General features: G+C 38.7%; 5 protein-coding genes, 1 long non-coding RNA gene and 1 pseudogene across 7 annotated transcripts; 2 read left to right on the top strand and 5 right to left on the bottom strand.

The window, feature by feature from the left end:
• Nucleotides 1-28,272: 28,272 nt before the first annotated feature.
• Nucleotides 28,273-35,542, bottom strand: LOC149402768 (cytochrome P450 CYP749A22-like). Its single transcript, XM_089609154.1, has 5 exons — nucleotides 35,110-35,542; nucleotides 34,808-35,031; nucleotides 29,371-29,603; nucleotides 28,908-29,280; nucleotides 28,273-28,840 (listed from the first exon to the last, which is right to left on the bottom strand). The coding sequence occupies exons 1-5, from the start codon at nucleotides 35,378-35,380 to the stop codon at nucleotides 28,412-28,414; spliced, it is 1,530 nt and encodes a 509-aa protein (XP_089465280.1). The 5' UTR covers nucleotides 35,381-35,542; the 3' UTR covers nucleotides 28,273-28,411.
• Nucleotides 35,543-44,510: 8,968 nt separating this feature from the next.
• LOC149402769 (uncharacterized) lies at nucleotides 44,511-44,939 on the bottom strand. The gene is made up of 3 exons (XR_016296061.1): nucleotides 44,918-44,939; nucleotides 44,682-44,780; nucleotides 44,511-44,590 (listed from the first exon to the last, which is right to left on the bottom strand). It is a non-coding gene; the product is annotated as an uncharacterized LOC149402769 (long non-coding RNA).
• A 4,147-nt stretch (nucleotides 44,940-49,086) lies between these two features.
• On the bottom strand, nucleotides 49,087-51,566 carry LOC149402770 (uncharacterized; annotated as a pseudogene).
• Nucleotides 51,567-56,213: 4,647 nt separating this feature from the next.
• On the bottom strand, nucleotides 56,214-59,864 carry LOC149402771 (uncharacterized). Its single transcript, XM_089608523.1, has 5 exons — nucleotides 59,369-59,864; nucleotides 58,633-58,830; nucleotides 57,865-58,076; nucleotides 56,569-57,543; nucleotides 56,214-56,222 (listed from the first exon to the last, which is right to left on the bottom strand). The coding sequence occupies exons 1-5, from the start codon at nucleotides 59,862-59,864 to the stop codon at nucleotides 56,214-56,216; spliced, it is 1,890 nt and encodes a 629-aa protein (XP_089464649.1).
• Nucleotides 59,865-65,464: 5,600 nt separating this feature from the next.
• On the top strand, nucleotides 65,465-69,469 carry LOC149402772 (CRC domain-containing protein TSO1-like). 2 transcript variants are annotated; one of them, XM_089609799.1, is made up of 8 exons: nucleotides 65,465-65,699; nucleotides 65,873-66,349; nucleotides 66,836-67,320; nucleotides 67,427-67,501; nucleotides 68,180-68,280; nucleotides 68,383-68,483; nucleotides 68,586-68,766; nucleotides 68,959-69,469. In XM_089609799.1, the coding sequence occupies exons 2-6, from the start codon at nucleotides 66,077-66,079 to the stop codon at nucleotides 68,475-68,477; spliced, it is 1,029 nt and encodes a 342-aa protein (XP_089465925.1). In that variant the 5' UTR covers nucleotides 65,465-65,699; nucleotides 65,873-66,076; the 3' UTR covers nucleotides 68,478-68,483; nucleotides 68,586-68,766; nucleotides 68,959-69,469. The 2 variants fall into 2 exon arrangements, with proteins under 2 accessions (XP_089465925.1, XP_089465926.1); XM_089609800.1 differs by lacking the exon at nucleotides 65,465-65,699 and adding an exon at nucleotides 65,758-65,872 and having other exon boundaries at nucleotides 65,979-66,349.
• A 13,645-nt stretch (nucleotides 69,470-83,114) lies between these two features.
• Nucleotides 83,115-84,439, top strand: LOC149402773 (uncharacterized). The gene is made up of 2 exons (XM_089608524.1): nucleotides 83,115-84,078; nucleotides 84,405-84,439. The coding sequence occupies exons 1-2, from the start codon at nucleotides 83,115-83,117 to the stop codon at nucleotides 84,437-84,439; spliced, it is 999 nt and encodes a 332-aa protein (XP_089464650.1).
• A 46,023-nt stretch (nucleotides 84,440-130,462) lies between these two features.
• LOC149402774 (uncharacterized) lies at nucleotides 130,463-130,852 on the bottom strand. The gene has a single exon (XM_089608525.1). It carries the CDS (start codon nucleotides 130,850-130,852, stop codon nucleotides 130,463-130,465), a length of 390 nt encoding a protein of 129 aa, XP_089464651.1.
• Nucleotides 130,853-144,179: the final 13,327 nt, after the last annotated feature.

The following is a 144,179-nucleotide window of genomic DNA, read 5'->3' on the forward strand; positions in this document are numbered from 1 at the left end:
CTTGACCTAATTCCAGCTCGAGGTGGTATGCTCGTCAACTGATCTCAGCTCAGCGATCGACCTTGGTCTTCAGCATTCCAACTCATCAGCTTAGCATCGGTCTTTAGCTCCTCAGTTCAACGACCAATTAGGCTCCACACCTTCAACAGTCTCTCACTTGGAGACTAATCACATCACTTGTCTCCAATTTGTAGCGGCGACTCCAATCATCATGCAAGGAGTCCAACTGAGGTCAAGCACAATGGATGAGCCCATTATTTGTAGGAGTGTCATCGGTGTTCTACAGTACCTCATGATCACGCGCCCTTATATATCTACATCATGAAAAGTCTAAGCTAGTTTCTACAAGCACCTATATCAATTCATTGGCTAGCCTGTAAATAAGTTTTTCGATATCTTAAGGGCATGATCTGAATACATTGTCGAAGCCGAGATTTGAAATAATTGTCACGTGGTGCAAATGATTCATCAACCGTCCCTTTTTCCATTTGATTTTCTTAGTTAATTTATAATTCTCAAAAACCCCAGATTCTTTCCTTTTATTTTTCCTGAAGTTAGTTAGTCATTTAATTAATCTAGTTCTTTGTGGGTTCGACCCTTACTTTTCACTGTACTCTAGTTTTTAGTGAGGAAATTATTTTTGAGCTCGGAACTACACGCATCAGAGACCATGTGGATCAAATCACTCCTAAGTGAACTATATCCCCCATGAGTCACTCGCCCATCGTCTAGTGTAATAACATTGGTGCAGCGGCCACGATCGCAAACCCTATTTATCACGCTAGAATGAAACATATCAAGTAAGACCTAACAGATTGCTACATCCTTCGTGATATGGTGTTGAGACGTGATCTCAAGATTTGCTACATCCTTACTCTCGATCAGATTGCTGATGTAGTTCCTAACAGCTTGTCTGTCACTCTGTTCGAAAAAGCTTAGTTCCAACTTCCAAGATTCTCATGGTTACTTCACTGCTTCGCTTGTGGGGGGATAATCGAGCTAATGAAGACACGTCAGCAGCCTCATGAGTTTACGAGAGTTAACGATACGTGGTTATAAGTTAGTTAGACTAACCGATGTACTTAATACCGTTGTAAACAAATTGAATAATCATCAAACGGTTGGAAGAAGAGGCTTTCTCTCTCCAATCAAAAATCTCTCTCTAAGAATTATGTGTGTTTAGAATCTTTCATTATTTCGTAAAACATCTTTAAAATGAGGCGGAATGGATAATTTCCTAAAGAAAGAAAGCCAGCTTATGCGAATTCTAAACATAACGATTTTACTCATTACTACAAAAGATTTAAGGATAAATTACGTTATTTTTCCAAAATAGACACAAAGCTCTACAAATATCATGTTTGAAATTATTCCAAGATTAAATGTAATACATATTGTATGAATCTAAACTATGTTTTGTTTTCACGAATATTATCTTCCATCTATCTTCGCCGATGAGTATGAAAAAGAACTCGTTTTTAAACGCAAATGAAATTTTAAAATAAAGACATGATAGGAATTAAACAAACACACACACACACACACACACACACACACACACACACACACACACACACTTATAAAAATTAATAAATGTCAATTTTTTTTAGAAATGTATAAATATTATAATAAATGTCTATAATTTACACACTTAAAGCCATAATTTTTTTAAATAACCAATTTTAATATATATTAACATTTTTCTTAAATAAAAACGATATTAAAAGAAAATTCACACATAATGGCCACTTTAAATAAATTCCAATAAGAAATACTCAATGTTTTTTTTAATATAATGAAAACATATGTTTTAGCAAGTTTGGTTATGTTTCATAAACTATTGTATCCCTATTATTATTTAGCATTTTTTCAATTGAACAAATTCAGTAGTTTGGAAAAAAAAAAATTACTTCATATTTTATTCTTACTATTTAGATGTAGTTTAATTAATAATATCATTTTTATGAATTTTCTAATCAAATAGGCCACTTCAAACTATGCTTTAGATATAGCCTACATTTTCAAAATATTGAACAAATAGTGCATTTGCTGAGGTGGCAATTAAATAAGTAAATTAGTATTATGTCCTTTATTTTAGTTCAACACAACAATATGAGTTAAATATTTAATAAAAAAAATGCAGATCTCTTCCATTTTTAATAGCAGTCTCTCTCTCTCTCTCTCTCTCTCCATAACGCCATAAAAAAACACAAATCTATCGTTCATCCTGCTTGTGTCCCTCTCTTCCTCCTTTGATAGTCACCGATAGCGCGTGCTCGTCGGAGGAGACGGAATGGCAGCGGTCCGTCGGGCGGTGGAATGTGCCCCCTCTCTCCCTCCTCCAATAATTGCCGAGAGCGCATGCTCGTCGGAGGATATGCATTTTTTATGTTTCACTGACGTATGAATTTGTTTATTTTTGCTCTAAACTCGTACATTGTTACTTAATTGACATTTTTTTATTATGAAGAAATTTTACTGTCTGGAAAAAAAATCATTATTATAATATATATTGTACATATGTACAAAAATGAGGTGTCAGCCTTATGATACACTATAAAGATACGTGTTGTGTTGTTATTGTTGGAGTTCCTTGATTTAATGCGTACATATATGTGCTAATTAACTAAATCAGAGATTCAGAGAAAAAAAAAATTAACTAAATCAGAGAGAGAGAGAGAGAGAAAGAGGCGATATTGGATTTGGGTATGAAAAAAAAAACCAGTGAGCATTTAATTTAAGCAGGGGCACGTGCACCGATCAATTAAAAAACGTCAAATAAATTCTTTGCCACGTTGCTTATAAAAATGCAAAAAAACTTGCGCACGTTAAAAATATGAGTGATGCTATTTGGCACAACTCACGAGTGGGAACGATCCACTCATGAGTTGACACGTGACAGTTGGTGGTCACGTGTCAACTCATGAGTGGATCGTTCCCACTCGTGATGCCAAAAATCATTTCTCTAAAAATATTTTGTTAACTTTTTTATACAAATGATTAAAATATCATAAAATTAATATTATACTCTAAAAATTATTTTAATAGATTATATTTTCAATAGTGTAGTATTTTTGGGATTGCTTGTGCTAAACCGTCAAAAGTTTAATTTGGTTATGGTTAACAGGATCTTACAAAATCTACAATTGATAACCAATCCAATGTAATAAAAGAAATAAGTAAACCGATCCAAATTCTTAATTTGATGAGGCGATGCTGAATTTTCGAGTTGTATATATTTTGAAAACGAAAATATGTATTATTGATTATATTAATAAAAAGCAAAATATAAAAAATTCGCAAGGGAGATAAACTCTTACAAGATAACTGAAATTATTAAGGGAAAGAACACGAAATAATCAATAAATATAACTAAAACTCTTAAACGGTAAACAGCAACAGAGATTCTTAGATACATCTAACGGGATTGCTCTATTGCCATTCAGAAAAGAGAACTAATTATATGGCAGATTATGCCGCAGTGCCTTGACCAAAGAGTATCTCGAACAGAAAGGTGGACAATGACTAATCCGTTCCAATCCAAAACCAAACACCACAAAAAGTAATGAACATAGTACAAAAACAGAAATACAAACAAATAGCACCACCGATGGAACCAACGACAAGAAGAACCCCAACGCCTTCAGTTCTACTACAACCAACAAATGGCGGCGGTAGAGAACGTTCGAGACGTAAAGGCTCCCGAGGGATGAGATGCTGAGGTCGAAGAGCAAGGCAGCGAGCGGACGTGCGCCCGGTGGCGGATCTAGAACCGGGGTAAGCACGCGAGCATGGAGGAGGGGCGGATCTGGAACCAGTGGAGGCGCTGATCAGGAAACAGTGGCGGATCTAAAAACAGTGCAGGCGCACGAGCTCAGTGGAGGAGCGAATCTGTATTCGGTGTCGTGACGGTGATAGCCCTAGAACCGGTGGAGCCACGCAAGCACGGCGGCATTCGGCTTGGGAAGCGGAGCTCGGAGAGGAAACGAAGAAGTGGTTACCCAAAAAGGAAGAATATGCAAAAAACGAGGCGCCCTCTCCTCCAGGTCGAAGCCGTATCGCTGACGGCGTCCGAAGCCTTGAGGGCCGGCGTCTGGAGAATTTTTATTCGAGAATTCGGGAGTTTTGTTCGATATATAAATATATATATATATATATATATATATATATATATATATATATATATATAACTTTTATTTGAAAAATGGATCTTCTATGGATATGTTTACATATTTAATAGATTAGAATGGGTAGCCTACCATTATCCGGGGTAAGATCTTCGAACGAAAGCTAACTACTAAAATCATCTCCATTCCATCTCTATCTTAGAGATAGAGAGATAGAGATGAATACTCTTCCACTCTACGTTCATATAAAGATGTATTCCGCGCGAGCACGGCGGCAGCCGACCTGGGAAGTGGAGATCAGAGAGGAAATGAAGAAAGGTACCCAAAAAGGAAGAAGACGCAAAAACGAGGCGCCATCTCCTCCGGGTCGGAGTCGTGCCACTGACGGCGTTCGAAGCCTAGAGGGCTGGCGGCTGGAGAATTTTTTTTGGAGAATACGAGAGTTACGTTCGATATATAAATATATATATATATATATATATTCCTTAAATATAAGAGAAAAAATAAGGAAATATAATATCATAGATTTTGATTAGATGGTTGAGAGACAAAGTAGGATTTGTAGTCGAGATCCAATGGTTCATGCTTAACTATGAAATAGAAAAGAATATATGAGAATAAGAAAACCCTGATGGCTTCCTAAAATATCTCAATTCTACCACTATAAATATGGGTCAAGAAGAACACAAAAGATGGACAAGCAAAACTTAAAAATTCGCCCATCACACATCAGTGTGGCCGAATTCTTTTGCTCTCTCACTTCCTCAGAATTTCGTGATTCCAATCCCATAAATACGATATGACCCGAATCTCTAAATCAAGTCGTAGTGAGATAATGAGTGAGCTCACACTTTCTTCTTATTCCATCCATAGATTACGTTTTGGAAGATTACGATATCATCTCTAGAGATCCCAACGATGAGAGTCCTATCGTCGTTCCCAAAGATTAAAAGCTTAAAGATCGAGTTATTGGAGCTCATGACCAGATCTTGAAGAACTCGGTTAAAAGAGTCAGTAGCAGATTGCCAAACATGTAAGTAATCTGAAAACTCGTCTTTAATCGATTGGTTGAATCGCTCTCTAAGTTATTCTATTCAAATATGGAAATCTAGATATTGTTTTTATAATCGTATAAATAATTAGCCTGTTAGCCAAGTTATTTATTTTCCGCACGGTTATAGGGATGCACAAAAACAACAAGGTTTTATATGGCTAGCTTTGTTGTAATAGTGACATACCAACTTCTTCTTCTGTCTGCCAGTTGTTGGAGTTGTCTGTTGCTGAATTTGTTTTAAAATCTTCTTAGACACTTTAGCCATCACATGATCTCTATCTTTCACAGTCTTTGTCTGACCCTGTGATGATCCACCCTGAAAATCAAATCCTCTGTTGCTACCACTTCTATGATGAGGTGTGAGTATCGTCTCAAGATTGATGGATTCAAAGTTAAGCATCTTCACATTCTTCTTCAGTCTGCTCAGATCATCAGAGGTTCCCAGGTATGCTTGTATGGCACTTACTACATTCTTTTCCATCATGGCAACAATATCTGTGAGCTTAGTTTTATCAAAGATAAGATCAGCTACCTTATTATCTAGAGCCATCTTTTTATTCCTCAAATCAGCAACATTCTGGCTCAGTTTTTTGTTGCTTTCAACTACCACGACTCATTTTTCATTTAACAATGAATAGTTCTTGATGATGTCCTCTTATGTGACTTCAGATTATTCATCACTGCTTGAGTCGTGAAGAAGTTGTTCAACCAACTTCTGAACTGTGTCTATATCAACATTTAAAGCTAAATAGTTATAGGTTTTGTCATCTTGTGTGCTACTTTTTGAATCCTCCTCACTCTAGCTAGCCACAAGAAACTTGTTATTTGTTGCGATATTTTCGCGCACGCAAGCGTACGCGGTCGCAATAGTAATAATTCGTAAGAACGAGTCGATCCCACGAGGACTAGTAAATTAAAGATTCGGTAACGCGAGTTTCGAAGAGAACCCAGGAGAGTTGTAGAAGTGATTTCCAATCGTTAACAAGAAATTAAAATAATTAAATAAATAATAAAAACAAGATGATTAAATGGATAAAGAGAAGTAGGACCACGGCTTCACGAGTTCAAACACGGTTAGGATTCATGGACTTAAGCACAATTATTCTTGATCAATCTTTACTACTCGTACTCACGTTAAATATATCATTAAATCTCTCTCGAGCATCTAACGACCTAAACCTATGCCGGAGTCTTATCTATCGATCTCAACACCTAAGAAACACGGCAAACATTATAACACAAGAGTAATCACACTAGTCGATAACAGCCTAGCTGTATCTAGCCTAGGAATGTATTACCGTAATTCAAATCAAGCACACTAACAACCTAATATTTCTCAAGCATCAAGTTGAATTCAAGAACGAGTATGAGGTCACGATTCTCAAACAAGCATTAAGCACGAATTTGAATTAAATAAAGCAGCGAACAAGAACAATCAATCAATATATCATAAGGACTCCATCACCGATCATGAACGCTCTCCACCACAGCCCTATGGAAATTTAATGCATGGTGAAACAATGAACGAAAATAAAAGAAGAAGAAAACATTAATGAAACAATAAACATCTTCATAAAAACTAAAAACTGGAGCTCAAGAGATTAATGGAAGAAGAAAAAAATGTGATTGTCGAGAGTAACAGCGCTCTAATCTCTATCTCTCCAAAGCTCTCCAAAATCATAAACAAAACCTAAAAAAGAAGAATGAAGTTTTATTTACGTTACACAGGTGTTTTTAACTTTGAATGGTGTCTTTTTCGGAGTCATCTGAGCCTTTCAATTAAATCCAAGGGTCAAAATCTTCCAAAAAACGTCAATTTCCTATTCCAACAATTCGGAGGCGCACGAACGCAGACCAAGTTTCAGCTTATGCGCACTCCGCGAAGACTCTATAATTTTTCTCGGTCTGATTTTCCAGTATGCGTGGCGCGCGCAAGGAAGCACGCGGTGCGCGGTCTCGAAGTATGACCTCCCGCGGCGTGCGAGGTGGTGCGCGTGGCGCGCAGAGTCATAAATTTTCGACTATTGCTTTTTGAATCCATCTTGACTGTTTTGTCTCTAAATTAAATCACGTCCTTTTTTTTCCATGAAATTGAATGTAGACACTCTATTGATCCTTTGAACCGAAACTAATAAAAACATACTAAAAACTATCAATACACCCGAGGACTCGTCAATTTTCGATCCGGGAGATAGGAGTGTTACGCGTGATTAACGCACCTATCAAATCCCCAAGACTTTAACCGTTACTTGTCTTCAAGTAACAAAAAGAATAAAAACCTACCACACAAACTAACTAAACGACACGAGTAAAATATATTGCTCAAAATGCCTCAATCTGTTCATGTTTGGCTAAAACCCAAATCTATATACTTATAAAGACACGGAAACCCACGATTTTAAACTTCAAGCTAACTACCAAATAAGATAGAGAGCCTAAGAGTTCACGTTACCTTGGACCATTTTGCAATGCTTACCTATCTCGGGAGCTTTTAGGCACCAAGTCTCGTAGTCCGTCCAACCATCCTCGAGGGGTCACAACGATTGAAATAAGAATAAGAATTTGGATTCGATTCACCACATCCATATGCCTTCTCGTCTCTCTTGATCTCCACTAAAGTGCACACATTCTTTCTAGCTCATCAATAGGACTTTTCGGCTTGTAATTTTAGGCTAGGGTCACAGTAGGATATGGAACTTTTAGTGAATTGAAATCAACCTAGCAGAAATCGCGAATCACTTCTCACAAACACTCAAACCTCACACTCTCGCTCTAGCACTCGACCTCTTCCAAAATCACCCTCAAAACTATGATTCCAAGAACTTGACTCACAAAAATATCTCAAAGTCATATTTATTTTTCGTTTGAACACCGTAATTAAACAAAACAAAAATAATCAACAAAAATAAAAACTAGATGCTAAAAGTGAGCATCATCTTAAAACTTTTTTTTCTTTCTTTTTTTCTTTTCTTTTCAACAACGAATAAAAATAAACAACAAACGATTACGATGTTCAACGACTTTTTTTTTTTATTATTTTTTTATTGACTTGGAGACTCACTCAAAACTCTCGGAATTGACTCGCGATGACGTCCTTACTAGATCAAAGGGTTCTTTGTGGGAATGTCTTCATCGGATAGGCTGCGTTTCATGGCTAAGAACAAGAAGGAAAAGTGTTTGGCTTTTTGTGCAAAGGGCTCTAAAGGAGAATTTCGTTCGGGTCGGCTCTTTTGCTAGAAATGGTTAATTCTAACGCCTACATCATTCTCACAAGATCAATTTGTACTCAATTTCTCCTCGACTAAAGATCGGAGGGGGTTCTAGTGTGTTTGGTGTTCACTTTTCAAGTGATTGGTTAGACTACTCCCCAAGGTTCCCTAAGCTTCAAGACATACATAATTCGGGTCTAGTATGGTAACACAAAAACTCAACACACCTCTTTCACACAAGCTAGTTCATAGGTTAGGCTCCAATGTCTAAGGTTTAAGATTGTTTCACAATCATTGGCAAACACAAACTTCAATCATTGGCAAACGATCATGCAGTTCTACTTAAACACACAAAACTAAAAAAAAAAGTCCTAATAATATACAAAAGTCCCCGCAAGACAAGAAAAATCTCTCCCCCCAAACAAAAACTCACATTGTCCTCAATGTAGTCGTATAAAACATGGATAGAGGGACTTACCTTGCGGGGATGGTCGAACGTCCCTAATCCCGGCCATGATCATCGTCCTCATCGGGTTCGCGGGGAGCATAAGGGCTTGGCTCCCATTGAGGATACGTCGGGTATGGTGCCATTAGGTGCTGCGGGTATGCGGGGTAGATAGGGGCGTCAGGTTATGCTTCGGCTTGAGTATCGGGATGAGGAGCGTAGAAGCTTTGTTGGTGTGTCTTCCACGTATTGTAGACGTTTTGGTGAAACTCATCTCTTTCGCGTTGTCTTTAGCCAAAGTCGGTAAGGAAGCTCCCGATTACGTTATAGCGATGACTGAGTGTTTCGATGTTTTGGTCGATTCGACCCAAGTGTTGGTCGAAATGGTTCATCATTACCAACATTTCATTGTAGCCAGTTGTGGGTACTTCGTCGGTCGCGACTAGAGGCGGGACGTCGTCGGGAGCATCTAGAAAGGGAGCATCCGGGTTGCCTTGATGTTGTTCGGGAATGTCTATGAACCCGCAACAATCCGGGTATGCTGCGATCGGGGACGTGAGTGAGGTCTTCTAAGCGGGATAAATGGTCGGTGACGAGGTTCTTCATTCCTTTCTTGTCTAGGATCTCCACATCGAACTCTTGAAGGAGAAGAATCCACCGAAGGAGCCTTGATTTTGCATCCTTCTTAGTCATCAAGTACCGGATTGCCGCGTGGTTAGTGTAGAGGATTTTCTTGTTGCCAATGACATATGGCCATAATTTTTCAAAGGCAAACACCACTTTTAGGAGCTCTTTCTCGGTGGTGGTGTAGTTGACTTGGGCTTCATTAAGGGTTCGGCTTGCATAGTAGATCGTGTGAAAACCTTTCCTCTTCGTTGCCCAAGAACTGGTCCTACGGCGTAGTCACTAGCATCGATCATTATCTCGAATGCTATCACCGAGGCTATGCTCAACTTCTCCTTGAGTGTGTTGAATGCCTCCAAGAACTCATTGGTGAAGATGAACTTAGCGTCTTTCTCAAGGAGGCTGCAGAGAGGCTTTGTGATCTTCGAGAAGTCTTTAATGAATCGTCGGTAGAACCTCCATGACCTAGGAAACTTTGCACACCTTTTACCGAGATAGGTCGAGGTATTCTTTCAATCATCGCGATCTTTGCCCTGTCCACCTCCAACCCTTGTGATGATACTCAGTGGCCTAGAACGATCCCCTCTTTCACCTTGGCATTTCTCCCAATTGGGTAGATTGGTCTCCACGCATCGCCCTAGTACCTTAGACAAATTCTCCAAACACACATCGTAAGTAGAACTGAAAACAGAGAAGTCGTCCATAAATACATCAATTGTGCGCTCGACCATGTCGGAGAAGATGGCCATCATGCACCTTTGGAAGGTCGACGGTGCATTGCATAAACCGAAAGGCATTCGTCGGAAAGCAAAAGTGTCGTACTGGCAAGTGAACGTCGTCCTCTCGTGGTCATCAGGGGCTATGGAAATTTGATTCTAGCCGGAATAGCCGTCGAGGAAGCAGTAATACTCATGGCCGACGAGCCGATCGAGCATTTGATCAATGAATGGAAGAGGGAAATGGTCTTTCCGGTGGCGGGGTTGAGCTTTCGGTAGTCCATGCAAATTCTGAAGCCAGTGACGGTTTGTGTTAGGATGAGCTCATTGTTGTCGTTCTGTATCACCGTCATTCCACCTTTCTTCGGGACGCATTGAACCGGTCTAACCCAAGAGCTGTCAGAGATTGGGTAGATCACTCCGGCGTTGAGCCACTTCAAGATTTCTTTGCGCACCACCTCCTTCATCGCTTGATTTAGCCTTGTTTGATGCTCGACACATGTCCGGACGTTGTCTTCCATAAGGATGCGATGCATGCAAAAGGATGGACTTATTCCTTTTATGTCGGCAAGGGTCCATCCAATTGCAGGCATATGAGATCGCAACACTCTCAACAACTTGTCCTCTTGCTCGACATTGAGGTGGGTTGAGATGATGACCGGGAGCGTTTTCTTTTCTCCGAGAAATACGTATCGGAGATGTCTGGGCAGCTCCTAGAGTTCGATCTCCGGGGGTTCCTCTATTGATGGCTTGACTGACTTTGAGCTCTCTCCTAACTCCTCGAAGTATTTCCTTTTGTTGGCCTCAAAACCATCCATGTAATTTGCGTATTCTAAGGCTGCACATGTAACAATATCATCAGCGAATTCACACGAGTTTAGAATACATACCTCAAGGGGCTCCTCCGGGCAGCAAGAATGATCGTTGATAGCCTCCTTGCAAACATCTACCCGAAATATATCATCACTAGCCTTCAGGTATTTTATTGTGTCGAAGACATTGAAGATGACTTCTTCGTCTTGCACACTCAGTTTGAGTTCGCCTTTCTGGACGTCGATCAAGGCTTCACCTGTGGCTAGGAATGGTCTCCTTAGGATGATGGGAATGTTCACGTCTTCCTCCATGTCAAGTACCACGAAATCAGTAGGAAATATGAATTTGCCCACTTTGACAAGAATGTCTTCGATTATCCCGTTGGGGTACTTGATGGACCTGTCCGCCATTTGGAGCGTCACTCTTATAGGCTTCAACTCTCCTATGTCTATCTTCCGGAAGATGGAAAAAGGCATGAGGTTGATGCTGGCTCCCAAATCGCAGAGTACCCTCTCGAAATACAAGTCTCCGATGGTGCATGGCACTGTGAAACTCCCCGGGTCTTTCAGCTTTGGCGGGAGCTTCCTTTGGATTATCACACTACACTCTTCGAATGTTGGAATTGATCTAGGGTTTTAAAAAAAGTTTAACGCTTCGGTAAACGGCGGAATTTCAAAAATTTTCTATTAACAAGTAAAACGTTTTTACTAACCTAGACAAAGAGCAAGCACATGTAAATAAAAGCTAATATGAGCATTAAAGATTACTAACATTTTTAGAAGCTCGAACGTTGATGAGCCTTCGGAAGGTTGATAACGTTCGTCTCCCTCGCAGCACGTCTCTCTTTCTTTCCTCGGGAACTCGAGCAACCACGAAAGTTTCTATCACTGAATCACTCGAGAGAAAAATGAATTAGTGTGTGGGCACTTTTAAACACTACGACTTAAGAACAAGTCTTGAAGTCGAAGAGCTAAAACATTAGGTCAAATGAGAACCTAGGTGCCAAAATCAAAAACGAAATTGAATAGAGAGAGAGAGAGAGAGAGAGAGAGAGATGAGTCGGCCAAGTCTAGAGAGAGAAGCTCTCAATATCTAAAACTTTGGATGAAGACAATGTGAAGAATAAGGCTCCTATTTATAGGAGAGGTCTCACCTTCAATAGGGTAGTTTCCTCTTCTATAGAATATCACATATTCATGAGCAAATATTGCCCATTACCCTCTTAATCAACACGGCCAAGACTTGCCAAGCAAGTCCTTGGATTTGTTTCCTCTTTTATTTGCTTCTCCCTTGACTCCTCTTGGCCGATTCTCTTTATGCATGCATGGGAAATTTGTTTCCTCATTTTCTTTTGGCAAGTATCTTGACACATTTATGCACAAAATATTCTCTCTTTCTCTTGGGTAGTAGGCACCCAACACCATCTAGAAAAGGCTTCTAGAAGCTTTTCCATTTGTTCATGACAACATGAAAAAGACCCATTAAGAATTTTCAATAAAATTCTTATGAAATGAAATTAATCCACAAGGCCCATTGAAGGACATCCTCTCCAACAGGCGCAGAATTGATGACTGCAGCACGATCACTCTCTTCGATGTTGTCAATGGTGCCCACAAGAAGAGTTGTAGTCTTTATTTTGTACATTTGATGTAATAAAGTCTCACGAAGACTCTTGCTTGTAATTGCTTATTCATTAATAAAAGTTGAAACATTCATTCATTCTACCTTGTCTGTTTGAAGCTTTATGATAGAACCTTAGTCTTTAGTCCATAAACAAACCTAACAACACATGAAGAAACAAATGTAGATTTGCATGAACAAACTCTTCATGGTTTGCTTAAAACGATATATTCGTAATCTAAGGGTCAAAGGACTATTGACCCCAGTATGATTGTTAGGAGAATCTATGATGTCTGGTTATGGGGCATTGAGAGTTGGAGACTCTATAGTTCTTCTAGTTATCTTCCGAAGGTACTGAATTGACCAGTGCACTTCTAGAGACAAAATAAGAACTAACCATTTAACCTCTTATGTCTCGAAGTCACTACGTATGAATTGCATCGTGCTTACCTTAATCCTGAAATGAGACATGCCATTTCATAGCTTACGTATTCTCATTTGAGAAAGTCAGAGTTTGGACTCACTATGTGACTCTGAATAGGGCCTATTGGTGAAGTACTAAGTTGTGAAGATGTCATGAGTAACTTTGTGAAGTTCTCATAGATATGGAATTCATGTACAAGATTGCTGAAATGCAATGTATATCACCTCATGCTTTGTTCCTTGGAATGTGAATAAATGAACTGGCCAGTGTCCAAATTGAGTCTTGACTCTTTTGGATGAAACAATGTGACTTGTTAGCTCCTCGTCAATACATTGTTTCTAACTTATTCACAAGTGACAAAGGAGTTGAGGAAATAACAGCTAGAAGGGTAAAATGGTAATTTTGTAATTCCCGACTAGCTGATGATATTTATGAAGGGTAAACATTGATAATATTCTGTGGATCCACTCATTACAATTAGGTTGAATTCTTGAGTAGAAAATGAATTCATTTGAACCGAAAGATTTTCAGTGTTAACTCTTTAGTGGAGTCAAGTTACATTAAGCTAAACTTGGAAAATGTTTGTGAACTTTTGAGTCCAAGTATTTAGCTCAAGCTTTGTTCATTTGGATCCATGAGGTCACTGTCATAAATCACATCGAGTAGGAATAGTTAAACTAGACGCTAAGTCAAAACAAGAACTAGACAAGTTTTACGAAAGTTCTCTAAAGGGTATTTTTGTCTTTTAGGACATAGGACGAAATGAATGTCAATAAATTTTTTGACATTGTCATATGATGACAAAATGATTTAAAAAAATCACTCGGCCATATTAAAGAATTTGGACCTTGAGGATTATTTTCATTTCATAGAATTTTACTTGAAATTCTTAATGGGCTTTTCTTATGTTGTCATGAACAAATGAAGAAAAATCTAGAAGCTCCTTCTAGAGGCCATGCACGTCCAACCCAAGGAAAAGAACTCAAAATTTCGTGCATACCATAGAGAGAAAGAGGAAATTATTTTGTGCATTGATGTATGAGGATACTTGCCAAAAGAAAGAGAGGAAACAAATTTCCTCTAGAAGGAAAGTACATTTATGGCCAACTAAGAAAGAAAGCAAATGAGGAAACAAATCCAAGGGCTTCTAGAAGCTCATGTTGGATGTCCAAAGAGGGTAGAAAAGAGGAAATAAGATTTGCTCATGAATATGTGATATTCTATAGAAAAGAGGATATTACCTTTTGAAGGTAAGCATCCTCCTATAAATACCCCACCTCATTCCTATCATTTGATTCATCCCATATAATTTAGAGATTGAGAGACTCTCTCTCTAGACATTGTGGCCGTCCACTCATCTCTCTCTCTCTAAGTTCTTTTCGTTTTTGTTTTGGCACCTAGGTCCTCATTTGACCTAGTGTTTTTAGCTCTTCGACTTTGAGACTTGTTCTCGAGTCGCCGTGTTTACAAGTGCCCACTCACTAATTCCTTTTCTCTCGAGTGATTCTTGTGATAGAAACTATCGTGGTTGCTCGTGTTGCTGAGGAAAGAAGAGAGACGTGCTGCGAAGGGAGACGAACGTTGCAACCTTTGCAAAAGCTTCTCAACGTTCAAGCTTATAAAAAGGTTAGTAAATTTATAATGCTCATAATAGTTTTTATTTACATGTACTTGCTCTTTGTTTAGGTTAGTAAAATCGTTTTACTTGTCAAAAGAAAATTTTTAAATTTCCGCCGCTTACCCGAAGCGTTAAACTTTTTCTTAAACCCTAGATCAATTCCAACACACCGTGCTTCCTGCAGTGGTGTTTACTAAGGTCTTCGTGGACGTGATGAGTCCATAATAGAACGTCTAAAGCTGGACTGGCAGAGTGATTACATGGTAGGGGCACTTCCTCAGCATGTCCTTAAATCTCGCCCTGCCTCACGCAACGATTCTCCATCCCACTGCCCGAAACTATGGATCGCGTTTCGTAGACGAGTAGTCTTCTCAAAGGGGAAGAATTTTGCGAGGAAGGTGTTGCAAAGCTCGTCCCACCTGGTGATGGAATCGGCGAGAAAGAAATTCAGCCACGACTTTGCTCGGTCGCGAAGAGAGAACGAGAACAAATGAAGATGTATCGCGTTAGCGGAGACGTTGTGGACCTGGAACGTGCTGCACAGTTTGTTCAAATTGGCCATATGCTCGTTTGGGGCTCCTGAGAATTGATATTGTTGAATCATATTGATCATCGCCATTTTGATCTCAAAGCCCTTGTTCCCTTCGATGGTTGGATTGACAATGGCTGAACGGTACCCATTAGTGGAGGGTAACACGTAATCAATCAATGGTTTCTCTACTTCTTCAGCCATGATCTGTTCCTCAATTTGTTGCTTCTTCTCTTTTTGGTTGCGCTTGCAAGTTTTCTCTATTTCAGGATCAATTGGAAAAAGACTCGAATCACCGTCTTTTCGCATACACTTGAAAAAGTGAATACAAAGATAAGTGAGAAAAAAATAAATAAAAGAAAGTGCTGTTGGAATCGATCTAGGGTTTAAGAAAAAATTTAACGCTTCGTTAAGCGGTGGAATTTTAAAAATTTTCTTTTTCAAGTAAAACAGTTTTTACTAACCTAGACAAAGAGCAAGCACATGTAAATAAAAACTAATATGAGCATAAAATATTACTAACCTTTTTAGAAGCTTGAACGTTGTGAAGCTTTTGGAAAAGGTTGCAACGTTCGTCTCCCCACGCAGCACGTCTCTCTTCCTTCCTCTTCGACTCGAGCAACCACGAAAGTTTCTATCACTAAATCACTGAAGATAAAAAGGAATTAGTGTGTGGGCACTTTTAAACACTACGACTTAAGAATGAGTCTTGAAGTCGCAGAGATAAACACTAGGTCAAATGAGGACCTAGGTGCCAAAACAAAAACCGAAAAGTAACTAGAGAGAGAGAGAGAGGATCGGCCAAGTTCTAGAGAGAGAGTCTCTCAAATCTCTTAAATTTGGATGAATGAAATGTGTGGAATGAGGCTCCTATTTATAGGAGAGGTCTCACCTTCAATAAGGTAGTTTCCTCTTCTACAGAATATCACATATTCATGAGCAAATATTGCCTTATTCTCTCACAAGTCACACGGCCAAGGGAGCCTTCTAGAATGCTTGGATTTGTTTCCTTTTTTGTTCCCTTGCCTTGGTTGACTTGTCTTGGCCGATTCCCTTCATGCATGTGTGGAAAATTTGTTTCCTCTTTTTCTTTTGGCAAGTATCATGATACATTTATGCACAAAATATTCTCTCTTTCTTTTGGGTACTAGGCGCCCAACATATCTCTAGAAAGAGCTTCTAGAAGCTTCTTCATTTGTTCATGACAACATGAGAAAGGCCCATTAAGAATTTTCAATAAAATTCTTATGAAATGAAATTAATCCACAAGGCCCAATAAATCTAATTTTGGCCGAGTGATGCATGTCATCAAATGACCATGTCAAAAAAATTTATTGACATTCATTTCATCCTATGTCTCAAAAGACAAAAATACCCTTTTGACAATTTTCGTTCTTGTTTTGACTTAGCTTCCAGTTTAACTATTCCTACTCGATGTGATTCGTGACAGTGACCTCATGGATCCAAATGAACAAAGCTTGAGCTAAATACTTGGACTCAAAAGTTCACAAAACCTTTTTCAAGTTTAGCTTAATGTCAACTGACTCCACTAAAGAGTTGACACTGAAAATCTCTCGGTTCAAATGAATTTATTTTCTACTCAGGAATTAAACCTAATTGTAATGAGTGGATCCACAGAATATTATCTATGTTTACCCTTCATGAATATCATCAGCTAGTCGGGATTTACAAAATTACCATTTTACCCTTCTAGCTGTTATTTCCTCAACTCCTTTGTAGCTTGTGAATAAGTTAGAAACAATGTATTGACGAGGAGCTAACAAGTCACATTGTTTCATCCAAAGGAGTCAAGACTCAATTTGGACACTGGCCAGTTCATTTATTCACATTCTAAGGAACAAAGCATGAGGTGATATACATTGCATTTCAGCAATCTTGTACATGAATTCTATCTATGAGAACTTCACAAAGTTACTCATGACATCTTCACAACTTAGTACTTCACCAATAGGCCCTGTTCAGAGTCACATAGTGAGTCCAAACTCTGACTTTCTCAAATGAGAATACGTAAGCTATGAAATGGCATGTCTCATTTCAGGATTAAGGTAAGCACGATGCAATTCATACGTAGTGACTTCGAGACATAAGAGGTTAAATGGTTTGTTCTTATCTTGTCTCTAGAAGTGCACTGGTCAATTCAGTACCTTCGGAAGATACCTAGAAGAACTATAGAGTCTCCCACTCTCAATGCCCCATAACCAGACATCATAGATTCTCCTAACAATCGTACTGAGGTCAATAGTCCTTTGACCCTTAGATTGCGAATATATCATTTTAAGAAAATTACGAAGAGTTTGTTCATGCAAGTCTACATTTGTCTCTTCGTAAGTTGTTAATTTTGTTTATGGACTAAAGACTAATGTTTTATCATAAAGCTTCAAACAGACAAGGAAGAATGAATGAACGTTTCAACTTTTATTAATGAATAAGCAATTACAAGCAAGAGTCTTCATGAGACTTTATTACATCAAATGTACAAAATAAAGACTACAACTCTTCTTGTGGGCACCATTGACAACAAAGTCCCACTTGACTCAAAGAAGATGTGTGTAGTCCTTCATGCCTAATCTCTCTCGATGTTGGTCGAAGACCTTGTTCAATAGGGCCTTGGTGAATGAATCTGCTAAGTTGTCCACCGTTGAGATCTTCTTCACTTCCACATCTCCACGCTGCACGATCTCTCGAATCAAATGGTATTTCCTCTCAATATATTTAGAGCCTTTATGGCTTTGAGGTTCCTTTGAGTTAGCGACAGCCCCACTATTATCACAATAAACGGTCATGGGCTCGTCGACGTTTGGAACAACTTCCAAATACTTAAGGAATTTTTTAAGCCATACAGCCTCTTTGGATGCTTTGACAAGCAGCTACATATTCTGATTCCATTGTGGAGTCAGCAATGCAAGATTGCTTAATACTTCTCCACACAACAGCTCCATCATTAAGGATGAACACAGATCCCGAAGTGGATTTCCTGGAATCCTTATCCGCTTGAAAATTGGAGTCGGTATATCCCGTCATAGTCAGGTCATTACCTGAGTATGTAAGCATCAAGTTCCTAGTTCTTCGAAGATATTTAAGAACATGCTTAACAACAATCCAGTGCTCGGGTCAAGGGTTGGATTGGAAACGGCTAACTACGCCAACGGCGAAACAGATGTCAGGTCTAGTGCAAAGCATAGCATACATGAGGCTTCCTACGGCAGAGGCGTAAGGAATTTTCCTCATGTCTTCAATCTCCTGTGCAGTCTTGGGAGACTGGTCCTTAGAGAGTGAGACTCCATGCCTAAAGGGTGTTTGGCCCTTCTTGGAGTCTTGCATCGAGAAGCGATCCATCACCTTATCAATACTATCTCGAAAGATTTGGATCCCCATAATGTACGCGGCTTCTCCTAGATCCTTCATGTCGAATTGCTTTGCTAGCCAGACCTTAACCTCAGATAACTTATCCACGTCATTACCAATGAGTAGTATATCATTGACATATAGTACCAGAAACACAACTTTGCCTTCGTCTATTAACTTGTAAACACAAGGCTCATCTATTGACTGTTCAAAGCTGAAGCTCTTTACAGTTTCATCGAATCTAATATTCCATGATCTAGATGCTTGCTTTAATCTATAAATGGACTCAAGCAACTCACAAACCTTGGTATCTTGACCTTCTTCCACGAAACCGTCTGGTTGAGCCATGTAAATGCGCTCGTCAAGATTGCCATTCAGGAAGGCTGTCTTGACATCCATTTGCCAGATCTCATAGTCGAGAGCTGCAGCTATGGATAGGAGTATGCGGATGGATTTAAGCATCGCGACTGGCGAGAAGGTTTCTTCATAGTCAATCCCTTCTTGTTAGGTATAACCCTTCGCCACAAGTCGTGCTTTGAACGTCTCAACGTTCCCATCAGGACCCCTTTTCTTCTTGTATATCCACTTACACCCTACGGGTTTAATCACTTCAGGAAGGTCTACAAGTTTCCAGACTTTGTTGACATACATCGAGTGCATCTCAACTTTCATGGCGTCAAGCCAAAGGTTTGATTCAGAACAAGCCATCGCTTGGCTATAGGAAACAGGATCATCCATGTCAGAGACGGCTACGAGAGAGTCTCCATAAGACATGTAGCTTTCAGGCTTTTGAGTAGCCCTCCCACTACGTCGAAGTACTACTTGACGAGATTCTGATGAGTCAGGTTGTGTTTCAGTTTGGGTAAGAATAGTTCTTACAGATGAGGTAGAAGCTTCCTCACCCAACTTTTCTTCAAGCACAATTTTGCTTCTAGGTTTTGCATCGTTCATAAAGTCCTCCTCAAGGAAACAAGCATTCGTGCTAACGAAAGTCTTATTGTCCTCGGGACTATAAAAAGTAATACCCTTGGTTTCCTTTGGATATCCAACGAACAGACACAATTCTGACCTACTAGCCAACTTGCTAGTCTTTTGGCTCAGCACGTGTGTGGGGCAACTCCAAATTTTGATGCGGCCAAGATTCACTTTACGGCCAGTCCATCGTTCATAAGGAGTACCAGGAACCGTCTTGGACGTAACGTGGTTCAGAATATAAGCGGCTGTTTCGAGGGCATATCTCTAAAAGGAAAGAGGGAGTGATGAGTAACTCATCATTGATCTGACCATCTCCATAAGAGTTCGGTTTCTTCTCTCTGACACTCCGTTTTGTTGAGGTGTGCCAGGTGCGGTAAGCTGAGAAGCGATACCTTCTTCTTTAAGAAAGTCATTGAACTCTCCAGACATATACTCACCACCTCTATCAGATCGAAGGGTTTTGATCACTTTGCCAGTTTGCTTTTCCACTAAAGCCCTAAAGACCTTAAATACGTTAAAGGTCTCGGATTTGTGTTTGAGCAAATAGACAAAACCATATCGCGAGTAATCATCAGTGAAGGTAACGAAGTATTCGTATCCTCCACGTGCCTGTTGACTGAGCGGACCACATACATCAGAATGTATTAGTTCCAGCAACTCAGTGGCTCTTCGACCCTTATCGGAGAAAGGTCGCTTAGTCATTTTTCCTTCTATGCAAGATTCACAAGTAGGTAGTGAGCCTATTGCAGGGGCTTGGAGTGGATCGTCCCTCACAAGTCTCTTAATCCTATCTGGACTGATATGACCAAGTCTTAAGTGCCAGAGGTATGTTGATTTTGTTAGATCGGAGGACTCAGAAAGTTTTATCCTCTTTGGCCCCCTAATTATCTATTTCGGTGTCTAAAATGGAAGGTTGAGTGGGATAAATGTAAAAAGGAGTATTCTTCATACATGCATCAGTGACAAAAGACTTATCAGGAAACGAAATACGAATTCCATTCTTAATGAACTTTAAATAATAATCTTGCTCAAGAAGACGAGCAACGGATATTAAGTTCTTCCCAAAGGTAGGAACAAAATAAACATTATTCAAGTTTAAAGTGCGGTCTTCAAAAGACAGCGTCACGGATCCCACAGCCTTCGCGGACACCAGGCTCCCATCACCCCATTTGAAACAGAACTCGCCTTCCTCTAAGCTTTTGGTTTTCTTGAAACCATTCAAGGAACAACAAATATGGTTAGTAGCAGCGGAGTCAAGAATCCACGTTGATACATTATCAGCTACTAAGCATGCTTCGGTAACTAGTACAATACTATGTTCCTTTGCTTTGAGATAGGCAGGACAGTTCTTTTTATCGGCCTTGTAAGGTCTCTTCTCAGTTCCAGAGGCGGAGGCTTTTTGCTCAGTAGCATGTGCCTCTCCTTGATTCCTCTTTCTCTTACTGAGACCTACAGCAGTGTGAAGCTCCTTCATAAGCTTGGTAACAGCGTACTCTAGCTTGTTCATGGAGTAGTTCCACTTGGAGGTATCAAGAGATGCGGGGAGAGTTTCTAAGATCATATCTATGATATTCTTCCCATCAATCTCAGATCCTAGGATTTCCATTTTATTCAGATAACTAATGATCAGTATCATAATGTCTCGTACAGGAGTTCCAGCCTTCATGCGACAATTCATAAACTGTCGGACTGCTTGTAGCCTTGCTTGAGCATGTCGGCGGCAGTCTCGATGTCACGATGTTGTTGTTGCAACACATTGTTCATTGATGCTAAGATATAGCACCTCACAATCTCATCGGAGTAGAGCTAGGCCGCCAAGGCGTCTTTGTCCTCTTGAGTTGAATCATCATTCGTCAGAGGAGGACACAGGGTGGTGAGTACCCATTTGTTCTTGTTAAAAGTAGGTATTATGTCGAGGTTATGCTTCCAATTAACGAAATTGTCACCTTCGAGTTTATTCGAGGAAAGAATGATCGAGAGAGTGTTGAGAGACATGTTGCTTATTTAAGTTGAAACAAGTTTATGATTAGTCTTTTGTTTAGGATTTAATTTTGTTTAAGACTTGATAAAACCCAAAGGTGTTATAAACCAAACGATAATTTACTCCCTCAAGAGAAGGCCGCAAAAAATCTCCATTTATAAGTAAATGACACATCATTAATGCTTAGCCAAAATGTCAATACACCAATTTTGACTAGCCACCTTGTAAATTGGTTTGATCACTCACATCCGCCTCAAGGGAGGATTACTAGGGATTGAGCCTATGTGTGCAACCAACCACTTAGTCCAAAAGGTCAACTTTGAAAAACAATCCCCCAAGGGGAGGCCTTGTCATCATCGTCTCACTCTCGGACGTAGTTCATTGAGCAATGATCGAAGCAAAAACGCCTTGGAGTACTCCCATTTAAGAGAGGGTCGCAAGAGCGGCTCTTAGTCCCACGTTAATTGCTTCTTTCATTAGTGTTGGGGATCGTGGGTTACAAACAACAAATATAACCCTCCCACTTAGTTTTTGGAGTTGGTTCATCGACTCTTATAAGTTCGGAAACGGATTTCCTAGTTAGAGAGCGACAGAGCGGACAACTAGAAGAGAATCCTAGATTTTCATGTTCAGAGTAGTGTTAGTGCATAAAGGCACAAGGGACATACTCGGATCTTTTCCTATTTTCTATTTCGAGAAAGTGCATGAGGGAAGTGTGAACTTCAACTCACTCGAACACTTGAAAGTTTGAGATTACACATCTTTTTATTTTTCGGCTTGTCTACAAGGAGACCTCCCACTCAAATTTTCAAGAGCATATATATTTTGAACATATGTGTTATAGATATAGTTTTGAAAACATTTTGAAAACTTATTTGATTTGGATGACAAAATATTTTAAAGTTTGAAAACGAAAACGGTTTTTTCAAAATTCAAACTAGTTTTGTAAAAATTCAATTTTCAATTAAATTTTCAAAAATCAAAACATTTTAATCTTTCACATCATGTTTATAATCTTATGAGAAACATTTTTTCTCAAGAAAATTTTCTCATTAGAGTTCTATAACTCATGGTAGTGGGGCTGAAAATCCGGATTTCTAAAAACTGGACTTTCGGAACAGCCGCGCACCTCGGAGTAAAATCGCCATAAATGGCGGCTCCGATGTCGTTTTGACTCAAAGCCGGTGGTATTGGAGAGAAGACAGACAGACCTTTAATTTGGTTCAAGAATCATTAAATTTAGATTTCTGAGCAGAGAGTTATTCCACTTTTACTGCAGGTTTTACTCCAGCTCGAAGAAAAAGAAATAATTAAAGTTCGGTCTTTTTAGGTGCGAAAAAGAATCGAGTGTAACGGAACGTTTTAGAAAGTTGTTAAAGCTTTTATTAGCAAGGTAATAACATGGTATAAAAGAAATAACAACAAGCATAAAACGATTCAAGTAAATAGAAGAAACTAGCAAGACAATATAACTAGTCACAAAATTTACTCGAAATTTTCTCAAACCTTTAAAACACGTTTTTAAATATAAAAATTAAAAACTTTTAGAACTGATTCTAATGTGTTTTAATAACATCCCAAACTCATAGAAAATCAACATGATTTTTAATTTAAAGGCAAGAGCAAGAAATTAAAAAAAAAAATCTAAGAAAACAATTCTAACTAGTCACAAAATTAATAAACTTTCGAAAACGATTTTCAAGCTCATATTTTTAAATACATGTACATGCATATCTATGACCATAGCTCTGATACCATTTGTTGGAATCGATCTAGGGTTTAAGAAAAAGTTTAACGCTTCGTTAAGCGGCGAAATTTTAAAAATTTTCTTTTTCAAGTAAAACAGTTTTTACTAAGCTAGACAAAGAGCAAGCACATGTAAATAAAAACTAATATGAGCATAAAAGATTACTAACCTTCTTAGAAGCTTGAACGTTGAGAAGCTTTTGGAAAAGGTTGCAACGCTCGTCTCCCCTCATAGCATGTCTCTCTTCCTTCCTTGGCGACTCGAGCAACCACGAAAGTTTCTATCACTAAATCACTCAAGATAAAAAGAAATTAGTGTGTGGGCACTTTTAAACACTACGACTTAAGAATGAGGTGATATACATTGCATTTCAGTAATCTTGTACATGAATTCCATATCTATGAGAACTTCACAAAGTTACTCATGACATTCTCAGAACTTAGTATTTCACCAATAGGCCTTGTTCGGAATCACATAGTGAGTCCGAACTCTGACTTTCTCAAATGAAAATACGTAAGGTGTGAAATGACATGTCTCATTTCAGGATTAAGGTAAGCACGATGCAATTCATACGTAGTGACTTCGAGACATAAGAGGTTAAATGGTTTGTTCTTATCTTGTCTCTAGAAGTGCACTAGTCAATTCAGTACCTTCGGAAGATACCTAGAAGAACTATAGAGTCTCCAACTCTCAATGCCTCATAACCAGACATCATAGATTCTTCTAACCATCATACTGAGGTCAATAGTCCTTTGACCCTTAGATTGCGAATATATCGTTTTAAGCAAACTACGAAGAGTTTGTTCATGCAAATCTACATTTGTCTCTTCGTAAGTTGTTTAGTTTGTTTATGGGCTAAAGACTAGTGGTTTATCATAAAGTTTCAGACAAGAAAGATTGAATGAACGTTTCAACTTTTTTATTAATGAATAAGCAATTACAAGCAAGAGTCTTCATGAGACTTTATTACATCAAATGTACAATATAAAGACTACAACTCTTCTTGTGGGCACCATTGACAACAAGTGCAAATATAAACTAATGAATTGAATCTTAATTTAAAACTAGTCCCTGCAACGGCACCAAAAACTTGTTGCGATATTTTCTCGCATGCAAGCGTACGTGGTCGCAATAGTAATAATTCGTAAGAACGAGTCGATCACACGATGACTAGTAAATTAAAGATTCGGTAACACGAGTTTCGAAGAGAACCCAAGAAAATTGTAGAAGTGATTTCCAATCGCTAACAAGAAATTAAAATAAATAAATAAATAAGAAAAACAAGAAAACAAAAGGTGATTAAACGGATAAAGAGAAGTAGAACCACGGCTTCACGAGTTCAAACACGGTTAGGATTCATGGACTTAAGAACAATTATTCTTGTTCAATCTTTACTACTCGTACTCACGTTAATTATATCATTAAATCTCTCTCGAGCATCTAACGACCTAAACCTATGCCGGAGTCTTATCTCTCGATCTCAACATCTAAGAAACACGACAAGCATTATAACACAAGGTTACTCACACGAGTCGATAACAGCCTAGCTGTATCTAGCCTAGGAATGTATTACCATAATTCAAATCAAGCACACTAACAACCTAATCTTTCTCAAGCATCAAGTTAAATTCAAGAACAAGTATGAGGTCACGATTCTCAAACAAGCATTAAGCACGGATTTGAATTAAATAAAGCAGCGAACAAGAACAATCAATCAATATATCATAAGGACTCCATCACCGATCATGAACGCTCTCCACCACGACCCTATGGAAATTTAGTGCGTGGTGAAACAATGAACGAAAATAACAGAAGAAGAAGAAAGCATTAATGAAACAATACACATCTTCATAAAAACTAAAAACTGGAGCTCGAGAGATTAATGGAAGAAGAAAAAACTATGATTGTCGAGAGTAACAGCGCTCTAATCTCTATCTCTCCAAAGCTCCCCAAAATCATAAACAAAACCTAAAAAAGAAGAATGATGTTTTATTTAGGTTACACAGGTGTTTTTAAATTTGAATGATATCTTTTTCGGAGTCATCTGAGCCTTCCAATTAAATCCAAGGCTCAAAATCTTCTAAAAAATGTCAATTTTCAATTCCAGCAATTTGGAGGCGTGCGGCGCGCGGTGGTCGATGCGCAACGCACGGACCAAGCTTATGCGCGCTCCGCGCGTAAGACTTTGTAAGTTTTCTCGGTTTGATTTTCCAGTCTGCGCGGCGCGCGGTCTCGAAGTATGACCTCCTGCGGCGCACGAGGTGGTGCGCACGGCGCGCGGAGTCGTAAATTTTCGACCATTGGTTTTTGACTCCATTTCTACCGTTTTGTCTCCAAATCACCTCCATTTTCCATGTAATTGACTGTAAACACTCTATTGCTCCTTTGAACGTGAAACTAATAAAAAACATACTAAAAACTATCAAAACACTCGAGGACTCGTCGATTTTCAATCCGAGAGATAGGAGTTTTACGCGTGATTAACGAACCTATCATTATTCAGTGTGTTGGCACACTTACCCTAGATATGGCCAAATCCCTTGCTCTCCTTACATTGGATTCCTTTAGGCTTTTCTCCAAAAGTCTCTTGGTTGTTGTCGCAAAATCTATTATTCTTATGAAATTTGTTGTTTGTTAGATTCGGTGCATGTGAAGATGAGTTTTGGCCTTGATCTCCATTCCTTCGGTTGACCCTTATCATGAATTTACCAAAATTCTTGGAAATTAGGGTAAGCTGGGCTATGATGTCTTGGTCATCTTTTGCTTTCATGAGAGCTTATGATTTTAGAGCTACACCTCTATTCTTCTTCTTTGGCTACCTTTAATTGAGATTCATCTCACAGCTTCATCTCCTTCATGTTATGAGTTTCTTCAATGGCAAGGACTTTCATAGTAAATCTTTCAGGGAGAGTTCTCAGAACTTTGCTTAGAAGTTTAGCATTGTCAATAGGTTCTCCCAAAGAAAAAGATTCATTAGATATATAATGAATTCTAGCACTGTATTCAAAGATAGTTTCTTCGTCCTTCATCAGGATATTCTCAAACTTGGTGGTGAGCATTCGAAAACGTTGCTCTCTTGCCTTTTGTGTGCCATCATGTGCAACAAGCAAGATGTCACATGCCTCTTTAGCTATCTCTCAGTTTGAGATGGGCTTTAATATATTCTCATCCACAACGGAGAATATGGCATTCATGGCTTTGGAGTTTCCATTACCATCTCTGTGATGATCTTCTTGTCTTGCGCAAGAGCAACAATTTTCCCTCTTCATCAGTAACCGTAGGAGGCTTCCATCCTTGTTCAACTGCTTGCCAAGCTTTCTTATCAATGGTCTTTAGAAAAGCTTTCATTCAAGCCTTCTAGTATGCATTGTTCGTACCTTCCAAGAAAGGAGGTCGACCTATGTTGTGTCCCTATTTCATTTTCATCTTAACACAAAAATATGTCAGTAATCAAACAAGATCAGACTTAGTGAATAAAGTTACCTGCTCTAATATCAATTGAAATTACTTAGCGTGATGTTAGATGGTTGTTCAACTAAGTTGTTGTGACTACTTGTTGAACAACTTATAGTGTCCATAAGGCCCAACTTAAAATTCAATTAATTATTTACTTGATCCAAAAATAATTAATTTATTCCACAATAAATATTTAATTCGACAAATAAACAAATTTCCGAATGAATGCTGCTAAACAATTTACAGGTGTGAGATTGTAATAATAATATTCATTACCAAAGAGTTCTTTTCCATCTTTATCAGAGTCGAATCGCAGACTACCTAGTAATAGAAGCTTAACAAATCCGATCTGAGGCCCTAGTTAGATTTTGTTCTCAAAATTTGTAAGTTTAAAAGATGGAACGAAACTATGGAAGGTCGTACCCTCGTAGGTCGTTTCTAAAGTGTACACTGAAATATATACGACTACCCTAGGGGCACCCTGATCTAAAAGAAATTAGAAGAGAAAGCTTAGGTTACGCTATAGTTTGAAAATATTAATAACGCGATCATGCATTACATTACACTTATTATTTTGCGAGATTTATATTATTCTCGCTGAGCGTAAGGTCATTTCTTCAAAAAAAAAAAAAAAAAATTTACGTCTGTGTTGTAAATAAACAACATACAAAGAATTGATCAGGGTGGACTATCAGCGTCGATAGCGAGAGGGTTGGGTTGTAGTTGTCATTCACCAAATAAGTCTTCTGCTATAAGTCATTAAGAAATAGATTTAAATTTTTTTTTTATTTTTCTTTATTTTGAAGTTATGAAGTTTCAAAGAGTTTTCTAGTTTGGTTGAAATTAGATTATGGAATATGTTTTAGTACTTTTGCCACTATGTTTGGTTTTAAATTGTTACTTCATATTTCATTTTATGTTTTTGTTTCTTTTAAATTCTTAAAATTTTGGTTCGCCTTTATACGATGTTTTTTTAAGGGTTATTAAGTTATATAGCCACACCGTTATAGTGAATTGAGATATAGCTCACCTTTTGTTAATTTCTTGTAAATAGCCAAGTTAACTTATTAACAGATTAATAAAAGACTTATTTAATCCAGCCAAACATGTAAAAAAGGTAGTTAATAGGCTGTCACATATGCAAGTTGGCTATTTATAAAGTATTTACCAAATGTTGGCTAATTTACAATTACTATAGTTTAGGTGGCTTATGTAGCCAATTTTTTGTTTTTTTAATTCTCCAATTTTTCTAAATAATTTTTAAAGTTTAAAATGTAAGATTAGTAAGACGGTCCGAAAAAATCGGGTAGTAACAGTGAATGGTCGTTTTGGCTCTCATACCAATTGATGTAGACTATAGGATTATAATAAAGACAACAAAACGCACTAGTAGAAACTGCTAGGAGTTAAATTTCATATACAAATTTTGAAATAAAGGATGGGTATTAATAAGGCTTTTTTTGTCCGTAATTAAAATTTATAAATGAAAAAAACGAATTATTTGATAACATTGACTCATGAAAAAAAATATTAATTTGATAAAAGAAATTGATAAAAATCAATTAATCTAGACTCGTAAATGAAAATATTTATAAAATAAGACGTCAATACTATACTCCAAGTTCAAATATTCTTATCATACATAAATAAAATACAAACCGGATTTTAAAATAAATTGTTCTGAAGATTATTAAAGTACTTCGGATTTCACAACAAATGTAGAACCACTTGGACTCCATATTGCGGGCGAATTGTGAGGACTTGAGTCGGTGAATGAACATACCCCGGAGACAATGTGAAGGTATATTTTTGCAAGATCATTGCCAAAGCAACCTTAGCTTCGGCCATAGCAAAGTTAAACCCGACACATGTTCGAGGCCCTATTCCAAAGGGGAGAAATGCGGCTATATTGTTCTTAGTAGCATTTGCTACTCCTTCGGAAAATCTCTCTGGCTTGAATCGATTCGCATCTTGACCCCAAACTTCTGGGTCACTATGAATTGCTAGTATCGAAGTCAGTACTTTTACATTGGCGGGAAGAGTGAAGCTTCCTAATTTAACTTCTCTTTTGACTTGTCTTATTAAGCTTATCGCCGGGGGGTAGAGCCTTAGACACTCATTGATGATCATGTTCATCTGAAATTAAGTATGTAAATTAATAAATTTGAGAAGTAACAAAAAATATGACTATTTTAATCCTTACAATTTTGAGTTTGGCTAAGTCATCCGGTTTAGGATTCTGCTTCCCGATTAGATCATTGACTTCATTTCTTGCTTTTTCTTGCCAATCGACATGGGTTGCAAGGAGAAACATAGCCCAAGAGAGCAAACTGTTGGTGGTTTCTTGTCCGGCAAAGTAAAAATTTTTGCACTCGTCGATCACATCATCGACTGATATCCTTTCGCTCTCATTGGCATCATGGTGTGTCTTCAACAATGATCCAAGAAAATCACTCCCATAGTCATGATCTTTCGCTCCACTCTCATTTCTTTTTCTAATTAAGTCCAGGATTGACTCGCGTATTTCTTTTTCGAGCCTCTTAGCTTCGATCTCATCACTAGTTTTGAAAAAATTTCTACAACACACCCAGGTTTAGTTAAGTAATTAAGTCTCTAGTTGAAGTATTATTTAATATTTTCCTATGGAGATGAAAAATATTGATCACCTGACGACGGGAAGAGCTTGTTTGTAGAAATTTAGACACATCACAAAGTTCAACTTCGCCAACAATTCAAAAATTTTCTGGCCTTCCAAGTAACTACTTCCAAATGCTGTCTTTGATATCACTTCTGAGGTAAAGAATCTAAATTCTTCATACACTTCAACCTCTTTTCCATCTTTGTGTTTCCATCTTTCGAGCATGATTTCTGTGCTCTCAATCATATCTGGAATCATCACCTAAATCAATAGAGATAATGATGTTTGTAAAGAAGATCATCGTCATGGTTCAAAGTAAATTATTATCAACGTTTGTTTCAGACAACTTATAAGTCATTTTTTTTATCAGAAAAAAAAGTTATTTAAAAAAATAAATTCGAAGTGATTAAATTTGAGTTTTTTTTTATTTTTTTATTTTTTATTTATTTATGTTAATGATAGAAATAAAATACTAGAGAACTATTCTTGTCATTGATAGTTGCCGACATTATATTTTCAACCTAAAAATATATATAATGATCTCAAAATATCTTGTATAAAGATGGTCACAATGAGTTCTAATAGTCTACGAAAAAGTCTGAATTCAAATTTGGAAGACATAAAAGGAAAACTCCTACCCAAAATTTTGTTTTATGGGCAGTGTAGATTTTTGGCCATTTTAAAACTTAAAATTGTATTTTAGCCACCGTTTAGATAATTTATGTTTATTAGCCAGACGAATTTATTACCACTGAAAAAAGACTTCCTTAACCCTAAATAACTTCCACCATATATAAGTGATATAATTAAGAAATAAAAAAGGAAAAAATAATCTTGTAACTAATTCTTTAATTTAAGCAACTATTAAATAATTTTTTAATCTACTCTCGGAAAGAAACACCAGAAACGATTATTACCGAATATTACTTAAAAAGAAAAACAACAGAAACGATTATTAACGATTATTACCGAATATTACTTAAAAGAAAAATAGAAGAAACGATTAGTACCGATTATTTACTGTATATTTTTGAATAAAAAACAGAAACGAAAATCAATCGGTAGTTGTTCAGTTTGTGATCCCCACCCACGACGCTGAAGCTGATGACGTGGCGCTCCACATCCAGTCTTTCCTCTTCGGTTCTTTTTTTTGTTTCAGTTTATTTTGAATTCATAAAATCCAGATCCTATAATTAAGGAATTTAAAAAATAATGATGATTTTTTAATATGAAAATCAATTTTATTAATTAACTAATAAGGGTATATTCGGTACAAAATAAGTGGTTTCACTTGTCACATCATCAATTTGGCTAATTATCAATTATTAATTAAACGTTGGTTAAAATAAAATTAATATGTTTTAAGTGGTTTATTTGTTAACAATTCTCTTGTTTTATCCCTAATTCCGAACTCTATTTTTAACACCTAAATATTAAATTCGTTATTTATTTGTTTAATAACTTTTATATATCATAACACATATACTACTTGTGTATATCTCTTATATACAAACCATATTTTTATTTCCTATTCAATTTATATGAAATTTAATAATTTTGTATGCTCTCAAATAAATGTGAAGACTTAATTGATTTTTAGGTAAACAAACATTATATATAATATAAACATTGGTACAAAAAGTATATAATGAAATACTAATATATACACATTGCATATAAAAAAGAAATTATATAAATATTGACAAAGATACAAAATATGAATCATCAAGTGTCGTATTTATTTTCCTTTTAATTTATGGGTCTATTAGAAAAATAGCCAACTTAAATGTTTGACATTACTAAATAGTCAACGTTTGATAAATTTTAGGTAAATAGTCGCTTTCAGACGCAAATCTTAGGTAAATAGTCACTTTCATATACCAAACGTTGACTATTTATCTAAGATTTACGTCTAAAGTGGCTATTTATCTAAAATTTATCAAACGTTGACTATTTAGCTATATCAAACGTTTAAATTGGCTATTTTCTTAATTTTATGTTTAATTTATTCGTAATGTAACATGTTATTTTTTTATGTCATCATTGTCTATCATATTATAATTAATTCTTATACCACAAATTCTAATTAAAAATTGTACAAAATAGCGCAAAATAGCCAAAGTTTCAAATTTTCAGCAAAATAGCCAAAGTTACGTTGTCAAATATTTTATGATACCAATATTGAATTTTTTGACTATTATTATAAACAAACTATCACTTTCAAAAATATTAATTTTAAGATTAATTTTATTTTTGAAACTTTATTACTGCACATTTTGACCATTCTTCTAAATCGGCTATTTAGTCAAATCATGAACTTTAAATCGGCTATTTAGTCAAATCACCCCATTCTAAATTGGAAGCTATAAAATAGTTTTAAGAGTATTAGAATGATTTTCTTACAAATAACATGTTTATTAATAATATGCATAAATTAAAATTAGTTTTGGTTATTTAATATGATCATAAAATAGTCACTTTATTATTTTAGAGTTTTGTGAATAGTAAAAGTATATATTTAGATTACTTATTCTTATCAATCCAACTATATTATGTCAAATTTTGATTGTAAATTACGTAAGAATAAGCTATAGGGGACTAATAATATATTCGAATACCCCTATGTAAGCAGAAGAAATAATTGTTCAAATTTGAAATAAATAACTTTAGGACGGCTAAAGAGAGAAGCAAAAACCGAATTCCTAGCTTGTTCATAACAATTTTGGTCACGTCTCCTAAAAAGAGAGTCAAAATACGGGTAGGAAACTAAACTATTTTTTATATTTTTTTTATTTCAATTTTCTAGAGCGTGTAGAAAAGTGTTTTGTCGTGTAGTGAGTGAATTTTTCTCTCCGTACAAAGTGCTCCTTGTGAGTGTCCCTGGGGTTTGTTTTGGAGAAGTCAAAGGTGGGTTTTTGGAGTTCTTGCGGTGAGAGTTTTTGTGTCGGTTTTTTATAGTGGGTTTTTAATAGTACTTTTGGGAAACAGTTTGAGTGTGAGTCTTATTTCTCTGTTTTCTACTAGAGATCTGAGCGGGGAAATACTGGTGTGTGTTACAATGAACTCTCTTGACGATGATGAAGATGTGATGGTCCAAACTTCGTCTTTCTTTGCTAAGAATCTCATTATTTCGGAAAAGAAGGACGCAGATGGGGAAAGTGTGGACCCTCTTTTGTTGGGAGGTAAAATCTTGGCAGATGTTTTCTTCAGTCCAAGGCGAGTCAAAGACGTGTTCACCGGAGTTTGGAGGTGTAAGAAACCTTGGACGGTCAAAGAAATAAAACCGGGGTTACTTCAATTCCGATTCGAGGACTGTGGAGATATGATGAAGGTGATGGGTGGAAGACCATGGACTCTAAAAGGCTATCAGCTCCTTCTCAAACTCTGGCCGGCAAACCTGACGGAGGAAGAGCTGGATTTTTCTTGCTCGCCGTTCTGGGTCAGGATGGGAGGGCTTCCACCGGGATACCTTAATATTGCCAGTGCGAGAGAGTTAGCACCATTGTTGGGTTCCTTTCTCGGGTCTTCCGGGAGACGTGGAAATGATATGAAGTTGAGGGTTGAGATGAGCGTGAGAAAATCTCTTTCCGGGTTTCTTTTTAGATCGTGAGAAGCTCCCTCCGATCTGGATATATTGCAAGTACGAGAATCTGGGTAGAATTTGTATTAAATGTGGCCGGTTGGGCCATGAAGAAGGAAACTGCTCCAAAAGAGCTTGGGCGAGAGTAATGGTCCCGCACTCACCAGAAGTTCGTATGTTTGGGAACTAGTTACATGAATTTTCTCAGGTTAAGTCGTGTTACTCCGGTCTCGAACGCCTCATAGGTAAAGGAAAATTACCAGAAGCTATTTGGTGGCTTGAGGACCCAAAAAACGATGGCGTCTCACCGGAGGTCATGATTAACTGCTGGTTGGGGTTGCCGGATTCAGGCATGGGAAGTCAGAGGAAGCCTCAAATTATGGATCAGTACACGTCCAATCTGGTCCTGGAAAGCAGGAATTCGGAGGGTCAAAAGGGTGAAGAGCTATTGTCAGTTGTGGATAAGAGCAAGGTCCTGCGAGGAAAAGATGGACGCAAAGAGGAAGTTTCGACTCTTGTGCCCTCAGTCGGTGAAAGGACTACTGTAGTGAAAGGAGCAGGTACTAGTCAAGGCGAAATTTCAGATTTGGGCGGGTATTTTGTCAGCGATGGGGCTATCGGTGTGGCTGACGTGGAAAAAAGAAAAAGCAAGGGAAAGGGGGTTTTGGAAGATAGTTCAAAAAATGTCATATGCATCATAGAGCCTAATGCTGGTGGGCTTGCTGGTCTTGGGCCCAAAAATTGTCCTAATAGGGCTTTCGAATTTGAGGAAGATATGGATGTTGCTGTGGTTCTTTCTCAAGAGGATTTAGATTCTCTTGATAAACTGGCTTCTCCAATTATGAGTCTGGGTTCGGGCACTAAAAGAAAAAATGAAGAGGGAAGTGGTTATATGGAGAAGAGCCAGAGTGAGTTTAAAAAAGATTGGAGGAGAAAGAGCAAGATAAGATGTTTCCTGGTGAGAAAGAAAAAGAGTGCCTAGGGGAGTTGTCTACTCTGGCTGCAAAATTTAAATTGGCGTTTGTTCAGGGGAAAGGGAGTCAAAGAGATGGGGTTAGTGAAGGGAAGAAACACAAGAAGAATATAGGAAAGTGCGGCGGGAAAAATAGGAAGTATGGAGAGAACAAGACTACCGAGAAAAAAGAGAATACTAAGAGCTTCAAGATTGAGGAGGCGGGTCATCCCAAGCCCCGCCTCCTCAGTCTTGAAGCTCTTAGATGTATGTATTCATATATGTATATATGTATGTATTCATATATTTATTATGAAAAAATTAAAAGATGTATATATGTATGTATTCATATATGTATATATACAAAGTTAAAAAATTAAAAGATGTATATATGTATGTATTCATATATTTAGTATAACGTGCAACATTATATCCGTTCGGTTTTCCATCGGCGTGTCGATTTTCTATGGAAAACGGCATATTATTTGCCCTTTTCCACATTTTTTACGTTCGATTTTCCGTCGATATATCGATTTTCCATAAATCAGGAGGCTCGAAACGGCGTCGAAAATGGCATTTCAAATTTGCAGTTAAAATTACTCAAAATTTACAAATTATAAATAGGTAATGTTGAAATACAGAACTATGGTAACCACCATTTTACGTTCCAAGGCCAGTAACCAAAATTAAGATGTTGCCAAAACTTCATTTTCTTTGGCTAATAAAGTAACTATAGTTATAAGTTATAACAACGACAATTTGCTTATTTATTTGTATAAAACATCATATGCATATTTAATATTTGTTTTCTTCAGAACTCCAAGAAAACGTTTCATTCACCACTTTGTAGTTGGTGGTGATCCACGACAAATTATTTATTTAAAATTTTATTTGTTTTCATGATTGTTTGTAATATGTTATACGTATACGTACCTTCAAGCTCTGTGCATGGAAGGCATGGTTTGCCAGTTTCCTGACTTTTGCCCACTTTGCACCTTGTGAAGTCAATATACCGTTACCTAATAACCTCTTGACGAACGGCTTTGTTTTCTCTTTGCAATACACTCCATCTTTATCGCTCAATACCTCTTTCACCAAACCCGGCTCGTTCACCACCACCTCAGCTTCACTACCGTCCCACTGTAGATAGCTTTTTCCTGTCGCACGAAGGGAATAAAAGTTAACCGTATAAATTCTTGTTAATATTCAATTCGTACACACGTATAAATACATACCGTATAAGCTGGTCCAACGGTGAATATGAGGATGAATTCTAGGAAAGGTGTTGTGATCGGACAAATCCATTGGCTTTGACATGGCTTCCTTTTCCATTGATTTTATCTCTTCGGAGTTTCCATGGATGAACCTGTAAGATGGGCCTCTGATTCCACAACGGTCCAATTGATTTTGGAGGCGGTTTGGGGCCCACCAAAGGTCGTTGAAGATCTTGATCAAAGCAGCGATGATCATGATCAAACTCACACCCACGAGTACTATCATAATCATTTTATGTTTTTTTACACTGTGTTTCGTAGCGTGGTGTGATTTGTGCTGAACAAATTTATCTTATACCAAAATAAGAAAAGTATAAATGGTTGTGGGGATAAGAATATATCAATTTTTAGTAGAGGAAAAAAAAAGATATTATTTTGGTTATGGACGATTGGATTAGTCAGAGGGGTACGAATATTTATAGTGCGAAAATGATTAGATGCGTTTCGTAGGAGTATTTCAATAATGAAGGATAAGGGAGGGGCCAGAACGTCTGATCTAGTACTATTATAGAAGAACTACAAAAGCTTAATATGAAAAACTATCCGTACGTTTCAAATTATAAATTAAAAAAAAACTAAAATCTAAAAATATTAGATACAGGACCGAGTCATTCTTCTGAAATTGCAACTTAATAACTATTACATTTCTAGGTTAGGATAGATTGGATTTGAGAATTGGGAAAACTAACTCTCATCTTGAATGATTGAGAGTGAAAATGTTTATTCCAAAACTTCATGAGAAATGTACAAGAATAAGGCTTTATATAGCCATGAGACATTAAGGAAATAAAGGAAAATACAATGAAACAAATATGGAAAATACAACTTGTCGTACTTATCGTTTAATAGACATAAACGACACATATGGAAAATATTTGATCTCTAATACACCCCCGCAAGATGAACTTTCCCGAAAGTTCATCTTGGATTGAACTTGGATATCGGAGAAGACAACTCGGAGAAGACTTCGATCGTATGAATGATGAAATGAATTGATCCGATCTCGTTTTGAGAAAAAATTTCTCAGAGACATTTTGTCGAACACCTTGAGTGCGCTAAGAAGAACAGAATTGCAGAACATAGCTTTCTCGGAATCCAATCACCCGCAACCAAACACCAACTGTGAGACTGAGCGTCACAGTGAGGAGGCCACGCTGTCCCGACCCGTGTGCCTGAATGAAGAAAAAAAATTGACTTTGTGAAGAACCGGTCTTGTTTTGGGAAAAAAATTTCTCCGAGACATTTTGTCGAACACCTTGAGTGCACTGAGATTTCTGAACAAACACCATTGCAGAGTAAGCCGTGCACCTCCATGGATTTCCCGTCGCTGTCTGAGAGCGGCGAATCCGCGATGTTCGAGCTGATCGTAGAGTGGTGCGTGGCCGGAGACGCGGCTCGAGCGGGGCGGTCCGGTTTCGGAGAGAAATTCGGGACGATTGGAGGTGTCTCGGCTCTTGGAGCAGTTTCTCGTCGATACGGCTGTGAGCTTCGAATCGCCGACCGCCGTGAGCTTCGAAGCCGACTGTTCGTCGCTTTTCTGGCGAGTGATTGAGAAGCCCAGACTTGCTGAGAACTTTCGTCCAGACCTTGACGAAGAAGAAACCCAATGCTGCGCGAGAAGATCTATGTCCGACTGCGAATCGCTCGCGACTTTCTCTCTGAAACGGCGAGACTGAATCAGCGAGCTCTGGTTCGACCTAACGCCCCTGTAACTAATCGTCGTTGAGTCGCGCCACCGAGGCCGATCCGAAGGCTCGGCGCGTGACAGAGACGTCGAAGAGTCGGCGTGCGAGAGACGACGGCGCTGCTGAACTGAGGCGGCTGATCGTTCCGGCAGCCATTGCGACGCTAGAGAGAGGGATTTAGAGGGATCGAAAATCAGCTTTCTTGAAGCCTTGACACCGCGAAAATTGCCGGAAGAAGAACTTGAAGCATTGACACGGCGGGAATTCGCCGGAGAAGATCTTGAATGTGACGCGGCGGGACTCGTCAGAAGAAAATCTTGAAGCTTTGACACGACGGGACTCGCCGGAGAAGCCTCTTGAATCTTGACACGGTGGGACTCGCCGGAGAAGGATCTTGAAACTTTAACACGGCGGGACTCGCCGGATTGGGATCTTGAACCCGTTGATACGACGTTGAATCGCCGAAAAAAAGATCTTGAAGTCTTGACAAAGCGGAAAATCGCCGGAAGAAGATCTTGAAAGATAACACGGCTTGAATCGCCGGAAATAGATTCTTGTTGATGAAACGGCTTGAAATTCGCCGGACTAGAATCTTGATAAAAACACTCCGAACTTCCAATGCGCTCCGTCGATGAAGCTTCTTCCGTCGATGAAGCGATGGTGAGAAGAACTTGAAATCGAGAAAAAGAGGCGCCAAATAACCGGAATACTTGGAGGTAAAAGGAAATTGACCTTCGTGAAATTCCACCGGGCTCGCGTCGGAGATCTTTTCCGATCGTCGAGGAAATCGGGGAGGACGAAGTGGATTTCTCTAACCTAGAAAATTGAATGCGGAAATTCGCTCTGATACCATATTGCAATTCTAGGATTTGAGAAGATGAAATCAAATTGGGAATTCGGACTCTGTTCTTGAATGAATCAGAGACCCAAAACAGTTTTATTTGACTTGACGATTTGTACATCAAACCAGCCTTTATATAGGCTGTGAACAAAAAGAACAGATAACAAACGACATAACAAAGACTACGACATAACAAAGACTATGCTTAGACTAAACTAAAACTATAAACGACATGACCAAATCTAAGTTCTAATAATAACCGAAAAACGTAAAGGGAAATTAAAGCACCAAATAATACATCGGAAAATAAAGAGCGAAACTAAAAACTAAACGAGACCTTTCTCAACATCAATTTCCGACACTTGCTAGTATACCAAGTTACAAAAAAGACGTAGTACTTAACAAGTGACAAATACATTCTTTTCCTTTGATTTTGGACTAGAATGCATCCACTTGATTTTGTACTAAAATATAGAATTTACAAATGGACATTCAAGTCTTCACATAATTTTTTCACCCTTTAATTTTTTTTCCCTTATATATATAAAAACGAGATATAAAAACACGCCGAGCTCCGCGCCAATACGTCGGAGCTCGAACGCCTATTTGAGGCAGTCTCCGCCGTCGCCGTGGTTACCAAACTCGTATTCGTCCTCGCCGATCGATTCCAATGCTCTAGCAAATTCGACATGTAGTATCAGTATATTTTACTTTGCTGTTATAATGCAGTTCGTCGGAGAGAGTGACGCGATTTGAAAACTTTTTTTGGGAGATTTTTTTTTTGTTTTTCTTAATTGTCGAGTGAAAAGCGGTTGTGAAGTTGATCGGTTTAAAATTGAAGTAATTACTCTCCTCGATTCTCGGAATCACGTTTCCTTTTTTTTTTAAAAGTCAACAGCTGTGACTTATGGGCGGGAAATCATTTGTGCAATTTTGTAAATTTCGACGTGTATTAAATGATAACTGACTATTTACTTAGTATTTACAAAATCTTGGCTATTTAGTAATTTTAAAGGTTTGAGTTTACTATTTTGCTAAATTACCAAAAAAAAAACCTAGCTAGAGTATAACTGTAACGAATTAGTTGGCTTGCATTCATATTTCTTTTTTGTATTGGCGTCCCTAAAAAAAAAAAAGAATAAAAAAATTTAACCCGATCTTTTTTTTTTTTTGTGAAATAAAATAATTAATCACTAGAGAATTGTGCATATACTAATAATTAATCATTAGTAATAGTAACATTTTCCTGGAGACATTTTTGACCTCAAATGAAAACCAATTAATAATGTATTGATTCTTTTTATTATTTTAGTTTATTGCGTTTTGATCGGTCTCTCTCCTATCGGATTCCCAGTTTAATACGTAACTTAAATTATATGGATTATAATGATGTATGTGGTGTGTGGTTAGAGAACAGGCCACATAATAACCTAATCTATTTAGGCTAACTACGCGCTAATTCATTAAACTTTGATTTTTTATTCCACGTACAACTTATATAATATTTGTGGTCCTAGAGTCCCTACCACGTGTTCAAGTAGTAGTGAACTATGGTTATGTTTACTGAAACGCTATGTTTAAGTTTAATTGGTCATTAGTTAAGCAGACACGGAATTATACGATCAACTCAACAAGATTGTATTAAAATTTGCTATATTTTGTCAAACAAATGCCTAGATTATGATCCGTAACGAGTTTGAGTTTCGCAAACTTAGTTGGAAAATCAAGGCAGTTATATATATAATATATATATTATGACAGACAAAATTAGTACAACGAATATCTCATGAAGAGCATTTAGGAAAACGCAGTCTCGAGAACTCAGAGTGTCTAGGTAATATTGTCTCTAACTACAGTCGAATCTATCAAAAGAGATAAAATATAAAAGATAGTGTTGAACAATAGGTGAGACTTCTGGCCTGTGATTTGTGTGTGTATGTAAAAGTGAAGTGTTCATCTTTTGGGTCGAATACGTGGGGTGATTAGTCTCTCATTCTCGATGGTACAATTCTCAGAACGTGCGGAATAGACGGTTATTCTTCATATGCTCGGCATGTAACCGTTGATGTGTGCGTTTTGCTTTAATTTTGAATTATTTACACTTAGTTTGTTTTGTTTTGAATAGGAGTCTAATGCAAAGATTCCATTTCAAATTGACGAACATATGCCAAAGATCGAACACGGGTGGAGAAATGTCATTTAGTACTCAAGCGGAGCGGTGTGTAAAAAGTGTCCGTTCAACGTCCACAATGGTCAAAGGAGCCTAGTACTGCGAAAAATGTGATGTACCAATTCTTAGCGGTAACTTTGAGTTATTTTTTTTAATTTTATTTACATATAAGTAAAACATAATATAATTTATTTTTTTGGGGGAGTAAAATATAATATATGAATTAATGTTGCAGACAACACACACCATGGACTTTGAAGACAAACAGTTCATGGTGACTGTTGCCACCAACTTCAAAATTCTTGGCGTTCTTTCAGTAACAATATGCGACAAATCTATGTTGAATGATTGAAGAACGAATACACGGTGGAACAAATTATAGAAAGATTACCACAAATTTGTCACAAAAAAGAAACTTGGGGCGACATGATTGATCATTGGGAAACAGACTCTTTCAATGTATTATAATTAAGTAGTAATTTTGTTACTTTAATTTAATTATTTTACATAACATATTGGAAATCATTTTAAGCATACTCGGAGAAAATGAAAGAAAATCATAGTAAGCAGAAGTTCACCAGTAGTCACAGTGACAAATCCTTAGTAGACCATTGACTTAGTCAGGTAATAGTAATTTTTTATGCGATTTAGATATTCATTATTATTGTTGATATTTTTTTAATTAGTTAGCTTGATCTCAAGACAAACTAGGAGATCGGTCCAATTGAAATGTTCAGGCAAATGCATTACAGAGGTGGTGAATGGGTAAACTCGAAAGCTGTGGCCGTATATGTAAGTTAAAAATACGATTACACATATTTTTAGAATAGACTTAGATTTTTCAACTAATTTAGTTTTTGTGATGTTAGCTCAAGTTCACTAAGACATTGGAGGATCAACTCAGTCAAGCATCTGCGACGGGTTAGACACCAGATGTTGTTTCTATTGAGGAGGAGGTCACTCGTCACATTCGAAAGTCTATTACGTTGTTTGACATAGGATTTGGACGGGCTCATCGGCAGAAGGACATGGTAGCCGAATCTTCATATCGGACAAACGTACACAAGGAGAACAAGAAGTTGAGGAAAGAATTAGACCGAGTAAATTCGTTCATAAAAGAGAAGTTCGGAAGCGAATTCGCATCAGATCATGATAGCGACGAGTAGTTCAAAACTTTTGAGTTTGTAATGTGTTGTATACATGTTCTATTTTATGACATATTATGTAGTACTTTGTTTCAAAATTTAACATGATGATGATGGTCGTGACAATAACAATATGTAGTATTTTGTTTTGTTAGTATTATGTTGAATATAAAAATTAATTTGTATGTCTAATATGTAGAACAAATAAAACAGGGATGCATTTTTTTTTAATAAAAAATTCACAGAATCTGCTTGACAAATATTATGTGGCGCATGTGTCCCAGCAAAAAGGCGCGAATTTTAATCGTGGCGGGTTAAGATGAGTTGCGTGACAAACATTCAGTTGCGCATGGATTTTGCATGAAGAAAATTGTGCAACAGACAATTCACATAATATTCTGTCGCGCAATGATCTTGCGTAATAGATTAGTAACATACGCGACATATATATCTATTGCGTAAAGTGACGTTTTTTTTGTAGTGTCAAAATCTCCGTTGTCGCCATAACTCCGACACTCGTCTCCAACGTTAGCAATACACAATAACCACATTATCAGTATATTATGTACAATATCTCTGCCGTCGCCGTAACTCTGACGCTAACAGTATACAATAATCACATTATCAGTATAGTGTATACAATATCACATAATCAGTATAGTGTATACAATAACCAGTACGTGATTAAATATATATATATATATATATATATATGCTACTTATTAAATTATATATGGATAGATTACAAGAATACTCCCTGAATTCAGGGGTCGGTAACGAATTGCCCCTAAACTCGAAAAAGTCACAAAAAATCAACTGAACTCTCGTTCTGTTAAAGTATTGCCCCTTCTGTCAAAAATATTTTGTTAAAATTTATATTTTGAGCGCATGACTCTCACGTGCTTATTATTTTGAAGGGAAAATTAGTAATATTGGTGGCTCTGGACATGTATCCGATGACTTGGTCACGCTCGACGAGGTCGGCCTCGAGTCTACCGAGGCGGTCCCTGGATTCCTCGGCGTTCTTCTCGAGGTCGGTGACGGTGGCGTTGAGGTGAGCAATCTCCTGGTTCGCCGAGTCGATCTAGTGGAGAAGCCACTTCTCCTCGGCCTGCCACGAGTTTCTATGGCCGGCGAAGATCTCGACCACTCTCGCGTTCGCCTTCGCGTCCTCTCTTTGTCGCCACCGCATCTGCCGGACCTGCTCCTCCGCGCGACGGAGCTCCACCATCTGTCGCCGGACCACGGCGAGGAAAACGCCAAAGCTCGGGCCGACGTAGGAGTGCAGAAGCTTCTTGAAGTCGTCGCCGCCGCCGTCTTGCTGTGGTTCCTCTTTGTCTGCCATTGTTGATGTTCTCGAAGCTGAGTAAGAGTGAGAGTTATTGAGAGGGATGATGGTTTTATGTTTTGTCACTTTCTGGAAGCTTTTTTTTTTTTTTTTTTTTTTTTTCAGAAAATGGATAAAAAAAGGGTTGTGATTTTTATAAATAAATGGTTTATTTAATTATTTAAGCAATATTATTAATTTTCCCTTCAAATAATAATCACGTGAGAGTCATGTGCTCAAAATATAAATTTTAACGGAATATTTTTGACAGAAGGGGCAATACTTTAACATAACGAGAGTTCAGGTGATTTTTTGTGACTTTTTCGAGTTTAGGGGGCAGTTCGTTACCGACCCTTGAATTCAGGGGGTATTCTTGTAATTTATCCATTATATATTTATACTGTATATAAGCGGTAAATTGCATACGCTAAGTTTATCGGACAGTCAATTAGCGCGACAAAAGAAGTCATGGCCGAAGAAAAACTAAAGAGCAACTGGGAAATAAACGAGGTAAGGGCAAAACCAACTATTCACATTTAAAATCCGTTGTTTTGGTAATGTAAAACGTTTATCCGTTGTTTTTGAAAAAGATTAAAAATACGATATTAGGTGTAATTTCCATATTTTCGTTTCCAAAATTCCAACAATTACACGATATGTTCTTTTTTGTTTTCTTTCCTTTTTACATATTTTTTGATTTTTTAATGCATAAATGAAGATTACTCAAGAGTGCATTCTATTTTATGGGATTCCATTTTAAATAAACTTGATTAAATTTTACTGATTGCAATAAATTTTTCTCAGATTGCTATGGCTTCTGATAAAATTCAAAGAATAAAATAGTGTTCTTCAAGAACCATGCGTCGAAAATATTCGAAAAAAAAAATTAAATTTTTTGTTCAAAAATAAATTATATATATATATATATGTTGATGTCTAAAAATAGATTTAACAATTGTTTCGACGATTGTATAACCTGTAACAAATTGAATACAAAGACCGGACTTTTCTTATACTAGCGAATCTCAACACAAGAAGTTTCACAATAAGAATATAGTTTTTTGTCTATAGAATGCAGTGTGTCCGTACTTCGTCCTCCTCTCCCCTTTTTATATCTTTCCTCTGATGGTAGGTTGATCAGACCCACGTTCTATGTCAGTTATTGTGTAACCGTGCAAAATAACTTCCCTTCAGTTATTTTGCGGTTTCTTTTGTGCTTACGTGGCCAAGTAAACGTTATCTTGACGTCTATTATTATGCCGAGAAGCTTTTATTAGACTTAATCGGCATTGAAGCTTAACTTATGCTTCGTTGCGTTTCTCATGTTAAAATACCTTTGATCGATGTTTTATTTAGTTTGTTCGGTGTTATTAATATTCCGATTATAACACTGTCCCCTAGTTTCTTAGCGCTCTTGAATGATTGAGAAACTTTATTGATTCAGAACTTTGTGATTTTGGAGCGAACGTGAAAACTTAAATATTTCAAAGTTTTTTGAATTCCAAAACATTTTCAATTTCACTACTACAAATCACGATATTTGCGTCGCTCAAAAAGTGATGCAATAGGTCATTTGCGTCACTTTATGGGCGACGCAAAAGCCACTGCCGCAATAGGTCTAGGGCGTCACTTATACACAAGCGACGTTCCACGTGGCGCCACGTCAGATCTGGCGCCCAAATTGATAAGGGCGTCGCTTGGTAAAAAGTGACGCAATAGGCGTTGCGTCGCTCAATTTTAGCGTGACGCAATATCTATAAAAGCGACGCAATAGGTGTTGCGTCGCTCAATTTATAAGTGACGCAACAAGTATAAAAAGCGACGCAATAGGACTCCGCGTCACTCGTTTTTAAAGTGACGCAACAGGATTAAAAATTATTTTTTTTTGGCGACGTTTGGTTACCGAGCGATGCAAAATTATTATTTTTTTTTAATTACGAAAATATACAGATTATCCATTAAGTCCTGCAGGTTCAAAACAGCTTCTAAATCATATTTGAGACAGAATAAACAACAGTATAAATTAACTTAGTATACCACATTCACCAAAAATCATAGTTCACAACTAAATAATCTATATAGTATATGTTAAACATTTGTACCATCTAAAGTAGTTTGCAATTATCTCAACATAGTTTCACAATTATACTACTTCTAGAAATCAAATGTGACTAGTCATGCACTAGTAGTTTTAGGCATACCATCGATGACAATCCTATAATATTCTTCTTGAAGCGGGTCTATATCCTTTGAAGTATATTCCGACATGGATAACTGAAATCACAATATAAACACGTTATTAGAAATATAAAATAGGTATAATAAAATTAAAATTCACAAATTAACAACTAATTAATATACTTACAACGTTAATCGCATGTGAAAATGATTTAGCTCGAAAAAATGCATTTAGCATTAGTAACACATAATATCCACATTCCCAATACGAAGGTTGAAATGGTACCTAAAATAAAATAATTAATACATATATAATTCATAAACATTATATATTGAGATTTTATAACACGTAGAGGGAGCTAGAATGGAATATAATTCATAAACATTATATGGGCGTAGAGGTTAAAAGTTGTCTTAACTTACCTTTGGAGCATGCCACTTAACATCTACTCCGGCTTCATAATCGTTATATGCCCTACAAATATATATATATATATATATATATATATATATATATATATTTAAGTTTATAAGTACAAAACTTAAATATGAATTACCGAGAGAATCTACTTATTCTAGAGTATAGAATTTACTTACTTTGACAAAACTTTTTTCAAATCCGGTGGCAGGGATGTTTTACCGAGAGAATCTAGATAGTATGAATTACCATCACGATCCATCGCGATAAGTGTCCAATGACGCCTAAAAAATTAAATTCTTAGAGTCAATTACTTATAAGTCCTAAAAAAAAATTAAACATTTGGCAACAAACTTACGTAAAATTCCAAGGCATAAGTAGAACACGCCTATCTCTCAATTGACATAATTGTGACGTAATGTGAGATGCTCGCTCCTCGATGCTACCCTTACGATCATATGCGACCTCATGCGGACATCCGAAATCATAATTGTACAGTAGATCTTGTTGTAACAAGTGCCTAGTATAAAAAATAGAGTTATTAACAACATAATTTTTTATATATTCGAATTACACTATTTAAGCATACCTTATATAAAACATAATCGGATAGACCCCGATATCTTCTCGTTGCATAAAATGTTGGATATCTTCTTTTAACATGTGGAGCGTCGTAGGAATGCCAAAAAGAGATGGTTCTCCTTCTACGGTGTACAAGCAATCATTTGGATAGTTCACCATGATTTCCAATATTTGATCAAGCACGTTACGATTTTCTTGAGTGAGCGGGGCCACTGGAGGAGGCACATGGGCAGATCTTTGTTGTGTTCGCGGCGCAGTCATGGTCGATTTACCCTTCTTCTTTGATTTTTGTACATTGTCCTGTAATTATTTTCTTCAATAACATATATAGTACTTATATAAAATTATAAATTAAAATTTACTCACATGTCCTTCTTGAAGCAAGACGAGTCATTTCGGCCACTCTACAATAGATTTAAGCGCATGCGCGAGAGTCAACAACTCATCCTTTACGGGGATCGGCAATGGATCATTCATGTGTATCTGTTCTACGAACAATACCGAAACTTTATAGCAGTCATCTCTAAGGGGCACCGAGTGAATGGTAGGATTTGGTGTTTCATCGTAGATCACAATCCCAGATGTAACAATGTTCTCGATATTCCCAATAGCAAGTAGGCATGTCTCTTCCTTTAAAACATAAGAAGAAAATGAATACAATAAAATAATTATTTTAAGAATAATAGATTTCTTACCTTTAATAATTCAGATTGGACTGGTGTTTCATGAACTGGAGACGGCACATATGGTTCGGGTACATGCTTACTTGGCCTCCTCGGCTTTGGCTTCTGTGGCGGTGGGGGCGGAGGTTGTAGGGACGCACTATTTACGTAATCTAAACTATCCACAAGTTCCTATTATGCATATGTGCATGATTGTTAGATATATATGTAGCTTGACATATATGTATACATTAACTTATTATGTTACCTCATTTGTGAATTTTGGCATAGTCATAGAGCGTTGAGGTGTACGAGGCTACCTTCGCTCTTCGGGTTGAGTTCGAGTCTTCTATTTTCGCTTTTTTTTGCGCGACGCAGGGGCTTCAACTTCTTTAGAATTTGTATCCTATATAATATAACCAAGAAAAATTCTAATGTTTCAATATTTGTGAGATAATAATTGAAAACAATTTATATGTACCAGAGGAGTTCGTGGTGAATATGATGTTTGTGATCCAAAAGGAGGCATATGAGGAATTAGATGAGGTGGGCATTGCGGTGTCCCGCCAAACATAGGAAATGAAGAACCAAAATCCGTTGGAAAGAGAGGTGTTTGTTGCCATTGTTGAAATGGAGAGATATGATTAGGTTGGTCGGGAAAATAAGTTGGACCTTCATTCCAACCTCCACCCCTTTCACGTTCTACCTGCCGTAGCCTTTCTTCAAGTGATTTTCTTTCTTCGGCGTAGAGTTTAACTTGTTCGTTAAGAAGTTTGTTTTGCTCTATGAGCATCGCGCGTTCTTTTAGGCTATGGAGTTCTGCTTCTTTCCTGCTTTGTGTTGATTTTCCCCAATATTGACTCGGTGTAATGGATCCTCCGACACCTCGCACGCGTCCCGAATAGTCTGTGGAATTCGTAGCCATCGACAAAATATCGGCGCTTCCAACCTCTTGTAGTTCCCCCGAATCTCGTAATGCCTTTAATCGATTCTACAAAAAATATATATATACATTAACAATATACACTTATACTTTAACGAAATAAAAACTTAATTTAATTTAGCATTATACTTACAATTTCTTTTTCGACGACTAGCATATCATCAGGAAGAATTCCCTTCGAATTTCTGTGCATCTCGAGCCAAACATCAGCTTGGTTTGGAATGTTGCCTTCCGGATTATTCGCCCTCTACAATTACAAATATAGTTATACTCAATATACAGTTTCATTGAAATTATGATTGGCATTCAAATTGCAACTTACCAGTTTCTCTCTTACTTCCGCGCATGATCGTTGTCCACTTCGATGAGGAGTTGTATATTTTTTTTTTCTACCTTGTTGTGTTTTCCTCGTTTGCTGTAATAAGAGTTAATTGTCACAAAAATTTAATTGCATTAATTGTATTCAAGTATATACAACAAACTTAACAATATACACTTACCGCAAACTCTGAACTTATACGATAGTTCACAAATCGTATCCAATCATCTCTCGGGATTCCATACTTGTTCTCTTGATCTGTAGCGATGCTTTCTGGATCTATGTTTTGATTCACGCATTCGTAAATTTCTCTTGTCCTCCTTGTTTTGAAATCCCGCCATTGCTTTCCAATTTTTTTCATTGTCGCATAACAATGCCTTGCTTCAATGTCAAAAGTCGCCTGAAACAATCAAATTTAATATCAATTATTACAAAATGTACTGACAAAAATTAAAAATCAATAAAGAGTGCACGAGACTTACAATTATGTCATTCCACATTTGGTCTTTAAGAGTGCGCGGGACTTTGTGCCAATTTTCATAAAGAATTGACACACTTCTTGCCTGAACACCCAAGTAATTTGCAAAAACTCTTGCCGTGTCACCGATAGGCTCTCCATAGTCATTAACGTGAACTCTAACTCTATTTCCTTGACTCCTCGCTCGTGCTAAGCTTGGCAGTTTCGTAGGACCTCTATGAACCTTCTGGGTAGGCACTTGTTCATCGGATGATGAACCAGTTGATGAAGAACCTGAAGACATTTCAGCATCTACACACACAAAAAAAAAAGTTAGAAGTCAATAACCAAATTAATTAACTCACATAAGTCATGTAAATCATAAAATAATATCTTCATCACCCAAGCTAGTAAAATTATTACCTTAACATATTTTCAATCTACATAAATTCCTTCTACATTTTCACGCGAGTATAATAACTCTTCTTCATTATCTACGACGTGATCAGTACTTGAATATAAAGATTTCGTAGGAGTTAGAGATTCGGCTAAGATATCATTGTCATGAACTTCAGTTTGAAGTTCGTCAACATAATCTTTACTCTGCGTGGCAAAGACATATGACCATCTTGAATTGCTTTGACTACGAACATAGAAGACCTGTTTCACATGTGTTGCCATCACGAATGGATCTGAACGATGACCTAATCTTTGTAGGTCTACCAAAGTGAATCCATTCTTATTCACCTTGACTCCATTGTTACTCTGAACCCAATCACAAAGAAAAACGGGCATTCGAAAAGACACGTAATCGATTTCCCATATTTATGTGATAACTCCATACTCTTCGCACTTGATATCTGCATACTCTTCGCCACCAAGCTCACTCCACTATTTTGCGTGACTCTCGAACTATCTCGCAATTCAGTACTAAATCGAACGCCATTGATGATGTAGTCAGAGTGTTTAATGACTTCTCTACTCGGTATTTTTGATAAACTACGCAATGTGTCAGGAACATCGCCATCGTTTAAGATCCTTTCTTGTAACCATCGGGGAAATCGGCGAAGATGTTCATCTTGTATCCATTTTGGCGTTTTGTTTCTTGATGTTTGTTGAAGAAGGTTCATATGCTCTCTATGTTAATGGAAAGAAAAAGTTAATAACATAAGTACTTAAAATTAAAACATGAGAAAATATGATTCAACAACTTACTCGATAAAAGGCTGAACATAATCAGAGTTTTCTAAGATCGTCTGATGTGCTTGTAAAAGTTGCTCATACGAAACTGTCTCAATTACACCGTTGCTTATACCTTTGCTGATGGAAACATCCCGATCTTCATTACTGCAAAGTCCGACAGCTTTCATATCGTGCAAGTATTCTGAACAACACTCTAATGATTCTTCTGCCATATATCCTTCAACGATACAACCTTCTGGTCGATGTCGATTTCTTACGTATCCTTTCAAGACTTTCATGAATCTCTCAAATGGATACATCCAACGAAGATAGACAGGCCCTCCCAATTTCAATTCTCGAACCAAATGAACAGTTAGGTGAAGCATTATGTCAAAGAATGATGGTGGAAAATGTTGTTCTAATTTACACAATGTAATCACAATGTCCGTTTGCAGCAACTCCAGTATTGACGTATCAATTACCTTAGAGCAAAGAATGTTAAAAAATGCACAAAGTCGTATGAGAGCATCTCTCAACCCGTCTGGAAGAATCGATTCAATGGCTACTGGCAAAAGGTGTTGCATCAAAACATGACAATCATGAGACTTAAGTCCAAACAACTTCAATTCATCCATAGAAACATAACTACGGATGTTTGCTGCATAGCCATCAGGTACCTTAATATCAAACAATGTTTGGCAAAACATTTTCTTCTCATCTTTTGTTAGGGTAAAAGAAGACGGTGGCTAATATGTCCGATTGTCTTTCTCCTCCGGAGCCAATTCTGTTCTTATTCCCATACGCACCATGTCACGCCGTGATGAGATTTTGTCTTTAGTTTTACCAGGGATGTTCAGAAGTGTACCAATAATACTACGCAAACATTTTTCTCAATATGCATCACATCAAGATTATGACGGAGTAGTAGATGTTTCCAATATTCCAGTTCGAAGAAGATTGATTTCTTCTTCCAACATCCCTTGTCGTAGACTACTTTCGGTCCTCTTTTTCTCTTATTCGTATCATCTGGATTTTTCTTCACGGGTTTCTTCTTCGTCCCAATAATCTTCTTCTTCACAATCTTTCCGAAAGGCTTGAACTTCATTTGTGACAAAATATCAAATGTCTCAACCCTAGTTAATGGTTTACTAACTACTCGAAACTCTCTCTTGCCGTTGAACGCTTTTTCGCATCTACGAAATCGATGCTTCAATGATAAAAAACGTCTATGATTCATGTAAACAATCTTTTTCCCATGTTTCAAGTGTATGCCTTCAGTTTCTTTCCCGCAAATCGGACATCCATTGTAACCTTTCACAGAGCAACCGGATAAATTACCATAAGCTGGAAAATCATTTATTGTCCACATGAGGACAGCTCTAAGAATGAATGTCTCTTTACGATATGCATCAAAAGTTTGTACTCCAGTTTCCCACAACAACTTGAGTTCATCAACCAAGGGAGCCAAATACACATCAATATCGTTGCCAGGTTGTTTGGGACCCGAAATAAGTAACGATAATACCATGAATTTGCGTTTCATGCACAACCAAGGAGGGAGATTATACATCACAAGAATCACTGTCCAACAACTATATCTGCTGCTTTGATGACTATGAGGGTTGATGCCATCAGCTGATAGTGCCAATCGAAGGTTTCTCGGCTCAGTGCCGAACGTCGGCCATTTTGTGTCCACGTGTTTCCAGGACGGCGAATCGGCAGGATGTCGAAGTTTTCCATCGTCGATCCTTTGAGAAGCATGCCAAGTTAAAGTTTTTGCATGCTTAGGATTCCTGAATAATCGACATAGACGCGGAATGATTGGAATGTGCCACAGTAATTTTGCCGGAATTGTGGATTGCTCCTGATCTTTATCAGATTTCTTCTTCCACCTTGATTCTTCGCACACGGGACACTGTTGATGATTTTCATACTCCTTACGATAAAGGATGCAATCGTTCGGACATGCATGGATTTTTTTATAACCCAAGCTAATAGCTGCTAGAGTTTTCTTGGCCTCGTACAAAGACGACGATGATTTTTTTTCAGGCAACATATCACTCAGCAGGCCAAGAAGTTCTGAAAACATAGAATCGCTCGATCCATATTTAGTCTTTATGTTGAATAGCCGTATTAAGCTCGAAAGTTTGGTGAACTTGACACATCCCGGATAAAGAAGAGTCTCTGCGTCACTTAACAACGAACATAGCTCGTCGGGATTGTCAAGCAGCTCATCTTGCAAATCCTCAACCATTTGAGCTATATGAGGAGCATCAACATCCATGTCTTCAGATCTCTCACTGTCCTCAAGCATGTAATTCTCACCGTGATGTGTCCATACTTTGTAACTTTGATAAATGCCATTCATAATCAAATGATCATATAGAGTGGGTATGTTAACAAAGCTATAATTCCCACATTTGACACACGGACACGGTATTCTTTCTATGTTTTCGCAAGCATGTCGACAATGATTTAAGAAACATTTCACCCCGTTCACATACTGCATCGTATCTCTACGAGCCGACATCCATAATTTATCCATAATAGATCTATGATGAAAATGAATATATACTTCAATAAAAACGACAATGTAATCGAAAAAATTCACAAAAGCATTTTAAGGTGTTTTCTCGAACCTAAAATTATCATTATACCATCATACGATTATCTAAAATCTAAATCTAATTCACAAAACACCGGTTACAAAGAAAGGACATCAAAACAACAAAAGTAATCACAATAATTTATCACAACTACCGGCATAGATCACCACAAACGACTTCCAATTTCATTTTCATAATAAACTATTGTCATACATATTCTACCCCACTTCCAATTTCAACAGAAAGTTACCACTAAGCAACAAAACAACAATATTTAAATCAATAGCATCACTCAAAAATCAAAGGACGCTCAAAATCACAACACAACAAAAAAAATTATTTTCTACACCCTAGTAGAGAGTCACTCGGCCACCACAAAAAAAAAAAAAAACCCAAACACACTATCATCACACCACCACCAAAAATAAAAAATCAAAGTTAAATAATATATATGATATATAAACGCTCAAAATCACAACACAACAACAACAAAAATTATTTTCTACACCCTATAGCAGTCACTCGGCCACCACCAAAAAAAACAAAAACAAAAACTCAAACACATTATCATATCACACCACCACCAGAAAAAAAATGTCAGTTACATAACATATATGATATAATCACTCAAGGAAATCAAAGGCTTAGAGGGAACCGTTTTACATTAATTTTTTTTAAAAAAAAAAACTAACCTGAATGAGGGGCTCGGAATCACGGTCGGAGCAGCGACGCGGTCGAGGAAACACAGTCGGAGTGGCGTCCAGTTTCGGTCTATACCTTTTCGTGATCGAAACTGAACACTAACCTCGGAGACACGTCCAGGTCCGAGTTAAAAAAAAAAAAATGAGCGACGGAGTGAAAATATGAAAAAGGAAAACAATGAAAAAAAAACACAAACCTTGAGTTGTCGGAGTGAATATGAGCGACGGAAACGAAGAATGTGAACGGCGGTGATGGAAACTATGAATATGGAAATAAATCCCCAAAACAATCAGATTTCTCAATCCAAAAAAAAAACCTAAAATTAATTTTAAAAGAGACAAAATTACCTTTGAAAGTTGAAGCTTTGGACGAAATGACGAAGACGATCGACTGGAAGCTTCAACGGCCGGTGAGGATGCGGTGGAAGCTTTAATCACCGTCGTGGTAAATGAGCGGGTTTTATTTTCTTCTCTGCAAAAAAAATTCGCTGATGAAGAAGACAGCCTGGTAAATGAGCGTTAATTGGCTGGATTTATTTTTTGACTTTGGGCGTCACTTCTTTATTGAGCGTCGCCGTGCCACATGGCAGATTCTCATTCGACTGAGGAGAGCTGTGGCATCACTTTTTTATTAAGTGTTGCCCAATGGGTATTGCATCGCCAAAGTTATTTTTTTAATTGGCCGATTTTAATTTTTTTTTACTTTGGGCGACGCTTAGTTTATAAGTGACGGCCCATATTTGTTGCGTTGCTTTTTAATTGAGCGTCGCCGAGCCACGTGTAATATTTTCATTCGTCAGAGGGAGAGCTGGGGCATCACTTTTACATCAAGCGTCGCCCAATGGGAACCCGCCATTCCAGCGTCGTTTTTTCACAAACTGATGCCCGATTTATTACACGTGGCTCATTCTGATCACGCCACTTCATGTTTCGACGAGAAACATGATATTTGCGTCGCTTAAAAAGTGTAGTGATGCAATAGGTGCGACGCAAATAGCCATTTTTCTAGTAGTGTTTGTTGGCAATTTTATGTCACCCTTTTTGAAAATCTTCCTTGGTAAATGATCTACAACGTTGATTTTTGAAGCTATTCTTGAAGACGCTTTCATTTGCGTCGATTCGAATTATGTCGATTCAAATTCCCTTAGTGAATATATATATATATATATATATATATATATATATATATATATATATATATAGGTAATTCAAATTCGTTTTTACTTTCATACTTTACATTTTAAATTTGTCGGCACTCTCCTTCTTCGGGATCAATCGGCCTTTACGAGAGCAGTCGGCATTTCATCATTCGGTTAGTAGTTTTATACACGTAGAAATAAACTTAAAATACTGACCATCTTAGAGAAAATTGCGAATGTCATAAAGAAAATTAATTCGTCTTCTCGAATTCTATTGGACAAACCATGTCAACTGATTCCGATTCTTTTTTGGGTTCTGCGGCTTTGGATATTAATGAATTAAGCCGAGGGGAAGTTGTTTCATCTAGTATTCAGGAAACAATTCAAATTTCTAGCGGGGATTCCAGTCTGAATTCTAGTTCTTCGGATTCTTCAGTAGATAAAGTAGACCGAAATCCTTCTATTCGTACTGAACCTGGTATTCCTTCCTCCGATAATGATAAGGCGGATGATCAGATTTCTGAGACTTATACCGAGGAAATCTTAGAAAGCAAACCTTTAGACTTTTCATCTAAATGGCTTTCTTTGGGATCTTCCAAAAAATATAGAACTAGTTTCAGGAAGAAAGTATCAATTGCTCAGAGAATAGAATTAATAGCTCCCCGGGAAAATGAATTTCAACATTCCCCTTCCAAGAGACTTGTAGCCTTTAATCCGTCTATTTTGAGGGTAATATTCGGTCTTCCTCTTCACCCGTTTATAGAAAAAGTTTTGTGGGGTTCCAACTTAACTCCGACACAGCTAAATCCAAATGTATATAGGATTATGATATGTGTGATAATGTTGAGGAGGAAATATTTGGGTCGGGATCCTTCACCAGCTGTTATAAAACATTTTTATAAGTTCAAGTTGAATCCCGGTTGTAATGGTTGGTACAACCTGACCACCATAAGTAGGAAATTTCAATTGATTCCAGATTTGCTGAGTAGCTGTAAGAAATGGAGGGAAAAATTCTTTTTTATTCGAGTGTCCGATTTACCACAGACCAGATATCATATCCCCACTGTTTATTCGACCTTTGAACAATTATATTCAAGGTCTGACTTAGGTGAAGTAGACCGTATAACGGATCTGCCGGCCTCTTCCCGATCGTTTCTTACGCTATGGTCGGCATATAATATTTCTAGATACTATTGGGCTTTTCATCCCGCCAATATTCACAGTTATGGTAATTTATTTATTTTATAATATTTTAAATTTTATTTGATATTGACATGCATTTTTTTTTTTTTTTGTAGATATGGGTAAGACTGCTGTATTGTCGGCTAATTTTGCATTGCCAAAGGGTTTTAAACCCCCGAACATGAAACCGAACAAGAGAAGTGCGGGAGCGGGTCCGAGCAATCAAACTTTGCCAAAGCCGTCGAGGAAAGATAGCGAAGTTCCAATGACTGAATCTCATGTTCGCTCCCCTTCACTTAAAGAGGCAGAAGTGCCGGAGTTTACAGCTCCAGATCATTTGACTTCTGTTTTTAATTTTATGATGAAGGCGCCAGCTATGAAAGATCCGGCCAATATCGATTCTCTTAACAAAGTTGCTAGAGCAACTCGTCTTACCGATTGCCTTTCTTTGGTAAGTACCGAATTTAGTTTTATCTTTGACTTTTTGTATAGGGTATATATTTATGCCAATGTTGCAAAAAACAAATAGGCCGTTGCCGACTTCTCCCATTTATCATCAGAACTTATCAACGGTCTTTTGGGCCGAGAAAAATTGTCCGACGATTTAAAGAAGGTTCAGGCTAGCCACGAGGATCTTCTATCCAAAGTCAAAGCTTTGGAGAAAAATGTCGAAGATGCGGAGACAAAGGTTAGAGCGGCCGAAGACAAAGTTAAAGTGGCAGAAGATGCGAGGGCCAAGATGAGAGGCTTGTGGAAGGATGCAAAAATTGTTATGCAGAAGAAAATCGATGAAGCCGTTGATTCCTTCAAAGCATCCGAAGAGTTTCAGGAGGAGGTCGGCAAGTATTATTATCTTGGTCGGGTGGAGACTGTGGAGCGTTTGAAGGTAAAAAATCCAAGTTTGGATGTATCCGACCTGGATGAAGCCGAGGCGTCCCAAGAGACTAACCAAGAGACGGACTCCCACTCGTCCGACCCACAACCTCTTCAAGTTGAAAAACCAACGCTTTCTTCGGAACATGTCGATGAGGAACCACCGGCCAAGAAAGACGATTAAACCTTTCCCTTTTTTCTTTTGTTTGGTTTGTAATATTTGAAAATCTTCGGATCTTCTTTATTTTCTTGCTTTTTTCTTTGTTTTGAGACAAATGTCCGTGGCTCGGACTTTAACAGCCTTTTATTGTACATTTTTTTTAAGTAGCTAAAAACTGACTGAAAGTTCTCTTTCTTTTTTAAAACATGAACTTTTAAAGAGAAATATCCCAATCTGCAACTAATGTTCGAAAGGGATTAAAAAGGCCCATATTAGCAAATCAAACAATTTCTGTGGGATGATCATTTCAAGAATAACGAATAACTTGAAATGGGTATAAAAATGCGAGGTCTACCTATTTTGGCAACTTTGAGAATGACTTGGTTGTGAGCCTTGATTGAATTAAAATCATGTTCGGCTCATCGCCTATATACACAAATTAGCCTAATGGCTTTTATTGAACTTCAAACAAATCTGTCTTTACAATAAACTTGGTCATAGACCCTGATTGGAATAACACAAATTATGGGAAGAAACGGATAAGGTGCTCGGCATTCCAAGCATGTTTGTCTTCCTTTCCACCCCGACTTAGCCTATATGCACCGTTGTCGAGCGTTGAGATGACTGTATATAGGCATTCGCAATTTGGGCCGAGCATCCCATCTGTTGGGTTTTTTGTGTGCATAAATATTTTCTTCAGCACTTTGTCGCCTACTTTGAATCCCCTTGATCGGACAGACCTGTTAAAACAACGCACGATCCTTGCTTGATTAAACAAGTTGTATTCCTTTGCTTTTTCTCTTTTTTCTTCTAAGAAATCAAGATTAGCTCTAAGGTTAACGTTATTTACCTCTTCGGCATAATTTTCCCAAGCAGGAGTATTTACGCCGATGTTTACTAGGGTCATTGTTTCAGTGCCGAATGCCATCGAGAAGGGAGTTTCTCCTATGGATGAATGTTTCGAAGTTCTATATCCCCAAGAAACTCCTAGCAATTCATCTGCCCATGCGCCTTTGAAGTCTCCCAGCCTTGTTTTCAAACCGTGCTTGATGGATTTGTTCACAGCTTCTACTAATCCAGTTGCTTGTGGCCTCATCGGCGTAGAAAACGCTTTGTTGATCCCATATTTTTCACAGAATGATTTGAATGGCTTGCAATCAAATTGAGTCCCGTGATAAGAAATTATTTTCTTGGGAATTCCGAATCGGGTGATAATATTTTTCCATACAAATGCTTTTACCTTCTTTTCGGTGATACATGCGAGGGATTCGGCTTCAACCCATTTTGTGAAATAGTCGATGGCCACGACTGCGTATTTACAGTTTCCTTTCCATGTCGGCATTGGTCCGATTAAGTCGATTCCCCACTCTGCAAATGGTACCGAGCAGACAATGTTGATGAGGTTAGTAGGTGGCTTTTTTGGTATATTAGCAAACTTTTGACACGTTTCGCATTCGCGAACATACTTCTTAGCATCGGACTTTACACTAGGCCAGTAAATACCTTGTCTCAATATTTTCTGTGCTAGAGCCATTCCACCAATATGGTTTCCATATATCCCTTCATGTACTTCTTTCATCACATATTTGGCATCATCGCCATCGACACATTTCATGAGAGGAGTGGAAAATCCTCTTTTGTTTAGTGAATCTCCTTGCATAATATATCGAGCAGACTTGTATTTCAGACTTTTAGCTTCAGCTTTGTCTGATGGAAGAGCGTTAAATTTGAGAAATTGAATGATCGGTGTCATCCAAGATTCCATTTCTTCAACCATGTGGACATCGGCATTATTGATGCTTGGAAGAGTGATATCTATGATTCGCTGTTCCAGAGTATCATTGGTCGAACTTGCTCCCAATTTTGCTAAATCATCTGCTTCGATGTTTTCTTCTCTTGGAATTTGTTTGAATTCCACATTCACAAAACATTCGGCCAGTGCTCGCGCTTTGGTGGCGTACTATATCATGCTCGCCCCTCTTACCTGAAATTCATTTGTGATTTGGTTAATTACCAGTTGAGAGTCCGAGTAGACTATTATTTTTTTAACTCCACAAAATTTTGCTAGTTCTAGCCCCTGTATAACGGCTTCATATTGAGTCTCGTTATTTGAAGCTTTAAATTTAAAACTTGGTGAAATTCTTACTTGAAAACCATCTTTGGCTGACAAGACAATTCCCGCGCCTGAACCCTGGATATTTGTTGCACCGTTGACATATAATTCCCAGGTGGGAGTTTCCATTGGTCGGTATGTGAATTCTGCTAAGAAGTCGGCAACCGCCTGCCCTTTGATTGCCGGTCTTGGTTCATAACTGATGTCGTATTGAGTGAGTTCTATCGACCATTTCATCAACCGACCTGAAGTATCCGGCTTTTGGAGCACTTGGCAAAGGGAGAAATTGGTAAGTACTTTTATTGGGTGTGCCATGAAATAATGCCGAAGTTTTCGGGAAGCTGTAACTAAGGCTAAAGCTAATTTTTCCAACTCCGGGTATCTTGTTTCTGCATCTTCCATGCGTCAGCTTGTGTAGTACACCGGCAGTTGTACTGTTCCCTCATTCTTAATTAAGGCCGAACTCACAGCATGCTCATATACTGCCAAGTATATGTCGAGTGGTTCCCCTTGTTGGACTTTCACAAGTTGAGGCGGCCATGCAAGGTACTCTTTCAATTTTTTGAAGTCTTCGTTGCATTCCTCGGTTCATTCGAAGTTTTTTTGAGCCTCTAAGGCGATCAAAAAATCTGACACTTTTATCTGTGGCTCGAGAAATAAATCTTCCCAATGCCGTGATGGATCCGGTTAGCTTTTGAACTTCTTTAATGCTCCTTGGTGGCTTCATATCTACGAGAGCTCAGATTTTGGCTGGATTGGCTTCAATTCCCCTTTCATTAACTATATATCCGAGAAATTTACCTGTAGAAACGCAGAAGGTGCATTTTAGCGGATTAAGTTTCATACGAAAATTTCTTAAAATGTCGAACGCTTCTTTTATATCCGCAATATGATCGGCCGCCTTTTTACTTTTTACTAGTAAATCATCTATATATGCTTCCATTGTTTTTCTCAATTGGTTGACAAACATTAAGTTAACTAGTCTTTGATAAGTGGCTCCTGCATTTTTTAGACCGAATGGCATTACGGTATAGCAATATAGACCCCGATCAGTAAAAAATGATGTGTGGTCGTCATCTGGACCGTACATAGGAATTTGATTATATCTCGAATAAGCATCCATAAAGCTTAAAAGTTCGTGACCCGCCGTAGCGTCGACTAACTGGTCTATTCTTGGCATAGGGAAAGAATCTTTTGGACATGCCTTATTTAAATCGGTGAAGTCTACACATATTCTCCACTTCCCGTTTGTTTTTTTTTTTTGCTTTTTTTTTAACTAAAACGGGATTGGAAAGCCAAATATGATATTTTGTTTCTCTAATCGACCTATTTGAAATAAGTTTATCAACTTATTCTTTCAATGTTGTGCATCTATCAGCGTTCATTGGCCTTCTTTTCTGCCTAATTGGCCTTGCTTTCGGATCGATATTTAGTCTATGACAAGCGTAACTGGGATCTATCCCTACCATGTCTGACTGTTTCCAAGCAAATATATCTAAATTTTTTGCTAAAAGAGAGATTAGTTTAGTTTTAATACCTTCGTTTAGGAACTTGCCAACTTGTAGACTTTTCTCTGGTTGTGCATCGTCTGGAACGATCAATTCCACGTCGTCGCCAGGACCGACATAATTCTTATTCGGTAAACGTGGATCTAAGTCATTTTTATCATTTTGAATCATCATAACCGGTTGTCCACACTTATTCTGACTAGTTTTTAAGTAGTTCGAATAACAACTTCTAGCGACCTTTCGATCTCCTCTTGCCACTTCGACGCCATGCTTTGTCGGGAATTTGCAGGTCAAGAATTTTACGGATGTTATGGCACCAAGCTCTTGTAGGGTTGGCCTTCCGAGTACTGCATTAAAAGCCGACGACCCCGGCACCACAACCCAACTAGCGATGACTGTCGCTGTATTAGCATTTTCTCCAATAGTAAGTGGAAGTGAGATTACACCGTTTGGCATGACGGCGTCTCCGGTGAAACTGTAAAGTTGTGTTGGAGATGGATTGAGTAGATTGGTTTTTAAACCCATTTTTTCAAAGGTCTCACTATACAAAATGTCACCGAGCTACCATTATCTATAAGTATTCTACCGACCACATGATTTCCGATCATTGCTTTGATTACAATCGGATCGTTGTGTGGGAATTGAACCCATTTTCCATCCTTGTCAGAAAACTTAATTTCTTCCTTTTCAATTTCAGGTAATTTTCCTAGTCTGGCATTTGACGTGAACATTACCTAGGAGGAATGTGCGTCTGCTTCCTTGATGTAGCTTTTGTGTGCCCTTTGAGACGTGCCGACTATATGTGGTCCTCCCGCTATTATGGCAATTTCGTTGTATGGTTTATCATCTTTTCCTTCGCTTTGCCCACGATCTTGTTTTCGGTATTTTTGCAATCTCCCTCTTCTAATCAAGGCTTCTATAGCTTCCTTTAAATTGAAGCAATCGGAAGTATTGTGACCGATATCCCGATGGAAAGCGCAATACTTGGTGCGATCTCTTTTTGTAATGTCTTTCTTTATCCTTGCGGGCTTTCAAAATTCTTCTTGATGTTCGGTCAGTGCATAGATCTGATCAATTCCCATAGTAAGTGGCTGATAGCTACTATACTGACTCGCAAAAGGCTTGCTTGGGACATGGTTTCAATTTATCTTTGAATGTCTGCCATCGTCCCTGCGTTCCGGGTCGACGCTTCGATCGTGCCTTTGCCGGCTATCTCGTCCGGAATGATCACCTTTGTAATCATTGCCTGTGGAAACTTTTGGCTTTCCAAATGACTCCGCTGCAAACTTGGCTTCTTCGGCGTTAATATATTTTTGAGCCTTAAGGAGAAATTCATTGTAATCTCTCGGACCTGTTTTTTTGTAAAGACCACCAGAAAGCCGAATTAGTACGCAGTCCTGATGTAATGCTAGATAGCTTGAAATCTTCATTAAGGTCGTCCACCAATATCGCCTGTTCAGAATAACGATTGATATAATCTTTTAAAGATTCGTCTGACCGTTGTCGAATGAAAAATAATCGTTCCTTAGGTGTCCTTCCTGCCCGAGATTCGACGAATTGATCCATAAAGATTTCGCACATCTGCTTCCATGACCTGATTGAGTTTGGTCTTAACTTTCGATACCACTTCTTAGCGGTTCCAGAAAGCGTTATTGAAAAAGCCTGGCACATTACTTTTGGGCTTGCGCCTTGTAAGGCCATCCATGATTTGTACGTATCAAGGTTGTCCCCTGGATCGGATCTGCCATCATAAAGTGGCATGCTCGGCATTTTAAAGTCATGATGTGAGAGATGTTCTAACACCTTCGAGGTAAAAGGGGAAGCAAAGTCTTCACCCCTAAATTGTTTTTTTTGTCCCAATGCAACTTCCTCTATTCGGCGTTCAAACCTTTGGAAATTGGACTGGTCAGTATTCTTTGATTCCTCAGTGTTCGATTCTAATCGTGATGCCCGAGCATTTTTCGATCTTGCCTTCTTCGGCTGTGGATCTTCGTCAGATGGTTAGAACCTATCTTCGAAGTGTCGAGCGGGTAAATCGAAACTGCTAGTGTTTTCACTGTGCCTTTCCTTTTCATACCTATCCCTTGCCTGTTTTTTGGTCTTCTTAGACCTTTCTTCAGCATTTTCGACTTCTTTCCCCGCCTTGTGGTGGGATTTGTCATCTTCTGGGGTCACAATTTCACTTCGAACGACGACCCTTTTGGCTTTGAGTTGTTCTTCCAAAACCTTATTTTTCTTCTCTAGGAGAGTGAGACGCTCTTGCATCTCACGAAAGATCTCATGAAGAGAAGAGTGTGGAAGCATCTCTGCCATTTTGTCCGTCATCAAAGGAAGCGTCCTGTTGTGATGTTCGATTTGCTCTCGTTCGTCACCTTGAGGATTGCCTTCCACATTTGACCTTGGTTGCGCCGACGAACTTGCCATTGGTTCGACAGTAACCCCCCTCCTTCTAGCGCCAAACTGTTGATGTCTAAAAATAGATTCAACAATTGTCTCGACGATTGTATAACCCGTAACAAATTGAATACAAAGACCGAACTTTTCTTATACTAGACGAATCTCAATACAATAAGTTTTACAATAAGAATATAATTTTTTGTCTATAGAATGCAGTGTGTCCGTACTTCGTCCTCCTCTCCCCTTTTTATATCTTTCTTCTGATGGTAGGTTGATAAGACCCACGTTCTATGTCAGTTATTGTGTAACCGTGCAAAATAACTTCCCTTCAGTTATTTTGCGGTTTCTTTTGTGCTTACATGGCCAAGTAAGCGTTATCTTGACGTCTATTATTATGCCGAGAAGCTTTTATTAGGCTTAATCGGCATTGAAGCTTAACTTATGTTTCGTTGCGTTTCTCATCTTAAAATACCTTTGATCGATATTTTAGTTAGTTTGTTCGGTGTTATTAATATTCCGATTATAACAATATATATATATATATATATATAATATATATATATATATATATATATATATATATATATATATATATATATAAACATGGGTTCATTAGGTATATATATCTAGGGTCCGTTAGCTATATAGTCATATTTATTATTTCATATTGCTATATAGCCAACGTCTATGTATGTGCACGCGTAAATTGAGGTAAATATCTCATATTTTATTTTAATGAAAGGGTAAATCAGGAATATCACGTCATGTTTGTGGCTATTTAACTAAGATTTATGAAACGTTAGCTATGTAACAATCTCAAACGTTTTAATTTGCTAATTACTTAATCGTTTGATATATTTATGTAGTTAGCATTTAGTTGTTCGGATATAGAGACCTAACTCGTTGTAGACTTTTCTAAAAAATAAAATAAAATTGTAGATTGTAATTGTAACGGATTAGTTGTCTTGCATTCATATTTCTTTTTTGTGTTGGCGCGCGTCTCTTAAAAAAGAAAAAAAAAAAGATCGGTACTGGCTTGTGTTAATTTTTTTTTTTTGTTTTGGTGAAATAAAATAATTAATCACTAGAGAATTGTGCACATACTAATAATTAATCATTAGTAATAGTAACATTTTCATGGAGACATTCTTGACCTCAAATGAAAACCAATTAATAATGTTAATTCTTTTTATTATTTTAGTTTTTGCGTTTGTTCGGTCTCTTTCGTATTATCTTAAATTATATAGATTATAATGATGTATGTAGTGTAAGGTTAGAGAAAAGGCCATATAATAACCTAATCTATTTAGGCAAACTACACGCTAATTCATTAAACTTTGATTTTTTTTTTAACTACAATTTATATAATATTTGTGGTCCCTGAGTCCCTACCACGTGTTCAAGTATTAGTGAACTATGGTTATGTTTACTAAGACGCTATGTTTAAGTTTTAACTGATCATAAGCTAAGCAGACACGGAACTTATACGATAAACTCAACAAGATTGTATTAAAATTTGCTGTATTTTTGTCAAACAAATGACTAGATTATGATCCGTAAAGAGTTTGAGTTTAACAAACTTAGTTGGAAAATCAAGGCAATCATATATATAATCGTTTTCAAATAACCGTATAATTGGTTATAATTTACGTTTCTCTATTCTATGCTATGACGTGTATCAGTTGGTTGTGGTCGTGGTAGAGTATGGAAGTCCATAGCGAAGAGCAGAGTCAACTAAAAGAACTTAAAGCACTATTTCATCTTCAATCAAATTATATTTTTAACTTCACTATAATATTATTTTCATCTCTTTTCTTTATGCTCATGTAATTTTTATTTTTATTTATTTATCTTCATTACATCAATCATAATTATTTTCATATTTATTCATTATTTTTTTCTTTTAAACTATTCACATAATTAAAAGAACTAAATCAAACACGTAAAATAAATTGACTTATAAAAAAAAACCTAACTGTTTTCTCTTTCCCTCCCAATAAAATTACTAGGATTTAAATTTTTTAGTACCGATTCTTCCCTTTGAGCTTGAGACTCAGGTGGTCTCAACTACTGAAGGGCTCTCGTGCTGAGTGGAGGTGTTTCTCTTTTATCTTCTTCTATGTGTTTTTGTCATTTTTTTTTGTCATGTTTGTCGTTATATGAACTTTATCGACTCTTCGCGGTTGTCGTGCAGAGCTAACAATCGTCATCATTCATGCCACTCAGAGACAGTGATCCACTATTTTTCTTGTATTATAGCGATTGTGTTTGTGATCTACTTTTGATCTTCTTGTTTTTAAGAAGTTTGAATTCTCCGTTGAGCTAATTTTTGTAATCTAAGTCTTTTTGGCTTTTATTAATATATTCATGTGAGGAGCTCATTTATTTAAAACAAAAAATAAGTTAACATATTAATTTGAGAAATAATTTTCAAACAATTTAAATAATTATTTTAAGAGTAAATATCAAGTTATTCTTATTTTATGGTTGATTATGTCATTTTGATTTTATCAAAAGACTAAAATATAAATACACAAAAATAAATGCAATAATGAACTGTATCACGTTACATTTGAGTGCGAGACTGTTTATCATCCCCTCAAAATATTATTTTAAAGTGAGTTATTGTTCAGATGGAATAAAATCTTACTTCAAAATGTGTTCTGATGTTAGATTAGAGATAGTGTATGTAGCTGAGTTTGAGCTGAGTTGAAAACAGTAAGCAGCGACTATCAACAATATGTTGGATATTTATGTGGCATGGTTTAGTTTGACAAATAATTTTGTTTAAGTTGTTTAGGGCAAGCTACAAGAAGTTGTTCAAAACCCGAGTTATTAACGTCATTTTCCTCTCTTGTGAATAAAACATAAAATATCTTGTTCCTTGTTTCGATATTATTTGGTGAATATTCTCGGATACTTGGTTTCCGAAAATATCAGATTCGCGAGAGATTTTGTGGTAACCTAATAAAACTCCTTCTGAGTCGAATTAGGTTATTCACTTTTCTTTTAGGTAAAGTCACGCCACATTAAATCTTGAACCAGTCTCTCTACCTTGGAGATCATCATCGACAACTGCTTCTTGGTGCTTGTAATTGTTGTAGCTTTATTTGTGCAGAGTTTGTAAGCGCATGTTTTTGCATTGACGTGCGTGTCAATCTTCGGGAGAGGATTAGGTGAAAGTGAGAGAGAGTCTCAAATCTAATGAGAGCTTAGATTGCAGATCCATTGGAGAAGTTAAAAACGTGAGGTGTTTGCAAAGGGAGTTGTCAAACTTAATATTCATGTACCTTTGACTACATTGAGATAGTAATTTTTTTTTTCACCACCGGACGTATCAGTACCCCTACTAACACTAGTAGAAAAATGACTTTTAATGGCGCCTCTTTAATAGCGTTAGTGAAAAAAAACGCCATTAAAAGTAATTATTGTATTTTCGGACTTTTTTTTACAATAGAAGACGAATAGCAGATCGCCACGTCGGCAACCGGAGAAAAATCCAAAAAAACTAATCTTAGCGTTTAAATGTTAAGCGCCATTAAATTAAAATAATCCAATTATTTAGCACCACGTGGCTATATATCTATTTAATTGCGTTTAAAATAAGACCACCATTACAAGTCAGCAAATTTTCGGTATTGAAGACTTTTAATAACGTTTTTTATTCATGCGCTATAATAAAGGTGAGATGGATAAAAAAATATATTATTTAAGTCTGAGAAAAAAAGAAAAGAAATACACGATCTTTGAATCTACAGTTTTATTTTCTCAAACTTGCGGCGCATCTTCTCTGCATCACCGAGAGCCGCAGTTTGCTGTCAAGAGTCGTCGCCACCGCCACTTTTGCGCGACAACCCTCCCCGCCGCTGCTCGCCACCGTTTCTCGACGTCGGTCTTCACCGCCGTTTCTCGAGTCCATAATAGCCGCTCCTCGTTGACAACCCAACATCGTGTACACAATCGGTAGGTTAGGGTTTTTTTATATTTATTATTTGATTGCATTGTTTTATACATTTTTTTTTCTTTGATTGCCAGATTATCCTTCTTCAACCATTAGATATAGATTGCATTGTTTTTTTTTCTTTCACTTCTCCGCAGATCAATTCATCTAGCATGACTAGGTTTTCTCTTAAAAGGTTCGCAGAGCTTCTATCTCTTTCTCGATTGGATACAAATGTTTTTAATTCAAGAGGTCTTAACGGTTAATATCCGACGCCGATGGTGTATTTACTTTTGAACAAGATGGAAACAACTGGGTAAAGTTAATATCCGACGCCGATGGTGTATTTACTTTTGATTCGCCGATCCCCCGAGGTCAAACCGAGGAACAAGAAGCTAGAATGGTGGATTCTGGGACAGTGTCTTTTGTCACAAATTTCTTGGATGAAAATCCGCATGATTTGGGCAAAGAAGAAAGCATTCACCAATCAGGTTCCTGTGAGCCATTTGTAGACGGAGAATCCACCATCCAGCCGGAAGGGAACGCGAGTGCGAGTGAAACAGATCAAACCCCGGTACTGCTCTCTAGCTCTTTATTGGATAAGCTGGTTGTCAGTGACTCTTGTGAGTTAGTAGAGGACAAGAGCAACAAGTACATCAATGCTAGCTGCAAGGTAATAATGTAGCTTTTTTTTTTTTGTATTTTGAAAATTTAACGTGCACCATAACCCATATAGTTGAGAAACTGACTCGCATACTCTGGAGAAGCATTTTCACTCTTAAACTCATACCATGTGTTGGCATATAAGTTTAAGTAAATATAATTAAATTGAATTTTCACTTGGGACAGGTAAATTGTCAACTAATAGCAAAGTAAACTTGCCCTTTTACAATTGAGAAATTTTAGTAAAGTTGATTGTAGTATCTTATATACATAAGCATCCTAAATTTAACATGCTTGTGCTGGCTTTATAGTGCTCGAGAATTTTTTTTGTTTGTTAATATTTATGTATGTGATGAGTAAGACAGATTTTGCTCTGCAGTTTGTCCAGTCCACACTTGTTGTAATGTAGTCAATAATATATTCATGCACCTATATCCCTTATAGCTTTATAGTTGCACTTGTGTGATTTTCCCAACACTAATTTTTTTGCCATCAGGATCAACCCACTTCCCAGCTCTATCGTACAATAAGAAGGCGCTCTCTGGTTTTCGAACGAGCAGAACTTCATAGAAGACAATTAGTCTGCGAGTCTAAAGATAGCTCTTTGGTTGCAATTCAGTCCAATAATAAAGTTGGGTCCGCACAGGATAAAGCCGTCCAAATTAAGAGCGGAAGTGGGTATTCCCTGTCGAAGTTACCTGGCATTGGTTTACACTTAAATGCTCTTGCAAGTACTAGTGGTGGAAAAGCTGAGAAAGAGGCTGAGCATTTAGAAGGCCAACAAATAAACACACCAAGAATAATAAAACCTTGTACTTCTCTTACACAAGCTGAGGCTCCACCTGATAATGGCTCATCCCAGCATTCTTTAGAGGGAGCTTTGGTTCTCTGGAGTGATGAAGCCCAAGTTAACGCAAATACTCATCAAACATCTTGCCTTATAGGTGAAGAGTCAGACCCAAGCAGTCCTAAAAACAAAAGGCATGTTCTCATTTACATCCTTTGTAACCATAATAATTGTATTTCTCTGAACAAATTTTTATTATTTATTTATATATATTTATATTTTGCTGTTTCTCATTTACAGGCGCAAGTCAGAACCAGTTGGAGAAAGTTTGGCATGCAAGCGCTGTAACTGTAAGAGATCAAAATGTTTGAAACTGTAAGTGTCGAGACCCCATCGTGTCTACTGAAATTAAATTATAAGATTAATGTGTAATAATTTTTAAGTAGTTACGAGTAATTGGTTTTGCTGGTACACTTGTACTAAAAACTTAGCATAATCTTTCAACTTCTCGATTCATGTTTCTGCATATAATAGCTTTTTTCTTTGAAATATAGTTGATAACTTCCTTACGGAAAGAGGAAAAAAAAATCAATTCTTAGTTATATGTTACCAATTAGAACTTCTAAGTTGTAGCTTGAATTGGCAAATAGAGGAGAAATGTAAACAAGCCCTTGCAAAGTCAAAGAATCCAAAACTAGAGTTTGAAATTTATACAAATTGCTTTCAGCGGATTTGTTCATCTCCATAGCCTGAATTCCTCCATTTATTTATTTATTTTAAATAACATAAACTCCCCTTGATGGTTTAATTACAGATGTTCTTGTGCGAATGCAGTGTTGGAAGTTAGACAGTATACGCTAGATAGATAACATATAATTGAGTTATTTTGTCTTTCTTTTTTTGTAAAGTCCAATGTTCCAATGTATGTCATCTGTATCAAATTAAGGATGACTCGTAGCCACTTCCTTTAGAATCACTTGTGAAAACTAGTCGCTCTCTTTACTTGTATTGTTTGCTCTCTTACCTTTTTCCCTTTCCGTGTTTTCAATGCAGTTACTGTGAATGTTTTGCTGCTGGTCTCTATTGTGTTGAGCCTTGTTCATGTCAAGATTGTCAGAACAAGCCTATTCACGAAAATATCGTCCTAGAGACTCGTAAACAAATCGAATCACGCAATCACTTGTGAAAACTAGTCGCTCTCTTTACTTGTATTGTTTGCTCTCTTACCTTTTTCCCTTTCCGTGTTTTCAATGCAGTTACTGTGAATGTTTTGCTGCTGGTCTCTATTGTGTTGAGCCTTGTTCATGTCAAGATTGTCAGAACAAGCCTATTCACGAAAATATCGTCCTAGAGACTCGTAAACAAATCGAATCACGCAATCACTTGTGAAAACTAGTCGCTCTCTTTACTTGTATTGTTTGCTCTCTTACCTTTTTCCCTTTCCGTGTTTTCAATGCAGTTACTGTGAATGTTTTGCTGCTGGTCTCTATTGTGTTGAGCCTTGTTCATGTCAAGATTGTCAGAACAAGCCTATTCACGAAAATATCGTCCTAGAGACTCGTAAACAAATCGAATCACGCAACCCTCTCGCATTTGCTCCAAAAGTGATTAGAAGCGCTGATGCTGCTTCAGAATTCGGGGTGAGAAAATGTCCTTAAAAATACTCTATTTTACATAAGCCATCCCATTGTGAAATTCGAGAGGCACCACATGACTTAACCTTCTTAATGGAGAAAGGGATTTGCTAGATTCCATGCTATTCTTGGATAGCACCAAAGATGATCGACTACAATGCATTATCTAACTGCATGTTTTTACTCTTTCCATTGCAGGAGGAATCAAACGCGACCCGGCCTCAGCTAGACATAAGAGGGGATGTAATTGTAGGAAATCGGGTTGCTTAAAGAACTATTGTGAATGTTATCAGGTCTTCTCTCCCCTCTTTGCATAAAATTTATAAATCACGTCGCACTTTCTATCCTTTACAAGGTTATAGCTCTAGACATTTTAGTGGTTCGATCAAGACACATACAATCAAGTGGACATCAACGAGTTTCGTGACGAATGGTATCGATTTGTTTTAGATGAAATTTCTAAGAAAGACAAAGACGGATATGTGAAACATACTTAGAACTTATGAACTTGGTGAAGACGTTAGATATAGTTTGAACTTATGAATATGGTGGATGTTAATTGTTTTTATTTTTATTTTTGATGAACCTGTGAATCATAGTTAGAAATATTTTTTTAACTTGGAATATAGAAGAAGTTATGGTATTATGAATGGTTTCTTTTTTTTTTTTTTAAGAAAAAGAATGGTATCATGTATTGTTTTTCTTGGTTGTTTTTTGGTGTTAAGATTATATTTTTTATTGATGTGTGTATGAATGCAGAACTGTAGGCTACTAATATTATTAATATCTATTTTGAGAGCAATAATTAAGAAACTTTTTGGGTAAAAAAAAACCCACAAATAATGGCGGTATGTTAAATATCGCCATAATAGCTTAAATAATGCGCCAATTTACAGTGCCATTTAAAGTATGAATTTCGCGCGGGTTATGACGTGGCAAGACTTTTAATGGCGTTTGAAAGAGAAAGGCCATTAAAACCCTTCTCAGTACTCTGCCACGCGGATATGACACGTCGGCACATTTAATGGCGCTTTTTGGTTTAAACGTCATTATATATCTTTAATGTCGCCTGTTTTAATGGCGTTCAAAAAGTGACATTAATTCTCTATAATGGCGCATTTTGAACGCCATTAAATCCATTTTTTCTACTAGTGTAAGTGCTTTACCACCGATCATGGTTACCAAATCTATCATGTCCTTTATTTTTTGGGTTATTAAGTTATATAACCACGCAACTATAGTGAATTGGATATAGCCCACCTTTGGTTAATTTCTTGTAAATAGTCAAGTGGACTTATTAACAGATTAGTAAAAGACTTTTTTAACACAGCCAAACATGTAAATAATAGGTAGTTAATGGGCTGCCACGTATGCAAGTTGGCTATTTACAAAGTATTTACCAAATGTTGACTAATTTACAATTCCTATAGTTTAGGTGACTTACGTAGCTAATTTTTTGTTTTTTTTTTTCACTTTAATTGCTTGTTTGATTGTTGTTTAATTTAATCTGGCTAAAAACAATAAGTTGTATTCAACAAGTTGTTTCATCCACTAGTTGAACAATCACCTTAATCATTTTAACATAGTTTCAAAATCTTTGTAGCTTAATTACAAGTTGTTAAGAGAGTTAAATTATCCATACTATAAAACAAAGTTTGTAATTAATATCTATATTTTACTTATCATTATAATCAATATCAGTTCAACTTGGCTCTTCATGAGTGGACAATGTTGTGGAAAAAAGAGTCACTTGCTCAAAGGTCAACTTGGAAATAGTACATTGAGCTGTATACTATGCATTTATAAGAGTGAGTAAAATAAATGCATTTAAAGGACGTCCTCAAACCGATTGAGGCATGTTTTTCTTGATCTATTATCGTAGATGGAAATCATCCTGGTTATTATATCCATGCAAAATTAAGCATTTGATTTGTATATCTAGGGATTTATAAAGTTATGCTTACATAAACTAAATAACTCATTTTGTGTAATCTTGTCACGTGTAATTTTGTTTCGAAGTAATTTATTACGGATCCTTTGCATTGTTTGTGAATTTTAGCACCCTGGTTACTATAGATTAGTGGATTTGGTCTACATTGAGTAATCACATTTTGTGTCATTCTTATTTACGGTTAAATGTATGTTTGTATACTTGATATTCATTATCGTCATAAGACTGTTTAAAATAGCTGTGTAAAATTGATTATATATTTTTTTTTATTACGATGTCTGTTTATTTTCCTAACACATCATAGTCATATATAAAATTCTTACAATAAGATTATAAGAAGCAAACAACGCAAAACAAGTATATTGCTTCCAAGCTATGTGAATTCTCATAAACCTTAATGGGCGAATACGACTATTATTTATTTATTTACAAACAAAATGAAAAGAAATAATATACATAACAGGAAAGAAAAATAAACTGAACACGAGCTTTACTCTATTGTTCGCTAAGCTCAAGTTTCGTCTTCTCTTTTTTATGTGATAATACATTCATACATTTGACTTATCATTCCAATAAGATTATCGTTCTTAACCGTATCGAACTCCATTTATTTTTCTCTGTTATATCACGCTACCAATATAAAATACATGTTAATATAAGTTTGTCGAACATTGTAGTGCTGAGAATTCAAATTATTATATTAACTTTCCCTGAAAGAGAACAAAAACTACAGATAGCCTAGTGGTATTTGCTGGAGGACTGAAGTTGATGGTTTCCGAATCGAATCCTGGCAGCCACATAGATTCATTTTGGATTCGCCGAGTCATCCGTCCAGCTCACTCTCTCTCCTGCCACGCGCGCCACTCATCCTGTTTCCTGATGTCATCCGCCCATTGATTGATGACGTCATCCGCCCAAGAATATAAAAACACCCAAAATTCGGCTGTGCCCCATAAAATCACTCAAAACCCCCATCGTCACTTCAAAACTCTATAAATCCCTCACTCATTTCACCATTTTATCTCAAGAAAGAAAAAACTAGATAAATCCATGTCAAATATTTCTCCCACTTTTCTCTAAATTTTTCTCAAACAACGTTTGAGATCCAAAATAAACAAATAGAAAAATCACTCCACTTACACAATAAAAACACAAAAAGAGAAATAATAACTTCCATTGTCTATAGATTGGAAGAGATAATATTTACTCTCTCTCAAACACTTTCTCTCAAAACCAAAGGCAACAAAGTCAAATTACATTTCCCTCTCTAAAAGTGTCAAAGAGCTTGAAAAACTAATTATCATTCTCTTCACTTAGTAAGAGGAAATCTCATCGACCCGCTACCCTATTTCATGATCCTGTGAAGCTCTTGTACGCGTTAGGCATTGTCTTAACCTTCCTTGAGCCATTTGGAACCTTGAAGAGTGACTTCTATTCCCAAATCACGATTCACAGATTTCTCTGAAGCTCTTGGATGTTTTAGGCCTTGTCCTAAAGTTCATTCAGCCCTTTGGAATCTCGAATAGTGATTTTGGGCTCATCCAAGACAAGACACGTGACTATTCCAAGCACACCACGTGCTGACAAATATTGAATCCAAAAAATGGCTTAACATTAACCGCGAGCTCTCCACTGGCAAACTCACTTCTTCTATGGAAGACTACAACACTCACGAAATACAAATGGCTAGCCACCTAGCCATTTTTTAGGGCGGCGCCCCTCCTGTGGGAAGCATCGCATTCAACACTCGGACCCGAGCCCGTCAAGTCCAAGAAAGCATTGCCCCTCGAGAGAAGGCTCTCCCCGCACCCATTCAAGGCGACTGAGGCGCGCGAATGGAGCGAATCCAGACGAGTATCTCCCGTCTCGTCGACGTTGTCGCGAGACTCGGAGCACAAGACACCCTTATCAATTACGTCTTCAACAAGTAAGACGTAGCAGAGTATATCCCGTTGGGATCGGAGATTGAAGACTTGGAGCAAGTCCTCGACGACAAAATCCTGAAGGCGAAGCACTCGAGCCCTTTCAAGGAGAAAGCGATGACATCCCCGATTCGAGCATTCGGGACATCGGCCACAACCCCCTTGAAGGAGCACGAGGAGTTCATGAGCACCACCGATGCCGTGAGGCTGGCCGAACGATGGTCGAGCCAAGGCCACGAAACCACGTGGTCGCCTCACGAAGCTCTCGCTCCTTCTTCGAGGCTAGAACAGATCGGTCGCGTCCATCCACCTTCCAACGCCGAGGCCACGAAGAGGACATGGCGATAGCGGCGATACTCGAAGGTTCGCGTCACCAAGACACATCCATAACCCGAGACCCGGGACCCGGGACCCGCCATAGCGAAGACCAAAGGCAACAGCTAAACGTTCGATTAGAAATTCCACGGAATCCCCACCCCTCGAACCGGCAAAACCCCGAGCGATCCGACTCTACCACACATCGCGCCTCTCGACCAGGCATCTAACGAGAGAGGACACACGACGAGACTTGCCCCTGCGGCAAACCCCACTAACAACACGGACGTGATGACACTCTTCCAAGAGTTGAGGGATGAAGTGCGAGGCATAAGAGCAACCCAAAACTTGATGCCATACATCCGTAACATGATGGAAGACGCTGCGTCTCCATTCACCGCAAATATCCTCACAGAGGATTTTGTGCGCGACTTCCTTCTGCCACGCATCCCCACTTACGATGGAAAGGCCGACCCACTTTGCCACATCGAGCAGTACCAGATGTGGATGAAAGTAGGGAGACACTCAACGGCGATCATGTGTCAGGCATTTTGCCTCACTTTGAGTGGCCCTGCCTATCAATGGTTCCTCAAGCTAAGGCCCGAGACCATTCGATCTTTTGAGGAGCTGCAACAAAACGTTCTTGCCCGCTTCAGCGACTCTAGAGATTGAAAGCTGGGAAAAATCCACCTCTGGACAATCAGGCAGAGGATATGTGAATCTCTACGCAAATACTTGTCACGTTTCACTTAGGAGTCAAACTGAGTTGACAAGTTTGAAGATGGTTGGAATTAATTCGGAATTCCACACTAAAGTAGATGATTGGAATTTTCCACGGAAATAAAACCATAAAAATTCAACATCAGTTTTGCACATCTAATTAAACTAGGAAAGTATCTTAAGCATAAAAATCTCAAACCGAGTGTTTAGATAATTTCGTAGCGGAAGTCTTTTAAATAAGCGAGCGGAACCACAACCCAACCCATTAGCCATCGAACGCCGCTGATCCACCCTCCTCACTTGTTCATTTGTTGCTTACCTACAATACAGACGAAAACACATAATATGAGCTAACGCTCAGTGAGAATAACTATGACTCACTAAAAGATGAGTAATGCGATGCATGATCCGGTTATTAGTGTTTTAAATTCTAACAGTGTTATGGTCTTTCGTATCATGAATCTTATCATATTTTATTCGGGGTGCCCCTAGAGTAGTCTTACCAATTTCAGTGTACACTTTGAAAATGAACTACGAGGTTGCGACCTCCCATAGTTCGCACCATCTAATAAACATATCATATGAGAAAACTCCCTTTATGAGCCCGTAGGTCGGCTCGAGAGAATTCTCTTAGTACCTCCATGGCTAGAGGCGGTACGACTCTCTTACTTATCTTATCACTTGATTATTTGCGTACATACAAAGATGACATATGACATAAACATAAATAAAACATGCTAATAATTAGAACATGTTACGCTAAAGTTGTACTAAACCCATACATAAACTCATCATAACAAGACATAACATAATAATCACAATTCATTCAACAACACATACACGCATATAAGAAATATCACAAAAAAAAAATCATATAACACATATTAACCAATTCAGATCACACACTCACCGTAATTAATTTTAAACTAATCCTTATTGTAGTAAGATTATTCTCACCTTGTTTCGGAAACGTGCGACTTTAAACTATCGAACGATCGGAAAATGTATTTGGCTCGGGACCTAAACAAAATAATTAAATCAGGTTCTAATAAACAATTTTTGGCGTAAAAAAGTTTCTGGAAAAACTCAGAGACGGGACTCGAAAGTGAAAAGACAAAAATACCCTTTGCCCTAAGGTTTCGGCAAAACAAAAATTTCCGAGAAAAATTCTGGAAACATTCCACAGAATAGGAAATAAAATTTTAAACATTTTCTTCTTTAGTGAAAGTTCCAAAATCGGATTCCAACATGACGAAATCTAATTTAAACGTAAATTGTCTAAAAATTGAGTTTTAGAGAAAACATGACAGATCTGTGCACTTGTTAAAATAAATACTAACAAAAATACTTCCGAAGATATGTGTGTATATATACATACTTTACATATATATATATATATATATATATATATATATATATATTATAGCAAATTAAAGTTAACGTATATACATAACATATTACTTTATACATATTAAAGTATATATACATATTACTTTATACATATTAAAGTTATTAATTACTTTACAATTGTTAATTATTTAAGAATAGAAGTAGAATTAGGCTATGGGCTTTTAGGCAATGGTATCCAGGTGAGAATAATCTCACTACAACACAGATTTGTTCGAAAATAAAAATTCGTGACTATGCAATCTGTTTTAGTTGTGTTATGTGACTTTATATGTTGATAGTTTTCATATGTGTGATATGTTGATATGTTATGATTCATGTGTTTATGATTCAATTAGGCATGCTATCTACAATATGTTCTTATTCTAAGCATGTTATCAAGTATGTCAATAACTTTTGTTATTCTTGCAGTTGACGTAATCCAAGTAATAAGATTAACAAGTAAATAAGAGGGTCGGGTCGTCACAATTGGTATCGGAGAAACGAACCTACGACCCCCTTCGCTATCGATCGTTCGGCTCCCCCCTACTGAAGTAAGTTAGTATTTTTTTTGTTTATATCTTAGTCGTAATTTTTTTTTCTTAGATGGAAAACATTCAAGCTGCTCGTGGACGAGGTAGAAGAAGGCCACGAGGCCGAGGTAGAGGAAGAGGCAGAGTTGCCGCTGATGTCCCAATGCAAGATGTTCATCACGACGCTCCGTTTCCCGAACAACAGGGAGCAGCAGAGACTCCCAACGGTCCAACCCCCGGACCTCAGCCAGCAGCCCAACCAGATCTTGTGGTGCTTGTTACTGCATTTCTGTAACGTATCGAAGCTCAAGAAGCGGAGATACAAGAGTTGAGGAACCACCTCCCCCAAGTGAATGGAAATGTGGGAGAGGATCAACAAGCACCACCAGCACCTCATCAAGGCGTACCTCAGATGGGCGAAGTTGTTGTTGCTGATGATCTTTTCGAAAGGTTCATGAGGATGAGAGCTCCAGATTTTGAAGGATCAGCTGATCCTTTAGTGGCCGATGAGTGGATGTCAGAGATGAAGAAGATCTTCAACTTCATGAATATCTCAGAAATTGAGAAGGTCATATGGGCGTCTTTTGTTATGAAGAATGATGCACGATACTTGTGGGAGATAGTAGCAGCTAGAAGAGACCCACACACTATGTCTTGGGACGACTTCATTGAGGAGTTCAACAGTAAGTATTTTAACATGCGCACAATGAACACTCAACAAAAAAAAGTTTACGGAGTTAAAGCCAGGCACGATGAGTGTGACTGAAGTTGTGAGCAAGTTCAATCAGCTGGCAAGACTATGCCCTCACTTGGTTCCGATCGAGTCAGAAAGTGTTCGAAGGATGATGGGAATGTTCCGACCGGAACTGGCTCTGGTTATTGATAGTGGAAGTCATCCACCATCCACTGTTGCAGACTGTCTCGATCGTGCAATGCGTGCTGAATACCATTTGGTTCAAGTGGATGAGGAGCGATACCAGTACATCAAGGCACGAAAGGAAGAGAAGAATCAAAGTAGAGGAATAGGCAACAATAACAAGTCCGAGCAGCCTCCCTTCAACAACCAAGTCGACAAGGCACAATATCTCGAGAATGAAAATGGGAAGAAGAGGACCCATCCTGAAAATAATGGTAATGCAAATTACAAAGTCAAGATGGAAAATAGGTCATTTCCGAAGTGCAACATGTGTGAGAGGATGCACCCAGGAGAATGTAAGATGGGCAGTATACTGTGTTACAAGTGCGGTCAGCCAGGACACTTCCTCAAAGATTATCCGAAGCAGAACTTTGAGCAAAAAAATCCGAATGGGCGACTCAACTTCTTTCAAGCTGAAATTGAAGGGCCACAGATTTTTCAGGGCCGACTAGAAGCACCACCAGCAACTCAAACACCACCGCAACCTCAAAGCCACATTTACGCCTGCACTAATAGCGATGTCCTAGCCAACACCTCGAATGTAGTAGCATGTTAGATTCTTTAGTCTTTTATGGCGTCTTTGAATTGTTTGACTCTAGTGCAATACACCTTTATTTTCATTAGAAAAGTTACGAATTTAAACAATAGTATAGAGAAAACTAGAAAATTTTTCAAATTGGATGTACGTTCCGGTGATATAAGGAGTGTCGATAATAATTAGTGGTCAGAAGCTAAGGATCAATTTCATCGTCTTATAGATGAAATTTTTCGATGCTATCTTGAGAATGAGAATAAGACAAGAGAACGCAATATCACTACTACAAATTCACATTTCTGGTGCGGATAGATATTAGGGCGACATGTCGCACTTAAGCACATATTAGGTGCGACATGTCGCACCAGATAGTCTTCCAAGTGACTAAAAATTTCGCTGATGTTTAGTGGTATTCGGTGCGACAAAGTCGCACCTGATATAAATCCGTCGCACCTGATGGTATTGTGTGCGACATATGTCGCACCTAATACTTTTAGGTGCGACACATGTCGCACCTAGTGGGTTTAAAATTTAAAACAGTCAGAAAATTCCCCCCGAATATTTTTGGTTTTGTAATTTCATAGTCGGTGCGACAATGTCGCACCCAATATGAGTATTAGGTGCGACAGCGTCGCACCCAATAGTTTTAGGGTATTTTAAATATCCGAGCGTCTTCCTCCTCGCCCAAACAGCCGTGAACCTCTCTCTCTCTCTCTACCTAACTCTCTCTCTCTCCGACGCTCCACTCGGCCAATCTCCGCCGTGAACCTCGTCGTCCTCCTCCAAGGTACGTCTCTCTCTCTCTCTCTCTCTCTCTCTCTCTCTCTCTCTCTCTCTCTCTTACTTCTCTCTCTCTCCAAGGTCCGTCCTCGGCTCAGCCCGGTCGTCCCCCGCCGTCCGTGACCCCTTCGGCTCAACCCGGTCGTTCGCCGCTGCCCGTGACCCCCTCGGCTCAGCCCGGTCGTCCCCCGCCGCCCGTGACCCCTTCGGCTTAGCCCCGGTCATCCCGCCGCCCGTGACCCCTTCGGCTCAGCCCCGGTCATCCCGCCGTCCGTGACACTCAGCTCAGCCCGTGACCATCCCTCGACTCAGCCCCGTGACCCCCTCGGCTCAGCCCCAGTCTGCCCAAACAGCTCCCGACCCCCCCCCCCGTACCCGCTGCCGCCCAAACAACCCCCGGCCCGACCTCGGCCCACCCGCTGCCGCCCAAATAGCCCTCTCTTGGCCCAACCCCGGCCTCGCGTCTAGCTCGTCGCCTCGTCGTCGCCTCGGAAAAGGTTAGTTATAATTAGTAATATTTTTTAGATTATTTCATATAGATTAATTAATTAGATGTTAACATGTTTAGTTAGATGTTAACATGTTTAATTAGATTAATGAATTAATTAGATGTTAACATGTTTAATTAATTAGATGTTAACATGTTTAGTTAATTAATTAATTGATTAGATGTTAACATGTTTAATTAATTAATTAATTAGTAATATGTTTAGTTAGATTAATTAGTAATATATATGAAAATAGTACCATGTTAGATTAGATAAAAATACAACTTGATTAGTTTGTTAAAAATTTGTAATATATTGTAATTGTAAAAAAATTTAAGATTATGTAACATGTTAGATTAGATGAATTAAGTTAAAAGTAACATATTAAATTAATTAGTAACATATTTAGGATAGTTCTGGTTGATTCTATATGTGTTTTGTTTTAATTGCAGATTTTGGTTAGTCACTATTTCAGGGGAAACTCTGCCGAATTTTTGTTAGAATAAAATCTATTTGTAAAAAAATTAACTCTTTCAATAATATATTTTAACGATTAACTAATACTATTCTCTTTCACTCTTACAAATTCGCTCTCGAATCTTTCAAATGTTAACGAGTCACTCTCAATTTCCGAACAATTCATCACTCTCAATTTCATAACAATTCACTCTAAATTTCAAATATTAACGATTTACTCTCAATTTTACCTCTCAATTTCTGAATAAGTCACTCTTACAAAATAAATTCTAACGGTTCATTTTTATCTCTCAATTTCCCGTCTCATTCAGAAAAATGTCAAATTCAAGTAGGGACTGGATTACCGAGAACAATCGGTTGAGTTTGCAATATAAAACAGGGGTTAACGAGTTTATCCGCCTTGCAAGCAAACTCCCGAACGAAAACGGTCATTATTGTTGTCCTTATAAGTCTTGCAATAACGTGAGATGGCTGGACATCGGGGTCGTAAAGAATCATCTTTTGAACAAGGGGTTTACCCCGGGATATACCGAATGGTTCATCACGACGAACGTCATGTACTTACCCAAGTAGAAGATGTCAGCGAGACTAACCACAGAGGAGTCGGTGGATTGCACGATGCTCTCCATGATATAATGGATCACGAGGACTTCGACGATTTTACGGATCTGACTCCGAGTGAAGTCCGTGCAAATGAGCAAGTGGAAGACTTGTTCGTCGAGTTGGAAGCAGAATTGTACCCTGGATGCAAATAGTTTTCGTCTTTGTCGCTCTTGGTTTCGTTGATGCACATCAAAGTCACGAACCATTGGACGAACAAGTCGTTTACAGAATTGTTGCAGCTCTTGAGGAAGTCTCACTCAATTGGTAACCGAATTCCGGAAAAATACTACGAGGCAAAGGCGAAGCTGAAGTGTTTTGGCATGGGATACGATATGATCGACGTGTGCATCAACGATTGTGTGTTATTTCGAAAAGATCTCGAGAAAGCTGAAGTGTGCCCAATTTGCAATGAGAGCAGATGGAAGCCAGCCGGGAAGAATGTATCACAAAAGATATTACGATACTTTCCCTTGAAAGATCGATTGAAGCGATTGTACGCTTCTCGACACACGTCGCTTGAGATGCAGTGGCACGAACGAGATCGCGTCAAAGAAGAAGGCGTTTTGCGACATCCTGCGGATGGTTCGACGTGGAAGAATCTAGATGGGAGATACCCAAATTTCGCTTCACAGCCTCGTAATGTACGTCTGGGACTAGCTTCGGATGGGTTTAACCCATTTGGGGAAATGAGTCTAGCATATAGTATGTGGCCCGTGGTACTAACTGCGTACAACTTGCCCCTTGGTTGTGCATGAAAAAAGAGTAATTGATGCTGACGCTTTTGATACGTGGACCGAGCTCACCTGGAAAAGACATGGACGTGTTTTTAGAACCACTAGTTGAAGAGCTGAAGGAATTGTGGGATACTGGGTTCCAAGTGCGAGACTGGGCGACTGATGAAGTGTTTCGGTAGCGCGCCGCGCTTCTATGGATGATAAACGACTTTCTGGCTCGATCGTATTTGTCGGGATGAGTGGCCAAGGGTATCTTGCGTGTCCCACGTGCAACATTGAGACGCCATCTATGAAAATTAGAAACATGATTGTCTACTATGACCATCGTCGATTCTTGCCTACGCCTCACCAATTGAGGAAAAGCACTGATCACTAAGTAAATTGTCACGAGAAGCGCCTGAAACCTGTCAAGTTGACTGCGCAAGACATACTCGATCAATTGATTAGTGTTTCTTCCACGACAACCGGCAAAAATATCGGTAAACGAAAACGTGTTGAGTGCGAATTGAATTGGACCAAAAAGAGCATCTTCTATAAGTTGTCTTACTGGTCAGAATTGGAGTTGAAGTACAACATGGACGTCATGCATATAGAGAAGAACGTGTGCGAGAATCTTCTCGGGACGATGCTCAGCTTGGAAACGAAGAACTACGATACGGAGAAGTCGAGATTTGACTTGATGGACTTGAAAATCAAGTTTTCTCTGCACTTGAGACAACAAATTAATGGGTGGTACAAACCACCAGCAGCGTACACGTTAACGCTTGAGCAGAGACACCGGTTTACCGAGTTCGTCAAATCTGTTAAATTCCTAGACGGGCTTGCTGGAAATTTGAAAAAAAATGTAACTGCTGACGGGAAGCTCACATGTTTGAAGTCACACGATTGTCACGTGATCATGCAGAGGCTGTTGGCTGATGGTATTCGCCCTTTTGTGCCAAAACCGATACAAGAGACGATCTCCGAGCTCTACAACTTTTTCAAGTTGATCAGTTCTAGAACCCTGAGAGTGGACGATCTCGAAAAAGCGTAAGATTCAATCATTGAGATATTGTGTAAGCTTGAGATGATATTTCCGCCAGCTTTTTTCACGATCATGGTTCACGTGGCAATTCATCTACCAGATGAAGCATTGTGTGGTGGTCCGGTGCATATGCGATGGATGTACCCAATTGAGAGATACCTTGGAACGTTAAAACAATTTGTCAGAAATAGAGCTAGACCCGAAGGCTCCATTGCGGAAGCGTACGTTGTAGAAGAGGCATTGACATTTGTTGCAAGGTATCTCGAAGATAAGAAAGCTGTCGATGAAGTTCAATTGCGGGAACTTAGTGTTTTCCGGTCTGAAAACTGTGTGCCTTACGGGATGATGAAGCCGATAGTTTTAGACGACGACCAAAAAGAGAAGGCGGAGTGGTACATTTTTACCAATTGTCTAGAAATCTATCCGTATTTGATGTAAGGGAATCTTTCATTTAAGTATGTACATTATCTAGCTCATTGATTTACATCTAATTACGTAATGTTAACAATGAGCATTTGGAACTTATACGAAATAACTCTGAAGCGGGAATTGCAGATTCTGATCTCGAAGCAATGCACAGAAAAGAATTCAAAATTTGGTTTGCCAAAAAGGTAAATGAAAGGATTCATTTGCTGAAAACATACTAAAATTGCTAATGACATCATCTTAATTTGCATATTCCAGATTTATGACATGAAAGTTAGTGGTTCCGACGTGTCTGAAGAGCTTTATGCATTGTCTATGGGATCTATGCAAATTTCTCATCAGTATCCGAGTTGCTTTGTGAATGACGTGAAGTTCATCACTCGTCGTCGTGATAACCAACGAATCACCCAGAATAGCGGTGTTTGTGTGCCCGTGAACGATTTCAACTTTTACGGTCGAATGGAAGACGTAATCATGCTGAACTATACACATAACTGTCGTGTCGTAATGTTCAAATGCATATGGTATGGTGACAAGTACAATGCAGGATGTATAGTGCACGTTGATAAGACCACCGGAGCAACGAGTTCGTATACCGCCAAAGAGTGGTTTACAGAAGAGCCGTTTATACTCGCGACTCAAGCGAAGCAAGTGTTTTACATCCAAGATCTCGTTAAGGGTCGCGAATGGGAAATCGTTCAGGAATGCAATCAACGTGGGATATGGGACATTCCTGAAGTTGAGAGCGTGACCCCCCGCAGATGCCGAGGAAGAAGCGGGGACCAACGACTATCCTCGTTTATGCGAGAGCTGGTGTTGGAACCCCTGGAGCGAACACAGTTCGCTACGATCAGACTGCGCATGCGTTCTACCAAGACATCAGGGAGCAAAATCCGTTGATTAGGACGTTCCAAAACCGATTAGGAAACCTGATCAAGAGTACCATTCCAGTCGACCTCCCAGACTGGAATCCTGTGCCTGCGCAGAGTGTGGCGGCTCTTATGACTTCGATTCATAACGAGTATCGCTTTGTTTATGAACATCCCGACAGTGGCGAGCTTGTGCCTGCAGATCCTACTCGCAACGAGATTGATATGGCTATCATTCGTGATGCGAAGAGGATGCGACGTGGCCAGAAGTCGAGGTTGTCGCAGCTCTTCTTCAAGACATTTTGCGGGAGTAAGGATCTCGCTAAATACGAAACTCCCGAAGGCTATAACCAGGAAGCCTGGTTGAAATCAATAGAGACGTTCGACTCACCGGAGCATAAGGTATGAGTTGTGTAGAAAACTCGTTAATTACCTTGTTTATAGGGATCTGTTTTAATTAGGTTAGAATTAAAATAGGAAGTAGTTCCTAGTATTGAGGGATTTTATTTTTACTCTTTGTGTATAAATAGGCTGTTTAGCCGTATGAAATAAAACATAATTCTCATTCCTTCTAAACCTACATGGTATCAGAGCTGCAGGCTCTCTTAACCTAATTAGATGGAAAACACACCAGCCCCCAAAAATTCCTCATCCGAAATAACTCAAGCAACCAATATGGAGACATCTCAGTCATCCATCCATTCATCTATGCTCATCACCGGGCATAGGCTGAATGGAAGGAATTTTCTGGAATGGTCTCAATCAGTAAAGCTTGGTATTGATGGAAGAGGAAGACTGGGCTACCTAACCGGCAAAGTCAAGAACCTGAAGGAAAGCGATGAAGGCTACCAGATTTGGAGATCGGAGAATTCACTGGTGATGGCGTGGCTACTCAACTCCATGGAAGCATCAATTGCAAAACCTCACATGTTTATGAAGACGGCTAAAGAAATCTGGGAATCAGTGAGGGAAACCTACTCTGATCTGGGAAACTCCTCGCAGATTTTCGAATTAAAGACGAAGCTATGGCAGGCCAAGCAAGGGAGCAGGGATGTGACGGTCTACTATAACGAGATGGTGTCCTTATGGCAAGAACTGGACCAGTGCTACGAAGACACATGGGAGAGTACCGCTGACTATGCGCGACAACAAAAACGCGAAGAAAACGATCGTGTTTACATGTTTCTTAATGGTGTTAACAGGAATCTCGACGAAGCAAAGGGGAGGATCCTAGGAAGGCGCCCACTGCCTTCAATGAGAGAAGTCTTCTCCGAAATCAGACAGGAAGAAAACCGGAGGAAGATCATGATAAACTCTGAGGAGCCTTCCTCGGCTGAACCCTCTGCACTCTTCACACGGGGCAGTGGACAAGAAGAGAGGAAGAAGCCGTGGTGCGATCATTGCAAGAAGCTATGGCACACAAGGGAAACCTGCTGGAAGATACACGGAAAACCACCAGGAGCAAAGAAGAAGAACGAGAAGGCTTTCCACACCACGACTGACTCTTCACAAAAGGAACAAGTCGACTCGGGACAACCAAATTTCACAAGGGATCAGATTGAACAACTCCTGAAACTACTGCAGTCCTCACAAAATTCTTCCAGCCCTGATAACCCTTCATGTTCCTTCGTCCAAAGTGGTAACATAGTATCCATACCCTTCTCTTATCTATGTTCAAAAGACAAAAATACCTCGATCATTGACTCGGGAGCAAGTGATCACATGACAGGAAATTCCACCCTATTCTCTACCTATAAACCTTCTACCGGAAATAAAAAAGTAAAAATTCCCAATGGTTCATTCTCGGCAATTGCAGGGAATGGAAACATAATTCCCTCACCTTCTCTACCATTGAATAAAGTGCTACATGTCCCTAACCTTTCATGCAACCTCTTCTCTATTAGCAAAATAACCAAAGATCTAAATTGTCGTGCTATTTTTGAATCTTCTCACTGTATATTTCAGGATCTGGAATCGGGGAGGATGATTGGCAGTGCTAGAGAAAGTGATGGACTCTATATCCTAGATGAGGGAACGGACTCACATAACGATCAAGAGAAGACTTGCCTACAAATTGTCTCATGTCCAAGTAATAAAGAAATTTATTTGATGCATTTTCGTCTAGGACATCCTAGCTTTTACTATTTGAAAATGTTATTTCCTGATTTATTCATGAATAAAGATATTTCTTCTTTTCACTGTGACATTTGTGCTTTAGCAAAACATCATAAAAACTCCTACCCACCTAGAGCTTATAAACCAACTAAACCTTTCTCTCTTATCCATAGTGATATATGGGGTGCGTCTAGAGTCCTGACTTGTTCAGGAAAAAGATGGTTTTTGACTCTTATTGATGATCACACACGGGTTACATGGGTATTTTGCTAAAAGAAAAATCTGAGGTAGAAACTGTGTTTAAAATTTTTTATAATATGATTCAAACACAATTTAATACTCAAATACAAATGCTTAGGAGTGATAATGGGCGTGAATATTTCACACACACATTACATAAATTTTTTGAAGAAAAAGGGATCATTCATCAAAGTTCATGTGTTGACACACCACCACAAAATGGCATAGCAGAAAGGAAAAATAGACACATCCTTGAAGTCACACGGGCTCTAATGTTTTCAACCAAAATTCCGCATTATCTATGGGGGACAGTGTTTTACATGCAACTTAATTAATTAATCGCATGCCCTCAAAGATATTATCCTTTAAAACACCCATTAGCATTCTCCAAAATGAATTTCCAAAATCAAGGGTGTTTCATTCTATGCCGTTAAAAATTTTTGGGTGTACTGTGTTTATTCGAAATCCTAATAGGAATGCGAGTAAACTTGATCCTAAAGGAAAGAAAATGTGTTTTGTGGGAATAGCTCCGACTCAAAGAGGTTACAAATGTTTTGATCCGGTCACACAAAAAACAACAATTACAATGGATACCACCTTTTTTGAGCATAAACCTTTTTTTACAACTCATCTTCAGGGGGAGAATAAGTTTGAAGATTCGATATTTACAGATTCTTCCCTTGATAGAGTACAAGGTCATGACTTAGAAAATGAGGAAATAATTGTTGAAAATGGGATCGGAAATATAAATGAGGAAATAACTGATGTTCAAATTGAAAGTGATATTGAGTCCACGATTTTAAGGAAAGAAAATCAACCAAGTATCACCGAATCTGGAAGTAAATCAGGAAACAATACTAAGGACATATACAATAATCGGGCAAGTAATCTCTTTGAAAAGGTGTATGTGAGATCGGTCCCAACTCAAGACATAGAAGCCGTTACTTCTCCAGCAAGTCAACAATTTGAACCGGGACCAGAACCTGAAACCAGTAAGTATATTTCAGACTCTGATCTTCCTATTGCTCTTAGAAAAGAAAAACGCACATGTACCAACTATCCTTTATATCCTACCTCGTCATATGTGTCATACTCAAAACTCTCTTCTGCCTTTTCCACATTTACCACAAATATATCTGAGATTCATATCCCTAGTAGTATTCAGGAGGCGTTAACTCGACCCGAGTGGAAAAAGGCTGTTTTTGAGGAGATAAGTGCTTTGGAGAAGAATCAGACGTGGTCGGTGGAAGAGCTTCCAAAGGGAAAACCCATAGTTGGTTGTAAATGGGTATTCACACCGAAGATGAAAGCCGATGGAACTCTTGAGCGACTAAAAGCGCGACTAGTAGCTAAGGGGTTCACTCAAACCTATGGGATAGACTATACAGAAACTTTTTCTCCGGTCGCTAAGCTAAACACTGTGAGAATTCTGTTGTCTATTGCAGCTAATCTCGACTGGCCTCTAAGACAATTTGATGTGAAGAATGCATTCCTTAATGGAAAGCTTGAGGAAGAAGTCTACATGAGTCCACCGCCAGGATTTGAGAATGAGTTTGAGTCCAAGATTTGTAAGCTAGAGAAGGCATTATATGGACTGAAACAATCACCTCGCGCCTGGTTTGATCGCTTCACTCAGTTTGTGAAAGGGCAGGGTTACATTCAAGCTCAATCGGATCATACTATGTTCACAAAGTTCTCAAGTGATATGAAGATCTCGGTGTTAATCGTTTATGTCGATGACATCATTCTTACAGGAGACGACTATGGAGGACTAGAACAACTAAAAGTGAAGCTGGCTAAGGAGTTTGAAATAAAAGATCTAGGTGAAATGAGATACTTTCTCGGCATGAAAGTTGCTAGATCAAGAAAGGGAATTGTTGTTTCTCAACTAAAATACATTCTAGATCTCTTAAAGGACACCGGGATGAGTGGATGTAGACCTGCCGAGACTCCAATAGATCCAAACCAAAAGCTCGAGAATATTGTTGACGGCGTTCCAGTTAATGTTCAGCAGTATCAAAGGTTGGTAGGAAGACTGATTTACTTAGCACACACGAGGCCCGATATTGCCTTCGCTGTGAGCCTAGTAAGTCAATTTATGCATAGTCCATGTGAGGAGCACTTGGATGCTACACACAGGATCCTACGATATCTGAAGAGCTGTCCAGGAAAGGGACTGTTATTCAAGAAAGGAGAAAACAGAGCTGTGGAAGCATTTACTGACGCAGATTGGGCAGGTCCAGGTGATCGGAAGTCTACATCGGGTTACTGTACATTTGTATGGGGGAACCTAGTCACGTGGAGAAGTAAAAAGCAAAGCGTCGTTTCAAGAAGCAGTGCTGAAGCAGAGTTCCGATCCATGGCTAACGGGATATGTGAATTGTTATGGATACGAAGAGTACTTGAAGATTTGAAGAAAGAGGCTGAGCTTCCTCTAAAGCTGTTTTGCGACAATAAAGCTGCCATCAGCAGTGCTCAAAACCCGGTGCAGCATGATCGAACCAAGCATATAGAGATCGATCGTCATTTTATAAAAGAGAAGATGGAGGCAGGGATTATTTGTACGCCGTACATAACTACCAAAGAGCAGACAGCGGATATTCTGACTAAGGGGTTATTTCGGCCAGTTTTTGAATTTTTTGTAACCAAGTTGGGCATGTATGATATGTATGCACCAACTTGAGGGGGAGTGTAGAAAACTCGTTAATTACCTTGTTTATAGGGATCTGTTTTAATTAGGTTAGAATTAAAATAGGAAGTAGTTCCTAGTATTGAGGGATTTTATTTTTACTCTTTGTGTATAAATAGGCTGTTTAGCCGTATGAAATAAAACATAATTCTCATTCCTTCTAAACCTACAAGTTAAACTTCCGATGGTTATTTGAAATTCTTAAAATTGAACTTAACGAATTTATGTCTCGTAGGCGAAGTCTGTCCGCAACCGAGAAAATTCGAAGATGAAGAAGACGAAGGCGAGACAAGGGTCGTTTAGTTTTTTTGGTCATCGCTCGAGGAACGTAAGTCTCTTAATATTAATATGCAATATATATGTGATTCATATTTTAATGTTGAAAAATTACAGCGAAGGGAAGATGGGAGTATAGGCTCGGCTTTAGCGATATGGTCAGAAAAACACCATGACGCTAAGGGATCATGGACGATGGACTTCGCGAAGTCGCAATACGTAAGTTAGTTTTTTTTTATTTACTATATTTAATTACTTTATTTCTTCTTATCTGATAAGTTTTTTGTGGTTTTTTTTAAGGATCAAATCACCGCCCAAACGATAGATATTTTGCGGCAAGCGGCGGAGCAAAACACCATGATCTCCCAAGAAGATTGCGGAGATGTACGCGATGCGCGATGTTTTGGGAGTACGCAGAGACTGGAAAGTCGGTTTAGGGCCTTCGATCCCAAGGTCATCGCTGGGTGTTGCCCAAACGCTAGATAGAGGCTCGTCAAGTTCGTCATCTCAGACCGATCCATTGGTTGCCGAGATGCGATCTCAGATGGATGCCCAACAAGCCGAGTTGCAGGAGATGCGGCAACAGATCGCCTTCCTCAGCCAGATGCACAACCAGCCTCCCACGACTCCCCAACCTCCGCCTGCACCGCAACCAAGTGGGTCTGATCAGCAGACGCCAGGTTCCACGCCGGGTTCTACGCCTGGTTCTATGGATTTCTTGCGAGATCGTCCTTACGGAAGCGGCGGAGCGAGCGGCAGTGCGTCAGGCAGCAGTGGACGAGGACGCGGAAGCGGTTCCCGAACTTCTGGAAACTTATTCGGTAGAGGGAATTCTACTATCGATAAGTTTTATAGGAAAAAAATTAGGAATTTATTTTTTCGCTTTTTTAGAATGAATTTGTATTTTTAATTGAGAATTCTATTTTCAGAATATTATTTCTAATTAATTTAGAATTTTGTTAATTAATTTTTATTTAATTCTAAATGAATTTAGATTTAATTTTCTAATTCTGTAATTTTTTTTAATTAAAAAAACATATTCGGTGCGACATTGTCGCACCGAATATAATGGCGGGAACGGCATTAGGTGCGACAATGTCGCACCCGATATGAATTTACCCGCCAATTTTATTAAATTTGGCAGAAAAATAGCCTGGGCATTTGGTGCAACATGTCGCACTTGAAAGTGTCGCACCTAAAGGTATACTTATTAGGTGCGACATGTCGCACCTAATGCCTTTGGCGACGGGCTTAAAGTCGCACCTAATAAACTTTTAGGTGCGACGTATGAGGTATTAGGTGCGACAATTGTCGCACCGGATGACGTTTTTTGTACTAGTGTATCCCAAGCTCTTTCTAGAGGGACTTGCTATGTCCGAGTAATAGTTCTTATAGTTCTTCTCGCCGTTCTTTGTTAATTGTCGGGACGAAAATTCTAATAAGTAGGGGAGATTGTGAAATCCCAAATTTTCAAGCTTAATTAAAAGGCTAAAATATTTGTGTTCGAGTGACGTTTTTTTTTAGTAAAGTAGTATTGAATGATTTTTTTTAGGTGGTAGTTTTTGAAGTTTTTCTTTTATTTATGCTTTAGGGTATTTTTTGAATTTAATATACTCTTTAGATTATAATGATACGGATATAATATATATAAGTTATATAATATATATAAGTTATATATTATAAATAAGTTATGTGTGTATAAATACATACTTTACATATATATATATATATATTATAGCAAATTAAAGTTAACGTATATACATATTACTTTATACATATTAAAGTTAACGTATTAAAGTTAACGTATATATACATATTACTTTATTTTATATAACATAATATATAAGTTATTTTACAATTTTTATATATATATATATAATTTACTTATATATATGAGCGTGTATGTTTTATTATAATAATAATAATTATTAATATTTTAAAAATAGAAGTAGAATTAAGGGTGCCCCTAGTGTAGTCGTACTTATTTTGGTGCACACTTTAGAGACGAAGATATGGGGTTGCAAGGTCCCACATTTCGCTCTATCTTATAAATCTATTAGGGTCTCGGCCCGAGAAATTCTCCTTAAGACCTCTGTAGCTCGAGGCGGTACGACTCCCTTGCTTATCTTTATCTTTTCACTTTTTTTTTCGTTACATGCATGAATGACGTATGACATACAATAAACATGATAACATGACTAGAAAAAGAACATGATATAAGTATTCTAATTTATAACATATCATCACATAATATGTTATACCATATCATATCATCACATAGCATATACCATAACATATCATATCATAAACTCAGAATATCATAACATATCCTTCATAATTTATCATACCATACCATATCATATCATTACATAACATACTATACCATATCATATCATAAACTCCGCATACACAACGTATCATTCATAATTCATCATATCATACCATACCACACATATATCAACAATCACATAATAACAATGAAAAAAATATTATTAATTCATTCAGATCATATACTTATCGTATTTTATTTTGAACTAATCTGTGTTGCAGTGAGTTTATTCTCACATTCGTTACGGAAAGTACAATCGTTGATCGTAGACGGCTCATGAAAACTAGACGGCTCGGAAAAGCTAAGCGGCTCGGAACCTAATCGACGGAAAAGATTTTCGGGGATCAACTTAGAAACGGATTTCAAGAAAAACTTTTGCTTCTTGAAATTTTCAGAAACGACTTTCAAAGTGAAATTGCAAAAATACCCTTGGCTATTAGGGTTTCAGTGAAAATCTAAAACTCTGACCAAAATTCTGTAACAAAAAAAAACCAGTTCGTATAAAACATAATATTGATCACTTTTTGTAAAGGCACCACGATCAAAATAATTTTTTTAACTATTTATTAAAAATAAAAGAAGTGCTAAAATATAACTTTAAAAGTTTTGCAAAAAACTGTCTGTGCACCGTTTTCAATATAATCAGAAAATATTCCGTATTTCATAAAAATATTTTTCGATTAAAGCTTTAGATACAATACATTTAAACCTAACTTTTGCAAAAAGAATCAACGCAAAACAAAAATTTTTGAATCCACATTAAGCGTTTAAAGTCTGAAAATCAGAAATAGGTCTCAGTTCTACGCACTGATTTGAAAATAATATAAAAATATTATGTATTTCAGAAACATATTTTTCAATTAAAGATTTAGATAGAAGACACTTAAACCTAACTTTTCCAAAAAGAATCAATGCAAAAGATACTTTTTGAAACCAGGGAAAACGTTTTAAGAAACCGTTTTCAAGGAATCCGAACCAGATAGAAAAGAAAGCATATCTATTTAGAGCTACGAATTTCCAAACAAAGAGAGGGATGTGGGAGGGAGAGCAGAGAAGAAGCGTGAAAAGAAAATGATGAGATTTTTATATATGGTTTAATTAAACCTAAAAGCCCAAACCCTAATCCTACTTCTAATAATAATAATAATAATAATAATAATAATAATAATAAGATGTACCCAGCCGTAAGCCTAAAACGCCATCCAAACTTTATATTTATATATATATATATATATAAGGTTACGTACAACAAACATAAAAAAAAAACATTACCATATATTCTATAATATATATATATATATATATATATATATATATATATACTTATCACACGTATATAAATATATATATATATATATATATATATATATATGTATATTAAAATTTTGAATTTAAAATCCAAGAAAACATAAAATAAAATAAAATAAAACTTATCCTACACTAATAATTATTTTGGGGTTTTACAATATGTGTGATATGTTGATATGTTATGATTCATGTGTTCATGATGTGTTATGATTCAATTAGGCATGTTATCTATAATATGTTCTTATTCTAAGCATGTTATCAAGTATGTCAATAACTTATGTTGTTCTTGCATTTGACGTAATCCAAGTAATAAGATTAACAAGTAAATAAGAGGGTCGTACCGCCTCGATCCAAGGAGGTAACTAGAGGATCTTCTCGAGCCGAATCAAGGGCTCACCTAGAGAATTTCCTCAATAGTTTATCAGATAGATGAGACGTTCTATCGGAGGTTGCAGCCCTATAGTTCGTTACCAAAGTGTACACTGAAATTGGTACGACTACTCTAGGGGACCCCGAATTAAAAGATGTCAGACTTTACTTTTCGATATCACGTGTCATTATTTAGCAAGTGAAATACTAATAACTGGTTATGCATATTCATTGCTCTTGTTTTGTGAGTATAATTGTTTTCGCTGAGCGTTAGCTCACCTATGTATATCTGTCCGTGTTGTAGGTAAACAACTTATGAGCAAGTGAGGAGGGTGGATCAGCGGCGACGATGGCGAGAGAGTTGGGTTATGGTTACCGTTTTCGAAAATAAAAGACGCTAATTTGCTTTCAGGTTTTCAATAATCCAAACCAAAGGTTTTATTATTCATGGTTATAAGTTACGCATATTAAGATCATTTCATTTTCTTTAAAATTATGAATTTAGTTATGATATTTTTTTACAATCATATTTTTGGTTTTAATCTCTATTATTGCAAATTCTATTTCGGTTGATTTTTTTTACTATTGAGTTGTGAAGTGGTTCTAGATTTTATGCCTTGAGTTTTCCTCAAATTGTATGTTTTAAAAAAAATAAAATTACCTAAAATTTTCTAAAGTTTTAGAAAGTAAGATAAGTAAGACGGTCCGAAAAGTCGGGTCGTCACATTACTAAACATTATTTAGCCCAAAATACTTAATCCATTATTTTTAGCCACGAAAATAACAAATAAATAATAAAAGAAACAAAACTGAAACTGAGATTGCTTTGACAATTGGCCGAATGCATGACTTGACTCTCGTTCTTGTTCCGTACTATGAATACAAACTACATCTAATCTCCATCATTCTCATCGGGTTTGATAGGATTTGTCCTCAAATATGATGCATCTTCAAGTAGTGTGGATGAAGGATAATCTTCTTGGCCAATTCTAAATAACAAAACTCAGCCTCCATTGAAATAAATAAATCCACAAATACCTTATGGATTTTATTGGTTTGATTGATCACCAAAGGAAGAGCCATCACTGGGTTTTCTTCTTCTTCTTCTTCTTCGTCACTTTCGTCGAATTTTGGATCACCCAATAGCTCAAAGAAATATTCTTCTTCTTGGCCTTCAATTTTGAACACATGTGACATAGGATCATCGTCAACGAATCCAGCAAAAATCTGCATGATTCACGATCGATTTTGGCTATAATACCTACTGATGTATTGGGAGGTGGTGGAAAGGAATTAACAACCATGACCGTTGATCTATACACGAATACCGTTCAATGATTCTTCCAAAGTCTAATGATTTATTAGATTACAAATACCATATTAAAGGCATCTCGAACTCGTTGATTCGTAAAGAATACAAAAAATAAGGGAAAATAGAGAGAACTCTCTCTTTGGGGGTTTTTTTTCTCAATAATCCAAAAGCTGCCTTTTCTTCTTCATGAAACCTTGTTAAGTACAAAAAATACAAATCAAATTCGGAATTCTATGTTGCCCTAGCATAAATGGGCCTATAAAACACTACTTAGACCTAATAACATTAAACTTAAAAGCCTTACTTAATACCTAACACATATGAACTTCATTAAACATTATTTTCTTTCTCTTTCTTGCTAGTCGACGTGTGTAGCTAGGAGAAGCATAGCCTGAACGAGTAAACTGTTGGTGGTTTCTTGTCCAACAAAGTAAAAGTTCTTGCACTCATCAACCATGTCATCGACGGATATTCATTGGCTTTCATTGGCATCGTGTTGTTTCTTCAACAATGATCCAAGAAAATCGGTCCCATAGTCATGATCTTTCTCTCCATTCTCTTTTCTTTTTCTAATCAACTCCACAATTGACTCGAGTACTTCTCTTTCTAGCCTCTCAGCCTCTATTTCATCACCCGTTTTGAAAATTTTGCTACAGTAGTCGAATTCATATAATTAAGTAAAGAGCTAATTTTTGGTTGTAGTACTTTTTTTAACTTGGTTGAAGTATTATTTAATAGTTGTCTATAGAGAATACAGATGTTCAACTAATCCCGGAAAAAATTTGTTTGTAGAAACTTCGACACATCGAAATGTTCAACTTCGTCAACAATTCAAAAAATTTATGGTCTTCCAAGTAGCTGCTTCCAAATGCTGTTTTCGATATCACGTCTGCGATGAAGAATCTAAATTCATTATACATCTCAACCTCTCTGCCTTCTTTGTGTTTCCAGCTTTTTAGCATTATTTATGTGCTCTTGATCATATCTGGAATCATCCTCTACTAGAAAATACACAATAATAATATTCTTAGCATATATGAAAAAGATTATCATTCATTGATTATATTTCGAACTTTAGTAATTTCAACCATAACTATATATATAGTAAGACTATTTTTTTTTTTCATATATGGAAATTGTATTAATTAATGCTACTTCTCTTTTCATGAAGTAGATATCTGATAACATCGATGTAAACATATCACTTGTATAATCCTCTCAGGAAACTTTTAGAATCACATTTGATATCCCCTGCAAACGGACTAAGGTTAGTGACTGAACTTGGAGCGTAATCAATGTGTTAAAACGACGTACAAATAGTGAATTATTTTTTTACATTCAGATCTGGTATAAGGTGGGAAAATGTGGAATACGCAAATATCGATTAGCATATATTATTATTATTAGCTAAATTCTTTTATTTTGTGTTTGTTTTCCCTAGCTCATAAACCTTGTGACCATTGTAATATTGATTAAACTTCTCTTTATTTTCTTAATACGACTCGCTTAAAGTTCACATGGTATAAGGGCACAAAGTTGAGCTTGTGCAGCCGTCCACCGTTGGACCGTTGACAAACTTTTAATTGCATATTCGTGACATGTACACGTACGTTTTGAAGATGTGGTTTTGAGATTTATGAGTCTATATGTTTAGTGTGAAGAACACAGTTGCGAATTTAGAGAATGATATAGCTGCGAGTTCTTTTTTTCCAAAATCAAGGTTTTGAAATTTAGAGTTACCATTGGATTGTCACGACATTCTAATAGAATGTTAGTGACATACGTATGTTTTGAACAATGTAGATGTTTTATTTTGTTTTGTTTTTGTTTTGTTTTTTTTTTTTTTTTGTTTTTTTTTTTTTTTTTACTTTTGTAGGTCAATATGGCAAGTGAAGAACAAAAATACGAAATTTAATTTTACAATTTGGGGCTATTTGCTTATTTTGAGATTTCAAATTTTGTAATTTGGATATCTTGGAGATGTTTGAACGGAAGCCTCATGTATTCCGAGGTTAGCTTGGCCAAAGAATGTGTTGAAATTTTGCTCGGCAGTTCGCCCTCACCTGTCACTTCGTCACCTCGCATAAACTGGGCTTCACCTCGTCACTTCGCCTTTCCTCCTGACAGGCGTTCTCGGGAACCCTCACATCTTGAAACCCATCTCACATGGGAAAAGTGTTGCATTTATTTGTCATCATATCTTCTATGTCTTGTTCTCTGTGTAATATTTATTATTCTCTATTTCCTAGGCATGATTATTACTCGTATTTATTAAACTCTCATGTATCTAGTCTATACTAATGTATCCACCATATGTATAAATAGGTGATACAAGTTCATATCAAAATATAAGAAACAACATTCAAAGTCTCGGAACACTCTCTCTCATTTCCGATTCTTTACTCTTTATTTCTACATGGTATCAGAGCCCATAAATTCAATCATCATGAACTCCTTTGAAAACTCATCCGCCCTCAACACCACTTCGACCATCTCGCAGACCTCGCCCACTCAGTCTCACTCTGAATCATTCTCCCAACATATCACAAGCCACAAACTCAATGGCCACAACTTCCTACAGTGGTCTCAATCCGTTCTCATCATGTTCATATCGGGACGAGGTAAAGATGACTACCTCACAGGCGTGGCTACATCTCCGAAGATCGAAGATCCGGCGTTTAAGAGTTGGAAGGTAGAAAACAACACGATGATGTCCTGGCTCATAAACTCTATGCATCTCGAAATTGGGGAAACCTTCCTCCTTTACCCAACGGCAGCGAAAATCTGGAAAGCAACTAGAGAAATCTTCTCCAACTCCAAAGATGTGTCCGAGCTGTTTGAGACTGAGAACACTCTCCATGACCTACGTTAAGGAGATATTTCTGTTACTCAGTTCTTAAGCTCGCTCACGCATCTATGGCAAAAAATTGACCTCTACGAACATCACCAGTGGACCTGCTTCGACGACTAAAAACTCTACCGTAGGATAGTGGAGACCAAACATGTGTTTAAACTATTATTCGGACTCAACCAAGACCTCGATGAGGTCAGAGGTTGGATACTTAGTACAAAACCACTACCATCTCTCCGTGAAGCCTTCTCCGCGGTCAGACACGAGGAAAGCAGGAGGAAACTCATGCTTGGAGTTATCCAATCGAGCTTAATTCCGGGCTCATCCTCAGACTCGTCTGCCCTCACCACGCATGGAGATGAAGCACTTGCAGCTTGTGTCTCAATAGAGAGACCTCGCAAACCTCGCCCCTACTGCGATCATTGCAGACGACCTGGACACCTTCGAGAAACCTGCTAGAAACTGCATGGGAAACCATCAAGCTCGAAGTCAACCCGAGACACTAAGGATCCGAACTCATCCGGAAACTTAGTATCCACCTCGTCTGCTGCCTCGAGCTCGACCTCGACCTCGGACTCCTCTCCCCTCAGCAACGATCAGCTCGTTATTCTCCAGAAGCTTATCCAACAAGTCCAACTCAGTGGAGAACGCTCGGGCATTTGTCCACTAGGTAACTCTCCTAGAGCCCTCCATGTAAGCTCAGAGAATCCCGCAGCATGGATTGTCGACACCGGGGCCTTTGATCACATGCCTAGTAATCGAAGTCTGTTCACAACTTACTCCGCTTGTAATAGAAGTGTATCAGTCACCATCGCCAACGGAGCCAAAACTCAAGTCACTGGTATTGGCACCGTGGTCTTGACGAAGTCCATGAGGCTAGAATCGGTGTTCTTTGTTCCTTAACTACGTTGAAATCTCTTATCTGTGCATAAGATCAACAAAGACTCTAAGTGCCGAACTATTTTTTATGAAATTTCATGTGTGTTTCAGGAACAGGTCACAGGGAGACAGATTGGTAATGCCGAGCTGAGTACCGGACTCTATGTCATCAAGCCAGATCTGCCTGCCATGTGTCAACTAGCACAATATTCACCCCAGTATAAAGAGATCATGCTCAATCACCTTAGACTAGGACATCCAAATTTCATGTATCTCAAAAGAATGTTTCCTTCTTTGTTTATCAATAAAAATATCAATTCCATTCAGTGTGACATGTGTGAGTTCGCTAAACATACTCGAAGTTCATATCACCCCATCTCGTACTATCCATCTCGCCCATTTGCCACAATTCACAGTGATATATGGGGGTCCTCAAAAGTTCCCAATATCACTGGAGTTCGATGGTTTCTTCCCTTTGTTGACGACCACACTAGACTCAGTTGCATATACATGATGAAATAAAAATCCAAAACATCCAACCTATTCAAAACCTTTCACAAAATGGTCCAAACACAGTTCGACACCTCCATTCAAATTGTCCACACCGACAATGCTCGAGATTACTTTAATTCCGAGCTCACCGATTTCTTCAAAACACACGGCATAATTCACTCTAGCTCGTGCGTTCACACCCCGTAACAAAATGGGGTAGTCGAACGGAAAAATCGACACATTCTCGAGGTCGCCCGAGCCATCATGTTCTCCTCAAATGTTCCATCTCATTTTTGGGGACAAGCAGTCCTCACAACCACCTACCTCATAAACAGAATGCCATCTCGTGTCCTTGGCTACAAAATCCCAGCCCAAGTCCTTTTAGAGACATACCATCACTCTCGTCTCATCTCAACACTACCTGCAAAAGTATTCGGCTGTTCAGTCTTCACCCATTCTTATGACCAGGGTAAACTAGAACCAAAATCGCTGAAGTGCATCTTCCTTGGCTATTCAGCAACTCAGGAAGGCTACAAATGCTATGAATCCCGGTCACGAAAATTCATAGTCTCCATGGATGTTTCTTTTCATGAGTTGAGTCCTTACTTCGCCAATTCAGCTCGTCAGGGGGAGAATAACGAAAATGACATCCCAAATTGGCTCATCATAAACCCAGAATTCACCTCACCTCCTAGTCCACTTAGTTCGCCCTCAAGTCCGACCTCACCTGTCCAAAACACGATCACCTCGCCGTCAAGTCTGACATCACTTGTCCAAAACATGATCACGTCGCCCAGTCCGCCTCTGACTCCCAGCTCGCTAACCTCTGAACCTTCTCTATGTGAACTGAACATCATTCAGAGTCTGGTACAAGCTCGCGAACAGGATGTCTCTCCGAACTTGAATCGTGACATTACTGAACAAGGTAACACCTCAGCTCCGGACTTACCTATTGCATTGAGAAAACCTGTTCGGTCGTGTGGTCAATACAGGATTGAGGATTACGTGTACTATGAGAACCTATCTATAGGCTACCACACCTATGTGGTAAAGTTAAATGAAGGAAAGGTGCCACAATCCATCGAGGAAGCCCTTCAGATTCCAGAGTGGCGAGATGCTAGTCATGCCGAGATCCAAGCCCTCAAACAAAATGATACGTGGGATATCGTCGAGCTGCCACCAGGCAAGCGAACTGTTGGATGTAGATGGCTCTTCACCATCAAACACAACCCAGCTCGAACTGTTGGATTCAATGCTTGCCTTGTCGCAAAAGGGTGTATTCAGGCATATGGCATCGACTATCAAGAGACGTTCGCTCCAGTCGCGAAGTTCAATACAATCAGGATCCTTCTTTCACTAGCAGCCCACTCAGATTGGCCTCTCATTCAGCTCGATGTGAAGAATGCTTTTCTAAATGGCGAACTAAAAGAGGAAGTCTACATGCAACTCCCACCGGGATTCGACAATGATCAAGGTGCCAACAAAGTCTGCAAACTCAAAATGCTCTATATGGACTAAAATAGTCCTCTCGAGCGTGGTTCAGAAAATTCACCAATGTGCTCAAGTGTTGCAACTACGAGCAGAGTCAAGCAGATCGAACACTCTTCTCAAAGATCTCAACACAAGGCAAGCACACCATCCTTAGTATGTATGTGGATGACATAGTCATCACCGGAGACGATCTAGAAGAGATCAAGAGATTGAAGCAAACTTTGTCATCTGAGTTCGAAGTCAAGGACCTCGGTAGCCTACGATACTTCCTCGGCATGGAGGTATCTCGATCTGAAAAGGGCATCTCTGTTTCCCAGCGCAAGTACACTTTGGATCTCCACAAAGAAACTAGCATGCTTGGCTGTAAACCAGTTGACACTCCCATGGATGCCAATGAGAAACTTCTTGCTCGCACCACCGAGGCCGCCACCAACAAAGAAAGATTTCAGAAGCTCGTAGGAAAACTCATCTATCTCACTCACACAAGACCATATATTTGATTCGCAGTGAGTATGGTAAGTCGATTCATGAGTAATCCTTCGAAAAATCACATGGACGCAGTTATGAGGATTCTCCAGTATCTCAAAGCTGCCCCAGGGACTGGTCTCTCCTTCAAGAAAAGACGAAGTCGTGGTGTCGAAGTGTTCACAGATGCGGACTGGGCCGGATATGTTCCAGACAGACGATCAACATCAGGCATGTGCACATATGTCTGGGGAAATCTTGTCACGTGGCGAATCAAGAAACAGTCTGTTGTCTCAAGAAATAGTGTTGAAGCCGAGCTCACGTCTTTAGCCAGCGGAGTATGTGAAGGCATTTGGCTGAAGAGAGTTCTCGAGGACCTCAAGATCATCATCGAAGGTCCAATCAAGATTTTTGGTGACAATCAAGCCGCTCTCAGTATAGCTAAAAATCCAGTCCACCATGACAAAAAGAAACATATCGAGATCAATCGATACTTCATAAGTGAAAAGATTGAAGAAATTTTTTTCAACATGGAATACATTCCGTCAGGTCATCAGCTCGCCGACATTCTCACCAAAGCCCTTCCTGGAGCGACATTCTCTGAGCTATATAGCAAGCTTGACCTCCTCAACATATACAGTCAAACTTGAGGGGGAGTGTTGAAATCTTGCTCGGTAGTTCGCCCTCACTTTTCACTTCGTCACATCGCCTAAGCTGGGCTTCACCTCGTCACTTCGCCTTTCCTCCTGACAGGCGTGTCTCGAGAACCCTCATGTCTTGGAACCCATCTCACATGAGAAAAGTGTCGCATTTATTGGTCATCATATCTTCTATGTCTTGTTCTCTGTGTAATATTTATTATTCTCTATTTCCTAGGTATAATTCTCACATGTATTTATTACACTCTCATATATCTAGTCTATACTACTATATCCACCATATGTATAAATAGGTGGTACAAGTTCATATAAAAAATATAAGAAACAACATTCAAAGTCTCGGAACACTCTATCTCATTTCCGACTCTTTACTCTTTATTTCTACAGAATGAGCTATGCTTTAAAGCTTTGCTCTGGTGCCGTAACGAGATGCCGTTGATGTATTTATGGAGAACCAAGATATATGTATGTAACCCATATATATATATATATATATATATATATATATATATATATATATATATATATATATATATATATATATATATATATATATATATATATGGGTTGGTTGGAGGTAGCGGCGACCAGTCGGGCTAGAAGCCTAATTAGAGTCAAGTATCCAACTAGATAAAGGGTTCGCAAATGTGTGAGAAGACATGACATATAAGGATCCTTGAATAATTATTTTTGCAATCATCCAATGTGGAATAATTATTTTCACACTATACGTCCAAATTTTGGTTGAATGATGTATGCATATTGAAGAGTAGGAATTGTACTTTCAGACAATGTTGACCTGAAAAATTAGTATATTAGTATGCATATTAGTATCTCACGGAAGACACTAGGCACCGAAAACTTAGTCCCGGGGATTCCAAGTGTTTAGGCAAGACTTTTTCAAACTACAGACTAATCTCGTAGAGGAAAGAAAGTAAATGAGGTTTCGAAAGGTGAAAACTATGGCTGGTGTGCTCTAAAAAGTGAAGTGTCCATTCCATTAAGCTCATCTTCTATTTATAGGTGTCTTTAGTCGAGTACGTGGGGTGATTAGTCCCACGTCTCCGACGATTATCAAATAACAACTCTGAGTTCGTGTGCATAGTGGGTGGTTGTTCTTCATGCTTTTCTCGGTAATAACTATTATGGTGAGCGTTTTGTCTTTTATTCTGATTATGTACACGTGTTTGTTTTGTTTTGACTAGTCGTTGACCTATCGGCTTCCATTCTCTTCGAAGTTCTGCTCGGTAAGAGCCATTCTTAACTTATGAATGAGTCGTTCCTTATCTTCCGTGAGTTCTCCGGCCTATTTGACTCGAACTCATAGTTGGATACATCTTGTTTTCGGGACTCCGAGTAGCCTCCTCGGCCATCTTGGATTATGTGAGTAACAACAGCCTTCCAGTTTCTTAGTCTTTTAGTAAAAAAAGTAAGGAACGATATGGTTCAATCTTCCATTCAATCAAACCTAGAGCATTTTCACTATTTTATCTTCTCGGAGTTAGCTGAGGAGGAATTATATATATATTTTCTTTGACTTTTTCTTTCCTAGGCTTACGTTGCTCCTACGGCGTCGTTATAGGTCCGTTCCTTTTGAAATGAAGCGACCGTCCGTGCTCGCCGTTGGATTTATGAAGCTTCCTTTGTATGCTTCATCTGGGCCGTCCGTTATCAGGATATATAAAGCTCTGTTCCGGGTTTGTTTTCTTTTTTTGCAATAAATTCCATCTTTATAGCTCAATAACTTTCACCAGACCCGGCTCATTCACAACCACCTCTGAAGATAGCTTTTTCCTGATGCATCGTAAGCTCAATGACCAAGCTTAAACCCTACTATATGAACAATAAATACAATGAATACATGGGAAGGGTTTTTGATGTTTTTTAGTTGATTTTTTAATGGATTTTCCGTCCAGTTTAGACTTTAAATGTTGATATTTGAATGGTTGTTAATGAAATTACGACGTACGAATAAGAAGACATAGATTTTGATTTTTGAGTATTTGTTCACTTGATTTTATATGGATTTTTTATCATCCGAATTTAGGCAGTTCTTTGAATAATTAGATGTTGTTGTTAATGTCGATGTTGTTTTGAAATGGGTTTTTTTAATCAAAATTTAAATATTTATTTTGTTAATTAAGATGTAATTTGTAATTAATTTGATCTAAATGTGTATTGATTTGTACTCTATTTAGAATTTTGTGTGAAATGTTGAAAACTTTATTTTAAAATTTATTTTTTTGTGTATCCTAAATTTAAACAAAATCTTAATTAAAAAGTTGTTTAAATACCTCGCGGAATACCCTTTTTTTGGGCGGTATATCCCGCGGAATGCTGTTTACCACACGGTAGGAGATACTCCGAACGTTCATCAAATACCACGAGATACCATGGTATGAGACGAGATACCCCCAAAATTAAAAGTGCGGTACGACCGTGAGATGTGAGATTTTAATCCTTGCTCTCAATTTATTTTCGATGCAAGGAATGTGAATATGAGTAGCACACTCAGCTCAGCGTGACAGCTCATGTTGCTCAGCAAGACTAGTGTGATGCGCACGCATGCGTGTGCTCAACACGTGCTCTATCTAATAACAATCATGTGCTCAACACATCTTCTAACTAACTCCATCGATAGCTTAGCATATAAGCTAATTGTAACGATCACATTTAAATTAAATGAAAGAGCGAAGAACAATTTAGTTCTTCAGGAAATCAAACACAATTCTCTTTCTTCTCTTGGTATCAGAGTCAATTGACTAGTGTCAATAACTAATCCAATGATCGCTTTTCTGATTGCTGCGCATCTCATTCTGACGATGCTCAAGCTCGATCGCGACAATTTCTAATTATGAAGATATCAAGTGCTAACTGAAATCCGTGCGCACGATCTCGAAAGCTTTCTTCATGGATCAAGACCGAGTCCTCCTCAGTTCATCTAGATCGAAGAGCTCGAAGATGGAATCATTGGCAATTGGATTTGCAACTACAGGTTCACAAAATGTCACCGTCCACAGGACTGTTGAAAATGCAGAATATTAAGTCTGGCATCGCACAGATTTGGCCATCATGTCATGGCTCATCTCATTTGTGTCTGAGTCAATGGTTTGATATGTATCAAGATGTCAGACTTCTACTCAGATCTGGTCTGGTCTACTTTAGCTCTTTGTCGGAAGCTCCAAGGCGAGGCTGATGCTGCTTCGTATTCAACTCCAAACGCGATCAAGAAAGGAAATCTCATATGAGGAACACAAGGGCAACGACTACGCTAAATTCTCTTATGGTCAGGATTCTTATAACTAGGCACGATTTTTCGGTTCTCTCGCTTCAGTAATCACCCTCACGTATTTTATCGCTAATATCTCTCGAGCATCTAACAACTTATTTCAATACCGGGTTTTTATCTCTCGATCTCAAACCCTAATAATACGACAAGCATTATAAACAAGAGCATTCACACGATTCCATAGTAACCTAGCTATCTCTAGCCTAGGAATGTACTACAATGAAGTAATTCTTATGCATGATTGTTAATTTTCTCTCGAGCAACTAAACAATCGTAGAATTCATGAACGATGTAGCTAATCTCATACAAGCATTAAGCACATAATTAGAGAAGATGAACAGAAAAATACTTCAATTCAAACATAATGAATCCACAACAATATTCAAGAAGATCTAAGCCATCACCCTTAACGGGTTTAGTTCATGGCGTCGACGAGAACATAAAGAAAGAAACATCAACATGAGTTCCAAGGATAAAGATAAGAAAGAAAAACTCTAAATCGATGTTGTCAATCAGCGATGAACATAGTCTTCGTCTGTGGTTTCCTATTCTCTCCCAACTAGCCAAAGAACTAATAAAAACCTAAATTAAATCTAATTTTTTCTTTATGATATTCTAATATACATATATATATGTATATATATATATATATATGCATGTATGTAGTGTTTCCTCTTTTTTTGGAGTGATATTTTACCATAAGATTTGATCTTGTGTAAAAAAATGAAGAAAAATGGAAATTGCACGCTTTGTGTGCGTCACCCGCGCAACGCACGGACTCCATCGCACAGCGCTGTCCCTTGCACGCGGGTTGAGCGCGGAATGTGCACCCTTCTCAGAGATTTTGACATACATCCGAGCGGCACACATTCTTGGAGCAATGCAGCACGCAATGGGTATTGTGTGGCGCGCTTTCCTTCGCCCCCATGTGGTGTTCCTTCCTTCACGCATGGTGTGTTACGCTATTTCCTTCTCGCGGCATGAAAGTTGGTTCAGGATGGTGTAGTATACTCGTTCTTCCACAGTGTCAGTAACTCCCACGGCGCGGCGTGCGATTTCCACGACGCAGGCGTCAGATTCCACGGCCATAACTCCTAGCTCCGGTGTCCTAAATATGCATTGGAAAGCTAAGAATATATTTAAAATCTTCAATAAAAAAATCTTACTGCTCCGATTACAACCTTAACATCACAATACTCTCTCAAACCTATAATTCACTCAAAAATATATTAAACAAACCAAAATCACTCGAGAATGCGTGATATTCAAGTTTGGAGACGAGTTAGAATCATGTATAAATTATGCTCTTCAAGGACAAGTTGTAAGTGATGATAAGCTTCTTCTCTATGCTCTTGGAGGACTTGATGATGTTGAATTCAATTCAGTAGTGGTGATACTGACTACTATGCTTGATCTTGTATCACTTTATGAGGCTCAATTTCTTCTCCAATGCCACAAAACGCGCCTTTATAAGCAAAACTCTTGTTGAATGTCCATCTCAACAATGGCTCAGCTAATGTCACTGAAAATAGAGCACGAGGTCGTGGAGCTCAAAACACCAGATGACGTGGCGGAGGATGAGGAAATCGAACGTGGAGGTCATGGAAATAGACGGGTGTGCCAAATCTGCACAAGTTTTGGCCATCTCGCATCAGCATGCTGGTTTAGATTTTATCACAACTTTCAAGTCCAGGCTTTAGTACCTTCAAGCCAAGTCACACCGCAATCACAGACTCTTATTTGTACAGAAGACAGTGTTGATGATCCTTCATGGTACGTTGAAAGCGGTGCAACAATCCACATCACGTCAAGCCTCTCCAATCTAGTTGTGTCAGAGAATTGCAAAAGCAAATAGAAGCTCACATTTGGTAATGGTAACTCTATTTTTATTATGAACATTGGAAACACACACATTAAGTCTAAGAACAGAAATTTCATACTGAAAAATGTTCTTCATGTGCCAAAAATAACAAAAACTATTGTGAACGTTTCAAAGATTACACGAGATAAAATGTCATAGTTGAATTTACTTCCAATGGTTTTGTTATTAAGGACTTGAGTACGAGGCATGTCCTTCTAATCGAGGAGCTTAGAGACGATCTCTACACACTAGACGTGTCAAAATTAAGGGACAAGAAGTCTAGTCGATCTCGCTCAACTCCAAAACCAACACTAATCTCAGCTACGACAACTTCTCAGCAAGACCAGCCTACAAAATTAGCTTTACAAAATTATAGTGTAAAACATTGTATAACCATTCAGTTCAGTTTTCGCAATATGTGTAAACTTGGACAATATAAAAGTGCAGTTTTTCTTAGATCAAATTTTCATGATATCTTCATATTGACACACTAGACGTGTCAAAAATTAAGGGACGTGTCTAAGTTGGGAACCAGCTTCGAGTCCAACTGTTGAAGGCTACATGTAAGATGTGGCATTTCTAGATGACCACACTAGGTTTATGTGGCTATATCCACTCAAAACCAAAGGCGAAGAACATCAAGCATTTTTCCTATTCAAAGTTTAAATTGAAAGGTTGTTCAAAGCTTAACTGAAGTGACTGCAAACAGACTGGGGTGGTGAATTTCGGTCTCTCACATCACTCCTCAATGAGCTTGGGATCACATTCGAACATCCATGTCCACATACTCATTCCCAAAATAGAAGAGTAGAACGCAAGCATCGTTATATTTTGAAGACATGACTCACACAGCTTGATGAGAACAACTTGCCACTCGGTTTTTTGTGGCATGCTTTCTGTTCTGCAACATTCCAACTCAATTGACTTCCTTCATCAGCACTCCACTTCAAGTCACCATTCGAAGCTGTTTTCCAGGTGTCTTTCGATCAAAGCATTCTCAAATTTTTTGGATGTGCATGTTTTCCTCACCTACAAGCTTACATTTCCCGCAAACTTGAGTTTAGATCAGCTATGTTTACTTTCATAGGATATAGTGACAAGCATAAGGGATATAAATGCCTACATCCCTCGGGCGGGACTTATATTGACACAATTGTTGTCTTGAACGAAGATTATTTCCCATACCAACTCACAAACATATTTCCACAAACAACTTCCATATTCCTATCTCAACTGAGAGTGTTTCTCCAATTCTAACAACCTATATACCCGAGTCAACTCCTACCCTCTGCGATGATCCTATTATACCCCAAAGTCCCAAAAATGACCCCCCCCCCCCCCCCCCCCCCCCCCCCAAATCCTGTTTCTCTAAAAAGAACACACTCTCAAGATACACATTCTAAATTGCATCTTCTTCCAATCCCACCTAACCCAGATACCACAAAGACAACACCAAATTTGAGTCACTTACCAGATACCTCACATCAGATTGTTACTCGTGCTCGATCAACTATCTTCAAGCCCAATGCTCAAATAACTAAACTTGCCTTACTGATTCAAGCGCCCATTGTTGAACCACATGCAAGAAATCTTGCCCGCATAAGGTATTATATGGTAATTCCCTCGTAAGGGAATTATTGTCATTACGGTATATTGCCAACTAAATGAGATAAAGACATAATCAATAATAGAATAGACGGGTTAACATGATGTTGTATAATAATACTCATCAAACCCTTAGATCTCTGCATTAACTGAGATTATATCTTACATCTAATGTGAGAAATATAAATCTCGGGTGCAGTGCTTAAATTGGTCAGTAATCAATCAATACCTGGGTAGCTAGATTTGAGATAATATATGCGGCTCGCCGGTGGATAGTTTTTCACTGAGTGGGAGGATTACGGACAGTTGGTCTGTGCATGACCTGGACAAGTTACGATGAAGTACATCGTTTAAGTGGGCCTTTATGATGGGACGTATCGCAATCACAACTGATGGCCTCAATATAGATCGACCTAAATCCTGAGGTGCTTCTGAAAGTCAAAGTTATATTCTTGGCTCTTTGATTCATTCCTTCCCAACTACAAAGATGCTTATATACTTATGTTTTGGGAGACCCGAGTATAATCAGTGATGGAAGTGAAACCTCAAAAGTGGAATCTAACACCTAATAAAGAGAGTCAATGTTCGCTCATTTGATAGTCGATTCCAAAACCATTAGATTGCGCACGCATTTGTACTATGACTGGCAAATGAATCTTTCGCTGGAGAATCGGTGGAACTTATTGTTGGGAATTGATATACATATAACCGTGCGGAATATAATAAATTACGCTATCTAGCTAATTAATTATACGATTATTAATATGATCTAGATTTGCTAATTGTATAGTATAAACTAGAGAGCAACACAAGCAACCGATTTATAATAAAAGTTAGCAGATTACTTACGTGTTTGGCAATCTGCTATAGGATCTTCAATCGAGTTCTTCAAGATCCAGTTTTGTGCTCCAAACACTCGATCTTCAAGCTTTAGTCTTCGGGAACGACGACATGACTCTTGTAGTTTGGATCTCCAAGGATGATATCATAATCTTCCAAGCCATAATCTCCGGATGAAATAAAAATCAAGTGTGGGCACACTCGTTATCTCACAACGTCTACCGATTTAGGAGTTTGGGTCATGTCGTGTTCTTTGGATTGGAATCACGAGTTCCAAGGTCGAGGGAGAGAAAGAGGGAGAAAAAATTCGGCCACTTAGAGAGAGAGAGAGTGTGTGGGCTGAAAATTTCAACTCTAATTCTTATCAGGCAGGTGTTACTTTTGAGTTCTCCATTACTCTTATTTATAGTGGTAGGATGGAGATATTTTAGGAAGCTATTAGGGTTTCCTTATATTCTTCCGTATTTTGTAGTTTAGCATGAACCATTGGATCTTAACTACAAATCCTATCTTTTCTCTCTTCTTTCATATAAGAATCTAGGATATATATTTTCTTTTTTTCTCCTATATTAAAGAAATCTAGATATTTGAGAATAATGAGGACAATATCTTATTTTCTTATTTAATTGATAGAATATCTCTACAATTATTATTTTCCTAGATATTAGGAATATATTCATGAGAGAGAGAATAAATGACAATATCTTATTTCCTTATTTAATAAAGAGAGAATATCTAAACCATTATTATTATATTTCTTATTTATTTAGTTACCTAATTTCTTTTCCATGAATCTAGCAACTAATTAACTAGAGAATATTGGGTATTTAAACCCTAAAGTATGCGCCCAACTAGTGGTATTGGGTCTAGGAATGTTTGAACTTTACAGTGTCCATAAGGCCCAACTTAAAATTCAATTAATTAAATACTTGTTCTAACAATAAGTAATTAGTTCCACTACAAATATTTAATTCGAAAAATAGAAAAATTTCTGAATGAATGCTGCTAGACAATTGACAACTGTGAGATTGTAAACAATGAATCTTATTATTATTAAAGAGTCCTTATTCATCTTTATCAGAGCGGACTCAGGGACTATGGACCTAGTAATAGAAGCTCATACAAATCTGATTAAAATAGATGAAAAAATCATTTCTCTTATTTAATTGATTCGTCAATCTTTGTGACACTCCTGAAAATGAGACAAGACTGCACTCTTCTTAGTACTAGAGTTATATTTTAGTCATCGTAATAGTGTCCATTGATATATTCAGTTCATGATCCTAATCCTCCATGTTCAACCCGTATCGAGAAAAGTCAAGTATTTCGTTATACATTTCTTGATACATATGAGCCCTAAGCATCGTTGCTTCCCCAGCAAAAGATTCATTTGTAGGTACTTACTACGAAAGTGCATGCAATCTATCGGTTCTGGAATCAACCCTTAGGTGAGTGAACTTTGACCTTTTTTCAGGAAAGCTGGATTCCAAATGAGTAAATCATTTTCTGCTCAGATCATATCCCGAATTGCCAAGACATAAAAATTCTGGCATCTATAAGTAGCCATTAACAAATGAGTCAAATAACTCGGTAATATAACCCAAAAGTCTATGACCACTTCATGATTTAGATTAAGTCTCACTATGACCATCGTAGCAATCCTGGTTAGTGTGTCGTAATGGTGCGTAAACGACACATCAACAACCAAAGTCTGTTCTAGTCGTACACTTACCAAAAGTGCAGAATGCTCCTACCGTGCGATCAACCTACATTTGTGTTCCACATATATGATTTTGGATCCAGTGATCCAGGCTTGGATCAATCATCGACCAAGTTTTAGTTCACCGCCCAAACTTAGATGCCCATCATGTAATTCAGTTTAATTCGAAGACTAAGGATTATATGAATATTTATAAATCTAAAATAGAAACAACGTTTTCAATTAATATAGATAAAAATGTCATAACTCAATTTTATTGATAATTTCAGCGTCTATAAAATTACAAATAAATCTTCTCGTGGGCAAGAATCCTTAACACTTAGGGCTCATAAGTGACTCGAGGGTATAACGGTATGATCGACTCTTTCGAGTCACGAGCTGAACCTGGAAGGTAGACTATATATATTGGTTATATCAATGGACACTTTATCTAAAGGATCGAGTAAATATAATTCTGATAACTTCGAGAGGTTCAGCCTTGGGATTATTGTGGAATATCACCAAGATTTGATGAAACGAAAGTAAGAGAGGTAACAGTGGCTACCCTCTTGCTCGTGTTAATCTATCTTTGAGTTATTAGGTTCATCATCCCCTAGTCGGCTCCGACAAGATGGAGAAGGATACTCTTGTAGTAAACATGAGATTTTACTACAAGCTCACTACCGCAATTTAGATGCAACATCTTTCACATTCGTAATAAGATACTTTACGAATCAGTTATTAAGGTTAAGTAACTTCATAATATCACTGAGACTTAAATGAGCCTAAAAATAGCAATTTAAATCAGCCCACAAGGCCCCACGTGGCTTGTGGTAGGCGTGCAACATAGCGTGCATGGGCTTTGAATTTATTTTATCAAAGCCCAATTTGATTAGGGCTTATCTCAAAAAGGAAATATATATTACATATTAAATATGATCCGATTTGGTGAATACTTGATATGGCAATTATTTATGAGAATATCGTGGAGATATTCTCTACTACTCTATTTATAGAATAATATATCTTATTGTGAAAAAAAACAAATATTAATTATACTATTTAATGAAAATATCATGAAGATATTTTATATTATTCGGGTATGAGAAGTAAATGAATATTAGATATGATATGAATATTTTATTTATTTGAATATCTTGAAGACATTTGATATGTTCTATTCATAAAATATATATTTCATATTAAATAGAATAAGATCAAATCAAATCAAGTAAGTACATATTCTGTGACGACCCGAATTTTTGGACCGTCATACTAAGCTTAATTCTTTTACTTAAATAAAACAACTTTGAAAATAACCAACATTTGAAATCTTACAAAAACATTTGATGAAAATAAGAGAAGTACTTAATTCGGAATTCCAAACCAAAGTAGATGGTTGGAATATTCAACGGAAATAAAACCATGGAAATTCAACTTCAGTTTTGCAAAACTAATTAAAATTGAAAAATATCTTAAACATCAAAATCTCAAACCGAGTGTTTAGAAATTTTGCATAGCAGAAGTCTTTTAAATAAATGAGCGGAACCATAACCCGACCCCTTAGCCATCGAACGCCGTTTGATCCACATTCCGCACTTGTCCAATTGTTGTTTACCTACAACACGGACGAATAAATATAGAATGAGCTAACGCTCAGCGAGAATAACTTTAACTCACAAAAAGATGAGTAACGCAATTCATGAACCGATTATTATTGTGTTAGTTCTAACGGTGTCATGGTATTTTGTATCATAAATCTTATCATCTTTTATTCGGGGTGCCGCTAGAGAATTCGTACAAATTTTAGTGTACACTTTGGAAACGAACTATGGGACTGCGACCTCCCATAGTTCGCACCATCTAATAAACATATATCGTACGAGAAATCTCTCTTTATGAGCCCGTAGGTCGGTTCAAGAGAATTCTCTTAATACCTCCGTAGCTTGAGGCGGTACGACTCTCTTACTTATCTTATCACTTGATTATTTTTGTTGCATACAAACATGACATATGACATAAACACAAATAAAACATGCTAATAATGAGAACATGTTATGCCAAAGTTGTACTAAACTCATACATAAGCTCATCATAACAAGACATAGCATAATAATCACAATTCACTCAATAACACATAGACACATATAAGAAATATCACACAATCAATCATATAACATATATTAACCAATTCAGATCACACACTCATCGTAATTAATTTTTAAAATAATCGGAATTGTAGTGAGATTATTCTCACCTTGTTTTGGAAACGTGCGACTTTAAACTATCGAATGATCAGAAAAAGTATTTGGATCGGGACCTAAACAAAAGAATGAAAATCAGGTTCTAATGATAAATTCTGAACATAGCAAGGTTTCTGGAAAAACACAGAGACGATACTCAGTATTAAAAAGACAAAAAAGCCCTTCAGCCGAAGATTTCGGCAAGAAAAATAATTTCCGAGAAAAATTCTAGAAAAATTCCAGAGAATAGAAAATAAAATTTAACATTTTCTTCTTCAGTGGCAGTGCCAAAATCAGATTCCAACATGACGAAAACTAAATTAATCGTATATTGTCTAAAAATTGAGTTTTGGAGAAAACGGGACAGGTCTGCGCACTTCTTAAAATAAATACTAACAAAAATACTTCCGTTATCAGAAAACTCCTAATTGTTTTTATATATAACAATAACAAATATAAGTGTCTCGTATAAAATTTCATGCCAAAATAAGTTTTGCAAGTATTTTAAACAATTTAGAAAACACGCTGTTTGAAACATAAATAAAAAGTCTTCGTACTGATCATAATTGATTTTTAGATAAATCACGGTTCGTCCAAAAATTTCGAAATTTAAAATTCGTATTACAAACATCTTGAATATTTTGGTATAAAAATTTCAAATAATTTTTTTTTGTAGCTGTTTTATTAAAATCAAATCACGCTGTTTGGATTATGGAAAAAAAAAGTTTTAGGCACCGATGGTAAAAGATGTTTAGAATAAAAACGGTTAATCCAAAAATTATAAATTTAAAACACGCATCATGCACATCTTATATATTCGTGTATAAATATACTAGATTAAAATAATGTTTTCAACTTTATAAGACGAAGCGTTTATACAAAAGCGTGAGAAATTCTTTTCAACTAGAAAAATAAAGAACAAGCTATATTTTCCTTTGATGTTCCTAAGACAAAAGAATAAAACTAAAATAAAGAAAACCAATTATCACATCTTAGCAAGAGCACCGAAATACCCTAGGAAAAAAAGTTGAAATAATGCTCCCTAATGATTTAGTTTGGAGAGAAAAGAAACAAATGGAGCAGAAGAAAGAAGTAATAAAATGTTATATATTTTTTTTATTTTGAAAAAAATTTACTAAGAAGAAGAACAACTATGTTTCCTTTTTTTGGGTAAACAGGGAAAAAAAAACTTTCCATATATATCAATGAATCGGTATTGTACCAAAATTTTCATGCAACCTTCCTTTTTAATACTATCAAATATAACTATTAATCGGCATATAACTATTAAATGTTTACTTTCCTTTTTAATACTTTATGAAACTACAAATATATATATATATATATATATATATATATATATATATATATATATATATAATTCCTATGTGTATATATTGACCGAACAACAAAATAGTTTACAACCACATTTTCTAGGCATTAATATATATATATATATATATATATATATATATATATATATATGTCTGTGTATTAGATATTATCTATATATATATACATATATTCACACATTACATAATTTACATATTATATCAAAGTATTTTTTTCCCAAGGGCATTTATCCAAAAAAAAAAATCATAACGGATAAGAAAAAAAAAAAAGAAAAAGAAAATTAAAATTTTAATTTTACATTACAAAATTTTAAATTTCATAGAGCTAAGTTTTGGGGTTTCACAATCTCTCCCATACTTATTAGAATTTTCGTCTCGAAAATTGAGAAGTACTTCGAGAAGTAATCATGAAAATTCTTACTTGGATGGACTATAATTCTAGGAATAGTTCGGAATATCGCAATCCCATATCATCCTCGTGCTCTCAAGTGACTTCTTTGATTTTATGATTCCGCCAAAGAACCTTGGCTAACGGAATCACATTGTTCTGTAGGATCTTTTCTTCACGATCAAGAATTTGTATTGGTTTTTCTTCATACGTCAAGTCTTCGTGTACTTCGATAGGCTCTTGGATTAGCTCATGATTTGGATCGGGCAGGTACTTTTTGAGCATCGAGACGTGAAACACATTGTGCACCGATGTTGACTCGAGATTCAGAGCTAGACGGTAGGCTACCTTTTTGATTCTTTCTGTGATTTCGAATGGGCCAATGTACATCGGGCTCAATTTTCCCTTCTTGTCGAATCTCATCACATCCTTGAGAGGTGCTACCTTCAAGAATATGAAGTCTCCTACTTCAAATTCCAATGGTCGCCTCCTTTTCTCAGCGTAGCTCTTCTGTTGGATTTGGGTAGTTCCCATTCGATCTCATATCTTCTTGATGGCTTCAGTGGTGTCTCGAATATAGTTTTTCTTCTCGAGGCTATCTTCTCCGTATTCGAACCAGTGAGTTAGAGATCGACACTTTCTACCAAAAAGAGCTTCATATGGGGCAACGCCGATTGAAGCTTGGTAGCTATTGTTGTATGAGAATACAATAAGTGGTAGCCTCTTATTCCAACTCCCACCAAAATCCATGACACATGCTCGTAGCATATCCTCTAAGGTCTGAATAGTTCTTTTTGATTGGCTATCCGTCTGGGGGTGAAAAACGGTATTGAACTTCAGTTGCGATCCCATCGACTTTTGCACGCACATCCAAAAGTTAGAAGTGAAACGACCATCACGATCTGGGATGATGGACAAAGGAACGCCATCTAGTATTACTACGTTATTAACGTATAGTTTAGCCAACTTCTCCATGGAGTACGTGACTTTTAACGGTATGAATCTGGCGGATTTGGTTAGACGATCCACCACTACCCATATAGCATCATAACCCTCAATTGTCTTAGGTAACCCAACCACAAAATCCATTGTGATTTGTTCCCACTTCCATTCAGGAACCTCGATTGGTTGTAATTCTCCAGGTTGTTGTTGATGTTCGGCCTTCACTTTCTAGCGGTAAGGCATTTAATGACAAACTTCACAACGTTGCCCTTCATTCCATTCTACTAGAAGTGTTCTGAAAGGCCTTGATACATCTTCGTGGAACCTGGGTGGACTAAATATAGAGTCTCATGTGCTTCGATCAAAATCTGTCTTCATAACTCATTTTTGTTGGGTACACAGATCCTTCCATCGAAAAAGAATACATCATTCTCCGCAAGATAAAATTTTGACTCCTGACCTTTCAGTGCATTGTCCTTCAACCTTGACATCTTAAGATCACGTCTTCGTGCTTCTTTGATTCTCTCAAACAGATCTTATTGTAAGGTCATGTTGGCCAATCCCCGAGTGACAATTTCAACTTCCAAGTTGTTGATTTCGTCAACGAGTTGAGGAGATAATGCATGCATCATTGATAGCCTAGCCTCATCTTTCCTACTTAACGCATCAGCTACCACGTTCGCCTTTCCAGGATGGTAATGGATAACACAATCGTAATCCTTAACCAATTCTAGCCACCTTTTTTGTCTTATGTTCAACTCTTTCTGAGTGAAAATGTACTTTAAGCTCTTATGATTGGTAAATATCTCACACCGAACACCATACAAGTAGTGTCTCCAAACCTTGATGGCAAAAACCATTGCGGCTAACTCCAAATCATGAGTATGATAATTCTTCTCATGGTTTTTGAGTTGTCGTGAAGCATAAACCACTACTTTGCCGTTTTGTATTAACACAGCAGTAAGACCTGTGTTTGATGCATCTCTATAAATAGACAAAGGTTCTCCACTATCATGGACTATACGGATTAGAGCGGTGGTGATACTTCTTTATAACTCGCGAAAACTCTGTTCACACTTCTCGGTCCACTTATACTTCTGATCTTTCTACGTCAGGGCATTGAGTGGAGCAGCTAATGTAGAAAATCCTTCCACAAATCTTATATAGTAACCTGTTAGACCGAGAAAACTCCTTATCGAATTCTATCTTAGCAGGATCGACGGAGATTCCGTCTTTAGAAACCACGTGCCCGAGAAAATGCACTTTATCCAACCAAAATTCACACTTCGAGAACTTGGCATAGACCTGATGTTGTCTTAGCATTTGAAGTGCGATCGTAGGTGATCTTCGTGGTCCTCGATGCTCTTAGAGTAAATCAGTATGCCATCAATGAAGACAATGACAAACTTATCCAAGACGTCGCTAAAGATCCTATTCATCATATCCATGAATGTTGCTGGGGCATTAGTGAATTCAAAAGGCATGACTGTAAACTCGTAATGACCGTAATGGGTGCGAAAACCAGTCTTAGGAATATCGTCCTCCTTAACTTGTAATTGATAATAGCCGGATCGCAAGTCAATCTTCGAGAATACCTTCGCTCCCTTGGGTTGGTCAAACAAACGGGTGCTTCCCATGACGAATGACTAGGGCTAATAAATCCCTTATCAACAACTATTGAAGTTGCGACTGTAACTCCTTGAGCTCGACAGGGGCCATTCGATAGGGTGCCTTGGAGATCTGACCTGTTCCGGGTAGCAATTCAATCGCAAAAGAAATATCACGTTGGGTGCTAACCCAGGGAGATCTTCAGGAAAGACGTCAACATATTCCCTCACCACTGGCACATCGTCCGGATTCGCTTCTACCTTTACCGATGCTAGGAATCCATAATACTATTTACTCATCAATCTTCTAGCTTGTAACGCTGCACCATCATCTTTGATTTCTTGAGTGGCCTTCCTACAAAGGTGAACCCTCTTCCCGTTACCGGTTTGAAGATTACTCTTTTGCGTCAACAATCGATTATTGCATTATTATCGCCTAAGAAGTCCATACTCAAGATGGCATCAAAGTCTTTCATTTCTAAGACAATGAAATCACTCTTTAGCTCTTGTCCACCTATAATTATTGGGACTCCTTCTAGACAGTACTCCGATAAAAACTCATCACCAAATGGTAATGCTATCCTAAAAACCTTATTAGTTTTCTCTACACTATCGCGTAATTTCCTAGCCAGTTCTAGCGAAATAAAGCAATGGGTAGCACCAGAGTCAAACAATACTAAAGCGTCAAAATGAGCTATAGGAAGTTGTACCACATTCGAAGAGCTGGCTCGAGAATCGGCGTTGGTATTAGCGTAGATGAGAGCTTGTTGTGCTGGTGGCATTTGGGTGGTTGGAGGTGCTTCCAAACAACCCAAAGAGATTTGTGGCCCTTCTAGTGCAGCCGGCATGTAGTTGAGTCATCCATTCTAATTGTGCTGCTGATACAGTCCGTTTTGAGCCAAATTTTGTTTAGGACAATCTTTGAGAAAGTGGCACGGCTGACCACACTTGAAGAAGGTCACGGTCCCTCTCCGGCACTCTCCAAGATGCATCTTTCCACAAGTCTTGCATACTGGAAAATTTGTTCCATCTATCTTGACCTTGTTGTTGGCATTACCTCCATTACCGGGATGAGTCATTTTCATCCCATTCCCATTTCCATGGGGTTGCGCCTTGAAGCCTTGATTTTTGCGGTTAAGTTGGTGGTTACTTGGTTTGTTTGGCTTCTTATTGGTGTCGAGACCCTTGTTTTGACCTGTATCTTCTTTCCAAGCCTTATAAAATTGGGCCCATTCCTCCTTCACTTGAATCAAGTGATACTCTACTCGCATGGCACATTCGAGACAATCAGAAACCGTGGTAGGTGGCTGACTTCCACTATCAATGGCTAAAGCCAACTCTGGTTGGAACATGCTCATCATACGTCTTACCCTTTCGGTCTCTGTCGGAACCAATTGCGGGTACAGTCTCGCCAATTGGTTGAACTTACTAACAGCCTCAGTTACTATCATTGAGCCTTGTTTCACCTCCGTAAACTCCTTTTGTTGAACATTCATTGCCCTCATGTTGAAATACTTCTTGGTGAACACTTCCAAAAAGTCATCTCAAGTCATAGTTCGCACATCCTTCCTTGTTGCCACTGTTTCCCACCAGTAACATGCGTATTTCTTCATGAAAAATGAGGCACATACGACCTTCTGATGTTTGGTTATGATCATGAAGTTGAAGATTGTCTTGATGTCCGACATCCATTCGTCAGCTACTAACATGTCGATCAATCCTTCGAATTCGGGGGCTCTCATCCTCCCGAACCTCTCGAATAGGTCAACAACAACATTGACTTGACCCATTGGAGGTACACCCTGAGAAACAGCTTGTGCCGCCGCATGCATTGGAACATAGGCTGGCGGTGGCGGTTGTTCCCCTTCTTCAACCTCTTCATTTTCTTGATGAAGCTGGTTCCTCAACTCGTATATCTCAGCTTCTTGAGCTTTGATACAATGTAGTAAGTTGGTAACTAGAACTGCTAGATCAGGTTGGCCAGCTGGCTGAGCAGCAGAGGCAGGGCCGTGTGGATGTTCTCCTTGTTGTTGTTCGGGGAAAGGGGTAGCTTGAGGAGCATCTTGATTAGGAGTCTCAGTGGCAGCTTTACCTCTTCCTCTTCCACGTCCTCGTGCCTTTCCTCTACCCCGTCCACGAGCAGCAAGGACGTTTTCCATCTAAAATCTTGAAGACATATTCATGATTAGGGTTCTTGGCTACTAGAACTATTACGATCGATTTTGGAAAAAATTATTACACAAACATACTCCATACATAAAACTTTATAAAACTCTTTAAATAAGAATGCATTTCCCATAAAAAAAATTTAACTAAAACACGCATCATCCTCCATGTCTCAAAATTTCGATGATAGATCTGTCTCGTGACCTTTTCGTCAAATCCTTTTGTGGTGAAGTTGCGTAGGATACCCTCCTTCATTATGTTCCACTTCGCACTTGGGTATTTCTTGAGATTCTCCTTCCAATAGGAGAGTGCTGGGACCTTAAGTTGACACGCTGCCACACTGAGCTGCAGAGGACCACGTATCTTCAGCAAGTGGAAAGGTTTCCCCATGTTTGTACACCAAGCAAGTACACCATCATCTGGTCTTCCATCTTCAAAAAGTGTTGGAGGATTCGAGTTCATGAAGGCTTCAAAGGCCTTACGGTCGGCTTGAACCTTCTTGGGTGGTTGGCCTCAAATTCTTTGACATAGGCATCTAAGTAAAAAGAAAAAAAAAGACTAAGAAATAAACACAATCAAACAAACTAACTTCCTTGAGTAGGGGATGCAGCCGTGCGATCGAATATCGAGGGTGGTGGTAGGTTCGTTGCTCTGATACCAACTGTGACGACCCGGCTTTCTGAACCATCATACTAAGCTTAATTCATAAACTTAGGAAAAAAAAGTGGATAATTTTTTTTTAAATATCGTTTCATATATTTATAAAGTTTAGACTTTAAAATAAAACAACTTTGAAAATAACCAACGTTTGAAATCTTACAAATATAGTTGAAGAAAATAAGACAAATACTTAATTCAGAATTCCAAACCAAAGTAGACGGTTGGAATATTCAACGGAAATAAAACATGGAGATTCAACTTCAGTTTTGCAAAACTAATTAAACTTGAAAAATATCTTAAGCATAAAAATCTCAAACCGAGTGTCTAGAAATTTGCGTAGTGGAAGTCTTTTACATAAGCGAGCGAAACCATAACCTGACCCCTTAGCCATCGAACGACGTTGCTCCACCTTCCTCACTTGTCCAATTGTTGTTTACCTACAACAACGCTCAGCGAGAATAACTATAACTCACAAAAAGATGAGTAATACAATGCATGAACCGATTATTAGTGTTTTACTTCTAACGGTGTCATGGTCTTTCATATCTTAAATCTTATCATATTTTATTCAAGGTGCCCCTAGAGAAGTCTTACCAATTTTAGTGTACACTTTGGAAACGAACAACGGGACTGCGACTTTTCATAGTTCGCACAATCTAATAAACATATATAGTATGAGAAGACTCTCTTTATGAGCCAGTAGGTCGGTTCGAGAGAATTCTCTTAATACCTCTGTAGCTGAGGCGGTGCGACTTTCTTACTTATCTTATCACTTGATTATTTGCGTTGCAGATAAAGATGACATATGACATAAACATAAATAAAACATGCTAATAATTAGAACATGCTACGCCAAAGTTATACTAAACTCATACATAAGCTCATCATAGCAAGACATAACATAATAATCACAATTCACTCAATAACACATAGACGCATATAAGAAATATCACACAGTCAATCATATAATAGATATTAACCAATTCAGATCCCACACTCATCGTAATTAATTTATAGACTAATCCGAATTGTAGTGAGATTATTCTCACCTTGTTTTGAAACGTGCGACTTTAAACTATCGAACGATCGGAAAAATTATTTGGCTCGGGACCTAAACGAAAGAATGAAAACTAAGTTCTAATAATCAATTTTGAACATAGCAAGGTTTCTGGAAAAACACAGAGACGATACTTAGTAGTAAAAAGGAAAAAAAAACAAAAAAAGCCCTTCACCCGAAGATTTCGGCAAGAAAAATAATTTCCAAGAAAAATTCTGGAAAAATTTCAGATAATAGGAAATAAAATTTTAAATATTTTCTTCTTCAGTGGCAGTGCCAAAATCAAATTCCAACATGACGAAATCTAATTTAATTTTATATTGTTTAAAAATTGAGTTTTAGAGAAAATGAGACAGGTCTGCGCACTTCTTAAAATAAATACTAACAAAAATACTTTCGTTAACAGAAAACTCCTAATTATTTTTATATATAACAATAACAAATATATGCGTCTCGTATAAAATTCCATCCCAAAATAAGTTTTGCAAGTATTTTAAACAAATTACAAAACATGCTGTTTGAAAAAGAAATAAAAAGTCTGCGTACTTATCATAATTGATTTTTAGAAAAAACATGGTACGTCCAAAAATTTCGAAATTTAAAATACGTATTACAAACATCTTGACTATTTTGTTATAAAAATTTCAAATAAAAATTCGTTTTGTAGCTGTTTTATTAAAATCAAATCACGCTGTTTAGATCATGAAAAAAAAGTTCTACGTACCGATGGTAAAAGATTTTAAGAATAAAAACGGTTAATCCAAAAATCATAAATTTAAAACACATATTAAGCACATCTCATATATTCTTGTATAAAAATATCATATTAAAATAATGTTTTTAACTTTATAAGACGAAGCGTTTAAACAAAAACGTGAGAAATTCTTTTCAACCAGGAAAATAAAGAACAAGCCATATTTTTCTTTGGTGTTTGTATGACAAAAGAATAAAAATAAAATAAAGAAAACAAATTATCACATCTTAGCAAGAGCACAGAAATACCTTAGAAAAAAGGTTGAAATAATGCTCCCTAATGACTCTTAGAACCCAAAACTTGTGGAGAAAGATCTATTTGGTGGTTAGGGTTTGTGGTTTAGTTTAGAGAGGAAAGAAACAAATGGAGCAAGAAGTAATAAAATAAATTTTTTTTCTTCTGAAAAAAATCTACTAAGAAAGAGAACAACTACGTTTCCTTTTTTTTTTTGGGTAAACAGGAAAAAAAAAAACTTTCTATATTGACCTTGATGAGTAAGGAAGATAATAATAGTGAATCCATATATATCAATGAATCGGTATTGTACCAAAAAGTTTATGCAAACCTTCCTTTTTAATACTATCAAATGTTTACTTTCCTTTTTAATACTTTCTGAAACTACAAATATATATATATATATATACATATATATATGTGTATATATATACATATTGTTATCGGTCGTTTTCGGAAAACCCGAGACGCCAAGAAGACACGCCGTTCAAAGGACCGATGGTCAGGCCGGAGGTCCTTAAGAGCGGCAAGCCTTCTCTCACGAGTCGACTGACAAGTCCTCGTGCCAAATCCTCATGCCCCTCGAGTCGAGCCCCGAGTCGTTCCTCGAGTCGAGCCTCGAGTCGTTCTCCTCGAGTCGTTCTCCTCGAGTCGTTCTCCTCGAGTCGAGCCCCGAGTCGTTCCTCGAGTCGAGCCTTGACTCGTTCCTCGAGTCGTTCTCGAGTCGCTCCTCGAGTCAAGCCACTAGTCACTCTCGTCGAGTTGAGCCTTGCTCCTCGATTCGAGTCACTCTCGTCAAGTGGAAACCTTCATATTTCACGTGGAAAGAATGGTATTCGAAGACCCCTAAAGGCCTGCAAGAGTCCGGCAAGACGAGCCATTCACCGCGCGCACAGCACACTGCGCCAGCCAGCTGTGCAGCAAGCAGCGCGCCGCGCCAGCAAGGCAGCGCGCCGCGCCAAGACGCGCCCGCACCGCGCCAAGACGCGCCCGCGCCGCGCATCCTGCGCCGCGCGTCCTGCGCCGCGCATCCCGCGCCGCCCCCAGTGGCCTGCGCGCCGCGCCCCCTGCGCCGCGTGCCGCACTTTGTGCGCCGCGCGCTCTGTGCACCTCCAATTGATGCCGCGCGCGTTCCTAGTCCCACATGGACGAAAAAGAAGCCTTCTAAGGCCCCCAAACACCTATATAAACCCCCTCCCATTGAGGGGAAAGCCATCCCATTCATTCTCAAGGAACTTGAGACTTCTCTCTGCTTCTCTGGATGCCATCCTTGGCCTGAAGCGGATTCTCCTCGATTTCTCGTTCTCAGAGATTCTTAAGCGCTTTCCGGGGACTCCCGAGTGTCGCCTCTGTTGATCGAACGATTAATCTTGAGCCAACGAGTGCTCTAACGGTTTTCGACTGAAAATCGCCTACGCGTCTAGCACCCTAGACGCGTCCACCATTTTTGACAAGAAATCGCCTACGCGTCAGGCATTTCCAAATAGGAATCGCCTACGCGTCCGGAATCTCCGCCACAACAAGGAACTCTTGACTTAGAGTCTTCCACGTCTCCAAAAGAGAGAAAACACACATTCTCTCTCGCATACGCGATCTCCGAAGTTCTGAGACGTCGCCGAGAACTCCTCCGCGCCTCATCTCCTTCGTTGAGCACGCCTCTCCACCAAGGCTCTGCGCCTCACACTGCGTCACATACGCTTGAACTACGTTCTGACCTGATCCCACTCACCGGTACGTAGGCAGCCGACATCCAAGGCACGGTCACTCCTCCTCCTCACCCCCTACCTCTCCCGAGAGGCGGGTTGATCGGAGAAAACCCTAGCTCGAGACTATCGAGTTCACACTCTTGGCCCGGGTGCGATCACTTGGTCCGGCCTTGGATCGAACCGCCCGAGGTTTTAAATAGTTGTTCATTTTCGTGCGACAACATTTTGGCGCTAGAAGGAGGGGACTTCCCGACCTATTCAGCCCGAAATCCCTTCTGTTCATCTTCTTCTTTTCTTCTGCGAACTCAACCTTCTCGAACTTGAGAAACGATGAGTAGCCAACCACCCGTACATTCTGAGGGCGTTAACAACCCCAATAACGTCACTGGGACTAAAAAATATTTCTTGCGCTCTCACGCGCATGGTGACGAAGAGTCGCTCCACGAAGAGAGCTCGACCCGCTCACCATCTCCATCTCCAGACAACAGGGACGACCGCATCATGGAGTTTGAGGAGAATATCCGCCAACTAAAGGCGAAGAACGCGAGGTACCACAGCCGACTGGCTGCAAAGCAACCCGCGCATGACACAATGATCCCCAATGGGGGTCCTGAAAACCTCAACGAGGAAAGCCGCGACCCCGACCCTGATTACGAGGGTACTGGCGGTTCGAAGGATATCGAGACTTCTCTCACGAAGGACGGGGAACACCCCGCCGTGTTTGAAGCCGGTCCTTCGAATCCCCTACCCCGGACAGGCAACGCGCCGGCTGCTTCTCAAGAGGGAAATTCCCGACGTTCGGCCCTCGAGCGACTAGGTCACAGGGAGAATGTTGCGGAAAGTCAGGGCACGCGGAGAGCGCGCCGTCGCAGACAAAGCCTGCGCCTCCGTACGACCAGCCCTGATCTTAGGGACCACCTCACCGCCCAACGCATTGAGCGGGGCGATTACCTAAGAGAGCGAATGAGCTCTCGGCCAAACATCCCCGTAGCAGCCCCAACTAACGGGAACCGCCGCACGGGTCAAGGGTCAAATGAAAGACGACAGGTGACTCCTCCCGAACAGGGAGTTACTCCGACTACCCGTCTCGATGTGATCACAATGATCCACAATCTTCGAAATGAAGTACGAGATCTCCGAGAACACGAAATAGGCGGAAGTGCCTATGGGGTCGTCGAGGAGAATTCATCGCCTTTCACGGCTCAGATATTGGCCGAGGTATGCACGGGAAATTTCAAACTCCCGAACCTCGCTCCCTATGATGGAAAAGCAGATCCTGCTTACCATATCCAGCACTATGAAACGTGGATGACGATGCAGGGTGTCACTCCCGGCGCTATGTGCCAAGCTTTTAGTCTTACCCTCGCCGGACCCGGCTTCGAGTGGTTCAAGAACTTAAGGCCGGGAAGCATCCGCTCGTTCAAAGACCTGAAGGACATGTTCCTAGCACGGTTCGCTACGTCTATGGTCCAAAGGAAGACCAAGATGTACCTGTGGTCAATCAGGCAAGAGGATGGCGAGTCTCTTAGACGATACCTCGCCCGATTCACTGAAGAATCGAATAAGGTCGACCGCTTTGACGACAAAGACGCAATCACAGCCATCATTGAAGGCTTGCGCACAAGTGACTTCCTTAAGTCCATCGTCGGCCGTGTCCCTTCTACCATGGCCGAGTTAATGACTCGAGCCAAGACCTTCATGGGGGTCAAAGATTACCTCGATGGTCGCAGGGGCAGTAATCAAAGCCCTCACCGCCGAGACGAGCCTAGCAATGAGCAAGGCAACTCCCGTAAAAGACGAAACAGAGGGGGTCAGACTTCCAATAGCCGACCTCCGATTCCCCAAAAGCCGCGACTTGCGGAAAACTTCAAAGGGTACTCGTCGTTCACGCCATTGAACACGTCGCCAGAGCGGATCCTGCGCGTGACAAGTTCACTCCCCCGGCTCCAATAAGCAAAGATCCCGCGACTCGCGATAGATCTAAATATTGTGAGTTCCATCAGGAATACGGTCACTTGACCTCCGAATGCTACAGTCTTAAAAGGAAGATCGAGGCATTGATCCAACGGGGTGAGCTAAAAGAGTTCGTGTTACGCATGATTAGCGCTGCGGGCCCCACCTCGAACAGACCACAGTCTGGCAAGGGATGAGGAACAGCCGCTTCTGCCGACCGAACCACGGCTACTGCCAATGCCAATTCACATTTCCACGTTGTGACCACCATATTGGGAGGTCCACAAGATGGAGATTCGGCCCGACAACGGAAAAAATTCCTAAAGGCCGTGGCTCAAGAAGACGCTGCTATGCACGTCAACCTTACATATGAAGAACCTCCGTCCGTGCCTCACGAGACGATGCATTTCACCAACAAAGAGGCCAAGCGAGTTGTGCATCCGCACAATGACGCGATTGTGCTCAAAGCCCAAGTGGTTAATAACTTGGTGAAAAGAGTTCTCATCGACAACGGCGGCGCTGCCGACATAATTTTCAAGTCCACCCTAGAGCGCATGAAGCTCGGGGGGCTACGCCCAACTCCGACCCAAACACCTTTATTCGGGTTCACTGGGGAGAGAGTCATGACCGAAGGCATCATCGATCTACCGGTCACCTTCGGAACTCCCGGGGGCATTGAAGTCGTTCACATGGTCCCATTCCTAGTGGTTGACCAAGAGTCCCCCTATAACGTAATCGTTGGGCGACCCACGTTGAACCAGCTAAGGGCAATCACTTCAACGTACCACCTACTGGTGAAGTTCCCTACCAAGGATGGAATCGGCATCATGGCTGGAGATCAATCCCAAGCCAGAATATGCTACGTCAAGGGAATCGATGGAAAAACTGCTAGAAAGACGGTTAACACAATCTCCCAGCTCAGAGATAGCGTCGAGTCGACCAAGGTCCTCCGCGAAATCCACGAAGACCTCTGCATGACACTCAAGTGCAAGGCGCCGACGTCTTCATCCCAAACAAGGAGGGACCCCACAAAGTCTGCCAAGTCATACATGACGAGACACGCTACATTAAATACACGGACACCGATCCGTCGCCTGTGGAATGCGGAACACTTGAGAAAGTACTACCAGTAGCCAGCGCTTCCCCCCATTTTATTTCTTTGCTTTCCAACATTCAATAAGGCCTACGAGCCAATGTTTTAGGATTTCCTATTTTTGCTATATTAATAAAGTTCGATGTTTTTTCTTTCAAAATCCACTTTATCAAAGATTTTCAATCATCAAAGATTACACTTGTAAACCCAAAACTCGGGGGGCTAGTGACATAGGCAATGGTAAGTACGCTCAAAATCCTCAAGAAAGTACGCTCCACAAAAAGAAAGCACGCTCCGTCAGAACAAAACACCCGAACATAAAACGGGAACAAGCGTGCACGTAAGACGCCTAAGTGGCGCGCTGTAAGACATCCCCGAGATGCAGGCTAAAGACGCCTCCACGGGGCGCCGGAAGACATCCCAGGGATGCAGGTAAAGACGCCTCTACGGCGCGCCATAAGCCATCCTCGAGATGCAGGCTAAAGACGCCTCCGCGGCGCGCCGTAAGCCATCCCCGAGATGCAGGCTAAGACGCCTCTGCGGCGCGCCATAAGCCATCCCAGAGATGCAGGCTAAGACGCCTCCGCGGCGCGCCATAAGCCATCCCAGAGATGCCGGCTAAGACGCCTCCGCAGCGCGCCACAAGCCATCCCAGAGATGCAGGCTAAGACGCCTCCGCGGCGCGCCACAAGCCATCCCAGAGATGCAGGCTAAGACGCCTCCGCGGCGCGCCACAAGCCATCCCAGAGATGCAGGCTAAGACGCCTCCGCGGCGCGCCATAAGCCATCCCAGAGATGCAGGCTAAGACGCCTACATGGCGCACTTAAGACGCCTACATGGCGCAACCAAGCCGTCACTCGTGACGCACGTAAGACGCCTACATGGCGCACGTAAGACGCCTACATGGCGTAACCAAGTCGTCCCTCGCGACGCACCTAAGACGCCTACATGGCGCACCTAAGACGCCTACATGGCGCACGTAAGACGCCTACATGGCGCAACCAAGTCGTCCCTCGCGACGCACCTAAGACGCCTACATGGCGCACTTAAGACGCCCACATGGCGCAACCAAGTCGTCCCTCGCGACGCACCTAAGACGCCTACATGGCGCACGTAAGACGCCTACATGGCGCAACCAAGTCGTCCCTCGCGACGCACCTAAGACGCCTACATGGCGCACCCAAGATGCCTACATGGCGCACGTAAGACGCCTACATGGCGCAACCAAGTCGTCCCTCGCGATGCACCTAAGACGCCTACATGGCGCACCTAAGACGCCTACATGGCGCACTTAAGACGCCTACATGGCGCAACCAAGCCGTCCCTCGTGACGCACCTAAGACGCCTACATGGTGCACCTAAGACGCCTACATGGCGCAACCAAGCCGTCACTCGCGACGCACCTAAGACGCCTACATGGCGCACGCAAGGCGCCTACATGGCGCACTTAAGACGCCCACATGGTGCAACCAAGTCGTCCCTCGTGACGCACCTAAGTAACCTACATGCCGCATCTAGGCCATCCCTCACGACGTGCCTACGATGCCTAAAACAACGTACAGAGCCGTCTCTAACGACGCGCTCTAAGTCACCACAAGGTATTGCATATGATGACCAACCGCAACGCACCTGAACCGCCACACTAGGCACAGTTCATGCTATCTCCGCCACCACCGACTGAGCACGATCACACCCGTCTTGGGAGACTCTCCATTCCGTGCGAGCTAATCAAAGCTTCTCGTAAAAACTCGCAAACTCCGCCTCTGAGCGAGAACCTCGCTCAGCCTGAGCGAGCTGAGACTTCACTCGAGCAAGCTCCTCCTGGAAGAGTCCCAGGCAACAAATGAGGTCGTGTAGAACCTCCTCGAGTCGAGTCATTCTCCTCGAGTCGAATCTCGCTCCTTGAAACGAGTCAATTTCCTCGAGTCAAGACACGCTCCTCGAGCCGAGCCAGTCTCCTTAAGTCGAGCATCGCTCCTCAAAGTCGAGTCGCTCTCCTTGAGTCGAGTCTTGCTCCTTGAGTCAAATCATTCTCCCCGAGTCTAGCATCGCTCCTTAAGTCGAGTCGCTCTCCTTGAGTTGAGCCTTGCTCCTCGAGTCAAGTCGTTCTCCCGGAGTCGAGCATCGCTCCTTAAGTCGAGTAGCCCTCCTTGAGTGGAGTCTTGCCCCTCGAGTCGAGTCATTCTCCTTGAGTCGAGCATCGCTCCTTAAAGTCGAGTCGCTCTCCTTGAGTCGAGCCGTGCTCCTCGAGTCAAGACATCCTCCTCAAATCAAGCCATGCTCCTCGAGTCGGGTCACTCTCCTCGAGTCATCCCCCTCGAGTCGAGCATCACTCATCAAGTCATTCTCCCCGAGTTGAGTCTTGCTCCTTGAATCGAGTCATACTCCTCGAGTCGAGCATCGCTCCTCGAGTAGAGTCATATTCCTTAAAGTCCAGCCAATCTCCTTGAGTCGAGCCTAGCCCCTCGAGTTGAGACTTGAGTCGGCTCCCCGAGTCGAGCCTAGCCCTTCGAGTTGAGACTTGAGTCGGCTCCCCGAGTTGAGCTTCGCTCCTCGATTTGAGACTTGATTCAGTCTCCTCGAGTCGAGCCTTGAGTCAGTCTCCTCGAGTCGAGCTTCGCTCCTCGAATCGAGCCTTGAGTCAGTCTCCTCGAGTCGAGTCCCGCTCCTCGAGCAAGCACCTGGAGCGACGTGAAGAACAGGTTAGCCAAAGTAGAGACCCGCGCTCGCGCCTGGGGAATAAGGGCCGATCTTCCAAACGCAGACGAAGAAGCGTCACCAGGGCGGGAATGGCGGATGCCCCGTGAGACCGACTTATGCTTGATGCGTGGTCAAACTTTTAGCGTTTATCCCCGAGCAGTCGAAGCCCTCCGGTGCGGCAGAGCCTTCTGCCAGGTGCCACTCCGTCTTCTCGAAGCATCAGCCCGCAGCATCAACCTCCGTCTTCGAGACCTCGGAATGAGCACGCCTTTGCAAAATGCAAAAGTGCAGTCGCCTTCCAAGCTGGCCGAGACGGAAGCCATGATCTTCCTCTAATAGGTCACGATTACACAATCGTCGCCCTGCTAGTCATCCTCGAGTTCCATGGACTCCGGATTGATGATATTATCAAGCAAAATGCCATCGAAGAAAGACTTGGGCATGACTTCGCCAAAAGATCAACAAGCTGCGACACGCCAGTACGCCTCTGCACAAGTGCGTGCCCTACATGCCTGCGCATGTCCCCGTTGCTCCGGGGCTAGAGCGATGGATGCGAACGTGTCCGCCTCGCCCACGATGAGATACGCCTCTCATCCGCTTGGATCCTCCTCCAAATGTTGATCACGCACTCATATTGAGAGGGATGGAAAAGCGAGAGAGAGCACTTGCAATTGTGAGAACGCTCTATATAAATCACAAAAGCTCCGCGACAACGAAACCCTGGGAGATAAATTTTCCTCAAACACCCGGCAGAAACAACTAAAAGTTCACCGCCCGGGGCCTCCCGAGCAATAAACTTGGGGGCTAATGTTGTCGGTCGTTTTCGGAAAACCCGAGACGCCAAGAAAACATGCCGTTCAAAGGGCCGATGGTCAGGCCGGAGGTCCTTAAGAGCGGCAAGCCTTCTCTCACGAGTCGACTGACAAGTCCTCGTGCCAAATCCTCATGCCCCTCGAGTCGAGCCCCGAGTCGTTCCTCGAGTCGAGCCTCGAGTTGTTCTCCTCGAGTCGAGCCTTGAGTCGTTCCTCGAGTCGAGCCTCGAGTCGTTCTCGAGTCGCTCCTCGAGTCAAGCCACTAGTCACTCTCGTCGAGTTGAGCCTTGCTCCTCGAGTCGAGTCACTCTCGTCAAGTGGAAACCTTCATATTTCACGTGGAAAGAATGGTATTCGAAGACCCTTAAAGGCCCGCAAGAGTCTGGCAAGACGAGCCATTCACCGCGCGCACAGCACACTGCGCCAGCCAGCCGTGCAGCAAGCAGCGCGCCGCGCCAGGCAGGCGCGCGCCGCGCCAAGACGCGCCCGCGCCGCGCCCCCTGCGCCGCGCGCCGCGCGCTCCGTGCACCTCCAATTGATGCCGCGCGCGTTCCTAGTCCCACATGGACGAAAAAGAAGCCTTCTAAGGCCCCCAAACACCTATATAAACCCCCTCCCATTGAGGGGAAAGCCATCCCATTCATTCTCAAGGAACTTGAGACTTCTCTCTGCTTCTCTGGATGCCATCCTTGGCCTAAAGCGGATTCTCCTCGATTTCTCGTTCTCAGAGATTCTTAAGCGCTTTCCGGGGACTCCCGAGTGCCGCCTCTCTTGATCGAACGATTAATCTTGAGCCCACGAGTGCTCTAACGGTTTTCGACTGAAAATCGCCTACGCGTCTAGCACCCTAGACGCGTCCACCATTTCTGACAAGAAATCGCCTACGCGTCCGGCATTTTCAACTAGGAATCGCCTACGCGTCCGGAATCTCCGCCACAACAAGGAACTCTTGACTTAGAGTCTTCCACGTCTCCAAAAGAGAGAAAACACACATTCTCTCTCGCATACGCGATCTCCGAAGTTCTGAGACGTCGCCGAGAACTCCTCCGCGCCTCGTCTCCTTCGTTGAGCACGCCTCTCAACCAAGGCTCCGCGCCTCACACTGCGTCACATACGCTTGAACTACGTTCTGACCTGATCCCACTCACGGGTATGTAGGCAGCCGACATCCAAGGCACGGTCACTCCTCCTCCTCACCCCCTACCTCTCCCGAGAGGCGGGTTGATTGGAGAAAACCCTAGCTCGAGACTATCGAGTTCACACTCTTGGCCCGGGTGCGATCACTTGGTCCGGCCTTGGATCGAACCGCCCGAGGTTTTAAATAGTTGTTCATTTTCGTGCGACAACACATATATATACATATATGTGTATATATACATATATATATATATATACATATATATATATATATATATATATATATATATATATATATATATTTAAAGCTTTCAAAACCCATTAACGTGAAATGTATAAAAACAGTATATACCTCCTTTAAGGATAGTTACAATCTTGTACTTACATAATTTTTTTAGTAGTATGTGTATATATTAACCGAACAAAAAAATAGTTTACAACCATATATTCTAGGCATTAATATATACACGTGTACTGGATTCATGATCAAGAATTTGTACTGGATTCTCTTCATACGTCAGGTCTTCGTGTACTTCAGTAGGCTCTCGGATTAGCTCATGATTTGAATCAGGCAGGTACTTTTTGATTATCGAGACGTGAAACACATTGTGCACCGATGCTAACTTGAGATTCAGAGCTAGACGGTAGGCTACATTTCCGATTCTTTCTGTGATTTCGAAAGGGCCAGTGTACCTCGGGCTCAATTTTCCATTCTTGCCGAATCTCATCACATCCTTGAGAGGTGCTACCTTCAAGAATACGAAGTCTCCTACTTTAAATTCCAATGGTCGCCTCCTCTTGTCAGCGTAGCTCTTCTGTCGGATTTTGGCAGTTCCCATTCGATCTCATATCTTCTTCACGGCCTTAGTGGTGTCTCGAATATAATCTGTCTTCTCGAGGCTATTTTCTCCGGATTCGAACCAGTAAATCAGAGATCGACACAAATGTACATATATATATATATATATATATATATGTATATATATATTCAAAGCGTTCAAACCCATTAACTTGCAATGTATAAAAAAAGTATATACCTCTTATATATATGTGTGTGTGTATTAGACATATATATATATATATATATTCACACCTTACATACTTTACGTATTATATCAAAGTATTTTTTATTCCCAAGAGCATTTATAAAAAAAAAATCAAAACGGAAACGAAAAAAAGAAAAAGAAAATTTTAATTTTAATTTTATATTACAAAATTTTAAATCTCATTGAGCTATGTTTTGGGGTTTCACATATTCTATTTTGAGTAAGCTAGAATGCTATCAATAAGGGGGCTTAGGATAGTGAAATTTTTTTACCAACATAGCTCTATTCCACACTTGGAATTTCGGCGATTCCCTCTCCCCGACTTGGACATTTTTCCTCTCATCCCGAGAGTGAAAAATTCGTTCATACCAGTTCCCAAAAAGAAATGGAAGAAAAAGTATTACGACACTTTGTTGGAATAATTACTGAGTAAAGAGTTAGCCCACGCCTTGGTTCTTTTTCATCCGCAGAACGGATCAGAAGACTTGGTGTTGATCCATCAATGAACAACTTGATGATCTCGATGACTAGAATATTGTCAACCAGCGTGGAACTTTTAATAGCGGGATTTAGTTTGAGTTTTCCTTTATCCTTCTACTAGAATAGTTCTTAGTATTTTTTATAGTAGCTCATCGAATGTTTATTTAAAATAGAAACTAGATCCGTTGTTCATGCTTTCATCGAATCTAAATCATTTAGGATTCTCTTTTTTGCATTAGTGAAACATGTTTTATTCCCAATACCACATACTGTATCCGCTGCTCTCTCAGATCGCAGGTGCTCTCAAGCAATGCAAGTTGAGTTGTTAGCCCTGCACGCCAACAATACGTGGGAGTTAGTTCCAACTCCACGTGATGCTCCTATTGTTGATAACCGCTGGGTTTTCCGGGTTAAAATAAACCAGATGGGTCAATTCATCACTTCAAAGTATGCCTCGCGGCTAAGGGTTTTCAGCATACCCAAGGCCTTGATTAATTTGAGACGTTTAGTCCAGTAATCAAGCTGCCAATTATTCGAATCATGCTCAATATGGCCGTGACACCCAATTGGGATGTTCAACAAATTGATGTTAATAACGCATTGCTAAATGGGGATCTACAGGAAACTGTGTTTATGGATCAACCCCCAAGTTTTATGGATTAAAAAAAACTCCTAACAATGTTTGTCATCTCATTAAGGCCCTGTATGGGCTCAAGCAGGCACTACGCACGTGGTATGAGAAGCTGCACGTCTATCTGCTTGTCTACGTCGATGGCATTCTCATCACTTTCTGCGCTTTGAATCTCGGACTATTTGCTTGACTCAGAGAAAGTATACATATGACTTGCTTGTCAAGGCAAGTCTTGTTGATGCCAAACTATGTCCAACCCCTATGGATTCATCCAAGGTGCTCGTTGCTGATGATTGAACGTCATTACTCCCATCTCCCACGGCGTACATGTCCCTACTTTGAAGGCTTTAGTACCTCACACTCACGAGGCTAGACCTTGATTTTGCCTTTAGCAAGTTAAGCCAATATTTGCGAAATCTGCGCGACTCTCATTGGAAAGCCTGCAAAAGGGTTCTTCGCTACGTTAAAGGAACATTGCACTATGACCTCTCGTTAAAGCCAGCTCAGCACCTGTCCATTGAGGCCTTCTCTAATGATGACTGGGTGTCACTCCACTACAGGCTATGTAGTGTTCTTTGGTGGAAATCTTATTGCTTGGTCTACACGTAACAAAAGTGGTGTCGCGCTCAAGCACAAAGTTTGAGTATCGTGCCACTGCTCAAACCTCTACTAAGCTTATCTGGCTTCGTTCTCTCCTTGATGAGTTGCAAGTGCGTACTTTTTCGCCGATTGTGATCATTTGGTGTGACAACTTAGGTGCCAACTCTCTTGCCTCGAATCTGGTGTTCCATGCTCGCACGAAACACATCGAAGTCGACGTCCATTTTATCTGCGATTTTGTCTCGAGCAAGGCCCTCGAAGTTCGCTACATTCCTACTAAAGAGACATTAGCTGATATGTTCACGAAGGTCATTCCTGAAGCTCATTTCCATGATCTTTGTTTCAAGCTATAACTTGATGACAAAGATGCACATCCAGCTCACATATGCGTGTGAATACGAGTAGCACACTCAGTGTGACAGCTCAGCCACAACTCAACAAGATTAGTGTGATGCACACGTAGGTGTGTGCCCAACACATACTCTAACTAATAATCACGTGCTCGGCACATCTTGCAACTAACTCCATCGATAGCTTAGCATATAAGAGGACTCACCCAAAAGAATAGCTTCAAAACAAATATATCAGAGAAAGAACTAGAAGAAGCCTAGGCTGCGATGCAATGAGCGGTAGTGTATCGATCGTGTATCAACTTAAACACTATCGAGCTCCACTCATTCAAAATCTTGTGAATGTCTTCCAAAATAACAACCACTCGCTATTACGGATTCCTTTGACAATGCTAGTTTTTGTCAGAAAATATCGTAAAATTGGGTCGGCAATGGGCCAAGAAATTTATTAGGGCCGAGTAAGTCGGCTTTTATTTTAGGGCAAAGTAGCGGAATAGCCATTTTAAGTTTAGGTAATTAAAAAGTATTCAAAGTTTGTACTACTTTAGATTAGTAGCCAATGAGCTAATTTATTACTATAAAAATGTCTAAACTAACATTTCGAATTTCTATTTTAAGAAAATTAAAAATGTTATACTGAAAAAGTACGTAAAATTGTCGTCGTGATTAGTAGTATCAGCGTTTATTTTGTTAATTTTTAAGAATGAGATGTTTACAAATTGAATGATTCAAGGTCAAATACATTCGGAATACCGAATATACTAGCAGAATATATATATATGTGTGCCTCTGTGAATCCAATCTAGACAGTTTAATCGACGAGAACATATAAAGAATGAGACGATGAGTTTTACCCAAGCTCATAAATATATCAATGTCGAGGAAGCTAGATTAGCTGAACGAAAGGTTGAGCCCACAAAGACATGACAAGAAGAGATAGGGGACAACAGCCCGAGGACACTCTAGTAAGATCGCCCAAGCCATTCTCTAGTAAGTACGATAAATATCACCTTCTGAATACTTCGATAGAGGAAATATATAGTCTCACCCAGGACCAATAATATTTTCCAAAGCTTAATTGGATCAAGAAGGACATCTCAAAGAGAGATAAAACAAAGTACTGCGTTATCCACCACAACGTTGGTCACAATACCTCGGAATACTTGAGCCTAAAGGAGCCTATAGAAGCCGTGATCTGGAGATGATCATTGAAAATGCTTCGAGCAGATCAAGGAGAACACGTCAAGCAAAAGAGCGAAACGTATGGAGAAATCTCTTTGATCGTAGACAGACCGCATATAAGAGGAAATATGAGAAGCGTTCAAAAGAGCTACGTCAGATAAGCCCAAGCGCGACATCGCTAGATACTCTTTGCGGTCGAACAAAGACCGAGCAAGGTTATAAAACCTAGCTCAAAGTCAATTACCTTCACGGTGGAGGACGCTCGTCAGGTAATGTTCTCGCATAATGGCCCATTGATGATCTCAGCCCTCATCGAAACTGAAATGTCCATCAAATTTTAGTAGATAATGGTAATGTCGTTGACGTTCTCTAAGAAAAAACGTTTTAACAGAATGGGTCTTAAAAAAGATTCTCTTGAACCTTCCCCATTAAATCTCTACAGGCTCACTGGGGATTAAATTAAGCCGGAGGGTATGATCTCGGTCCCCATAACATTAGGGTAGCATTCAAGAACAAAAACCGTGAACACAAAATGAGTGGTAGTTGTTGGTGATTAATGCACGTTAAATAACCAATTAAATGTGAAAAAGAATAATTACACTAACAAGAGCTAATTATTAATATTGTTATTAAACAAGATCTAGATTACTTAATTAATTAATAATAAGAAACTTCATCAAGCAACCATATCAGATAAAAGACGAGTTTAAGAAAACTTACAGTTTTTGGCTCACAAACCGAAAGCTTTCATAATCCGTCTTCGTCTTGAACGTACAAGCCTCCACACGATCAGATCTGAATCTCTTCCTTCAAGGACTCAATGTGATGACACCAAAGTCTTCCAAAACGTAATCTTCGAGGAAGATAAGACAAAAGAGTGGGCTTCGTTATATCTCACTAGATCTGGAAACGGGGTATTTCCGATCTTTTTATCTTATTTCTAAGAATGGAATTGAAGTAATTCCGAGGGGAAGGAGTAGAGGAATTAGATTAGCACACTCATGGGAGAGAGGCCACGAAATTCCTTGGCAATTAGGTTAAATTTTGCTTCTCATCAGCCCTCTATTTATAGCAGTTTAAAAGGTATCTTTATAGAATATTCCAGAATATTCTAAAAGATATTATTTCTTTTTATTGTGTTCACACTAGTCGATTAAATCTCATCCATTTGGATCTCAACAAGTGAATCCTATTTTTTCTCTCATCCGTCAGATCAGTATCTAGGATTTTATTTTATACAGCAATATAAAATATTTGTTGTTGAGAACCTCTAGGAAATTATATTCTCCTAGATATTCTCCTCAATATCCTCCTAATATTTAGCCTAAATATTAGGAGAGAATATAGAAAAATATACCTCCTATTTATTCTCCTACATTTTAGGAACATAAAAACAGAAAAAATACTGGTTATCATACTAGTGCAAAAATCGTCCAACACCATAGGGGGGTAGGCGAATTTTTTCTTTTCAAGACCTAATAGATTTAAGCCCATTAAACACTTATTTATTTGTCCAATAATAAATAATAAGTTTATTTACTTGATCTAACAATAAATAAACAGCTTTACTATAAGTATTTATTTAATTCCCAAAATACCCTTTTTGGAATTTAATGCTGTCAATCACTATTACAACAAGGGAGATTATAATAATAATACATACTATTATATTAACGTTCTTATCTAGGAGTAGTAGTAGAAGCTAGTAGTAGACGCCGAATCGGGGACGATGGACCTAGTAGTAGAAGCTTAACAATCTCGATAAAAGACAAAATATTCGTTTTTCTTTTCTAATCGAATTGTCTAGTCCCTTTCAATACTCCACCGTGTAATGCAGGACTGAACCCAACTTTGATACTAGAATTATATTTACTCATCGTAACAAGTGTCCACTTATTTAGTCAGTACGTGCTCATGACCCTCCAGGTTCTGCCCGTATCAAGATAGGTTAATTTGTTATGTTATACCTTTCTCGTTACATATAAGCTCTAAGCATCGTTGCTTCCCCAGCGAAAGATTCAACCAAACGTAAGCCAACTTCGGAAGTGTGCACAATCAATCGGTTCTGGAATCAACCCTTAGGAGAGAACATTAACCTTCTTTCAGGAAGGCTGGATTCATATCAGTAAAACACTTCCCTTCTACGATCATGTCCCAAGTTCCCTAAACATCCATTTATTCAACCTTCATTGCCCTTTAACATGATGAATCGCAGAACCCGGTAACACGACATAGAAGTCCATGATCACTTTAGGATATTAGATCAAGCGTCACTCTGACCATCATAAGCGGCCTCGGCTGGTGCATCATACCTGTTCTTAAACGACGCAACTATCCAAACCAAAGCCTATCCGGTCGTACACCTTCTGCAATGTATAATGCTCCCAGTCATGTTCCACATATATGCCTTTAGATATGGCTTTCCAGGCGCATATCAATCATCGACCAAGTTTTAGTTCACCGCACGATCTCGGATGCCCAGCATGCAATTCAGTTTGATAGTTGTTATTGTTGGAATTGATCTAGGGTTAAGAAAAGATTTAACGCTTCTAGCAAGCGGCGGAAAATAAAATTTTTCCAAAAAAGTAAAACAATTTTACAAACCTTTACGTAGCTTGATCGTTGAGAAGCTTGTTGAGGTTGAAATGCTCGTCTCCTCACGCAGCTCGTCTTTCTTCGTTCTTCGAGAACTCGAGTAACCACGAAAGTTTGTATCACATAAATCACTCAAGATAAGAACGAATTAGTGTGTGTGGACTTTTAAACACGACGACTCAAGAACAAGTCTTAGAGTCGAAGAGCTAAAACAAACGCGAGGTCAAATGTGGACCTAGGTGCCAAAAAAAAAAACGAAAAAGGGAAGAGAGAGAGAGAGAGAGAGAAGGGGGGGGGGGTGGCGAAAGGGTTATAGAGAGAGAAGCTCTCAATCTCTAAAACCCGGGATGAGAAAACAATGAGAATAAGGGCCCTACTTATAGGAAAGGAATTACCTTCAACAAGGTAGTTTCCTCTTCTATAGAATGTCACATATTCATGAGAAAATATTGCCCTTATTCCCCTTAAGTCACACGGCCAAGAGAGCTTCTAGAATCCCTTGGATTTGTTTCCTCTTTTGCTTGCTCCTTAGTTGGACGTCCATATTGATTCCCCATATAGGAAATTTGTTTCCTCTTTTTCTTTTGGCAAGTATCTTCATACATTAATGCACAAAATAATTTCTCTCTTTCTCCTTTTTGTGGACGTGTAGCATGCATCTAGAAGAAGCTTCTAGATGTTTCTTCATATGTTCATGACAACGTAAGAAAAGCCCATTAAGAATTTTCAAGTAAAATTCCATGAAATGAAATTAATCCTCAAGGCCCGAAAATGTCATCGTGGCCGAGTATTTCATTTTTCATCATATGAAAATGTCAAAAAAATTATTGACATTCATTTCATCCTACGTCCAAAAAGACAAAAATACGCTTTAGACAATTTTCGTACAACTTGTCTCGTTCGTGTTTTGACTTAGCTTCTAGTTTAACTAATCCTACTCGATATGACTTGTGACAGAGATCTCATGGATCCAAATGAACAAAGCCTGAGCTGACATACTTGGACTCAAAAGTTCACAAACCTTTTCCAAGTTTAGCTTAATGTCAACTAACTCCACTAAAGAGTTGACACTGAGAATCTCTCGGTTCATATGAATTTATTTTCTACTCAAGAATTCAACTTAATTGTGATGAGTGGATCCTCTGAATATTATCTATGTTTACCCTTTATGAATATCATCAGCAAGTCGAGATTTACAAAATTACCATTTTACCCTTCTAGCTGTTATTTCCTCAACTCCTTTGTCGCTTGTGAATAAGTTAGAAGCAATGTATTGGCGAGGAGCTAACAAGTCACATTGATTCATCCAAAAGAGTCATGACTCAATTTGGACACTGACTAGTTCATTTATTCACATTCCAAGGAACAGAGCATGATGTGATATACATTGCATTTCAGCAATCTTGTACATGAATTCCATATCTATGAGATCTTCATAAAGTTATTCATGACATCTTCATAACTTAGTACTTCACCAATAGGTCATGTTCAGAATCACATAGTGAATCCCAAATATGACTTTCTAAAATTAGAATACGTAAGCGATGAAATGACATGTCTCATTTCAGGATTGAGGTATTCATACGTAGTGACTTCGAGACATAAGAGATTAAATGGTTTGTTCTTATTCTGTCTCTAGAAGTGCATAAAAGGCATAAGAGACATAAGAGATTAAATGGTAAGTACCTTCAGAATCGTACTAAGATCAATAGTGCATAAGAGACATAAGATATTAAATGGCAAGTACCTTCAGAAGATACCTAGAAGAATTATAGAGTCTCCAATTCTCAATGTCCCATAACCAGACATCATAGGTTCTCCTAACAATCGTACTAAGATCAATAGTCCTTTGATCCTTAGACTGCGAATATATTGTTATAAGCAAACCATGAAGAGTTTGTTCATGCAAATCTACATTTGTCTCTTCATATGTTGTTAGGTTTGTTTAAGGAATAAAGATTATAGTTTATCATAAAGCTTCAAACAGACAAGGAAGAATGAATGAACGTTTCAACATTTATTAATGATTCAGCAGTTACAAGCAAGTGTCTTCGTGAGACTATATCACATCAAATGTACATAGATAGGCAATACTACTCTTCTTGTGGGCACCATTGACAACATTTATTGATTCTTAATGTTATCAGACCTCAACCCACTAATCATATGATGCTAATAAAGTAACTTCTTATCTTATTTAGTAATCATCATCTTCTAGTGGGCAATATTCCTAACAATCTCCCACTTTGACCAGAAAAGATAAGTTTCCATGAGCCAATTTATTCGTAGCCATCGTAAAGATAGTTTCAGAAGTTTTGACCCAGGATTGAGATTCCCATGGATTCTCAATTTTATCATACTCCACAAGTTATGTCGATTCGACTTATATCCCAAATATATATATATATATATATATATATATATATATATATATATATATATATCCATAGTCCATGCTAACATGCATGTATATTCTTGACATACCTCTTAAGGTTAAGTCATTTTGTTCTTAGTAAATCAATTTACTTTAGAACATTCTAACAGTTTGTATGTTTCAGAGTATACACCAGACTTCATATCTAAAGATATGAAGTTACACTATTCGTTGGTGTACATCTATTGGTGCCTTCAACAATTTGCACCGTTGCATGCTCAGACCTCATCACCACTAACAATAGTGTGATTAAATATGTTTCAATAAGAACTTTATTGACTTCTTCAATTACTTAGTTATTTATTGTGCATCCTTGTTGGTCAAGTCATATTCAATATGCATGACTTTAAGGATTTACAATTAAATAATTAAGTATCTCACTATTTCCATAATATTACAGTGTTTAAAAACACTCGTTAGTATTAGCCTTAACTTGGAGCTCATACCCTATCAAAATAAGTATGTTTGAGAAATTTATGGAACGAGCTTGTCATTTCTAAACCTCAAGTTTCAGAAATTATTTTAGCTCAGTCAATCGTGTCATCATTAATCTATTACACAACGGTAATAAATTTCTCAATAACACGTGTATAATAATAACACATATCGATCATTCCACGAATACCGATATAACAAAAATCCAAGAGTCATCACGATTATTTGTTCGTTTCTAAAGATCTACTTTTTAATAAAAGGTTCAATAGTATCTAACTATTTAGATCAAAAATCAACAGAACATGTTCGTCAAAGGACTATTCATCTTATTTTAAATAAGATCCCAAATGAACAGGTTCGTGGTATCAGAGAGAAGAGCAACATCGTTGCCAATGTCTCTTCTCAAGGGCTCAGTCCCTTAATTACAAATCCGCTTGTTCGAACACATTCATTGTTCAATTTATGGATCTCTCAAATCCTTCAAGCTAATAGCTTGACAGGTTGATCTACTAAATAAGGGTTTATTGACTTCAAACAAGTTAGCTTGATCTTCATTATTAAAGATCAATACTTTCATTGAATGAAAGATTTTGCTGATGATTTAAAGACAATGATCCATTAATGGATGCTTTCTACTTCATGGCAAGTAATGCATACTTCCATTTATGGTACGATTTAATAGATTATTAGATTCATTTAAGATTCGCATCATAAATGATGCATAAAATCCTGTGAAGGATTACGCTATTTTAAATTCGTTCAATAGCGGCAGGATTCTAATTAAAGATGCTCCCACTTATTAATTGATTATTTATGGCAAGTCAATAATTAATTACACTTCCATTCATATTATTGTCATGATAGCAATATTAATCCATATTAAAGGATTCCATCATAAATGATGGTAACAGTCCTGTGAAAGACATTGCTTTCATTATATTGTTCAATAATGGCGAGATTCTTATAAAGATGCTCCCATTAAATTCAATGAACAATCGTGGCTAGAATCCTTTAAAGGATGCTCCCACTCAACAATATGATTCTAGTGACTAGGATCCAATAAAGTATGCTCCCATTTAATCAATTCTAGTGACTAGGTTCCATTAAAGGAAGCTCCCACTTAGTTATTGAACTAGAGTGTCTAGGTTATAAAGATCCTCCCACTCAATCAGTGTACCATCAACACTAACTTTAAAGTTGTTTAATCTTATTATCTCTTAATCACACAAATCATTTGTCGATATGAGATAATTATTTAGACACTACCAGAGTTCTAAATAGTTCTTATTATTTCATAAAACACATTTATAATAGCAATTTTAATAAAGCAATAAACTAATTAAAATTCTAACAGAGATTATTAACTCGGATATATAATATTGTGCATCTATATAGTTATTGAACGGAAACACGGTCCTTCATATTCTATATTCAATTAAGGCTTATGCATTTATGTATATTCAAATATCATAAAGGCAATTTAAGGAAATTCATAAATGAGTAGAGAAATATTTAATAACACATTCATATGTTCATAAATAATGTAATAAAACATAAGGATAAAAAAAAAAATCATCCTATCTTGAATAGTCATAAAAGACTACAGTCTAGAAAACCTCGGATAATTTGTGACACAACTCTTATGTTAAAAAATAAATCCAAAAATGAAAGTAATAAAACTAGTGGGAAATTTTAGATCTTAAGCTGGAGTATGAGCTTCGCAATAATTCGGGCTTGAATCCGACATTGCTTAGCAAGCTCACCAACACCATCGTGTTCCTCTAAATCTATTCTGCAACAAGAATAGAAGTATGCTCATGAATAATTATCCTAAAAAAAAAATTTAGGATATCAAGAATTTTTCGGTACATTACCAGCATTCTTCTTGTTCTTTTCAATCTCGGCTATGTACAAATGACAGTTCCTCTTCCAATGGCCTTCAATGTTACAGTGGTGGCATTTGCCCACCATTTCATGCTTCTTCCCTTTTCCTTTTCCACTTCTCTTGAAGTTTCTCCATTCCTCGTTAGCGGGAGCTTTCCCCTTCCAAGTACTAGGACATTCCTTTGATTAGGGCTGTGCACGGTCCGGGCCGGTCCAAAACCGGCCAAAAATTCAGACCGGACCATTTAAAACGGTCCAGAAAAATCCAAACCGGACCGGACCAAAAAACTGTGAAAACCGGACCGGACCGAACCGGCCAAAAAACTATGAAAACCAGACCGGACCGGACCGTTTTGGACCGTTTTGAACCGTTTAGACCGGACCGTTCTGGACCGTTTTAGACCGGACCGCGTTCTAGACCGTTTAGACTGGACCGTTTTAGACCGTTTTACATAATAAATAAATAAAACCATTAATTTTCTACAAAAGAAAAAAAAACATATAATCATGGTTTACACAAACCTGAGACACATAGTTTGAAGTAGCAAAACAAACATAAAGTTTACACTCACATGAACTCAATAATCAATATCACAGCAAGAAGACCATTATCACACTCACTCTCACAATATCACACTCAGTCACTCACAGTAGGCCTAAATCACGGTATCACACTCACAGTAGCCAGTAGGTATCACACTCACAATAGGCCTAACTCACAATATCACACTCACAGCACAGTATCACACGTTTAGACCATTATCACACTCACAATATTAAAATAAACAACATTCCAAATATGTAAACCATCAATAATCTTAAAAATATGAGTTGATCTTAAACCATCAATAATCTATCCTCACAAACATATTTCAAAAATTACAAATAAGACAAACATACATTCAAACCGAGTCATCTTCGTTGTCATCATGTTCGGAGATTGTGGGTACTCGTTCTTCTCCATGTTCCATTTCTGCAAAAATTAAATAAAGTTAATTAATATTAGAAAGAAAAGCAAGTTAGATGTTTACCCGCTAAAATTGAATAAGAATTCATTAAGTTGTCCATTTCTTCTTTGCATTCTTCGTCCATAATAGGTAAATTCCGGTTCGCTAGCAACTAATCACGCGAGCACATTAAAGCCTCAACCATTCTCGGAAGCAAAGAACTCCTAAATGAGTCAAGTATAGCCTCCCACCACTAGAGAAAGCAGATTCGGAAGACACCGTAGAAACTTGAATAGCTAATATGTCACGAGATATCTTAGACAAGACCGGGTACTTGTGACCATTCAACTTCCACCATGCTAGTATATCGAACTTCCGAGAGTATGTCTCAACACGCTCATTCAAGTACTTATCAACTTCATGCCCGCTCGACGAGTCATCGGGATCTCCAAACTCAGCAAATAGATCCGACTCTGGATCCTCCGTATCAAATTGTGCACTTTGTGCACTTGACTTGGCATTTGAAGATTGTGGATTTTCGTTGTCATACGATGAGAACAAATCTTTTAGTAGCTTCTCAACCTTATGACACATAATATCTATGTAATCACTTGGCTTTCCTGATTTTATGTACTCGGCACAAGCTCTTCTACACGCGTTATGATCAAAGCTCACACTTACCAACTTAGCCGAATCGGTGCCATCGCCCTTCTCAAAGGCTAGAGTTTTTTCCCTTTTAATGTCATTCTTCGGGTTTTTATTGCACTTTAATAGATGCGTACGCAAAGTACTAGTACCATTTTTGCTCTTATCATATTTGTAGTCCCTCCCACAATGATTACATTCAACCCTATCGGTTCCATCTTTTTCTTTGAAATCATCCCACACATTAGACCGCAAATGACCCTTTCTCTTTGCCGAAACAGCACTCGATGATTCTGTTTCTATTGTCGTTTTAGATGCAGGCTGATTTTGTTCTTCCATAATGACTTACAGATCTGAAAACCAAAATGGCAAAGACCTTCAAATCATATAACACTCAAACTATTTCCACTTCCAGTAGCATCATCAAAACACACGGCCAACCAATTTAATTATTTATCATATTCACTAAATACCATTAAAAAAAATGGGTGTTAACTTGGTCAACATAACAGCTATCAAGACATCATTCAAAACAAAACCATCAACATAACAGCAGTGCCAGTAATGATCATAATGCAAAAAAAAAAAAAAAGATATGACGTAGTATTCGGGAAAAAAAATCGTGGTCTTTTAAGAGTTGGAAAAAAATCCTGGTCTTTTACACAACATAACAGCAGTAGTACAACCTTATTGGAAAAAAACAGAGTATTTGTCGTTTGATATAACGAGACAGTATAATGGAATCTATTAATCGTTTTTTCTCAAAAGATATGTCCGCAAGAATAAAAAAGGGCTAATCTTTACCTTATTTTCAAGTATTTGTCGGGGCTCGAGAGGCACGGCTTGGTCGAGATAAAGGTGCGGCTTGGTAAGAGTTGCCAGTGTTTCTTGGTCGGACTCGGAGATGGTTGGCGATGGAGGTGCGGCTTGGTCGGAG

The sequence above is a fragment of the Urtica dioica genome, chromosome 3, assembly GCF_054948205.1.
Source record: "Urtica dioica subsp. dioica isolate 48M chromosome 3, U.dioica_male_clone48M_v1_H2, whole genome shotgun sequence".
NCBI lineage: Eukaryota > Viridiplantae > Streptophyta > Magnoliopsida > Rosales > Urticaceae > Urtica > Urtica dioica.

Bases quoted from the DNA above. Each gene is read 5' to 3' on its own strand.
- LOC149402768 (XM_089609154.1), bottom strand. From the start codon at position 35,380: ATGATTATGATAGTACTCGTGGGTGTGAGTTTGATCATGATCATCGCT. The intron at 35,032-35,109 runs GTATGTATTTAT...TTCGTGCGACAG, and splicing joins CCGTTGGACCAGCTTATACG to GAAAAAGCTATCTACAGTGG. The intron at 28,841-28,907 runs GTAAGGATTAAA...ACTTAATTTCAG, and splicing joins ACTTAGCCAAACTCAAAATT to ATGAACATGATCATCAATGA.
- LOC149402771 (XM_089608523.1), bottom strand. From the start codon at position 59,864: ATGGGTTTAAAAACCAATCTACTCAATCCATCTCCAACACAACTTTAC. The intron at 58,831-59,368 runs GTATTAAAACTA...TAAAAAATGCAG, and splicing joins TGGCAAGTTCCTAAACGAAG to GAGCCACTTATCAAAGACTA. The intron at 58,077-58,632 runs GTAAATTTCTCG...CGGATACTTCAG, and splicing joins CACCTTCTGCGTTTCTACAG to GTCGGTTGATGAAATGGTCG.
- LOC149402772 (XM_089609799.1), top strand. From the start codon at position 66,077: ATGGTGGATTCTGGGACAGTGTCTTTTGTCACAAATTTCTTGGATGAA. The intron at 67,321-67,426 runs GCATGTTCTCAT...TCTCATTTACAG, and splicing joins AGCAGTCCTAAAAACAAAAG to GCGCAAGTCAGAACCAGTTG. The intron at 68,281-68,382 runs GTAAACAAATCG...TTTTCAATGCAG, and splicing joins AAATATCGTCCTAGAGACTC to TTACTGTGAATGTTTTGCTG.
- LOC149402773 (XM_089608524.1), top strand. From the start codon at position 83,115: ATGGAGACATCTCAGTCATCCATCCATTCATCTATGCTCATCACCGGG. The intron at 84,079-84,404 runs GTAACATAGTAT...TGTATATTTCAG, and splicing joins ATGTTCCTTCGTCCAAAGTG to GATCTGGAATCGGGGAGGAT.
- LOC149402774 (XM_089608525.1), bottom strand. From the start codon at position 130,852: ATGGGAACTGCCAAAATCCGACAGAAGAGCTACGCTGACAAGAGGAGG.